Source organism: Pseudochaenichthys georgianus, chromosome 9 (genome assembly GCF_902827115.2).
Source record: "Pseudochaenichthys georgianus chromosome 9, fPseGeo1.2, whole genome shotgun sequence".
Taxonomy (NCBI): Eukaryota; Metazoa; Chordata; class Actinopteri; order Perciformes; family Channichthyidae; genus Pseudochaenichthys; species Pseudochaenichthys georgianus.
The window spans coordinates 23414990-23524344 of NC_047511.1; the positions used below are offsets into that span (position 1 = coordinate 23414990).

General features: G+C 41.7%; 4 protein-coding genes and 1 long non-coding RNA gene across 8 annotated transcripts; 3 read left to right on the top strand and 2 right to left on the bottom strand.

Moving 5' to 3' along the window:
* Positions 1-17732: 17732 nt before the first annotated feature.
* On the top strand, positions 17733-24713 carry LOC117452761 (phospholipid phosphatase 1-like). The gene is made up of 6 exons (XM_034091513.2): positions 17733-18169; positions 19704-19855; positions 19944-20224; positions 20452-20509; positions 20736-20912; positions 21489-24713. Exons 1-6 carry the CDS (start codon positions 18112-18114, stop codon positions 21609-21611), a joined length of 849 nt encoding a protein of 282 aa, XP_033947404.1. The 5' UTR covers positions 17733-18111; the 3' UTR covers positions 21612-24713.
* A 1595-nt stretch (positions 24714-26308) lies between these two features.
* atp5fa1 (ATP synthase F1 subunit alpha) lies at positions 26309-30743 on the bottom strand. The gene is made up of 11 exons (XM_034091703.2): positions 30607-30743; positions 30059-30134; positions 29306-29475; positions 28833-29006; positions 28525-28691; positions 28094-28394; positions 27682-27906; positions 27479-27586; positions 27200-27344; positions 26938-27088; positions 26309-26852 (listed from the first exon to the last, which is right to left on the bottom strand). Exons 1-11 carry the CDS (start codon positions 30664-30666, stop codon positions 26774-26776), a joined length of 1656 nt encoding a protein of 551 aa, XP_033947594.1. The 5' UTR covers positions 30667-30743; the 3' UTR covers positions 26309-26773.
* Positions 30744-32021: 1278 nt separating this feature from the next.
* Positions 32022-47949, top strand: ark2cb (arkadia (RNF111) C-terminal like ring finger ubiquitin ligase 2Cb). 2 transcript variants are annotated; one of them, XM_034091704.1, is made up of 8 exons: positions 32022-32259; positions 35878-36199; positions 37761-37889; positions 39226-39355; positions 39534-39638; positions 39998-40093; positions 40642-40748; positions 44293-47949. In XM_034091704.1, the coding sequence occupies exons 1-8, from the start codon at positions 32199-32201 to the stop codon at positions 44408-44410; spliced, it is 1068 nt and encodes a 355-aa protein (XP_033947595.1). In that variant the 5' UTR covers positions 32022-32198; the 3' UTR covers positions 44411-47949. The 2 variants fall into 2 exon arrangements, with proteins under 2 accessions (XP_033947595.1, XP_033947596.1); XM_034091705.1 differs by having other exon boundaries at positions 40010-40093.
* Positions 47950-48192: 243 nt separating this feature from the next.
* LOC117451943 (lipoxygenase homology domain-containing protein 1-like) lies at positions 48193-86390 on the bottom strand. Its single transcript, XM_034090325.2, has 29 exons — positions 86345-86390; positions 85306-85466; positions 85135-85211; positions 84861-85057; positions 84210-84402; positions 83891-84051; positions 83448-83769; positions 82983-83134; positions 81804-81937; positions 81477-81619; positions 81199-81303; positions 80870-80998; positions 80627-80791; positions 56636-56817; positions 56435-56551; positions 56108-56270; positions 54049-54203; positions 53512-53721; positions 53288-53417; positions 52203-52411; positions 51797-51982; positions 51571-51698; positions 51340-51457; positions 50913-51090; positions 50559-50744; positions 49858-50028; positions 49585-49717; positions 49178-49333; positions 48193-49096 (listed from the first exon to the last, which is right to left on the bottom strand). The coding sequence occupies exons 1-29, from the start codon at positions 86357-86359 to the stop codon at positions 48616-48618; spliced, it is 4857 nt and encodes a 1618-aa protein (XP_033946216.1). The 5' UTR covers positions 86360-86390; the 3' UTR covers positions 48193-48615.
* LOC117451944 (uncharacterized) lies at positions 71809-72570 on the top strand. Of its 3 annotated transcripts, XR_004552746.2 has the most exons (4): positions 71809-71851; positions 72085-72178; positions 72370-72440; positions 72551-72570. It is a non-coding gene; the product is annotated as an uncharacterized lncRNA (long non-coding RNA). The 3 variants fall into 3 exon arrangements; XR_011643838.1 differs by having other exon boundaries at positions 72085-72440; positions 72551-72569; XR_011643839.1 differs by having other exon boundaries at positions 71822-71996; positions 72085-72440; positions 72551-72569.
* Positions 86391-109355: the final 22965 nt, after the last annotated feature.

The window sequence follows — 109355 nt, forward strand, 5'->3', positions numbered from 1 at the left end:
GTCCAGCTGGGACAGGAATAAGCCAGAGACCAACCTTTTACGGGATGAAGTTGAAAAACAACATTTAAGTCTGTAAAGGAAGCCAAGAGTGAATTTCAATTTCTTAGTTAGAACTTCAATATGGTGTTTGAAGTTGAGATTACTGTCCAACCAAAAGCCAAGATATGTGTATGTATCGACAAACTCAACAGAGACGCCATCAAGGGTGTCAATGGAGAGGCAAGAGGACACTGACTTGGGAGCAAAAAGCATTGCTTTTTTTCCCTTACTGTTCAAAAGCAGTTTGGAATCAAGAAGTGCATGCTGCAGTGTGATAAAATCAGATTTTAAATTGGAAACGGCCATATCCAGAGAAGGAGCATATGAGTATACAATAGTGTCATCAGCATACATATGATAGGTAGAAAATTGCATCTGATTACAAATATTGTTTACATATAATAAAAAGAGCTAAGGCCCCAAAATAGAGCCCTGTGGAACTCCCTTCTTCAAGGTGACAGGGTCAGAGACAGTACTACCCAACCTGACGCATTGAGTACGGTCGGTTAGAGAACTCTGAAACCAGCAAATGGCATTATGACCGAAACGAGACATCAACATAACATTAGACATAATGTGGTGATCTACAGTGTCAAATGCTTTGGCTAGGTCAATAAACAATGCAACACATACAGATTTGTTATCCACAGCAGCCTTAATATCATCTAAGACTTTCAGACCGGCAGTCACAGTACTGTGCTTTGATCTGAATCCAGATTGCATAGGGTTAAGGATGTTGTGTGAATTTAAAAAAAGTTTTAGCTGAGTAGAAACTAGGGACTCAAGAATCTTTGATAACGCAGAAAGATTTGAGATAGGACGATAGTTATTTAACTCTGTGGGATCACCAGCTTTCAAGAGGGGCGATACCAGAGCTTGCTTCCACACAGCTGGCAGTGTGTGAGTGGACAGGGAGAGATTACAAATATCAGTTACTGGTTGTGCTATAATCTGAGCTGCAATTTTTTAAAAAGAACGGGTCGAGGCCGTCAGGCCCGGCAGACTTTTTAGGATCAATTGATTGCAAACCCTGTAAGACTTCAGAGACCGAGAAATAAGCTAAATCAAAAACAGGGGAGTTCATCTCTTGACTAGGGCTGTGAGTACGACCATTTAGAGAGTCATGACTTTGCTCATCAAAAATGTGACCAGCCTTTTTGAAGTGAGCATTGAAAGCATTAGCCATACCATCTGAATCTGAAATAAAATAATCACTGACCTTCAATTTTTTTGGGAAACTAGAAACCTTCTTGTTCTGAAGTGATTTAATTGTTTTCCAGAACTTAGAATGGTCATTAAAACAATCAGTGGTTAAGCTCAGATAGTAATCAGCTTTAGCTTTTTTAATAAGGGCTGAACATTTATTTCTGAGGACACGAAAAAGAAGCCAGTCATCACTAAGGACCATTGCTTATTTCGATCATGAATTAGATCCGATAGTTCTCTAGTAAACCATGGAGTGTTCCTATTCTTAACTCTAAATTTTCTAAGGGGGGCATGTCTATTAATAATCGATAAAAAGTGATCAATAACAAATTGGACGGCAACATCGACAGATGGAATTAACGCTATGAAGTGCCATTTAACCTCCGCCAGATCGTGTAGGAAAGCCTGCTCAGAGAAGTGTTTGAAGCAGCGCCTGAGCACAATAAGGCCCTTGGCTTTGGGCAACTTAGTGCTCCTAACGCAAGCAATAGGGCAATGGTCGCTGATATCATTAGGAAAAACACCAACAGACACATACTTATGAGCTGCATTTGTTAGAATGACATCTATAAGGGTATCGTTATTGGGTTTGGCAGGATTTATTCTAGTGGGACTATCAATAAGCTGAGTTAAGTTCAAAGAATCACAAACCTGCTTCAACTGTGAAGATTTATCACTCAACCAGTCCCAATTTAAATCACCCAATAATATGATTTCAGAAGAAAACGTAGACAACAATTCAGTAAGGCTAGTAGTTGCATCCATGATGGCCGATGGAGGCCTATAACAGCCAATAACAGCGAGAGGAGCATTTGCTATAGTTATTAGGACTGCTAGAAACTCAAATTGCCTTGGAATTGAAATTGAGTGAAGGACTGAGCACTGTAGTTTCTCAGCAGTGTATATTGCAACACCACCAGCTCTGCCCTTACGATCTTCTCTGAATACATTATATCCATCAATGTGAATAACAGTGTCAGTGACAGACGGTTTTAACCAGGTTTCAGAAACTACAACAATATCAGGCTTAGCAACTAAAAACCAGGTCTTGAAAACATCTAATTTGGGCACTAGGCTTCTAGCATTAACATGCAGAATACCCAATCCTTGCCTACAGCTAAACTCATTCGGAGTTGGCAAATGATGCAGGGAAGCAGAGAAACACTCAGGACCAGGGTTAATGTTAACGTTACCAGGGAGTAAAAGCAGTAACAATATTAACAGTCTGGAAGATGATTTTTTCACATGGGCTCTGGACGCGTCGCTCCTCAGGGGGGCGGGGCTGCTCCGATCCTTCGATATTAGCGAGTCCAGAGTAAAAAGGGCATACGGAGAGTCCGAAAGAGCGACAGCTCAGGCAGAGAGCAAACAATCCAGTCACAGCGAGGCACCGGCACAAAACAGCCCAAACAATTAAGCTTTTAAAACGTTTTTAAAAGCGCAGCAGACCAATTTAAAAACGGGTCTAAAAAGCTAATTAAAAATTATAAAATGTCAGTATGCACAAGAAGAACGAGAATGAGACAAACACTAACAGAGACAGAAACAAATCAACGTCCTTCCATCTTGGAACAGTCTGCACACCCGTCCCTGGTGGCCTGAATGTCCCCGGACATCCCGGGCCAGTAAACTATGGCTCGGGCATGCTGCCCCATCGCTGAGGTCCCCTGGTAAGCGGCATGGAGATGCCGAAGGACTCTCGGAGGGATGGGGGACCACGACGCGGTCCCGATAGAGCAGGACGCCGTCCTGTGCGTAGACGGACTCACAGACCGATGACAGACTCGCCAGGGCAGGGTCATTTACATCAATCCCACCCTCCTGCTCGATGAGTTGGAGGAGGTGGCCGAGGCAGAGCCGGCCCTGACCAATTTACTGCCCTAGGCAAGATTTTAGCTGGCGCGCCCCCCCCCCCCACCCTAAATGCAGACACTTACACTTACTATGACTCGCGCATGCATGGTTGTGGCATTACCACCAACACAGAAAGATATGGACACAAGATATGTGCAACTGTATTTAGTTTCCTATCCAATTGAACATGATTTAAGTGGGGGGGGACCTCACCTCCTCTAGGGGGGTCCGGGGGCATACACCCCTGGGAAGATTTTTTGTTTTTGTTTAATATTGGAGTTAAAAGCATCAATCTGGTGCACTTTGAGAGCAACATTAGGAGCTCTATGGATACATCTCTCAACAACACCCATATGAAACAGAACTGTAAATCGATTTTCTTTTTCTGTATGGATACTTTACAAATCACTCCCCTTTCAAACTGTATTTTTGTTTATTAATAACAACTTTTTTATACTGTCATATATTATTTATTTTATACCTGTTTTTCACCTATTCTCTAATTTTTTTATAACTATAATGATCATATAAAGCACACAGAAGCTGTGTACGTTTTTTGGGAGTTTGATTTATTGTAAATGAACACAAATATAAAATGAAAACCTATAATTGCGCACTACCATTATTTAAAAAAAAAAGATTAACAATTTCACATAAACCTCTGGTTTTTACTGGGGCTGGGGCAGTTCAACTTGATTTTTTGGGGGGGGGGTGCCATAGTTTATGGGCGCTGTACGCAATATAGGCGTAGTTCTGTTAGTATAAGATGTACTTTGTTGATCCAAAATCGGGAAATGGTGTTGTTATGAAATTTAGAAAAAAATATTTTTTAATTTCTAACTTTTTTTTTTTTTTTTATCCCCAATTTGTGGCGCCCCCTATGGGTTGATGCGCCCTTAGCATTCGCCTATACTGCCTATGCCGAGGGCCGGCCCTGGGCCGAGGCATCCATCAGCCGCTGTCTCTCCCGTGCGAGGAGGGGCCAAGAGACGGCTACGAGCTCCCGTGCGAGGAGCGGATGGAGGCCATGAGTGCTGACTCCACGGCGTCAGCCATCCCCTGATGACAGGAAACCCTGTGGTGCCCTGGTGTAGCGCCAACGGCCGAAGGGTGTGATGAAGGTAGTGAGGTGGCGATCCGACTCACGCAGGGGGACACTGTGATAGCCGTTCCAGGCGTCCATGACGGTCTTCCAGATGCCCTTAGGGAAGCGGCGTGCAAGGTGGAACGGGGACTCAGTGGCGAAGGTCTCACGTTGGCAGAACTTATTGAGGGGGGAGAGGTCCACGGTCCTGCGGGGGGAACCGTCGTGCTTCCGAGTGACTACCATACGATGGCACCACGCCACTGGCTCGCCGTATGGCACGCGTTCAATGACCCCAAGGGCTTCGTCCCGCAGGAGGTCATCGTGGACCCTCCACTGCCAGTGTAGAGGCACTGTAGCCGCGATGTGACATGCCCTAGGCGTAGCTGCGGGGTCCACGTGCATCTCGATAGGTGGCCCCTCCATGCATGGTAGTGCCCGATGGGGGCAAGTATTGAATGTCGACGAGGCATATCTCCCGAGTAGCCAACCTTTCATCCGGTTGTTGTTCTCTGGCGTACAAGGGAATGCAGTGCTGCGGGGCGCGCTGGGGGGACCGTGCGCTGAGGACATGAGCACTGGGCGTCCCGGGGGTCACCTGGCCCCACGCAGCCGCCGTTGGCTGACCTCGTCGCATTGACGGACAAGGGCTGGTCTGGCGTGTCTGGCGTGTCAGGGCTACGTCTGTCCTTGGGCCCCCCTGCAACGTCGTCCGATGGGAAGTTCACGGGCAAGAGGCCGAGGTTGAGCAACGACTCGTAGGAGAGATACATGGCCCGGACCGAGCTGCTCACATATACCATGGAACGGCAGGATGTAACATGCCCCCCGCTGCAGGTCGTCGAGAGCCTAGCGAAGAACACTCCCTTGATGGTTATAGGGGAGCGGTTGGCGGCCGACAGGCTGAGGCTGACGGGTCGCAGGTCGTCCCGCGAGAAACCGCAGGCCAGGAACTCCTCCAGAGACCAAAGATCCGACTGCGCGCCAGTGTCCGCAACGGCAGATATCCGAGCTCCGTCGGCCAAGCCCCGGTTACTGGTGCCATCCCTCAGCCCGACTGGCATGTCCATCGAGATGGTGATTAATGCTCGGGGGTGGTCTCTCAGCCTGGCTCGTCTCCATTCGCCCTTGGCCTGTTGACACAGCCGTGCGACGTAGGGGCGCGGCGTTGGCGTTGGCTCCCGTGACGTCGGCCAGGGCGGGCCCCAGCTTGCACCGACGAGACCTGGGAGACCGGCTCCGACCCCATGGCGGCCTGTTGACTGTCGGATGACGGCTGTTGACGCCTCTGTCGGCGGCGGGCCCTGTAGCAGCCGATGCACACCTGGTGAGGCTTAGGATTCCACCCCGCAATGCTGCAGCGTTTTGTGAACTGCTGTTGTGTTTTATGAAATGCTGTAGTGTTTTGTGAAATGCTGTTTTGTTTTGTGAAATGCTATGGCGTTTTTTGAAATGCTGCGGCGTTTTCTGAAATGCTGTAGTGTTTTGTGAAATGCTGTTGCGTTTTGTGAAATGCTATGGCGTTTTTTGAAATGCTGCAGCGTTTTCTGTAATGCTGTAGTGTTTTGTGAAATGCTGTAGTGTTTTTTTGAAATGCTGTTGTGTTTTGTGAAATGCTGTTGTGTTTTATGAAATGCTGGGGCGTTTTGTGAACTGCTGTTGTGTTTTATGAAATGCTGTAGTGTTTTGTGAAATGCTGTTGTGTTTTGTGAAATGCTATGGCGTTTTTTGAAATGCTGCAGCGTTTTGTGAACTGCTGTAGTGTTTTGTGAAATGCTGTAGTGTTTTGTGAAATGCTATAGTGTTTTCTAAAATGCTGTAGTGTTTTGTGAAATGCTGTAGTGTTTTGTGAAATGCTGTAGTGTTTTTTGAAATGCTGTAGTGTTTTTTGAAATGCTACGGCGTTTTGTGAAATGCTGTAGTGTTTTCTAAAATGCTGTAGTGTTTTGTGAAATGCTGTAACGTTTTCTGAAATGCAGTTCTTCATTTAGCAGGAGAAATTAGGTGTTTTGCACTTTGGGTGTGTGGTTTTGTGAATTGAGTTTAGTGTGTTAGCAATCGAGAAAAACTGTAATTCATGGTTTTTACTACTACGGAATCATTTTGTTGTAGTTGGTATCTCCCATAGGATGTACATGTAGATACGCCCGCCCCCTCTCCAGTGCATCTTGTTTGAATGACAGGAATAAACACAGCTGACAACCGCAGTGAAACTGAGCGATGTGAAATGCTGTAGTGTTTTCTGAAATGCTGCAGCGTTTTGTGAAATGCTGTATTGTTTTGTGAAATGCTGCAGCGTTTTGTGAACTGCTGTTGTGTTTTATGAAATGCTGGGGCGTTTTTTTAAATGCTGCAGCGTTTTCTGAAATGCTGCAGCGTTTTCTGAAATGCTGTTGTGTTTTGTGAAATGCTGTATTGTTTTGTGAAATGCTGCAGTGTTTTGTGAAATGCTGTAGTGTTTTGTGAAATGCTATGGCGTTTTTTGAAATGCTGCGGCGTTTTCTGTAATGCTGTAGTGTTTTGTGAAATGCTGTAGTGTTTTTTTGAAATGCTGTAGTGTTTTATGAAATGCTGGGGCGTTTTTTTAAATGCTGCAGCGTTTTCTGAAATGCTGTAGTGTTTTGTGAAATGATGTGGTGTTTTGTGAAATGTTGTTGTGTTTTCTGAAATGCTGCAGCGTTTTGTGAACTGCTGTTATGTTTTATGAAATGCTGTAGTGTTTTGTGAAATGCTGTTGTGTTTTGTGAAATGCTATGGCGTTTTTTTAAATGCTGCAGCGTTTTGTGAACTGCTGTAGTGTTTTGTGAAATGCTATAGTGTTTTCTAAAATGCTGTAGTGTTTTGTGAAATGCTGTAGTGTTTTGTGAAATGCTGTAGTGTTTTTTGAAATGCTGTAGTGTTTTTTGAAATGCTACGGCGTTTTGTGAAATGCTGTAGTTTTTTCTAAAATGCTGTAGTGTTTTGTGAAATGCTGTAGCGTTTTCTGAAATGTTGCGGTGTTTTGTGAAATTCTACGGTGTTTTGTGAAATGCTGTAGTGTTTTCTAAAATGCTGTAGTGTTTTGTGAAATGCTGTAGTGTTTTGTGAAATGCTACGGCGTTTTGTGAAATGTTGCGGCGTTTTCTGAAATGCAGTTGTGTTTTGTGAAATGCTGTAGCATTTTCTGAAATGTTGCTGTGTTTTGTGAAATGGTGTAGTGTTTTCTAAAATGCTGTAGTGTTTTGTGAAATGCTGCGGCGTTTTCTGAAATGCTGTAGTGTTTTGTGAAATGCTGTAGTGTTTTGTGAAATGCTGTAGTGTTTTCTAAAATGCTGTAGTGTTTTCTGAAATTCTACAGCATTTTTTGAAATGCTATAGTGTTTTCTAAAATGCTGTAGTGTTTTGTGAAATGCTACTGCGTTTTGTGAAATGCTGCGGTGTTTTGTGAAATGCTGTAGTGTTTTCTAAAATGCTGTAGTGTTTTCTAAAATGCTGCAGTGTTTTCTAAAATGCTGCAGTGTTTTGTGAAATGCTGCAGTGTTTTGTGAAATGCTACGGCGTTTTGTGAAATGCTGCAGTGTTTTGTGAAATTCTACGGCGTTTTGTGAAATGCTGTAGTGTTTTCTAAAATGCTGTAGTGTTTTGTGAAATGCTGTAGCGTTTTATGAAATGTTGCGGTGTTTTGGGAAATGCTACGCCGTTTTGGGAAATGCTGTAGTGTTTTCTAAAATGCTGTAATGTTTTGTGAAATGCTGTAGCGTTTTCTGAAATGTTGCGGTGTTTTGTGAATTGCTAAGGCGTTTTGTGAAATGCTGTAGTGTTTTCTAAAATGCTGTAGTGTTTTGTGAAATGCTGTAGTGTTTTGTGAAATGCTGCGGCGTTTTGTGAAATGCTGCTGCGTTTTCTGAAATTCAGTTGTGTTTTGTGAAATGCTGCGGCGTTTTCTGAAATGCAGTTGTGTTTTGTGAAATGCTGTAGCGTTTTCTGAAATGTTGCGGTGTTTTGTGAAATGCCACGGCGTTTTGTGAAATGCTGTAGTGTTTTCTAAAATGCTGTAGTGTTTTGTGAAATGCTGTAGTGTTTTCTAAAATGCTGTAGTGTTTTCTGAAATTCTACAGCATTTTGTGAAATGCTATAGTGTTTTCTAAAATGCTGTAGTGTTTTGTGAAATGCTACTGCATTTTGTGAAATGCTGCAGTGTTTTGTGAAATGCTGTAGCGTTTTGTGAAATGCTGCAGTGTTTTGTGAAATTCTACGGCGTTTTGTGAGATGCTATAGTGTTTTTTAAAATGCTGTAGTGTTTTGTGAAATGCTACTGCGTTTTGTGAAATGCTGCGGTGTTTTGTGGAATGCTGTAGCGTTTTGTGAAATGCTGCAGCGTTTTGTGAAATGCAACGGCGTTTTGTGAAATGCTGCAGTGTTTCGTGAAATGCTACGGCGTTTTGTGAAATGCTGTAGTGTTTTCTAAAATGCTATAGTGTTTTGTGAAATGCTGTAGCGTTTTCTGAAATGTTGCGGTGTTTTGTGAAAGGCTACGGCGTTTTGTGAAATGCTGTAGTGTTTTCTAAAATGCTGTAGTGTTTTGTGAAATGATGTAGTGTTTTGTGAAATACTGTAGTGTGTTGTGAAATTCTACGGCGTTTTGTGAAATGCTGCGGCGTTTTGTGAAATAATGCGGCGTTTTCTGAAATAATGCGGCGTTTTGTGAAATGCTGCGGCGTTTTCTGAAATGCAGTTGTGTTTTGTGAAATGCTGTAGCGTTTTCTGAAATGTTGCGGTGTTTTCTGAAATGCTACGGCGTTTTGTGAAATGCTGTAGTGTTTTCTAAAATTCTGTAGTGTTTTGTGAAATGCTGTAGTGTTTTTTGAAATGCTGTAGTGTTTTTTGAAATGCTGCGGCCTTTTCTGAAATGCTGTAGTGTTTTGTCAAATGCTGTAGTGTTTTGTGAAATGCTGTAGTGTTTTCTAAAATGCTGTAGTGTTTTCTGAAATCCTACAGCATTTTGTGAAATGCTATAGTGTTTTCTAAACTGCTGTAGTGTTTTGTGAAATGCTACGGCGTTTTGGGAAATGCTGCGGCGTTTTCTGAAATGCAGTTGTGTTTTGTGAAATGCTGTAGCATTTTCTGAAATGTTGCGGTGTTTTGTGAAATGCTACGGCGTTTTGTGAAATGCTGTAGTGTTTTGTGAAATTCTGTAGCATTTTCTGAAATGTTGCGGTGTTTTGTGAAATGCTGTAGTGTTTTCTGAAATTCTACGTTATTTTGTGAAATGCTATAGTGTTTTCTAAAATGCTGTAGTGTTTTGTGAAATACTACGGCGTTTTGTGAAATGCTGCGGCGTTTTCTGAAATGCTGTAGTGTTTTCTAAAATGCTGTAGTGTTTTCTGAAATTCTACGTTATTTTGTGAAATGCTATAGTGTTTTCTAAAATGCTGTAGTGTTTTGTGAAATGCTACTGCGTTTTGTGAAATGCTGCGGTGTTTTGTGAAATGCTGTAGCGTTTTGTGAAATGCTGTAGCGTTTTCTAAAATGCTGTAGTGTTTTGTGAAATGCTGTAACGTTTTCTGAAATGTTGCGGTGTTTTGTGAAATTCTACGGCGTTTTGTGAAATGCTGTAGTGTTTTGTGAAATGCTGTAGTGTTTTCTAAAATGCTGTAGTGTTTTCTGAAATTCTACGGCATTTTGTGAAATGCTATAGTGTTTTCTAAAATGCTGTAGTGTTTTCTAAAATGCTGCAGTTTTTTCTAAAATGTTGCAGTGTTTTGTGAAATGCTACTGCGTTTTGTGAAATGCTGCGTTGTTTTGTGAAATGCTGTAGCATTTTCTGAAATGTTGCGGTGTTTTGTGAAATGCTGTAGTGTTTTCTAAAATGCTGCGGTGTTTTGTGAAAAGCTGCAGTGTTTTGTGAAATGCTACGGCGTTTTGTGAAATGCTGCGGCGTTTTCTGAAATGCAGTTGTGTTTTGTGATATGCTGTAGTGTTTTCTAAAATGCTGTAGTGTTTTCTGAAACGCTACGGCATTTTGTGAAATGCTATAGTTTTTTCTAAAATGCTGTAGTGTTTTGTGAAATGCTACTGCGTTTTGTGAAATGCTGCAGTGTTTTGTGAAATGCTGTAGCGTTTTGTGAAATGCTGTAGTGTTTTATAAAATGCTGCAGTGTTTTGTGAAATGCTGTAGTGTTTTGTGAAATGCCACGGCGTTTTGTGAAATGCTGCAGTGTTTTGTGAAATGCTACGGCGTTTTGTGAAATGCTGTAGTGTTTTCTAAAATGCTGTAGTGTTTTGTGAAATGCTGTAGCGTTTTCTGAAATGTTGCGGTGTTTTGTGAAATTCTACGGCGTTTTGTGAAATGCTGTAGTGTTTTCTAAAATGCTGTAGTGTTTTGTGAAATACTACGGCGTTTTGTAAAATGCTGTAGTGTTTTCTAAAATGCTGTAGTGTTTTGTGAAATGCTGTAGCGTTTTGTGAAATGTTGCGGTGTTTTGTGAAATGCTACGTCGTTTTGTGAAATGCTGTAGTGTTTTGTGAAATGCTGTAGTGTTTTGTGAAATGCTGTAGTGTTTTCTAAAATGCTGTAGTGTTTTCTGAAATTCTACGGCATTTTGTGAAATGCTATAGTGTTTTCTAAAATGCTGTACTGTTTTGTGAAATGCTACTGCGTTTTGTGAAAATGCTACTGCGTTTTGTGAAAAGCTGCAGTGTTTTGTGAAATGCTGTAGTGTTTTGTGAAATTCTACGGCGTTTTGTGAAATGCTGCGCCGTTTTCTGAAATGCAGTTGTGTTTTGTGAAATGCTGTAGCGTTTTCTGAAATGTTGCGGTGTTTTGTGAAATGCTGTAGTGTTTTCTAAAATGCTGCAGTGTTTTCTAAAATGCTGCAGTGTTTTGTGAAATGCTGCAGTTTTTTGTGAAATGCTGTAGTGTTTTCTAAAATGCTGCAGTGTTTTCTAAAATGCTGCAGTGTTTTGTGAAATGCTGCATTTTTTTGTGAAATGCTACGGCGTTTTGTGAAATGCTGCAGTGTTTTGTGAAATGCTACGGCGTTTTGTGAAATGCCGTTGTGTTTTCTAAAATGCTGTAGTGTTTTCTAAAATGCTGCAGTGTTTTCTAAAATGCTGCAGTTTTTTGTGAAATGCTACGGCATTTTGTGAAATGCTGCAGTGTTTTGTGAAATGCTACGGCGTTTTGTGAAATGCTGCGGCATTTTTTGAAATGCTGTAGTGTTTTCTAAAATGCTGTAGTGTTTTCTGAAATTCTACGTTATTTTGTGAAATGCTATAGTGTTTTCTAAAATGCTGTAGTGTTTTGTGAAATGCTACTGCGTTTTGTGAAATGCTGCGGTGTTTTGTGAAATGCTGTAGCATTTTTTGAAATGTTGCAGTGTTTTGTGAAATGCTACGGCGTTTTGTGAAATGCTGTAGTGTTTTGTGAAATGCTGTAGTGTTTTCTAAAATGCTGTAGTGTTTTCTGAAATTCTACAGCATTTTGTGAAATGCTATAGTGTTTTCTAAAATGCTGTACTGTTTTGTGAAATGCTACTGCGTTTTGTGAAATGCTACTGCGTTTTGTGAAAAGCTGCAGTGTTTTGTGAAATGCTGTAGTGTTTTGTGAAATTCTACGGCGTTTTGTGAAATGCTGCGGCGTTTTCTGAAATGCAGTTGTGTTTTGTGAAATGCTGTAGCGTTTTCTGAAATGTTGCGGTGTTTTGTGAAATGCTGTAGTGTTTTCTAAAATGCTGCAGTGTTTTGTGAAAAGCTGCAGTGTTTTGTGAAATGCTACGGCTTTTTGTGAAATGCTGTAGCGTTTTCTGAAATGTTGCGGTGTTTTGTGAAATGCTACGTCGTTTTGTGAAATGCTGTAGTGTTTTCTAAAATGCTGTAGTGTTTTGTGAAATGCTGTAGTGTTTTGTGAAATGCTGTAGTGTTTTGTGAAATGCTACGGCGTTTTGTGAAATTCTGCGGCGTTTTCTGAAATGCTATAGTGTTTTCTAAAATGCTGTAGTGTTTTCTGAAATGCTTTAGTGTTTTCTGAAATTCTACATTATTTTGTGAAATGTGTTTAGTGTTTTCTAAAATGCTGTAGTGTTTTATGAAATGCTACGGCGTTTTGTGAAATGCTGCGGCGTTTTCTGAAATGCTGTAGTGTTTTCTAAAATGCTGTAGTGTTTTCTGAAATTCTACATTATTTTGTGAAATGCTATAGTGTTTTCTAAAATGCTGTAGTGTTTTGTGAAATGCTACTGCGTTTTGTGAAATGCTGCGGTGTTTTGTGAAATGCTGTAGCATTTTCTAAAATGCTGCAGTGTTTTGTGAAATTCTACGGTGTTTTGTGAAATGCTGTAGTATTTTCTAAAATGCTGTAGTGTTTTGTGAAATGCTGTAGCGTTTTCTGAAATGTTGCGGTGTTTTGTGAAATCTACGGAGTTTTGTGAAATGCTGTAGTGTTTTCTAAAATGCTGTAGTGTTTTGTGAAATGCTACGGCGTTTTGTAAAATGCTGTAGTTTTTTTTAAAATGCTGTAGTGTTTTGTGAAACGCTGCGGCGTTTTCTGAAATGCAGTTGTGTTTTGTGAAATGCTGCGGTGTTTTGTGAAATGCTGCGGCGTTTTCTGAAATGCTGTGGCGTTTGGTGAAATGCTGCATTGTTTTGTGAAATTCTACGGCGTTTTGTGAAATGCTGCAGTGTTTTGTGAAATGCTACAGCGTTTTGTGAAATGCTGTAGTGTTTTCTAAAATGCTGTAGTGTTTTGTGAAATGCTGCGGCGTTTTCTGAAATGCAGTTGTGTTTTGTGAAATACTGTAGAGTTTTGTGAAATGCTGTGGCGTTTTTTGAAATGCTGAAGCGTTTTCTGAAATGCTGTAGTGTTTTGTGAAATGCTGTGGCGTTCTGTGAAATGCTGTAGTGTTTTCTGAAATGCTGTAGTGTTTTGTGAAATGCTGTAGAGTTTTCTGAAATGCAGTTGTGTTTTGTGAAATGCTGTAGCGTTTTCTGAAATGTTGCGGTGTTTTGTGAAACGCTACGGCATTTTGTGAAATGCTGTAGTGTTTTCTAAAATCCTGTAGTGTTTTGTGAAATGCTGTAGTGTTTTGTGAAATGCTGTAGTGTGTTGTGAAATGCTACGGCGTTTTGTGAAATGCTGCGGCGTTTTGTGAAATTCTACGGCGTTTTGTGAAATGCTGTAGTGTTTTCTAAAATGCTGTAGTGTTTTGTGAAATGCTGTAGTGTTTTGTGAAATGCTGTAGTGTTTTTTGAAATGCTGTAGTGTTTTTTGAAATGCTGCGGCGTTTTCTGAAATGCTGTAGTGTTTCGTGAAATGCTGTAGCATTTTGTGAAATGCTATAGTGTTTTCTAAAATGCTGTAGTGTTTTGTGAAATGCTACTGCATTTTGTGAAATGCTGCGGCGTTTTGTGAAATGCTGTAGCGTTTTGTGAAATGCTGTAGCGTTTTCTGAAATGTTGCGGTGTTTTGTGACAAGCTGCAGCGTTTTGTGAAATTCTACGGCATTTTGTGAAATGCTGCGGCGTTTTCTGAAATGCCGTTGTGTTTTCTAAAATGCTGTAGTGTTTTCTAAAATGCTGCAGTGTTTTCTAAAATGCTGCAGTGTTTTCTAAAATGCTGCAGTGTTTTGTGAAATGCTGCAGTGTTTTGTGAAATGCTACGGCGTTTTGTGAAATGCTGCGGCGTTTTCTGAAATGTCGTTGTCTTTTCTAAAATGCTGTAGTGTTTTCTAAAATGCTGCAGTGTTTTCTAAAGTGCTATAGTGTTTTCTAAAATGCTGCAGTGTTTTTGAAAAGCTGCAGTATTTTGTGAAATTCTACGGCGTTTTGTGAAATGCTGCGGCGTTTTCTGAAATGCCGTTGTTTTCTAAAATGCTGTAGTGTTTTCTAAAATGCTGCAGTGTTTTCTAAAATGCTGCAGTGTTTTGTGAAATGCTGCAGTGTTTTGTGAAATGCTACGGCGTTTTGTGAAATGCTGTAGTGTTTTCTAAAATGCTGTAGTGTTTTGTGAAATGCTACAGCGTTTTGTGAAATGCTGCGGCGTTTTCTGAAATGCAGTTGTGTTTTGTGAAATGCTGTAGCGTTTTCTGAAATGTTGCGGCGATTTGTGAAATGCTGCGGCGTTTGGTGAAATGCTGTAGTGTTTTCTGAAATGCTGTAGTGTTTTGTGAAACGCTGTAGAGTTTTCTGAAATGCTGTAGTGTTTTGTGAAATGCTGTAGTGTTTTGTGAAATGCTGCAGTGTTTTGTGAAATGCTGTGGCGTTTTGTGAAATGCTGTAGAGTTTTGTGAAATGCTGTAGTGTTTTGTGAAATGCTGTAGCGTTTTGTGAAATGCTGTAGCGTTTTGTGAAATGCTGTAGTGTTTTCTGAAATGCTGTAGCGTTTTGTGAAATGCTGTAGAGTTTTGTGAAATGCTGCAGCGTTTTCTGAAATGCTGTAGTGCAGGGGTACTCAAATACAAATCTTAAAGGTCCAAAATAAATGTTTCAATAAGATAAAGGTCCGTTTATTACGGTCATTCAAACTTTTAAACAATTGCAACAAGATTCTTAACACAAGGTTGCAAAAACAAAAATAATCTGTATGCAGCAGTTTTCATTGTTATTGTGTCTGTGCTTGATCCCTCAGAGTCGCAGTGTAAGAGCTGCAGTTATGAATAAAGGCAGCTGCACTCTTTTTCATTCAGCATTCCCATTATTGCTTTATAAATGTCTTGCCCCCTTGTGTGTCCACTGAGGTTCGTCAGGCCCAACACATCTTCAACAAACTCCCCCTTTGCCTCATCATACAAACTCACAAACACCAGCAACTGAGCATTGTCAGTGGTGTCAGTGGCCTCATCCACAGCTAAGGAAATGCACTGTGCATTTCTTATTCCATCACAAAGCTGATTAATCAAATCACCAGCAAGTAGTTATGTTCTTCTGGTTGCTGTGGAATCTGAGAGGGGGATTTGCTTGATTTGACCTGTTATTTCCTCTTTTTGTTTGCCTTCAACATGGTCTCCATTACTTCAGTCATGCATTCTTTTATACTTCAGTTATTATCCAGTGGAATGTCCTTACCTACTAACCTAGTTAAATCAAAGTGGTTACTTTTTTTTGGCTGGGCAGTGTAGTTTTACACACCGTCTTATTTGACTTTCTCAGGACTTAAAACTGTTTTTTGGGGGCAGACCCCCTCAAAGAAAAAAATATATTTACACACGTAAGGTCATCATCTTAATAGTTTTGTATGCTCATCCGTGAGCAGAGCATCAAGTTGACGTGTATTACAGCTGAATGCGGCGATTACCATTTTGTTCAGCAAAACGCCTCACAAACGTATTAAGATCAACAGCTTCAGTGCGTTTTGATTCAATGCTGAGTACAGCCAAACTGACAATCTCTTCTCTGTCAGTGTAGACCGCAAATACCTCATTCCTTCAGTGCTTGGGTCCGAATGCTTCTCGTTGTGCACCGTCCCGTTCAAATGAAATCGCCGCCAATCATATGTCCACGCTCGCGCCAGGACCGGGGGAGGGGTTACATGACGTGCATCTTGTGCTGCATTCTCTTGCACTCGGACATTAGAGACTTTCTCTCATAAATGTCCGATGAGCGCTGTTTGCAGTCTATGGACATAGCGGATCATTTTGACTCGTTGCGTTGTGGCGATGTCTCGCAGATAACACAGATAATACATATGAAAAGTATAATTTGCTCAGAGTCCAGAGACGGTTGTGGTTCGGTCCGGATCCGAACCGGAGTCCGTACTTTGAGGATGCCTGCTGTAGTGTTTTGTGAAATGCTGTTGTGTTTTGTGAAATGCTGTGGTGTCTTGCACTTGAGGGCCACCGTAGAATTCAACCTACATAAAGGTTTGTTATAGGTCTATGAACTCTGAAGCAATACTTTTTCTCATAGAAACATTAAGCTATTTTTATCAAACTTGATCAATTTATTTATACCTCTGTTCAGTGCATAGTTGTAGGTTTTGTAATGGCGATCAATACATACAAACACATCAGTAATTGAAATTGAAATGGAAGCTTGAGTACTTTTGCTTTATTGTATGTTTCTCTAAATTAGACACTGTTTCTGCTTTTACATTTGCTGTCAACTCTTTCGGGTTATGGTGGTGAATCCCTTTAACTTAGTTTCAAATAACTGGAGAACTCATGTTTTTTTGTTGTGTCTAAAACGCACTTCCACAATGTAGCCTACTACTTGTATCAAAATAGACATTTGACTCAAAGCAGAACCAATGTGTTGAACTGTTAACGTTGTTTTGGTTGAAGGCTGAATGTGGGACTATAACGTCAAGATACCACCTAAACTGTATAAGAGACACGCTGGGAATTCGTTCACCGTATTTTCACAGCTAATTATTTTTGGTGCATTATGAGGAGAAAGTTAACTTTCTTCTATTAATAGTGACACGGAAGTCACCTCATTACCTCGTGCAGAGAGGAGGAGCAACTCTGTATCGGCCGACGGCTGCGTAAAATCAACGCTGACACGTGATAGGCCCGAATCTCCTATTACCACATCCATGTCCTGTGCTGCATTCAAGTACACAGCTGAAATGTCACAGTAAATCTGCCAATTGCGATAACTTTATTCACAAGAGACCAGACATTAAACAGTAACTGCCATATGTTTCCAAGTACTGCACTTCACTCCAATGTTTAAGCAATTGTTGTTTAACTTTACCTAATGATTGCCAATTGGTGATAGTCTATTTACAAAATGAGCAGGCTACTTCTTCTTTATTTTTAAGTCTATTTGGAGTATTTTCTACAATTTCCCTCAACGTTACATGTAGAGATTTAACATGTAACAAAGTATTTGTGTGCGGATGTATTGCTACTTTCAGCTCTGGCTAACACATCTAAGTGTTTATTGTTATTATTAAAAAATGCAAAACAAGAGAATTCAGTATGATTTCAATAAATGTCAACTTTTAGAGAAACATTTATAGAATTGAAACACAGGTTTATACATTGAAATACATTACAGCCCAATAATTAAAAAATACTGAATCGCCAAAAGCATGGCTGAGCCCAGGGGAGCAGGTGAGGTTTTTTAAATGGGGGGGGAAGAAACTGAGAGGAATTTTTTTTTCACGATATTTACTTAGTATTTGTTTTACAATCATAAGTAACATTAACCCCAGGGTGGGCACATCGGAATGATCCGAGATGATTTAATTACAACGATCATGTGAATAAATATATATATATATTGAAAAAAATGATAACAAAAAAATAAATATGTTTTAATATATGTATATATATATTTAAATGGGGGATCAGTGTCCCTATGCAATGGGGTACTATCTTCGCCCCTGGCTGAGCCCCACATCCTTATTCATTATTATAATTACACATTTCATTTCGTTTTGTGCGTGTGTATTTATATGTGCGTGCTATAGACATCAGTGCAGTTGAGCGATATCAGTAAACGTGTATACATCATTATTGTGAGAGAATGCACTTTTATCATCAAACTCTCCCCGCCCACGCAACGTCACAACAAACCAGCAAAGAGATTTCCGACTGTACGTGAAGGCAGCATTAATCTCAGCTGTTGATGCGCTCCTCCTGCTGCCCTTCCCGGCAGTGTGTATGTGGGCAGGACGGTGTAATGAGCTGAAGAATCCCCAGTGTGTTATCATGTGTGAGCATTTCGGAGGGTGAGCAGCTATTCATGCTGTGTGGTGGTTTTAGATTAGATCTAGATTTTAGATCTGTGTTTTTTATTACATGTTTTGAATTCCCCTTAGCTGTAGCTCCCGGGACAGTCAAACAGGAGTCTCGTGGTAGCACAATGACACTTTTATAATTTTGTACTGGAGCAGCGAGAAATGTGCGGCAGAAAGGCTGCCTCTAGTGTCGTCTAAAAGCATCCGGCAGAGTCGGGAGCGGACATTTTTTACAGAAGCGAAGAGTAGGCCTACCAGGAGACGCAACATGTTTGAAGGAGCAGGGGTCCCTCTCATCGGGATGGACATTGCCTGTCTGATCCTCGGTATGTACATCTAACCTACCCCGTCTGTTAAACCGGTCCTTTAATCCGTTTAATCATCAATAAATGCTGTACAATGAGTGTGTTTAAGCAAGTCAATTGATTTACATACACGTCATGTAGTACTAGACACACTGTGAGACTTTAAGGAAGCAGACAGGAAGATGGAAAAAAGGCAACAAAGTCCCACCCTGTGTGTGGGTTTTCTTAAAGCCAAGCTATATTTTTAGCTCAGTGTTTGTAATGCAATCATAGCACAGAGACAAGCTGCAGGGCTGCTAAATGTCACTAACCAATCTGCAAAAAAACAAGTTGAATACACCTTTTGTCTGTTGATATGCCATATTAGTCTATTTGATAAAGATAGACGTTTACATACACGTACACACGCACGCACACACACACACACACACACACACACACACACACACACACACACACACACACACACACACACACACACACACACACACACACACACACACACACACACACACACACACACACACACACACACACACACACACACACACACACTTTTTCCTATGATTCAAACACAGAAACTTTGCTTAGTCAGTGTCCTCTGTCCTGCTGACTGTGCACCAATCATCCCATTTAGTTTTGGAGCTGGCAGCAACAATCAAACCGCAAGGTGTAAACTTTTATTTCCAATAGAATGTCTTCTGTCCAAAGTCTTCATTTATGTCTAGTTAATTCTAAGTCCTTTTGTTTACGTTTTATAAACTCTATGATCTGCAAGGGAAATATGCAGGAGAAAAAGTAGAAACACAACAAAATAGAAAAGTAAAGGTAGAAACACCACAAAATAGAAAAGTAAAAGTTGTGCATTCAAAATTACTTAAATATTACTCCCAGTTAGTTTCTAAAGCAAAACAGATACATCCATTATGCCCCCGTTAAATTGTTGCTTATAATGTAGGCCTATATAATAATATTGGTTAATTACCAATAATGCATCAGTATTATGCAACATTTTACTTTTGTAGTTCGTCAAATGTTTTTCCACTACTAGCCTACATATCGTTTTTTGTGGTTTAACTTAACAATTAACCACAATTTATGTTTACATTCATACTAAGCCTATTTACACAGTAATTAATAACTACAGCTCTCAAATAAAGGTGGTGGAGTAAATCAGAGCAAGTCAAAGCATGTTCATTTTGTTCGGCTGGTTTTTCACCAATGACTAACGACATCATTCCTAGTATATGATTTTTGCAATATTTCTCTGTTGTAATTGGAGGCCTCAAGCGGTGTAATTTACTTTTTGTGCAACTCCAACAGGGTGATTTTCCTTTCTTGCAGCTAAATGAAAGCCACAAGAATCATCAGCACAACTCCTGTGTCATGGCATCACATCACGTTTCCTGTGATTAAATCTTAAACTGTTAGCATTTCCTAATAGTAGCTGTGGCTGTGGAGTTCTCTCTGCTTGTACATTCGGATGCTATGAGATGTTAAAAGTTGACAATGAGGTAGAATTGGTACTCACTATCTGCCTCCTTCTTTTTCACAGTTGGCCTTCCATTTTTTATCCTGACCCCTCAACACAACCCTTTTAAAAGGGGTTTCTTCTGTAACGATGAGTCCATCAGATACCCTCTAAAAGAGGATACCATCTCCTACCAGCTGCTGGGAGGAGTCATGATCCCCTTCACTCTTATCGTGGTGAGTCAACAAACGTCTTCTTCCTTAAGATCTCGGATCTTGACATGTCAATTGTTATGGTGAGTCATTGTTTGTTCTTCTTCCGCAGATCGTCTGTGGCGAGTGCCTTTCTGTTTACATGTCCCGCATCAAGAACCAGTCTTTGGGGACTAAGTATGTGGCGTGTGTGTATAAAGCTGTTGGGAGCTACGTGTTTGGAGCTGCTGCGAGCCAGTCTCTGACAGACATCGCAAAGTACTCCATCGGCCGCCTTCGGCCATACTTCCTGGCTGTGTGCAAACCAAACTGGAATAACATTAACTGCAAACCTGGGGGATACATTGAGAACTTCACCTGCACTGGAGAAACGTTTCTGGTAGATGAAGCCAGGTAATGTAATAAAGACTATACAAGTATTGTTTTCCCAGTCCTAGTTGTGCTTCTTGAAACTAATAAACCTGTTTTGATATGTACACTTAAAAGAGGTCCCCCTTAATCTTCTTCGTCATTTATATTATAACAGTTCTGATTTTGATCATAATTATGAATTAATGAAAAGTCACTTGATTATTGCGATGTTTCGTAATTTCATTTAGTTTCTCTTCTGTTTTTTGTAGACTGTCCTTCTTCTCAGGTCATTCATCCTTCTCTATGTACTGCATGCTGTTCCTTGTAGTAAGTACATCTATTCTACTTCAAAACACTTTTTTAGTCTACATGTGACTTACATTTCAGTACTGTAAATGCTAAACAACTTTTTTTCACATAATTCTCTTCAGAAAATGTGTTAGCTGCCAACACCTTTGTAAATATGGGTTTGGCCATGTTAAACTGTATGCCTGCTGTAGTTTTGACCCCACATTTTTTTTGCTGCTATTCTTATATTGTGTCTGTTCTGTAGCTGTATGTTCAAGCCAGACTGAGGTCAGAATGGTCGAGGCTTCTGCGTCCCACCATCCAATTCTTCCTGATTTCCACTGCTGTGTATGTGGGTCTGTCCCGGGTGTCGGACTACAAACATCACTGGAGTGATGTGTTCGCTGGCCTCCTGCAGGGAGGGGTAGTGGCTACTCTCACAGTAGGTCTCATCTAATAATTACATATGCAAGTGAAAACACTGTGTTGGGTAATTGGGAAAGCACCTTTAGAAAAAGCGTGTTGGCCATGTTTGAATTCAAAAAGAGGTTAATGGTTTGAACATGCAGTTTTTTTTACTTTTGTTTTACCTTTTAGGTTTTATAAATCATCTTAAAACATGTCAGCATTTTCCAACTGTTTATTGAAGCTATAGGACGGTTACACCGAAATATTTAGACCCAATACTTTATGACTTGTATAGGGTCACCATTCAAATCAAATGAAGCTTTGGGATTTCCACTGAAAACAATGTTCTGTTGGTTTGAACAATACATTTCTAAATAATAGGAATAAGAGTCAGTGAGATTCAAGAGAAGAAAAGTACTAAACCATTTTTATATGTAATTAAAAGATAGAATATAAAAGATGAATAAGGTATTTTACATAAAAACACCTATAATACAATACAATACAAGAAGATGTCTGATCTACTTTAATTCATATATTTTCTCTGTGCAATTACGACCGAAGCAATAACAGAATAATGAGTTTTAATCATGCTGCATGTTTTCTGCAGGTGGTCTGCGTGTCTAATTTCTTTGAACAGCCAATGGGCCCGGTGGTGTGCCAGGAGGAAGAAGCCACACACACCAGTTTACAGGAACACCCTGCTAATGGAAGCCACTATGGCAGCACTTAGTGACTGAGGCCTCAAAAGACAATACTCTATGTGGCCTTTATTCCTTGAAATTATCACTGAGGTTCTACATTGGATCAGTAAACTGCAAGCGTTTGATGTTCACTGCTGGTTTCTGTGCATTTCACAAACACAGTTTATCTGTGGAGCCCACACTGCAGGCTCTAGCTGCTTCTTTCAGTGTGGGCTGTAAACTTTGCAAGTGCACGAGAGCGGACAGCTCTTGCACTTTACTAAAAGTAGCAACATTTCTGCCGAGTTTTGGGGTAAATCAAACGTAAAACAGTTGAATGACAAAACAAAATACAGCATGTTGGGTTTATTTTAGAGAAGGTGACTTTTTACAGTGTGAGCTTGTATGAAATGTGGTTTCTAGCATATATTGGTCTGATGTTGCCATCATGAATGAAATTCTTTTTGCCCAGAACATAATGAGTGTCTGTGTGCGCTCTGCAAGCAGGCTTGTAGGGGTCTGGCACCTTTGAACAAGAAAACCTGGACTGTCAACTCCAGGAACTGCAAATGGAGACTGGACTCAGAAATAATATATATTTTATGTTGATTTTGGCCTTGCTGCTACCTGCTGTCATGTCCCTTGCCTAATGTTATTTCATGTTAAAAAAATACAATGCATTGTTTTTTTTTAAAGTTTGTATGAAGATGGTTTTATATTTTCTCCACATAGATGCTTCAAACTGTTTTGTTAAAAGCAGAACAGTGGATAATGTTTGAAAAAATAGAAACCACATGCATGCAAATAAGCCTCTTCTGTTGCCATGAAAAATAACATGTTTCTGTTCCGAGTGGTATCATGTATACTGTAGGTGGTTAAGCACTACATCCTCACCCACTAATGTCTGAGTTGAGGATCCGCTCTAGAGTTTAAATCCTATTACAGTGACTGAGAGAACTAGGTTTGGTTAAGCACATAGTGATAGCAATAAACACACACTCATGAATCTCAACTTAAGTCTATAGGCTGATTATGTTTCAGCAGGGCAGTTAAGATTCTTCTGCTCAGTGTGTGTAGATGCACAGCCTTGCATTGAGATAAGCACATTTTCAAAATGGGTTGACAGAAAAAGGATTTAAGTATTTACTGGAATAAATGTCAAACAGTACTGGACAACTAATACGATAACTGTGATGTATACAAATATCACAATGTGAAATACGGTAACAAAAACCGGATTCACAAGTTGAAAGACTAGTAGCTCTCAATTAAAATATGATCCCTGATGAAGTCTAACCACTGAATCAGCATTAAAACTGGGTTCATGTCATATCAGTTTTCATAAGGAGTTACTAAATAATAAATCAACGATGGCAAAACAGCTACCATAGTGCAGTAGCAACAGAGTATACTACAACAAGGGTATTAGTAGATATATCAGACAAAATAGGCGTTGTTTCACTGTTGTCTCATATTGTCTTCTTAGTTCAGTTCCTGATAAAGCATCAGTTATTCTAAACTGGCTATTCAGGAATAATGACAGGCATGAACCTCAGCATGTCGTTTTTTAGGAATGTGTGGATGTAGGATTTTCCCTTAAAGACTTGTCTCCTTTTATTGCCTAAAAACGCCTGACCCTACCCTATCGAGAACATTAGATTTAAAGGACAGACAGCACTACTGGATCAGGCTACTATCTAGATTATATGTACAGTGGGGCAAACAAGTATTTAGTCAGCCACCAATTGTGCAAGTTCTCCCACTTAAAAAGATGAGAGAGGCCTGTAATTTGTAATCCTAGGTACACTTCAACTATGAGAGACAGAATGGGGGGAAAGAATCCAGGAAATCACATTGTAGGATTTTTTATGAATTAATTGGTAAATTCCTCGGTAAAAAAACAAACAAGATTTCTGGCTCTCACAGACCTGTAACTTCTTCTTTAAGAGCCCCCTCTGTCCTCCACTCGTTAACTGTATTAATGGCACCTGTTTGAACTCGTTATCAGTATAGAAGACACCTGTCCACAACCTCAAACAGTCACACTCCAAACTCCACTATGGCCAAGACCAAAGAGCTGTCAAAGGACACCAGAAACAAAATTGTAGACCTGCACCAGGCTGGGAAGACTGCATCTGCAATAGGTAAGCAGCTTGGTGTGAGGAAATCAACTGTGGGAGCAATTATTAGAAAATGGAAGACATACAAGACCACTGATAATCTCCCTCGATCTGGGGCTCCACGAAAGATCTCACCCTGTGGGGTCAAAATGATCACAAGAACGGTGAGCAAAAATCCCAGAACCACACGGGGGGACCTAGTCAATGACCTGCAGAGAGCTGGGACCAAAGTAAGAAAGGCTACCATCAGTAACACACTACGCCGACAGGGACTCAAATCCTGCAGTGCCAGACGTGTCCCCCTGCTTAAGCCAGTACATGTCCAGGCCCATCTGAAGTTTGCTAGAGAGCATTTAGATGATCCAGAAGAGGATTGGGAGAATGTCATATGGTCAGATGAAACCAAAATAGAACTTTTTTGGTAAAAACTCAACTAGATGTGTTTGGAGGAGAAAGAATGCTGAGTTGCATCCAAAGAACACCATACCTACTGTGAAACATGGGGGTGGAAACATCATGCTTTGGGGCTGTTTTTCTGCAAAGGGACCAGGACCACTGATCTGTTTAAAGGAAAGAATGAATGGGGCCATGTATTGTGACATTTTGAGTGACAACCTCCTTCCATCAGCAAGGGCATTGAAGATGAAACGTGGCTGGGTCTTTCAGCATGACAATGATCCCAAACACACCGCCCGGGCAACGAAGGAGTGGCTTCGTAAGAAGCATTTCAAGGTCCTGGAGTGGCCTAGCCAGTCTCCAGATTTCAACCCCATAGAAAATCTTTGGAGGGAGTTGAAAGTCCGTGTTGCCCAGCGACAGCCCCAAAACATCACTGCTCTAGAGGAGATCTGCATGGAGGAATGGGCCAAATGACCAGCAACAGTGTGTGAAAACCTTGTGAAGACTTACAGAAAACGTTTGACCTCTGTCATTGCCAACAAAGGGTATATAACAAAGTATTGAGATGAACTTTTGTTATTGACCAAATACTTCTTTTCCACCATAATTTGCAAATAAACTCTTTAAAAATCAGACAGTGATTTTCTGGATTCTCATTTTGTCTCTCATAGTTGAGGTATACCTAGGATGAAAATTACAGGCCTCTCATCTTTTTAAGTGGGAGAACTTGCACAATTGGTGGCTGACTAAATACTTTTTTGCCCCACTGTATGTGCAACACAAATAACTGAGAAGTTGTTAAAATAAGGCATTCACAATGCTGGGGACATTTCCTGGGGAGATTGCAAAAAAAGCCATTTAAATGCAATATATTCCTAGAAGTGAATTTGAAGACTACTGCTTATCATTAAGTATATTTCATGGGTAGTATATCCCTGACTTTAAATCTGCTTGTCTACTGAAACTGATCATGTTGCTGTAGATAACCACCACCTCCCCCACATCTAAAATGTGACCGTACGTTGTCTGTGCGTCCACAGAGCTCTCCTGTTGTCACGCTGACCTCGACAATAGTCTTTATTGAATGCAGCCCTATTCACTCACATGTCACAGGTCTCACTTTATCTTGCCAGGCAGTGATGCCACTGGAGAAACAAGCCACTCATAATGCTCACTACACTTATATAGTAAGTAATAGTCTTAAAGGCATGGCACTGAAACATCAATTGATTGTCCTCCTAAAAACACTTAACCAGCCCTATTCTCTTGAGATAATGAATACTCAAATCAGCTCACACTACAGGATCCTAGGAACAGTATCAATTGTTAACAAAAGAAGACAAAGAGCATGTCTAATATTGTTCAACACAAAGGCTGCCTGAGAGACAAGAGCACCGCACATCATCCCTCATGAGAAATGACCATGTCAACCAGTTTGCTTTGATGAGAAGATTTAAGAAAACTTAAAGGTTTCTAATTTTATCTGAGAAAATTGGTAGTGGTGGATTAAAACGTTTTAAATAAGGTGTCAAACTTACTCAAGAAGTCAACTAGGATCATTTCTACAGCCTTTAAAGCAAAAGGAGCATTATTTATTACAGATTAATTTTTATTATATTTAATGTCTACATAACAGGAGATTAAAGTAGAGAAAGGGATCAAGAAGGGACTAAATGGCACTGCTACATCCTCCTGCTGTGATCAATGTTGGTAAAATTAACATCCTTTTCATCCTTTGGCGGTGGTGGCGAAGTCGATAGGGACTTGGCTTGGCAATTGGAAGGTCACCAGTTCAAGTCCCGGCAAGACCAAGTGCTACCGAGGTGTCCCTGAGCAAGGCACCGTTCCCTACACTGCTCCCCGGGCGCTGTTCAAAATGGCTGCCCACTGCTCCTAACACTAGGATGGGTCAAATGCAGAGAAACAATTTCCCCACGGGGATTAATAAAGTATATCAAAATCAAAATCAAAAATAATCAAATGAAAACATTCAACTAGAGCCAAACGCAGTCATCCTTCAGTCACTCATGTTATAATAATCTTTGGTAAGAGGCAGATACTATTGTATCTTCTGTGTAGCTCAGTCTACTTTTTGGCATTTACAGCCATCTACTGGTCAAGATATGAAGGTCACATATTTGAAGGACCAGACAAATCTATTCTCACTGTAGTCACTTTAAAAATTAGTTGTCGGGCGGACAGTCTCACAAGATTTCACACAGCACAGATTTGATGTGTGACAGCGTCACTGAATTTATTACCATAGTAACAAACATTTCACCCAGTTGAGACACTGGGCTTACAGTCCTTTCTTCCTCTGAAAACAGTGAGGAGCAAAACAAACACTTGCCCAGTTAAATATTATGCTCTTGTGAACAACTTATTACAGTAAAGAGAGTTCAAGATGATAATATGCATATTACCTTTATGTTTGGGTACACTGAAATAAAATCAGATAACACCTTTGACGTGTTATTGATTAGAATGACTCTTCTGCCACTTGTGGAATCTGCTCACAGGAATCCGACCTACATACTAGACTTACTGCAGTTAAGCGCACAATCAGAAGAATTTTACACCTCGGGAGGGTTGTAAAATTTTATTTGGAGAAATCTGTACATGGAGGTTTTGGCCTTCAGTGTGTTCACATATATAAGCGAAGTGGGGACACAGATAAAGAGAAGTGCTATCCTTTACTCAAAACTGGACAGGAAGTTCAGGACAACCTGCTTCAGTTTAGCATCTGATCCTTCTGAGATCTGGCCGTCAATCCTGAAACAGACAACAGATCACGTCAAAAATCCAAACTTTTAAAATGTTAATCCTTGAAACATTTTGTGGCTGTGAAATGTCTTACTTGATTGCGCTGAGCAGATCCTGGTGCTGGCTGAGGACGTGCTGGAGGAAAGCCTTCTCGAACCTTGTGATCTTGCTGGGCTCCATTTTGTCCAGGTATCCTCTGACACCAGCGTAGATGACTGTGACCTGCTCCTCAATGGCCATGGGACCTGGAGCAAGTGGAGGAGACAGCTTATTATTGCATTTAAAAAAAATATACCAGCGCAGCATTTCTTTTATACTTCTTGGAAAGCAGGAATTCTAAAAAGACAGACACTCACAGTACTGTCCCTGCTTGAGCAGTTCAGTGAGCCTGACACCCCTGTTCAGCAGCTGCTGTGTGGTAACGTCCAGGTCAGAGCCGAACTGGGCGAAAGCAGCCACCTCACGGTACTGAGCCAGCTCCAGCTTCATGGTACCGGCCACCTACAGAGAAGAAATACCATTATAAATAACACAGGAGACGAAATGCAGGAATAGTTTTTATAAAACTGTATCCAGGAAATGTAGGTTCATGATAACGCAATGTCTGAATTAAAAAACTTAAATCCAGACGTTACCTGCTTCATGGCTTTGGTCTGGGCAGCAGAGCCTACTCTGGACACAGAGAGACCCACGTTGATAGCTGGGCGGATACCCTTGTAGAACAGCTCAGTCTCCAAGAAGATCTACATATAACAGATAAGGATATTACAATTTAACAGCGTCATTACGAAGAATGTGGGAAATACCCAACCAAAACATGAATGAGTTTTAGACATACCTGTCCGTCTGTGATGGAGATGACGTTGGTGGGGATGTAGGCAGACACGTCGCCGGCCTGCGTCTCGATGACGGGCAGGGCAGTGAGGGAGCCACCACCGAAGTTGTCGTTCATCTTGGCTGCTCTTTCAAGCAGACGGGAGTGCAGGTAGAACACATCACCAGGGTAGGCCTCACGACCGGGGGGGCGACGCAGCAGCAGGGACATCTGGCGGTAGGCAACAGCCTGAGAGGAGGGGGAGAAGACATTAACATGACTGCACCTCTGAATGCTGCCTCGATTTCTTTATTAATATCGATGGATAATTTTTCCAAATGCTAATAGAAGCTTAGGGAAAAAAAATCAAAATGCTGCCATTTTCTAGTTATGACAGTTTTACAAAATCAGACTTATTTTCTTCCTCTGTCCTCACCTGCTTGGACAGATCATCATAGATGATCAGGGCGTGCTTGCCGCTGTCTCTGAAGAACTCTCCCATGGAGCAGCCCGAGTATGGGGCCAGGTACTGCAGAGGAGCAGCATCAGAGGCGGTGGCAGAGACCACGATGGTGTACTTCATGGCATCGGCATCAGTCAGCCTCTTCACCAGCTGAGCCACAGTGGACCTCTTCTGTCCGATGGCAACGTAGATGCAGTACAGCTTCTTCTTCTCGTCAGTTCCTTCGTTGAAACGCCTCTGGTTGATGATTGTGTCGACAGCAATGGCAGTTTTGCTGAGGAACAGAGATGGATTTAAAGAGCATAATCCCTGATGTTACATTGAACCCAAGTCATAAACTCCCATTAATCCAGGGAAAAGTTGTGGATCAAGTTACAAAAATAATAGTCTTTTGAAGTATTTACCCAGTCTGCCTGTCACCAATGATCAGCTCACGCTGGCCTCTGCCGATGGGCACCAGGCTGTCCACAGCCTTGATTCCAGTCTGCATGGGCTCCCTCACAGAGATACGGGGGATGATACCAGGGGCCTTCAGACCAACACGCCTACGGATACTGGAGCCCAGGGGACCCTGAAAAATTATATATTTTTAAAAACTAAAATATTTTGTAAAAACATTGTTACTTATTATATGCATTATACAGGCAATATAACTGCATATATTCAGTCATATTATACAACTTATACTCTAAGAAAAGACAAGTCAAGTGACCTTTCCATCAATAGCGTTTCCCAGAGCGTCCACCACACGGCCGAGCAGCTCCGCCCCAACAGGGACATCCACGATGGCACCAGTCCTCTTCACGATGTCGCCCTCCTTGATCAGCTTGTCGTTACCGAACACCACAACACCAACGTTGTCGGGCTCCAAGTTCAGAGACATGCCCTGCAAGAAAATATATATTTTACATTCTACCAGAATAATTGTTTTACACTTGTTGCTTAGAGTTACATAAATCTATGAAAACAAAGCAAAACTGATCATTTAGGATTGTTTGGGTTTGATGGCATTGAAACATTAATGTAAAGAAAAAGTACACAATGTTCTTTCTGTTTTGTCAATTCAAGATAACCACTGTGTGGAAATAAACTTATATACATACAATAAGTTAACACTTCATGTCATTTTGAATAGTGAATTTTTCCTGGAAAATAAATAATTATATATTCTCCTTTAAAACAAACCTTCAGTCCAGAGGAGAACTCCACCATCTCTTCTGCCTGGACATTCCTCAGTCCGTAAACTCTGGCAATACCGTCACCGATGGACAGCACGCGGCCGGTCTCCTCTAGGTCAGCAGAGGTGTCAGCTCCCAAGATCTTCTCCTCCAGGATTGAGGACACCTCGGCTGTGCCTGTGAACAACAAAACCTGTTTATTGCTTAGCCACCATAAAAATATGTGATGTAATTATTGTAACAATTATGCAACAGTTTTGGATTATCCCAGATATATTCAATTTTTAAAAATATCAAATGTAGGCACAGAAAAAAAACCTTGATTGAATGTTAAAGATGTGACAGCTGTGATTTTAGTCAGTGTCTCTTCTATTAAAAAGGTTATTTAAAAAACACATTACCCAAATTACCTTATTTTCCAGCAAACTATAAACTTAAATATTTACACAATCAATAATAGTGAACTTGATGTCCAATCATTTTAAATAAACAGGAAATGTGCCATTTATCATTTACAAATAAATGTTAATGCAGTCTGTTATTATTGTATTCCTCCGTGCATGTGTGTTTTGTATAAGCCTACTATGGACTACGTTATCCTCAAGACTTAAAAAAAAGCATCCGTCTGTCCTGTTAATATGACAGCAATTAAAAGTCAAGCTCTGTAAACACAGTATCACCAATGACCTTCATAAAGTACCTTTAGGAGCTGACCTACAGTGTGGAGGCTAACGTTTCTGTCATGTTGTTTTTAGCTCACCTGTCTTCTGCAGCCATGGTCTGTGTGTGTGGAGGTGGTTGACCCCAACGCAGGCGACGGGGAGAGCCTTGGACACCTAATGTAACGACACACGGTTTGGATAAAGCGTTAATTTCAAATACAAGTTCAAAGATGCAGCAGCGACAGTTACAATGGGCACTTTAAAAGCTTAGCTAGTGCAGGTCTGTGCAGCGGAGAGTACATGCGCTGTCAGGCTTCTGTCGACCTTCAAAGCGTGGCTGAATGAGCCGTTAGCTGGCAGCTAGCATTAGCTTAAGTGCTAACTTTAGCACCGCTTGCTGCAGTACGGGGACTGTCGTTTCACAAGGGCAACTTCAACAAACATATGAAATACACAAGTTTCGAGGTTGTTAACGCGGAATACTGCTCAGGAGCGCTTATTAGCATGTAAAGCAACATTGTTAAGTCGATGACAAGTTAGCTAGCGGCCTTAACATTAACATTACCCTTCACGCCCACAGGCTTCACACTAATATAAAACAAACTGCTGCAACATCAGATGTGGGTTGTATAGTTCAAATACTTACAAATCCAGACCTTCTGGGCAAGGTCCTGGCCAAAGCTGCTGCAACTCTCACGGATAACATTTTTGTCCTGTTGCTAATGACCTGTCCTCCACCACTAGCGGCTGCGACCTGGCTGAGTGAATGTAATGGCTGAATGAACTCTTCTTCTATTTATGTGACACTGACGTTACATTTCCTGCGTAATAGCTCAACCCTGCCCCTGCCGTCAGGGAGCATGTACTGCTGCTATATTTATCCCCAACACTTTATTAATGACAAACCTGTCTGACTTTATTTCATAACATTATCTTTGTTTGTCAAGGCAAGTACCAGAAGTGGAACAATAACTCAGATAATTTACTTAAGTACATATAGCAACACCACTGTGTAAAAATACTCTGTAAAGGAAAAGTACTGCATTTAAAAACACAAGTAAAAATATAGAAATACAAATAGTAACTAACCTTTAAAGCTTTCATTTTGTAACCTAGTACAAGGATTACCTGAAAGGATTAGAATATGCGATGTAATAAGGGTATAGGTGGGCCTGTAATAAGCTTAACTTCATCCCTATCGTATTTTGTCACTATTACCATTTGTCACTACTACCATCATAAATATTCAAATACTAAAGCCTCCACTTAAGTCTATAATGTCAAATGAACATTCAACAGCTGTAATGTTAATGTTGAGTTATTTTATTAAAAAAAACTTATAGCATATAAGCATTTTGCATTTGAGCAATAATATCATTCAATTTACAAGATAAAATTGTTTGTCCTTAAAAAAAAGAAAATTACAAATAGTAATTGTGGGCAATAAAAATAACCATAATAAATCCAGCAGGGAATTTTCTAGTGACTGAACATGGACATTATATATGGACATTTGGACATGGACATATTAAAATGAAGGCATTCAGAAAAGCCTGGTTTAATTTAAGTCCTGCTTTATATTTCTGAGCTCCCCTTATATTATTTGTGATGCATTTGAACGGGTAAAATGCAAATATGTTTCATTGATTAGTTATTATCAAGGACATTCTTCAGACCAAAATGCCTAATCATGTGATTTAAGCTTCCTAATGTGGAATTAATTAAATGTGAGTGCACATTATGATGCCTTACTATAACGTATATTTAATGTGTGCACACTTCAGATCATGCCTAATAACTACATACTGTATAAACTAATAACCTTGGTAAATATTGGTAAGTACTTTCCCAGCAGAAGGTAAAGGGGAATGAAGTTATGCATAATAACAGAAGGCATGTTCAACCTGCTGCAACATACCTCCTAAAAATGTACACTACCATCAAGTATTTTATTTTTATCAGCCTATACTTCAGATCAAGTCTGATGACCAAGGTTAACCGAGAGGTAGCTGCAGCTTTTGTGTGTAGAGCCGCAACATCGCCCTCTTTTGCTCCGGACATAACATGACATGTCTGCTTTTCTGAACGACAACCAACCGAGGCAGACAGTCTTTCGTCGGGTTTGCCTGTGGTGCTAGTAGCCAGCAACAACCAGCCGCCTGAATGTAGATCCGCATGGGCTACTACTATTCTTTCTCTCCAAAACACCCAGCGGAATCATAAGATAAGGATCCCAGGATGGTCTTAGTGCATGTCGGATATCTGGTTCTTCCTGTATTCGGCTCAGTAAGAAACAGAGGTACGGTATTAATATTCATATCGATCCCAAACATGTGCCCTGTTTATCTTAATATTCACTGCAGCTGTTTGCTAGCTAGCTCGAGTTTAGCCCTTGGGTTAGCTCGTGTTAGCCAGCTTAAAATTAACGGTAACATTATTCGCAAAACGTGACCGCAACGTAATACTACTTTATTGTTATTTACTTCCATTGAAATAAACCACCGAATAAAGTTGTTTGCCGAGCGTAATTCCGCGTATTTTAAGATAAATACCGCCGCTAAAGATAAGCTAACTGGCTCGTTGGCACAGGCTATGTCCTGGAACGGAAACATTTCTCACAAAGGATTTCACAGACACGGGGCGTGCTGTCGTAAAAAGCCCATGTCAAAACACATTCCCGAATAGACAATCGTGTCAGACAATGTCAATATGAGATACATTTTTAGAATTGCGATTTTTATTTCAGTAACGTAGCGATGTATAGCTGTTTTCCCTAAGGCGTTATCGTGTATTTGCCGTGTAAAAATACCGCAAAATAGACGTAGCCTTTCTAGCCAGTCAGCTTATCTGTGCCTGGATGATGTCATTTGAAGATCATCTGCTTCTGCTAGCGCTCGTCGTTTTTCTACCTGGATTTTAGTCATTATTATTCGTGTTAATTGGTTAATGTACAAATCGATAAATAGCCTATTGTCCGGTCACCGTGGACTTCCTTATCATCAAAATATCAAACGCCTTTTTCATTATTTGCCAATTGGCAATTCAGCAGCTGTTTTGTTTGAAGCTTGCAGAAAGACCCGAGTATGCGGTCGCAGTTAAACAATGGTAAAGCTACAGTGTAACATTAATTTCACAACAGTGGCATCAATGATTTCATTGTGCTTTTATTTCTGTTCTTATTTCCCTGTTTCATAGTATGGAGGCTGGCTCTACATTCTGCATTTATCAGATCTTTGTCGTCCCCCCCATTGTGTAGCTAATGATCATCTGCTGCTGTGTGGTGTGGCGTGGCCTCTGCCTGTTCTCTGCATTTAGCTGTATTGTGAATCCCTTCTTCATTTCCTCTTTCCATCAGAAGACGACATTGGTATTAAAAAGCACCCCCTCCCAAGATGTTTTCAGCCATAGACTTTCTTTGTTAAGCAGACTAAAACAATAGCTAACACCTAGCACAGAGCACCTTTTTTGTCTTTTTCTGTCAAATTGCTGTAGCACTGAGTAAACATTGTAGCTCCTTTTTTAGATATCAGTTGAATGTCATTGTGTACCTCACATCCAGTCTTGATAGACAACATGCTGTAAATTCCTGTAAAGTGGATACATTTTTGCATGATCTTAAATACGGCACTGCATTGTTGGACACCAGAATTCGGCTCATCTTCCTTCTTTTCACACAAGGTGCAATGTACATGATAAAAGTGACCTTTCATTATTAGAAAAACCATGCAAATTGGAACCATATGCATGCAATTATTGTTAAAAACCTGCATTCAAGCCAATGCTGTTACGTGATCACTTGAAACGATTGAAAGTACACTGCACCTGCACACAACAACCTGCCATAACTGTCTCCATTTTTGTGTAATCCTTTTTGTTCCCTTTGCAAATTTCAAGCTTTGAATCACACTGAACTGTCAGGGCTGTTTGCCCCTTATAGACAAATGAAACTCTAAACATTTATGTAAGCAAAACATGCTCACTGGTGGTTCATCACTTCCCAATTTTCCCCACTAACATAAGGCCAAAATGCTATCCATTTCACAGGGATGCCTATTTTCCTGCACTGCTAAAGAGATCCTCTATTAGTAATAACGTCTTTATTGTTTGGTTGTGGTCTCTCTTTACCTTTTGTTCTTGTATTAGTACTTTCAATGCATGGTCACATTTATGATTCATAATTTTTTGTTTTTGTTTTTTCTACATTGACTAGTGAAAATCCAATGTAATCTTTCTGTAGTAAAGATGTACCCTGCTGTACTGAAATCATGTGCTGTAGTCAACACGTCTGCTCATTGGATGCTGCTTTTGTTCTTTTTAACCCTATATGGAGCATGGTGGGCCTTGCCTTCAGTCTATGTTGTTTATTTTTGTTGCATGGATTTATACTATTATTACAAACAAACAAGAAAAAAAACACAAATTCCACATAACTAATATTTTCAATAAAGAATATAGTGTTTTTCCTAACCTTCAGTGTGCTTCTTGCTGATTTCCATTTATTGTCCTCCCTCTCCCTTGTCCCTACCTGCCCCCCTCCACCCCCACCCACCTCCTCTCCCACTGTGACAAAGATAGACAATTTCCACGCTTCCTCCATCACAGGGCCTGAATGAGTCTATCTGCTGTCATTCATGGTGATCGTTTTTCACTGAGACACTTAAAAACGCAGTGTGCTACTTACAGTGTAGACTTGGGCCTTTGACCCACGGCAACAAGGTCATCTCTTGTCTGCCCGGCAACACTGACGACCTGAAAATATAGCTGGAAGGTCATACTGCTTGTCTTCGCTGGGTGTGTTTTAAAATCATACTGCGTTTTTTAAGTGTACTCCTACTAGTAAATGCAATGTAGACTTTGCCTATATCCTCATGATTTAAAACATATTTTTACTGTTTATATTAGAATACTCCGCTTCTTTTTACACTGTTGAAGCTGATTAAATTGTGGTACTGGAATATTAGTGCGCAATTGTAATGTCTAAACTCTTTCAAATTCACTGCTTCGGTTTTTGCCAGATGTATATAACGGAGTGCATTGAAACCTGGCCCTCTGCAAACCTATTATGGCTCCCTTTAACCAGGATTTCTGCAAAAGTTCTAAAAAGCAACATTTGTTATTACATTTCCATAATCAAAAAAGTATTTTTTAAACATAAGCACGTTATTAAAACCAGATTGCACCACAGCACAAGTTAGTCTAGTTTTCTGACTGTTGAGTCTCCACAGCAGTCTGTTCACTGCAGCTGCCAAATAGCTATGGTTGGAGAGAGTTAAAAAAGTATTCAAGCTATTTACTCTATACTCCTGAATGTTCATATGGGAGAAAAGCAAATACAGCTACACTGGATGTGTAAGACACAAAGAACAAGTAGGTTTCAGCAAGGCGCAGATGTATAAAATGTGATTTTATGGTGTGGTATCATTTTAAAGATGCGATGGAGAGAATTATTCTTTACGTTTATAAAGATAGTTACCTAGCATCCAGCAGTTTAATATTTCTCATGATAGCCAGGTACTAAAGGTTTTACTCAGGGTGCACTGACCCACTGTCGGCTGCAGAATTGACAAGAACCGAGCTGCGTTGAAGACCAAACACTGGTAGATTTCATCTGATCTGATCCAGTTCGCTTGTCTGTGAATCAGAAGACCAGGAGTCGATCCAGAGGTCGGAAATGCAATAAAAGAAAGGAAAGCTTGCGTATTGTGTGCAGGACCCAAATGTTCATGGTACTTGTGGTAACCATCATTTCCCCACCCCCACAGAAGTATTTTTCACCCTAGGTAAGATGTAGGGCATCATTAACATGCTATATCACACACACACACACACACACACAGTGACACAACATTTCACCCACAATTAATTCCACCTAATCTCTCCACCCAGGTGCCTGACAACTTCTCCTTATCCTCCACAGGATCGCATTTCAACCGGCAACAGCAGCAGCAGCACAGCCATGCTACCTCTTGCCGGCACTTCCAGTTAGGTCCTCAGGCTCCGCTGCCCATGGACTTCCCCATGCCCCACCCAGGGCAGCCACAGTCAGGCATTAACCCCCACCTGGCCCCTCCTGGCCACCAGCTTGGCCCTCCGCTCCACCCGCCCCTCAACCCCCTGCCCGGCCCCCAGTTCCAGGACATCCCTGCCCCTCCCTTCCTACCTCAGGCATTACACCAGCAATACCTCCTCCAGCAGCAGATCCTCGAGGCCCAGCACCGACACATCCTGCCACCTTCCAGGTATCCACACGGGTTACCAGGGAAATAGCATGACTTAAAGGTCACCTATTGTGCAAAATCCACCTTTTCATGTATTTTATACATAAACATGTGTCCCCTCTGTGTAAAGAGATTCTGAAAGTTTCAGCAAAAAAGATTCAATCACTTTTTGTCCTGATCCATTTATATAAAAACCTGTCTGAAAATGAGCTGATCAGATTTTGGCCAACGATTTTTTGGCTTGTGTAACCATTAGCCAATAACCAACCAAGGTAACACCCGACCCCCCCACCTTATCACCTGAATCTCCTCCTAGAGCACCATTTGCCGCTTTCACACCAAGTACTTTGCGGTACTTAGTTCCCGGTACCTCGTTCCGCCGAACTCTTTAGTTCCTGGAGCTGTCCTAGTAGATCGCGTTCACACCGGAATAAATCCCTAAGGGAGGATTACGCAAATGAAGCCGCTGACATCACTTCTTCTTCTTCTCCTTTGGGTTTACTGGCAGGCCGCAAAGAACTTCACGGCGTATACTGCCACCCGAAGTCCCGGAGTCCCCCGGAGTTGGGGACTGGCTTCAGTAGAAGCTGCTGGTTAGCGTCTTCCGAGTAAATCGCCTGAAGCACCGACACCTCCTCATCACTCCACTGCTCCCATGTTTTCTTTTGTGTTGCCAGTTGGTTGCCACTCTCTCAGTTGGTGTGCTGGGTTAATGGTATTAATGCTAATGCCAGCAAATAAAATGGCGGCATCACAAAACTTTTCGGAGTTTTACGGGGCGTGGTTTGCAATTCACCCAGCCAATCAGAAATTGTTAGTGTGGCCGACACACCCACAAACCTTTTTCTCCCCAGGAAAGTCCCTGCAGGGACTATCTGGGGTTGAAAAGGTTGGCGCGAACTAAGTTCTAGTTCCAGATCTTTTTGGTGTGAACGCAAAATCCCAAGAACTATCAGAACTATTCCTGGGAAAAGTACTCCGGTGTGAAAGTGCCCATTGTGTTCTTTTTTAACCAAATATCTCTCAGAGGGGCGTGGGAAGTGGCTCCTTATTTTCATCTAAAGTAACAGACAGAGAATCAGCACTTTTGAAACAGGGCTGAAACAGAGGGGTTTATGGGATGCTACAATGCATGATCTGTTTGGTATTTCAAGCCAAACACTTCAGAGACATGTTTTGTATATAACTGAGACCTATAATATATTGATGAAAAACAGTATAATAGGGGACCTTTAAATAAATACAAAAATATTTTTTGCTAATTGATCGGTAAAGAAAAAATAATCCCCATTCTATTTTGACGTTCAACCAATCGGCAGAAATGCAGCCTCTTAAAATATGGTTATTCTGCTTTTGCTGTCCTATATCCTCATACATTGAATATAATTTGGCTATTAACTAGCATCTCCTTGGAAACTAGGATGGACATATTTCAATGTTTTTGGATATTTTAAAGACCAGGAAATTGGTTAATCTTGAAAATACAAATGAATAAATAATGAAAATAATCATTAGTTCAAGTCCTAGCCTCACGTTCTTTTCACGAGGATTTTCTGAAATGCTTGGTTGTTTGTCTCGGTAGACGCACCCCAGAGCGAGTTCCTCACCAGCCCCACAGACTGCGGCCCGGCTTTGAGTTTGCTCCGCCTCTCCATGTCCCCCCCCAGCCTGTGGTGCAGCAGCCCCGCTACCTGGCTGAGGGCACAGACTGGTAAGCTCTGATATAGTTTATTTTGTCTTTAGTGGATGAGATTATAATAATCATTCCTTCAGAGTACAAATTATTACATTTAGATTTCATACTTGTATTACAATTTTTATTGTCACACAACACATTTTTATTTATTTAATCGTTTATTTGGCAGGGACAATGCACAGTGATGAACACTTAAAACATTCAAATGTGTCAAGCGTATTGATTCAATTTGGTGTTCAAAAGAGCCCAAAACTAATCAACTCCTTCTGGTCATTAAACTCCATACACAATAAATGATTATACTCCTTTTTTTGTCGGAAATTAAAACTTTTGCGATGATGTAAGTTTAGATTTCACACCAGCAAATATTTGACTGAATTATAAATTACTCACTTTTGCACCAATGATGCTCAAAGTTAGACAAGACATACTTTTTGGTCAGCTTTTTCTTAGTTTGACTGCACCAGACGACCATCAAATCTGGGTCAAGACCAGATCAAAGGGGTTTAAGACCAAGCGGAGAATGAGCCTAAGGCAAACCAACTCCTATTAGACACTTAAATGTGCAATACACCTACGCCTGTCTGCATCATATGCAACATTAATGCATCGTTTCATAAGGCGCAAAAGAGAAGTAGAGCTAACCACAGTGGTGCTAAAGTTAGGTGATGTAATACTGGAGAAAATCAAAAGGGAGGAAAAGAGTTTTATTTGTTTTGTCATCTAAAATAAAACGGGAATGAGTGCATAATATTAAGATTTGGGGAAGTAAAGGTCAAGGATGAACCTACATCCAATAGACCTGGGACATGCCTGTGGACAAATCAAATGTACTTTTGAATCATTTCTAAAAGAGTTTTTTGTAACTTAATCTCTGTAATTTCTCTGAAGAAATTGTAATAGGTAGCAATATATTCGATTAAGATAAGGTATTAAACTAAATATAGCTAACTAATTCAACAGTTCATATTAATATAATAGGTATATGCTGTTTCCCATTACTTTAAGCAATCTAGTTCAACAATCCACCACTTTTATCTACCTGCTGAGACTTCCTTGTATTGGCCAACTTATGTTCATGTACACTCAATGTGTTACAGCTGACACTATGCATGATATATCTTTTCTTTATCATTCAAATAAAAAATTCTGCTTACTTTTCCAATGAGTTGAGCTCAAGTCACAATATTTTATGCAGAGAAAAATCCTGCGATACAAGTATTCTTGTTTGGGAATCACTGTCCTAAATAATACTGTGTATAAATCAGCTGTTATCAAAACACAGTTGGCCAGAAACACTATGAAATAAAGTGTGCGCCATCGGCTGACTTGTTTTTCTATTTGTGTCCAGGGATCTAAGTGTAGATGCTGGGCTGCCCCCCCACCAGTATCACATCCATCCGCTGCCGCAGCACTATCAGCACTACTTGACCTCTCCTAGGATGCACCACTTCCCCAGAAACAATGCCTCAACACAAGTGGTGAGGCCCCTCTGCCTCAGTACAATCAATCATATTAGTCTGGATGAACTCCCGGTGACTCTCTCTCCACTTTTCGCAGAATAATCTCGATACCCAGCTCCCGGGGATGCAGTGTTCCATTTTTTCCTTATTTCTGCCGCAGAGCAAACGTTAACTTATTTTATCCGACTTCTTCCAGGTTGTCCATGAGATCAGAAACTACCCGTATCCCCAGCTGCACCTGCTGGCTCTGCAGAGTCTAAACCCCTCCCGCCACGCCTCTGCTGTTAGAGAGAGCTATGAGGTTCGTATCGCTGCCCCCTCACTCTCCTCCGCAGACACACCAGTCCACACTCATTTATCATTGTTCTCCCTGTGACCAATGCTCTGGACAGGCTCGAGTGCGTAACTGGTTTTCTTATTTCCAATTACCTCGGCTTCCAGATGCCTCAACGGTCCAACTGCCTTTAATGTTTTCATTTTGATAAGATGCAATCGTTTCCTGAGAGGCTCTTTCCTGTAGCTTGAAGAACCTATTTAATATCAGCATTCCACACTTGTATGTCTTTTGAATATGTTATTATACAACCGTTAATCTGCCGGTCAGACTTAAGATATTCAAATAAATAATTCAAAGATCCATTAATGTTGTTTCCTTGCTAGGAGCTTCTGCAGCTGGAGGACAGGCTGGGCAGTGTGAACAGAGGAGCGGTCCAAACCACCATAGAGAGATTCACCTTCCCCCATAAGTATAAAAAGGTAACAATGGTCATCTTTTTATCTGCTAGCTGAGTGATGGCAGGAAAGCACTGGGCAAGAACTAAGTTAAGCTAGATGTGAAAGACAGAATGGTAAAAGAGCAGTGGAAAAGATCAAAGATTGAAGACGAGAGTGGAAAGAGGGTTGCGACTCACAGAAGTTCAAAGGTCAAACTAATTTCCCTCAGCAGATTAGTGAGACAGGTCTGCAGTGTGCAAAATTCACGGCAAGGGATAAGTCATCCGGCTGTCTGCAGATATGTGCGTGGATTGCATTTGAAAAACCTGTCTACACTGAATATGACCCAGATACTCTGGAAAGAGTGTCAGATCATTTTGTACGCTGTGAGTGAGAAGAAGTAATTGAGTCTTTTCTATCTGAGGTCTATTTTCTACTGGGAAGCATCATTAGGTGACTCCTTTCACCTTATTTGTCTGGGCTGACTCGGAGACACCCGTGGCATAAACATAACGGCTCCCAACACACAGCTGCACGACACACGTTAATAATCAAAGTCTGTTTGCCTTCCTGTCTCTCTCTCTCTGCAGAGAATACCCCAGAATGACCTGAAGATGTGTCTGGAAGATGAGGAGCTGGACACAGATGAGAAGTGCACCATCTGTCTGTCCATGCTGGAGGACGGAGAGGATGTCAGGTACAACTACACGCTCATCTTTTGCTTTTTCAAAGGGGGGAAAATGCTGGTTATGCAGATGGGAAAGTAGGTTGTGTGTACAATTTATTTTAAATCTTTAGTAAGAATGTAAAGGAAACATTCATGGTATCAATCAATCAATCAATCAATCAATCAATCAATCAATCAATCAATCAATCAATCAATCAATCAATCAACAACTTTATTAATCCCGCAAGGGGCATTTGGTTATGAGGAGCAGCTTATGTCATGTACACAGGCAGGAACATACAAGAAGAAAACACACAGATACACCCGGGAGCACAGATGTGGATAATTATAATAATACACTATAAATAGTTCAAAGCATCACAATAATAAATAAATAATCAAGTTAAAAGCCTTTTCAAGAATTTAAAAGTTTGAGTGCAGAAGGGATGAAGGATTTAGAAAAGCGATTAGTCCTTTGAGCAGGTAGAGCATATCTTCGCCCTGATGGCAACAGACGAAATTCATGTGAGAGTACATGACCTGGAGAGTTCAGAATGCTCTCTGCTTTCCGCAGAATCTGTTGGTTACAGAAGGAATTTAAAGAGCCTGTGACACCATCCCAACAACTGTTGTGCAATGAAATATTGGGCTACTAGTAATCTCGAACCGTCAGTTTAAAAAAGAAAAAGCGATACCGTTTCGTTAAATATCAATAATTTCGAACATCGCGGGGAAATTCCTTCACTCATTTTGAAGTTTTGGGGGAAGCCGGAAGTGACGTCAATGCGGGAACGCTTCGAGAGCCAAACACGGACAAAGTGTGTTGTGTCATGCGTAGAAATGGTGAATTACTGAGTTTAGGCACGTTAATAACGTTTTAATGAAGTTGACTACAGTATATTCATATTTGTCAGTGCTTTCATGTCAATTCAGCGACATAAACATAAATGATCGTGGTGAAGATGATGATTACATTAGGATTAAAAATCGGGAGTGAGAGCTGCTGAATTTCCTCCCGTCGGATGTGATATAAAAACAAATCGATTATTTTTGTGGTTATAAACTCAAGTGGATGAAACTACATTTATTAGTGCTTTCATGTCAATTCGGCGAACATATGATACATTAAATGATCGTGAGGATGATGATTAAAAATCGTTTGTTTGAGCCGGTCTGCATTTACTGATGAGAAAACAAACCGATGCTTTTTGTAGTTGTAGTACACCAACGTGGATTAAACGTGTGGTTTTTTACCACAATGTTGGGGAAATTAATGGATAAAATGCACGGATTATTATTATTATTCCCACTCCGATCGGGACACTAGGTCCACCGTTTCCCCGCAGCGAGGCTCCCCCCGTTGACAGTTTACGTGGGCTGGGTGCAGTGGCGGACTGGCCATCGGGACGAATCCCGATGGGCCGGTACCGAAGTGGGCCGGTCGGATAAGTAACTAGCACATCCCCCATAGGCGGCGCGTGAGGCTCAGGTTTGAGAAGGCTAAATAACTTCTTTTACCTGACGCTGCCCGCCTCCGGCGTCTATAGAAAAGAGATCCACTCAGTGTGCGGAGTTTAAATCTCTCAAGTCATATTACAGGATAAAGAAAATACAGTTTAAACTGCCGTATGCAGAGAAGACGCCGACGTGTCGCACTTATCATTCATATTACATCATCAATCAGATCATCGATCATATAATATCATAATATATCATATATTTCCTTATCTGAGTCAGCTTCTCCAGCCTCATCTGGCCGTGCAACACTCACAGTGTCACAGACTGTATGCAGAAGTATTATTTAACACATTATGTTGACGAAACACTCGAGACAAATGTAATTAAAGTCAGATCCACTCGTGTCTTAGACGTGAACGCGCTCTCAGCAGGAGAGAGAAACCCTGGCTTGATTTACCGAGTTGATAACCAGCGTCGTAGGACCGCTTAGCGAGATCTCGTTTGTTAGTTTGTTGTTAGTTTGTTTGTTCATGTCTGTTGAACTGGCTTCGTAGTACAGGGCACAGGTGTCTAGCAGCGCTAATGTCAAAGACACATACATTATACATTATATTTGTATTTTACATCCCCCGCTCCCCCCGTTGACAGCTCGGTACCGAAGTGGGCCGGTCGAGAGTCCCGGGATGATTTTTAGTCCCAGTCCACCACTGGCTACATGACCATATGATCGCCCATATTGACGCACCTCATTCCTAAACTTCTAACAGATACAACATAAACCGATCCTTCAGCCTCATATGAGCTCTCAGACACGTTCAACATGAACCTGTCATCGCTGTCTGAGCTTGCTGCTGTGTGCGCCGTTGTGCGTTTACATCTGACTGTATATATATAAAGGTTTACAAGCAGATGCTGGGATCCTGAACGGTGCAGCTGGAGCGCTGTGCCCGCAATGACGTCACCCATCATTTGGCGGGACTTGAAGAATCCGCGAGAAGATCCAGAAAATTGTCAACATTGAAGGCAGATTAATGGTTATCAAAGTACAAATATCCAAAATCAGTTCAGTAACGGTTTTCAAGGGGACAATATGTACTCAAATTGATGGGTTTGGATGATGGGGGAAAACCGTGTCACAGGCTCTTTAAGTCTCTCTGTTTCACGCCGATGATCTTGGAGCAGGTTTTAACAATGCTGTTCAGGCTGTTCCTGTCTTTCAGTGTAAGGCTATGGAACCAGCAGATAAAAGAAAAACAAATAAGGCTCTCAATGAATGCTTGGTAAAAACGACAAAGAATGAAAGGCCTGACAGAGAAAGAGTTCAGTTTGCGAAGAAGGTGCATTCTCTGTTGACCCCGCTTCACAATACACTCAGTATTCACATCAAATTTGAGGTGGTGATCGAAAATAAAGAACACACCATCAAATGCATTAGAGAGTTCGGAACTGCTGGATCTGCATTTTTTTAATGATCGCAGTCAATGTTATATCTAACATCATTGTTCTACTTTTTGTGCAATCGGAGCAGGAATCAAATTGAACCTATAACAGTAAAAATACGCTATAAATATATAAAAAATGTGTGCATGTTTTTGAATGCGATATTTAAGTGTACTGATGTTTTCTGACACCCCTAGTGATTAGTATTAGTATTGTAATCCTTGATTTCTCTTGCCTGGTGCGTTTTATTCTAAATGTTGTAGTTGTACATTTGTTCTGCCACATAAGTTCAAAGCGTCCGATCAAAGGATTTCTTCCAGCACCTCATCTTAAAATTCTGCCAACATTAGCATTTCACGCAATCTCATGATGTGTGTACACTGTCCAGTGTGTTGTGATCTGTATAAATGCCAAAGGGACACAGGAAATACGTCCAGTTACTTTATGAGAAAACCCTTTACTTCTTAAATTAAATAAATCCTTATACAATCTATTATATTGTCTCAATGCAGGGAATTATCTGAATGCAGGGATTTCTTTTTGCTCATGATTGAAGTTGAAGTTTTAGTCGTTACCTGTTTGCAAGTGTCAACTATTTAACAATACCGAACATTTTCTTGAATTGAATCCCACATTTATTGTTATTATCCTAACCTTGTCTCCTTTGTGTCTGTAGGAGATTACCCTGCATGCACCTCTTCCACCAGGGGTGTGTGGACCAGTGGTTGGCCACCAGCAGGAAGTGCCCCATCTGCAGAGTGGACATTGAGACCCAACTGACCCCCGACAGTTGATAGCTCCTGTCGTCTCCTGCAGCTTTGGATCTGGTCTCGTTAATTCTCCATTGCCTTCCCCCGAGGGAAGCTCTGCCAAACACCCCTCTCTTCCCCTCTGCATCACCCACAGGCCTGCCTTCAGAGACAAGGCTGTGACAGAGGGATCAACAAAGCACACTCACCTACAACACAGCGAGGGATGGGGGTCGATGCATAGATGGGGGGCTGGACTGAAGGTTGATTTGAATGGACTTGCTGGATGTAAAAGGTAGGAGCGGACACGTATGGACAGATGTGCTGAGGCTTCACACAGATCCTGTCAGATTGTGCACCCTGTGTGCAGTTCTCCATACAGCCATCGAGAGAGGACCTCTGACTACCAACCTCCCCAGCTCACTGTGGGGTGTATTAAGGCCATTTCTTTGCCACTACATCTAACCCCCCTACCTATCCCCCCCACCCTCTGCCTGTGAAAAAAATCCTTTAAGCTGCACTCTGCCCAAGCCCTCAGCACATCTGTACAGAACATTATCAAATGATTAGCATGAGGTTGTTTGGTGTGAACTCTTGTAGCTGAACGCTTGTGGTGTAATGGAGTATAGTACTGAATAAGTATTTACAGAGTAACAGTGTTGTGTAGCGAGCAAAAGCCTTCTGAGAAAAAATGTTTGTGAAAAATAAACCTACGAAGAGGGTGAGAATGGCTCAAATAAGAGAGAATATCCACGTGTTAATTAATCATAGACAATGAGGAAAGAGATAGTTGTGTAAAAAGGCCAAAAATCCCTCTTTCTGGTCTAACATGGTTTTGGATTTCCAGTTGGTAGATGACATCAGAGTTGATGCTGAACCCGCTAACTGCAGGCATGGCTTCCAGTGATCTGTGTAGTGTCGTAGTGGGGCCTCTATTATAGAGCAGGGGCCTCAGATGTGCATGCTGTATGACAGGCTTGGGCTGTGTCGTTAATATTGTGGAGCAGTAGAAACAGGGACTGTATGTCTGTGCATGTGAACCGTATACTATGACGATCCCACTCATTCATAGAGGAGGACAAGAATGCACCAAATTCCCCTCCCCACCTCCCCTCTCCCCCCACTCATCCCGAGTAGACCAACGTTGCCCTTAGACATAGATCTCACACCGACGTAGCGATTCTCTCCTGATGTTCCAGGTCAGGATTCAAAGAGCTGCTGGTGGATCCGTGTCTCACTGCAACTCCTCTCTGTGGCCTCGCTCATAGCATGATCACATGACGTGAGAGGCCGACATGGGTTCGAGGATTTGGTGCCTGAGGTCTTGCCATCAGAGTGAATAAAATCTGTCATTTGTATGACCTATTACCAGAACCTTATTGCCTATCAAACAAGCACATGTGATTTCTATATACAGTGAATGGCCTCTGTGGTGTATCGGCTCCTTTTCATTTCAAACTAAGTTGCTCCCACTGTTCTGATAAAAAGACTGTGTCTGGTGTTACAGGGAAAATACAAACTAGTTTGCCTGTGATATGTGCTAGAATGTGTATGATTGTCCCCACTCCCTCCCCCCCACGGTAGTAGTGTATGGTATTGCTAGAACAACTGTGATACGTTCGGTGATAGAAGCCGTTTTCTCTTTATCATGCATGAACCATGTTGGCGTAGTTCACTTGAAGGAGGGTGAAAGGGAGAAAAAGCCATCCATTTGAAAAATACCAAACAATTGTTCTTAACATTAATTTAATTTTTGAATTGTCTTTTTCTGCCATTTTATTTTTCTTCTCGTATTTCTTTTGCTCACATGCCAATTTGGACATGGTACTAATATGCCGAGTCCGTGTCCATTTTAACCATAGTGAAGAAAAAGCTGCAATGCTGCAAAAACATATTTATTGTTGTTATAATGTAGCTTGTGTTTTGTAAATGCACTATAATATGGAGTTGCCTGAGTTTTTGGTTTGGTGGTGTGGGTTCTTCTTGTCCTAGACTTTGTGTTTCGATTCAGTTCCAAGTATTTTCATGCTTCCTTGTGTATTATTGGAGGGTTACTTGACTGTTTGTGTTGCGTTTTTTCTTTCTTTTTGTATGAAACCTCCATCCAAAAAACTACAGATGGATGACAATGGAGGTTTTGCTAGTTCACATAGAATGCTGTGATTAAAGATGCCTTAAGTATTTAACAATCATTATTTATTACTAACTGTAGCTAGCTAGCTATTGTGGTGAAATATGTAATGTCTCTCTCATAACTTTGCAATTTAATCAATATATTTATTTAAAATAACACAAAATATAAAAAAAGAATACCTCATTATGCATTGGTCGGTGGGGATGCTTTTGCATGCCGTCTGTGTTTTCTTTTTCAAAGGAGAAAAAAAGAAACCTGTTGAAAAATTGACTCTTGGGGGTGTTTCCTGACACATTTTCAAGCCAGCATGGTGCTGTTGATCTGGATTCCATTCCATTCATGTCACCTCTTGAATTTACTTTAACTCTTTTCATTATTAAACATCCTCTCTGCTTTGCTATGAAGCAGAAGACGGGGTACAACCCTTTTGGTCTTAGTATGGCTCCACAAATAGCTCGCTTTTGTTATATGATACTGCTTTGTTTCCCATAATCCGTTTTTTTATTTTATTTTTTACCATATCTGTATCTCAATGTAGTGCTTATTATTATTATTTATTTTTTTTAAGACCCACATAATGAGCTGTATTAACTGTCCCTTATATATTGCTGGCAATTGCTTTGTGTGGGATTTTTGAAAGTATCTAACATGCTAACTTGAGCCATTGGTCTTATTACACACGTTTCTGGTGTACTGTGGTTATACAAAATTGATAGTGTTTCACACTGGGTATAATAAGCTAACTACGTTTTCAGTGTGCATTTCTTATTAATACTCTACTAATCCTGCAAACTATTATAACCTGTATTGGATTGGAATGAAGCTGGCTGGTCTTACTAATATTCTTATTATTTCATTTCGTGCTCTCACTGGCCTTACCCCGTGTCCTCCCCATTACTCCAGAGCAAACTGGACAGTAGCCATAGTATTAACTCAAGCTGATGAACCGGAATGAACAGTAGAACTTAAAGCACAAGCTTTTTAATGCATGTCCTTCTCAGGTTTTCCTATGTGTATGTGGGAGTAGCTCTGTAGATGTGTTTAATATGATGCTGTACCTTCTTGAATATTTCAGATGTTTCTTTGCTGCTGAAAAAATGTTGATTATTAACCTGCCAGTGAAAAAGGGAAGTGGCCATCTTTGTACAACACACTGCTGTTTTGCTGTAACCGCGCAATGTTTTATGATCTTGAGTATTTTATAGAAAAGTAGAAGTATGTATCAATAATATGAAAGCAATAGCTAAATCATAATGAAGATTAACATGATCAGTGAATATTGTGGAAAATCTTTCGATTCACTATGGGTGGATTTTGTACTGTATTTATTACTAATGATGATGCAAAAAGTTGCATAGCTTAACCCAAACTGTTCTGTCTCTTTTTTATTTATTGTCTTGTATATGATCTTTTTGTATGTGTTTTTCAAATAAACTGCCTAAAATGCTAAGCAATTATCTACTTTGTGGCATTATTTGGCATGCTTTTATAATCAATTACTTCATACTCAACCCTAAACAGTTTGAATTACAATTACAATTTTTGGCCAACACATAATTATTGTGTAGCCATAAACAGTCTTTATTTGTGGGCCATCATTTTAATTTGTGAACATGAATGTGATTGTGCCTTCCAATGTTTCCAAACAAAGCCATACACTTTTACTTTATTACTAATCTTTAAAAGGCTCATCAATTTCAACCTGAACAAGTTGTACATATGCCAAAGTAAAAAATGGTTACATTGTAAATTGTGGCAAAACAGTTATAAATGCTTTCCATACATTTGCCATCAAGGGCCTTTCTTCTAACATGATGTGTAAACTCGTCAGCTAGACATAACCAATCAAGCTGAACAAAGAGTTTACAAATCAAGACAAAATGATTTGTGTTAATCAGCTTTGGGCAATATTAAGGCGTGTTTCTTTTATTTTTTCAAATTGTACAAGATAAAATGGTGGCAAATGGCTTTTTCTGAAGTTAGAATTGTGCCAACCTTAACAGTTGGCACAAACTAAAAAAAAAGAACGATGGTGTTTCCTTCAAAAGTAACATGCAGGTCTGTTAATTTCAGTCGTAGTGAAAACAATTATTCTCACTCCTTTGTTGTCTCCCTCCTAGTATTTGGGGTAGAGCACTCTCTGAATCTGCCCGTCGGCCTTACGCGAGTCCAGCCACTTTCCACACTGGAAGATGGTGGTTACTGAGTTGGCTGTGTTGGTCACCTCCACACACTCTAAATACCAACCACTGTTGGTGCTGCTGTTGTCATGTTCCACTTTCACCCTCAGCAGCTCCCCGAGGTCCAGCATTTCCAGAACAAAGCGGTCCGTCTGCTCTCGCTCAAAAAGGTTGCGAAACTTTTTCTGCAAATGCCGTTTGCCCGAGTCACCGTTGACGCCATAAATGCTGATGAAAACGTTGGAGTCCGTGCCCGCTCCTTTCACGTCCCCGGTGATGACAATGAATTCGTACTTCACAGGGACCAGGTTTCGTACTTTGCTCGCAAAGCTCTCGATGGTTTTAAAGCACTCAAATGTCAGGAATTTGTCTTTTTTGGCTGCCAGGGGGATTTGTGCATCACAGTGGAAGAAATACCTAAAAAGAAAGAAGGGTTTGAAGGTACATCAACGGGACACTTTATATAACATAATGAAGGATGTATGAATTTCAACTCACTTGTTTCCCAGCTCCTTCTCGGTCACCACCACCTCTAAAACACGCCAGAAGGCTTCACTCTTCACCTTCTTTCCATCTTTAGTTATGTGGCCGATGCAGATGCCAGCAATCTCCCCCAAATGTTTGGATGAGAACTCAAAGGCATCAGTGGCACCGCTGTGAAGGGGCAAACGAAATGTACAAGCAGAGTTTATGGAGAGTGTGATTCTGTACATTGAATAGTTAAATTCAGTGGTGTTTCAGAGTTTTTTTATGAAGTGCGTCTCATGGGATTAGCTCTCCTGAGAGCTGAGACTTAAGATAAAAGAGGGTAGAAAAACAACATGTGAAAGAGAGCAGATTATATAAGGCCACATAATATGGTTTTACTGTGAGCCAAGGCACCTATACTCCCTTTGAAAACATACCGTAAGAACTTCTTTTTCTTATTCTCTAGAACAAACTCCTTAGAACGAGCCTTCCTTCCTTCCAACACGATCCAGGCGTTTTCCGTGGTGGAGGCGTCGTCTGTGGTAGCAGTTGTTGTGGCAATTTCATATTCTGTGGCAATGAAGAGAGACAGATATTGTCACATTATGATCATTTCACATCTGGCAAATGGCTGCAATTAGCGGCAAGTCGTTCATCTCCCCTAATTAGAGAGCTTGTGATTATGCCCACAGACTTCCATTTTTACTAACTGGTTTTGTCACTGAGGTCTATAGCGTCGTTATTGGCACAGGCCAGCTCCCTCATTATCTGCCCGTCATCTTCATTTTTAGCCAGCCAGCGGTCGCAGGGAAACCTGAAGGTCTGGTCCATGGCCTCATCTTTCACGTCAATGTACTCCAGGTGCCAGCCGGGACAGGGGCCTGTTCACGGCAGGGACAACAATGTCCTTTAGTATTATCTTTTCAAAACGTTGATGCTTTTTTACAGCAATTATGTTTATTTTTTAGTTTCATTCTGTTACTATCTAATGCTAAAAAAACAGTTGAGCGCCCTTCTGATAATTGTGATGTTACATATAATATATCAAGTTGATTAAGGAAATCCTGAAGGAATACTTTTGACATTTTTGTGAAATGGGTTGTTTGCTTTCTTGCCGAAAGTTAGATTACAAGATTAATACCACTCTCGTGTCTGAAAGTAGTATTGAATTTCTCATCTAACTTTTGGCAAAAAAAGAAACACACATTCAGAAAACATCTAAATATTCATTTTAATGTTAGAAGGCAGTATGTAGAAAAGGTAGATAACGGCAGTTCATGTAAAACATATAACCTATAAAAACGGACATTATAATAGACAACACCGGAAAATCTTTTGGCCAAATAATCAAAATAATGTTAATTCAGCTATTTAAGAGAACAAAGATTACCTCTAGTTAATTTGCGCTCACCTTTGTTGTCGTGCCACACACGGATCTTTGACAGTTCGCCCAGACTGAGCATTTCGGGGAACCTGAATACATCTTTAATTTTCCGCTCAAACTTGTTCCTGTTTGTGCTCTCCTTCAAAGGCAGCGTCCCGGTGTCCCCGTACTCCCCGAACATCATCAAATACACATTGGCATCGGTGCCGGCACCTAAAATATCACAGTATCACTGATGAAAACACTATCTTTATATTAGCCTTATATCGTTGCATGGATTCTACTAAATGCTATTGAACATTTTAATTGCCCAAAAGCCAAGAAAATAGTTCTTCTTCATCCTTTGTTTTAGAAATAAAACAGGCATCTCATGAGACCCACCTCCGACATCACTGGTCTGGACTTGAATGATGTAGGTAGTTTTCTCCACCATCTCCTCCTCATCCACCTCAGCTCCCAGCTCACACACCTTAATCCTCTTCGGCCCTTTTGTCTTTGACAGCCAATTCTCGTATGTAAACAAATATGTGTCCTCTGTGTTCAGGTTCCGCATCAGGATCTAAAAGCATTTCAGTTACAAGAACAACACATTCATTGTTCATGTTTTCTTGGTGAATATCACTGTTCAGCAGCAGCAGATATGACAAAAACAGACCGACATAAGTAGTCTGATTTCAGATTTTAGTACAATTTAAAATGTATTTTATAATGTAACAACAAGCCCCTGTTTCCTTTAGTCGTACACAGTAGTAAACATTCTTAATTACATACTGTATTCTGATAGGTGTTAGTGTAGTCTGTATGTTACCCTGTCGAGAAACCAGTCAGGCCGACTTCCAGAACAATCAATCCGAACTCTGATCTTCTTCAGGGGAGCAATATCATCTACCTCCAAACTGAATGTGTCCTCTTGGTCCCTTTCAAACCTAGATGTTAATGATATTTATGTGAGTTTTAAAACATCTAGGCATGGTTCTCTTAAAATGTGTGGAAGTGTATTTCCCAAAACAGAACTATTCCTCTGATAAAAAATGTAGACCTGTCCCCATTTTTGGGCAGCAGCATTTCCTCTGTGCTCCCATTGGCTCCATACACCGTCAGAAAAATGTTGGTGTCTGTCCCTGCATACTGAGTGTCACCTGTGACAACCGTTGCCGAATAAATAACCTACAATAGACAGTAATAGATAGTACAGATAAGGAAAAGACTGATTGTGTGTGTGATTAAATGTTTCCAGGGTTTCTTTTCTTAGTACAGTGACTCACTTTGCGGTTAATGTTGATGGTGCTGGAGTCCAGCACGTTGAACAGCCTGGCAGTCAGACCGTCTCCTCTGTCCTTCGCCAGCCAGCACTTACACGGAAAGATGTACTTAATACCTTTGGTTGGCACGGCAACCGACAGCTCATCGACCAACCAGCAGCTCTCTGGTGTGACACCGTTATGGCCGAGCTGAGGGGGAGAAGGAGGGAGCGAGAGGAGGGAGGGGGAAGATAGAACTGGGAATTTATATATCATTTGATTTTGTTTGATCTAGGTACCAGAAGGCACAGTTAGAATTAATTATTGCTGAGCTAGAATAGTTTTATTTAAATGTTTAACATCGACTCATCTGAGGAGGCAGCAGAGAGAAGACACATATTTAGAAACAGAGGCAGTCTTAGATTCTCACTTCCACTCGCTTGATCTCTCCTACGTCAGTCCCATAAGACACAAAGTGCTCCATGGTGCCGGCTGTGAAGCAGTTCTTCCCCTCCGGCAGGTCCAGCCACAGCCGGTCTGTCTCCATGTCGTTAGGGCCGGTGATGATGACATAGACCCTGGCGAAGGTGCCGGCCTCCCGCTCCATCCCAGTGGACAGAGTGAAGTGATAGGGGATGACTGGGGAAGGCAAAAAGTGGATTTTTCAAAAGATTACATTGACATTTAATTGACAATTTAGTAAATGCGCTTATTATTAAGATGAAAGCAGTGATATTTCTTCAATGTCTGTACAAAAATAATAATGTTACAGCCAGCAAATAATTAGCTTAGCTTGGCATGAACACTTAAACAACAAGGGGACACATTTAGACTGGCAATGGGTGATAAAGCCAAAGCTAGCACCTCTATAACTCACTAATTGGTATTATATCTTATTACATGTATGATGTTACTAACAGTCTATAACCTCTTTCTTTCATCTGTCAAGACGCAGATCATTTTTAACCTGCGGCCAAGAAATACGACAATACATGTACATGGCATTGATTGAAGAAAAAAACACAAATAGTTGTTTTTACCTTTCTTTGAATTAAACAGACATGACGTAATGTGTTAGTTAGAAATAATTATCGTGAGCATAAGTACCTGCTTTTGTTTTCCTCTGAGTCAGGCTAGTCGTTTCCCTTTGTTTCCAGTCTTAATGCTGAGATAAATGTATGCCTTGCGTTATATAAAGTGTACAGACATGACCGTGGTCAACGTCTTTTTATTTAACCAAAGGAAGAAAAGCATATTTTCCCAAATGTTTTTTTTACTTATGAATTATAAACGAAGCCTTGAATTGATAACTATGACTTAATGTGTCCAATTATCTCTAAAAGTTTTGGCTTTTATTTAGAAAGTTTTGCTTTTAGTCTATTTATAGAGGATTCTACCCAGCTGGTTTTGCCTGTATTCTTTCAAGATAATTCTCTGAGCAAGGTTTTGAATTTGCATTGCTCTCATCATACCCAAACCTCATCTTGAAACACAGAGAAAGTTGTGTAGCCTTACTTGGACCTTCTTCAGCCACTGCCACCTTTTTCTTCTTTTTCTTCTTATTATTGGCGTTTCTGTCCAGCCCCAGTTTGGCCTGAAGCATCTTCTTGGAATTTGGATCAATGTTTCTTTCCCCTTCATACCCCTGGACCAAACACATACCAAACAAATAATCTTTGATTTTCCTTCTCATTACTCATTTTACAGCAGAAAAAAATAATTACCAAAGTTTAACAAACCTTCACAAAGAAAGTCCTTGCAATACTTCTGTCCTCTTTCTTCTTGGACAGCCAGCGCTCACACAGGAACATGTACACCTCATCTGTTTCCAAATCCAGCACCTCCACCTGGTCCAAGTTCCAATCGGCCCCTATCATGGAGTTGTCGTGACGAATATGAATCTTAAACACCTGGCCCAAGTCCACAGCCTCAATGCTGAACTTGTCCACCTAAGAGGCAGAGAGACCCATTTGGATGCCTTTGTATACCAGAAGTGACATGAATGATAGTGTATAAGGGCCATTGAAGGTTAAAGAAAAAATACTGAGCTGTGGAAGGGAATAAAAGATAACAATTCATTTTGCATATTTTATGAGATTGGTTGTACATTTTTGAGAGAATAAAACAGACATTTAAGAATAAAGAATACGAATTTTCTTTAAACCAAACTCATAGATTTGCACACAAAAAAAACGTCATAATGTCAGAAAATGTCCTTTAACCTTTTATGGCCATAATACACATGACATAACCATGTCACACATTTCCTCACAAACCTCTCCTCTCTCGAACTTGTTTTTGTTGTTCTCAGATTTGGCCAGTTTGCGCTCTCCTGTGTCTCCCAGGTCTCCGTAGATGGTGAGATACACGTTGGCATCGGTTCCTGCTCCGTACATATCCCCTGTTCGCACAGACACGGTGTACATGTGAGCTGTGATGGAAGAAGAACAGAAATAGGAATTAAGTAGACATACATAATGTTAGCTCACATCTTATATGTTTCTGTTGAGTAGCTTCCAATTGAAGTCTGTGTGTTCAGGCAGTAAATCAATTAAGATAAACTACAGTATGAGCTGAAAGGTTATAAAGCTACACTGAACAAAAATATAAATGCAACACTTTTGTTTTTGCTCCCATTTTTCATGAGATGAACTCAAAGATCTAAAACATTTTCTATATACACAAAATAACCATTTATCTGTGATAGTGAGCACTTCTCCTTTGCCGAGATAATCCATCCCACCTCAAAGGTGTGGCATATCAAGATGCTGATTAGACAGCATGATTATTGCACAGGTGTGCCTTAGGCTGGCCACAATAAAAGGCCACTCTAAAATGTTCAGTTTTATCACACAGCACAATGCCACAGATGTCGCAAGTTTTGAGGGAGCGTGCAATTGGCATGCCGACAGCAGGAATGTCCACCAGAGCTGTTGCCCGTGAATTTAATGTTCATTTCTCTACCATAAGCCGTCTCCAAAGGCGTTTCAGAGAATTTGGCAGTACATCCAACCGGCCTCACAACCGCAGACTACGTGTAACCACACCAGCCCAGGACCTCCACATCCAGCATGTTCACCTCCAAGATCGTCTGAGACCAGCCACTCGGACAGCTGCTGCAACAATCGGTTTGCATAACCAAAGAATTTCTGCACAAACTGTCAGAAACCGTCTCAGGGAGGCTCATCTGCATGCTCGTCCTCATCGGGGTCTCGACCTGACTCCGGTTCGTCGTCGTAACCGACTTGAGTGGGCAAATGCTCACATTCGATGGCGTCTGGCGCGTTGGAGAGGTGTTCTCTTCACGGATCAATCCCGGTTTTCACTGTTCAGGGCAGATGGCAGACAGTGTGTGTGGCGTTGTGTGGGTGAGCGGTTTTCTGATGTCAATGTTGTGAATCGAGTGGCCCATGGTGGTGGTGGGGTTATGGTATGGGCAGGCGTATGTTATGGACGACGAACACAGGTGCATTTTATTGATGGCATTGTGAATGCACAGAGATACCGTGACGAGATCCTGAGGCCCATTGTTGTGCCATTCATCCACGACCATCACCTCATGTTGCAGCATGATAATGCCCGGCCCCATGTTGCAAGGATCTGTACACAATTCCTGGGGGCTGAAAACATCCCAGTTCTTGCATGGCCAGCATACTCACCGGACATGTCACCCATTAAGCATGTTTGGGATGCTCTGGATCGGCGTATACGACAGCGTGTTCCAGTTCCTGCCAATATCCAGCAACTTCGCACAGCCATTGAAGAGGAGTAGACCAACATTCCACAGGCCACAATCAACAACCTGATCAACTCTATGCGAAGGAGATGTATCTGGTGTATACGACTGCGTGAGGCAAATGGTGGTCACACCAGATACTGACTGGTTTTTGGACCCCCCCCAGACCCCCCCAATAAAGCAAAACTGCACGTTTCAGAGTGGCCTTTTATTGTGGCCAGCCTAAGGCACACCTGTGCAATAATCATGCTGTCGAATCAGCATCTTGATATGCCACACCTGTGAGGTGGGATGGATTATCTCGGCAAAGGAGAAGTGCTCACTATCACAGATTTTTTCAGATTTGTGAACATTATTTGAGAGAAATGGTTATTTTGTGTATATAGAAAATATTTTAGATCTCACGAAAAATGGGAGCAAAAACAAAAGTGTTGCATTTATATTTTTGTTCAGTGTACATTAAGCTCAGTGGAGCTGCATTACAGGTGATAGGGCTCTCTACACGAGTTACTCACATGTTACATGAGACTGAGTACAGTAGGCTGTTTCCAGTAAATATGCTTAGTTACATTTAGTCTCTGAAATCAGAGTTAACCTACTTTCCAAAGCGTCCTCCACCTCCACTTCAGTCGTCTTCAGCTTCCCATCCCTGAGGAGTTTCTCTGTGATGATGTCCGAGGGGACCAGCTCCCTCACTGTCTCCCCGTCATCTTCAGACTTGGCCAGCCAGCACTCGCATGGGAAAATGGTCGTTTCTGAACCCTGACATTAAAAATGAATGTCAGGGTTCATTAAAAAACTAAAATCAATAAACTGGGCCTGGCCCTGCATCTCTGAGAGATGTGAGCCAAATGGTGTTGCATTATTAATCTGTTAATAGTTTAATAAAGAAAAAACTCTAAATAGCAGAGTATATTTTTAACTACCTTTCCCTTCCTGAGCTGTCGTCTGATCTCCACTCTGTCGAGGTGCCATCCTGGGTTTGTGCCTTTGTTGTCGTGTCCTATCCTGATCTTCTCTAAAACGTCTCCGACATCTTCCAGCTGAGAAAATGAAAACACAATGTTTACAGAGCCGAAGCCGTTGTCTCTAAGGCTGTATAATCCAAATCCACACTCTCATCTCACCTCCACAATAAACATGTCCTCAGCTCCTCTCTCAAAGTACAGACGTCTCTCTCTCTTGTTGACACACAGGTGTTTCTGCTGTGTGCACACTCCCTTTTGACCGTACAAGACGATGAACACATCAGCGTCTGTTCCTGCACCAAACACATCGCTGGTGTATATCTTTATCTCATAAGGCACAACTGAGAAGGAGAGGAGAAGGTGACAGCTTTGTTTGGTTGACACAGATAAGATAGAAGAGTAATATAATAATTATGATAAATAAATTAGTATTTTGTTATGGTATGCCAAAGCAACTACAGGTTAATGTAATTTCTCAACTAATTGCGTTAATTGAAAGGTTTGTATTTCTCAATCTGCTACAATAATAATATAATGCTCGACTGACGCTGACGTCATTGTTTTTATCAGAAACATGGCTAAATAAGTCTATTTTGGCCTCTGACATTGCCTTAAATGGTTATAATGTGTATCGTACCGACCGGCCTAATAAAGGTGGTGGCAATTGCCATTTATGTTAAGAATAAGTTCAGTGTAACCACATTAGTTTCCAAATCTATCAGTAAGCAATTTGAATTTTTAGCCTTAAATATAGAAGTGGCAAAGGGTCAACAGGTCATGGTCTTGGGCGGTTACAGACCCCCCTCAGCTGTCAAAGACTCCTTGTCTTCGCTAGCAAATCTTTTATCACAACTAGACTACAAGGAAATAGTGCTACTTGGAGATTGTAACTGGGACTGGTTAACTACAGTGTCAGAGGATTTTAAAAACCTTTGTATCTCTTTAAATGTTACTCAGATTGTTGACAGTCCTACTCGCCCTAATATTAAGTCCCCAAATAAATCCTCCCTAATTGATCTCATTCTAACTAATGTTCCCCATAAATACTCAGCTGTGGGAGTATTTGCGAATGATCTGAGTGACCACTGTGTTGTAGCCACAATTAGGGACACAAAAGTCCAAAAGGTTAAACCTCGTATTATCATCAAGAGAGACATAAAACATTTTGTGTAGCAGGGTTTTGTACATGATCTGTTTGGGTTTGATTGGGGAAAAATCGATTTGTGTGCTGATGTTGAGACTCCATGGTCTTATTTTTATCTTGGTTCTATGGAAATTATAGATAGATATGCGCCCCTGCGTACATTTAGAGTGAAGGGACGAGACAGTTTTCTGCTGAATTATCTAGTCTCCTACATGAGAGAAACAAGGCCTGGGCAAAGGCTAGGAAATCAGGCTCAGAGGTAGAATGGCTGCGTTTTAGGCAGCTAAGAAATAGCTTCACTTCACATGTCAAAAGTGCTAAATCTAAGTGTGGGAATCTGACGTCATTGTCACCTGATGCGGTCACATGACCGGTGACCAGGTAAACAGGAAGCCATAAAAAGTTTGCCGTCAGTTCAAAAAAAAGTCTCTCTTGGCTGCCTGTCACTGGTCTTCTCACAAAGGTAGGAATAACAGTTTTAAGGTGGTTTTATGGTCTTTTAAATTAACTTATGCAAGTGGCTCATTTAGTTTGGTTTTATTAGGGCGAGTGCAAGACGAGAGTTTACTATTGACGGAGGGAAACTCGCCCGTCAGGCACAAGACCGGGTCTGTTATGAGTCATTTGCTTTTAAATGGCGTTTTTAATTGTGTTTTAAGCAACTTATTTATGTGTTTTACAGAGCTTAATGTACACAACCAACCCAGCTACCCGGGATATTAAGCGACCATTTCCCCGGCAGGATTAAGCTGAGTTGGAAATATACTCTCTTGGAAGTATGCCTTGTTTTTAACTCTTTCATTTTATATTGAGTTGGTGAATGAGGCTGGCAACTAACATGTTATGTTTCCTTTTCAAAAGGACCAGGCCAGCCACTGTCCTATAGTGTTTCTTGTGTATTTTCTTGTGTATTTTATTTCATGTGTAGGTGTATGGCAGTATAATCATTTTATTATTTGTGTCGTAGGTTGCGCTCCTCTGCGGCGTAGGCCTGGGCCCGGGTGGAACGCTGCCTGCCTTCAGTGTAGGGACTGCACGGTGTGACACTTTCTTTTCTATATGCTAAATATCTCACTGTTATTATTTCATAGAACTTGTCTACACCCCAAGTTGAGCGTTTTGTGTACATACAAAGAGAGAGAAAATGTCCCTACTTTTCAGGCTCCAGCTCTAAGCTTGACATGTCCATATATGATTGGATAGAACAGTTGCAGTCATGTTTGAGAGACAGGCACATGACTGCCAGAGAGAAGGCCCTCTTTCTTTATGATCATTTGGAGGGGGAAGCAAAAACTGAAATCAGATTTCGTACTTTGGTGGAGAGGGAAAATCCTGATACAATTTTAGTCATTCTGAAAGAGCTGTATGGTTCCTCCTCCTCCTTTGTAAGCCTGCAAAAACAGTTTTTTGATCGAAAACAAAGAGAGGGAGAGTCTTTAAAGGAATTCTCCCATTCTTTGTGGGAAATGATTGAGACTATCAAACGTGCATATCCAAATAGGTTGATGGATCCAGATATTCTGGCTAGGGACCAGTTTGTGGAGTATGTGCGGGATATGGCCTTGCGCCGTGAGTTAAAGAGTCTCATAAGGCAACGTCCGGAAATTTCTTTTTTATCACTGCGTCAGGAGGGAATCAGGTGGGCTGAAGAGGGTGAGAGGCCTGCAGGACATGCTCGAGCTGGGCTACATCAATGTGTGGCAGATGTACATTTAGGCGGAGCTTGCCATGCTGTTGGGGCTGGGCCAGATCTGGTTTCTTTGCAAGAACTATTTAAGAAACAGCAGTTGCAAATTGAAAGCATTATAAAAGGTCTGTCTAAGATGGAAACTGTACTTGACCAATCTGTTTCTCGTGTCAATAAGCCCAACTACCAGTTTACTGCAGATGGCCAACCCATTTGCCTCCGCTGTCGGAAGCCTGGGCATGTCCTCCGCCAGTGTCGCCAGAGGCCACAAGCATCCAGCGTACCCAGTGACCGGCCAGAATGCAGCCCGGCTCCAGCTGCTGTAATATCGTCAGGTATGGGTTTTGCAGAAGAATCAATTGCTAATGATCACATTGTTTATGATGGTCATCCTAAGCGGGCCCCTCCCCTCGCAAACAACCTGAGACCCCTCATAGGTAAATGTCCTGTGGTAGAGGTACAGATGGGTGGTGTAAAGTGTTTGCTGGACACAGGTTCCATGGTCACAACCATAACAGAGTCACTCTTTAAAAAGGTGTTTCAACACTGGGATGCCCCTAAACTTAAAACATGCGGGTGGTTAGCTTTGAAGGCTGCCAACGGCCTAGAGATTCCCTATGTTGGATATCTTGAGTTGGATATCCAGGTGTTGGGTAAAAAGATTCCAAGTCGTGGGGTCTTGGTGTTAAAAGACACTGCTTCTGCCTTACAGCAACACAATGTGCCAGGGCTCTTGGGGATGAATGTAATCACAGAATGCTACAGAGAGCTACTTGCCCAACAAGGGGACGCATTGTTTTCCTCTTTGTCCGCCTCTTTGTCTGCCATCCAGGCAGAGACAGGCTGGGGGCCAGCTCTCCGCTACTGTCACAGACTCAAGGCCTGCCCACTAGTTCCGGGGGGTAGTGTTCGTGTCCTCAGCAGGACTGGGGAGTTTATACCAGCTGGATTAGTGAAGTTTGTGCAGGTAACCTGCCCAAAAATTCCATACGCTCCGCCCACCACCATGCTTTTAGAGCCTGGGGGCTCAGATCTTGCTCCAGGCCTGCTTTTGTCCCCTTCCCTAGTGACAGTCGAAAACGGTGTTGCTTTTGTGCCGGTGGTTAATGTGGGAGCCACCGGAGCTGCAGTCCACTTTAAACAGGTGTTGGGTACATTGCATTTTGTTGAGGGGATTGAGGGGTCAGAACTGAGTTTTGAGGAGGAACATGTGGAGGGTGAAGTGGAGGAAGTCGTGACGGTAGTCAGCGCACAGGTTGTTGCAGAGGCCCCAGTTACCATTTCTGAAACTATTTCAGCCTTGCGTTGGCCAGGGCTTTCACCCGCAGAAGAAATACAGGCAAGGGAGCTGATGGGGAAGTATAGTCAAGTGTTCGCTAAACATGAGGGAGACCTAGGGTGTACTGATGAGATTGTACATGAGATTCCACTTCTTGATGAGGTCCCTGTCCGTCAAAGATATAGACGAATTCCCCCTACGCAGTGTGTAAGGAAATATTTGTATGTATTCATGCAAACTGTGAAGAAGCTTGAAAATGATTTGTGTAGAAAACTGGGCTGGTTTTGGGCCTGCTAACATGTGGTTTTTTGAGGACAAAGGAAGAGGGGGAAGGTCAGGAGTTAACATACAGTCATCCCTGTGGGGGAATTTAAGATGTGGGGTGTTGATGATAATTTGGGCAGCCAATCACTGGTCTGGAAGGGAGGCGCAGATAACTCCTCCGGTCAGCGAGGTATTTAGACAGGAACCCCGTTGTGTGCTCTCTCTTTTTCTCCTCTGGCTGGCTGGCTGGCTGGCTGGCTGGCTGGCTCACGTGAGTATCAGGTAAATGTGGGATCCCACAGAACTGTATGTAATTTGTACTGTATTGATTGTACTTGATTGTATTGCATTGTATATTACCATTAAAACGGATTATTGTTAAACGGTTACTTGTATGCTCTGGGTTTCCTTCCTGTAAGATAACGGCTTGTGTAGGGACGCGAGGAGATTTAAGAAAGCGGACGAGTTGTCCACTAAATCTCCTAACAAATGGTGATCTCGACGCCGAATAAACATGAGCTGTGGAAGGATTCAGGCGACCAGACTAGGTCGGGTACAAACACTTTTAGACGCCTCGGACAACAGCAGGGCCCTGCGCCACTACAATGGAGGTAACGAAACTGTAGGATTGTCTGTAGGCGTTTCAGAGTGTTTTTGAAGTTTGAATGGAGTATACAATGCATATTTTTTACTATGTTAGGAAAGTTATATAAAACACGTGAAAGTTGATCGCAAGGTACAGAGAGTCCTGCGTGACGAGAAATAAAGCAGTTTAGCGTGGATCTCAGGTAAGTTTATTCCTGAAGTGACGTGGAAGCGGTGCAGTTCGTGGGCTGTAGGTGTGATTCCTACACGGCGGAACCTGGACGCTCGATATTTTCAGATCGAGCCGCCGTTTAAAACTGGGGGTAAATAAGAGTCCAAGACCAAATAAGCGAAAGTGTCAGCGGACTTTTATATGTTAAATCCTTGGGAGAGAGCGCTAACGTCACCTACATTGTGACGAGACCGGCTCCCGTTTTCCCTTGTCTGTAAAAATTAATTTGAAAGGCTGACGTAAACATAACGTTGATCGCAAGGTAGGCAGAGAGTCCTGCGTGACGACATATGAGGCACGTTATCAAGCTAGGCTAGACAAACTGTACGGGGAATAAATCTGTGATTTTTACCTGAATAACCTGTGTGACCGATTGTCTGTGATAATCAGACATTCGCTCAGAAGAGTGAAGCTCATTTGTGCTCTGCTGCTGCCATCTAGTGGCTGAAAGGGGGGGAAGCACGTTAATTAAGTCAGATAAATAAAAGCGAAGTCAATATATTGCGTATATTTAAATAAATGAGCTGTCTGTAGGTTATCATTGTTGATTAGTACAGACCTTGTTTTATGTTGGTAAATGTAATGGTACAAAAGCAAGCTATTCATCACAATTGTATTTTTAGGTTATGAATAAAACAAAAAGTAGTGGCCTAAGGGATAAGCAGAAAGGTTTTTGAACGCTTGTCAGTTATGACAGGGCGCTTCGGTTTTCAATGTGCGCCATCACGTTAAAACAGGATTGGTGGCATTTTCAGTTCATTGCTTGCTTCCACACGCCTTCCCCCTCCTTGTCTCTTTCACGACTATAGTTAATGCATTAGAACGATTGTCGCTGTTCCGGAACGGCCTTTCAAAAATAAAACCCAAAGGCCGCTGTTCGCCAGAGAGGCCTTCACAATAAAACAGTAATTAGCTTAACAATATATTTAACTTATATTGCGTCTTTAAATATTGATTTTAATTCATTACAGATCTAACCTGCTTGTAACACAACTTTGATCAAAATAATAGGATAAGCAAGTGGTTAAAGGGGGTTTCCTGTCTGGCTCATTTGATTTAGAACTGAAGTAAGGGAGAATAGTGTTTTCATTCCTCATGGTTTCTGAAGATAAATCATCAGTTTGTCTGGACTTTGATATAGAGATAGGATCATGGTGGAGAAGGAAGACCTTTTTTGGTTTCAAATTTAAAGAAGAGTTTAAGGATGAAGTAAGCAGGACTTCAACTGGTCAAAAGAGATTTTAAAGTGTAATATTCTTGGTTAGCAAACAAGACATCTGATTATTATGTCACACATGATAATCTTGTTATAGAAACTAGCTTAAAATATTGGAGAAAATATGTAGATGTTCTTTCGTAGTGTGTGGAATATGTGATGCTGGAAACATGTACGTTTTTCAATGTATAGGAGAAAATGGTTTCCTGAAAGAGTTATGTTGGGTAAATATGTAGCAATGGATGAAACAATTTTTAGAGTGAGTTTTTGTAATATCATTTGTAGACATCAATTACGTTGTTTAGATGGCATTTAACAATTAAGACATAGTATGATTACAAAGAGTCAGAGTGGAAAGGGTTGGATTTATTTAACCTCAGTGTGGTAGATTTTTTTTATAGGTAATGCGTCCCGAGACCTGGACTCCCCCTCTGAGTTAGAAAAGGCTACGATCCCGACCCTCCAAGCAGACAAAAGACCTAACCCAACGGGAGACTCCTCCTTCTCCATCGAACAGACAGAGAACCAGAGCTGAAACAACAACAACAAGACTGCAGCCAGAACTATCTCCACCTGTGGCATCCAGAACCAAACAGCATGCTGACGGGCAGAGATCTACGCTCATCAGTCCCTCAGACGGGACCATGAAGTTCCAAGCTAAGCACAAGAGCAAAGTGTGGGACATGAGAGCAGAATCCGCCCTCCATAGAAACAGCAGGGAGACTGTAAAGGAGGAGATGAAATGCAAAGCAGTGCAAGAACATTAGCATGATGGGGCATGCAGATGTAACTGGGCCCATGGCTGACAGCGGATGAAGTTACAGCTGATGGACTGAAGAGAACACAGAATCAGAGGAGTTGGCATGGTCGATTAGAAGTGAGGAGGCCGGGGTCACGGCTTGAGAAAACCAGAGGAGGAGAAAAGGAGAACGGGAATGAGTGAGTTTACACATAAACGCACTTATTCACAAAACGCACATTTAAAGCATAAATACGTAAAGACAGAAAGATTTATTAAATAAAAAATAGCAGTAAACTATTAGAGTAAAATGAGAACACACTGAGGGTTCAGAGTACAACCATATTCTTCAATCTTTTCATCATGTTAACAAAATATTCTTTGACATTTTTTGTTCACGTGTGAATAAGGTAGTGGGATAGTTTTAGGAACCACTCTATAAGACAAATCTTTATCTGTATGGATAATGTTAAAGGGAGAGCTGGTGCCAAGCCAGATATAGTATTCCAATCTAAATAATTGTTTTCACCATTGTAGCATAGTTATTACCATAGGAAATATGAAATGACTTCTGTTTTAAATCCTTGATAAAGGAGGAAGTAATTGTTGCATGTTCGGACATCCAGGGTTCCACACACTGCTAAAGAGTTTAACATTGATTTTTAGGTGGACCAGAATTGAAGACGTGTGGTTGTTATACCTTGTTATCGTGAACAAAATATAAATAAGTGAAGATAAGAAGATGTATTGACCATAAATTAGTCAATTGGTAAATAAAAATAGCGGAAAAGAGGAGAACTATTCAAGTGAAGTGGAAAATCAGTCTAATACACACTGATAAAAAAAGGGGGGGGGGGCATGAAGGAAGTATGCACTGGACTTTTTATTCGTGTGTGAATTTGGTAGTGTTTTAATTTGTTACAGTATTGATCAGTTCAAAGGGAGAGTTTTAGTAACAGCTCTATAAGATCAGTAAATATTTATTTATATAGGTCATGTTGAAGGGAAAGCTGGTTCTAAACAAAATATAGTATTTCAATTTGAGGTACTGGTTTCATGTTCAGACACCCAGAGTTCCACGCACTGTTAAAGAGGGTAACATTGTTCTTTAAGTGCACCAGAATTGAAGATAAATTGATAGAATGAGTTATGGAATACATAGCAGATCTTTACAGATCCTAGTAATGTTTTGACACAAGATAGTGATGTACACATGTTTCTGAAATAGATCTATTAGTCATTTTAATACTAATTAGGTGTAAATGAATTGCAGTAATAGTACAATAAGGAAGTGACATTTTTTTGGCTAGACACTTTTCAGGGAATGTGGGAAACAGCAAGGAGGGGTTGGAGATATCTTGAACATTATAGTTGTAATTGTGAATTAATAAATGATGGCGCTCCATATATACAGATTTGTATAGACGGAGGATGCTGGCCTGTGCTGGAACATCAAAGTCTCTGCAGAGCAAGACACATGGCCAAAAAGACTGAGACCAACTGACCGACAGGGTAACTTGGGAAGGCACTGTCAATGACTGACTCTGCGGTGAACCTGACCAAACCTGACTTTACAACCTGACAGTGTGAGTGTGAGTGTGTGTATGTCTGCACCTGATCAGTGCAACTGCATGAGTTAAAACGATGACTAATCAAGCATGTTTTGGACTAACACATTATTTCTGTGTGATAATAATGTGTGAAATGAGAGGTTTCCTAACATTGCACAAAAGGGGAAACCGTTTCTAACCTACTTGATATTTCACTCCCACAGGAGGTGGCGGTTTGAAGAATGTGAAACTCAAACTAAAACATTTGGAATTCTGTTTCTTTTAGGACTGAATGATGGAGAGAAACACTCTCAAGTGTTTACTGGGGGAATGATGGATATACATTTGGGAAAAATGTTTGGTATTGTCTTATAATCCATTATGACCTGAAGGTTTTCTTCCCATACCGGTTTTTGTTTACACATGAGATAATGTGTAAAAAAAGGGGGAGTGTAAACTTTACAATGTACATTTTTCATTTAGGGACTGAAAGGAACCGGCTGGCACAACTCCATTGTTCAATCTGACCATTGATTGACAGTTTTAGAATTGACCTGCTCCATATTTGGGGATAAGAGGCTGTTTGATGAATGTTGACATGTCTCTAATATTGGTTGAGTTATAGCAGGTAACACAGATACAGAATCAGGGGCCAAGGGGCTACCAGAGAGATGTAAGTCCAGAATGAAATACTGGAGAGGCTGACCGGTGAGTAATGTTTCAACAGACAACATCATGTAACTAGCCTGGTAAAGAAGTAAGAGCCATAGACTTTATTGTTTAGGTCATTATGGGGATATACATTTCATCTACATTTGTAATAGAAAGACATTTGATGACAGTTTGTGGGAATTTGTTAGTATTGTGATTTTGGTTGTTTTTGAATCCATAAGATTAGTGTGTTTCTTTACCAGAAACATTAGCAGTTCAAATCATATTTTTAGATTTTTAATGGGATCTCAGGGATTTCATTTCAATAAATACAGATGCTTGTCAGAAATTCAGAGCTATTGAAATATGTTATTTAGTTTACCTAAAGATGTTGTGGTTCTTATTTAGTGGGCACAGTCCAAGTATTAAGATTCTGAAGCTGCACAATTAATTTAGAAAACCTGTGCTCAGACGTCTGTTGTTTTAAGACACCTCACCAACAGGCTCCAAGTTGCCACGCACTGGTGGGTCAAACAGCCGAGGGCCCCAGAGCCCAGAGCATAGGCTTGAGGGATTTGTATCAGATTTCTCCACACAGGTTGTGGATGCCAAAAGGGGGACCCGAGACGCAGGAGGCTGACTGTCAACCCCAGGCTCTCCGGCCCCGACCGAGTGACCCAGAGGACATCCCATGCCGTCCGCCTACAAGGAAAGGGGGACAACTGGTACCACTGTGCGGAGCCAGTGTGCGGCGGGGGAAAACACCTGCGAGGACCCTAGACGACATCAGGACAGATCTGGCTCTCGTCATGGAGGTCGACTCGGATGCTGTCATCAGCGGATTGGAGGAGAAGGACCTCGAGGACATCCATCCAGCAGTCGTCCCGGGAGGCATCATCATCGGACCGGAGAAGGAAGATCGGGAGGACATCTATTCAGCATCGACTCGGAAGCCGCCATCAGCAAGCCGGAGGAGAAGGAAGACATCTCTCTAGCAGGCAGCCCAGAAGCCGCCGTCAGCGGATCACAGGGGACTCCACTCTCCGCTGAAACAGGAGTGTGGGTTAAGTGCAACAAGACGGTGTATGGAGCCAGCCAGGCCTGCCAAGCTATGGGCAGCCTCTACCATGACAGCTGCTTCACCTGCAGCGCCTGTAGTCGAAGGCTGAGAGGGAAGGCGTTCTACTATGACGCAGGAAGGGTTTTCTGTGAAGAGGACTTTCTGTACTCTGGGTTCCAGCAGTCTGCAGACAAGTGCAACGCAGGTGGACATCTAATCATGGACATGCAGGCCGGCAGGCCCTGGGGAAGTCTTACCGCCCCGGTTGCTTCTGCTGCGTCATCTGCAACGAGAGCCTGGACGGAGTGCCCTTCACTGTGGACACTGAGAATAAAAAGTATGGAGACTCAGCAGACAAGGATGCAGTTTTTTGCAAGTGCCTTGTGTAAATTGCACTCTCTTTTTTAAGAGTGCAAAAGAGGGAATTGTAAGGAAATATTTGTATGTATTCATGCAAACTGTGAAGAAGCTTGAAAATGATTTGTGTAGAAAACTGGGCTGGTTTTGGGCCTGCTAACATGTGGTTTTTTGAGGACAAAGGAAGAGGGGGAAGGTCAGGAGTTAACATACAGTCATCCCTGTGGGGGAATTTAAGATGTGGGGTGTTGATGATAATTTGGGCAGCCAATCACTGGTCTGGAAGGGAGGCGCAGATAACTCCTCCGGTCAGCGAGGTATTTAGACAGGAACCCCGTTGTGTGCTCTCTCTTTTTCTCCTCTGGCTGGCTGGCTGGCTGGCTGGCTGGCTCACGTGAGTATCAGGTAAATGTGGGATCCCACAGAACTGTATGTAATTTGTACTGTATTGATTGTATTGTATATTACCATTAAAACGGATTATTGTTAAACGGTTACTTGTATGCTCTGGGTTTCCTTCCTGTAAGATAACGGCTTGTGTAGGGACGCGAGGAGATTTAAGAAAGCGGACGAGTTGTCCACTAAATCTCCTAACAAGTGGCAGGCAGTTAAGGATCACATTAAGCAGCTGCTTGATAGTAAAGTCATCCGGGAGAGCAGCAGTCCTTATGCTTCCCCCATTGTGTTGGTGCGCAAGAAGACTGGAGAGATTAGGATGTGTGTGGATTACCGGCAACTCAATGCTAAAACTCGGAAAGATGCCTACCCACTACCCCGCATCGAGGAAACTCTGGATGCTCTTGCTGGCGCTCAATGGTTCTCCACATTAGATCTGGCAAGCGGCTACAATCAGGTCCCTGTCGCTGAGAAGGATAGAGCCAAGACGGCCTTTTGTACGCCTTTTGGACTGTTTGAGTTTGAGAGAATGCCTTTTGGCTTGTGTAATGCTCCTGGGACTTTTCAGAGACTTATGGAAAGAATATTTGGTGACCAGAGCCTTCAGTCAGTCCTTCTCTATCTGGATGATGTCATTGTTTTCTCTACCTCCATAGAACAGCATCTGCAGCGTTTGGAGATGGTCCTCAGCAGATTCCAAATGAAAGGCCTGAAGGCCAAAATGAGCAAATGCCACTTCTTTCAGAAAGAGGTGCAGTACCTTGGACACCGGGTGTCCAGTGAAGGAGTGGCAACTGATCCAGATAAGATTTCTGCCGTGGAGAACTGGAGGGTACCCCAAGATGTGACTGAAGTAAGATCTTTCCTTGGGTTCTGCAGCTATTACCGTCGCTTTGTAAAGGGGTTTGCACCAGGGTTTCCGCTAGGATTTTTTCTCGCCGGTCAAATGTCCGGGCAGAATTTATTTTACCGGACTAATTTGAAACTTACCGGTCATATTTCAATAATAATAATAATAGTTGTGTAGCAGAGTTTCCGTTAGCAGGTAATTACCGGACTATGAGCAGATATGCTTCAGTTTAAAACTCAGTTCACGGGGCTCATTTATAATCGTAACAGATCGAAAAATTCAGATTCATTTTTCAATAAATGATACAACAAACAACATAATTATTACATTCAAACAAACTACTTGTAGTAGATAACGTACATTATTCAGAAGTTTACATCAACTTTGAATAATAACACGGGAGAAACGGAGCCTCTCTTTTCCCCTCTCCCTCCCTCTCTCTCCTGACAGCACGTCTGTTTCTCAAGCAGCTCCTGCAGCCCGCTAAACAGAGGGCGGGGCTTCAGGTGATTATGCAGAGCTGCGTGTCTCGGTCAGACTCAGCAGCTGATCTGATCTCTCTCTCTCGCTCCGGTTAAACTTCACTCGCGTTTATGTCCATATCGATCAGATCCAGCTCTCCTGATCGGCCTTTATAGAGAGCACCGATCAAACTATTAAGAGTGAATATCGGCCGATAATGACCGGCGGCCGATCATTCGGAGCCTCCCTAATTATTACCAGACATTTTGACCGTCAGGTTTTGAATTTACCGTTTTTTTTATAAATTTTACCAGCTAAAAACCGGTAATTACCGGCTAACGGAAACCCTGGTTTGCACAATTGGCTGCGCCCCTACATCAACTGGTGGCAAATGTCAAAGTAGCCAAAGAAAGCAGAAAAAGGCCAGCAGCTGTACTGCCTACCATGTGGACGGAGGAATGCAATCACAGTTTCAGTGAATTGAAGAGGATGTTTACTAGTACACCCATCTTAGCCTTTGCTGACTTCACAAAACCTTTTGTCCTTGAGGTGGATGCTAGTCATCAGGGACTAGGAGCTGTACTGTCACAAGACCACCAGGGCAAATTAAGACCAGTGGCCTATGCAAGTCGTTCACTGAGGGGTTCAGAGCGCAACATGGAGAACTATAGCTCTATGAAACTAGAGTTCCTGGCACTGAAGTGGGCAATATCAGAGACATTCAGGGAATATTTGTTGGGCAGTAAGTGCACAGTGTACACTGATAACAATCCTCTAAGCCATTTTCAGAACATTAAGCTGGGGGCCACTGAGCAAAGATGGGCAGCTCAATTAGCAGCTTTTGACTTCACTGTGCATTACAAACCTGGAAGAAACAATGGAAATGCTGACTCTCTCTCTCGCCAGTACAGTGACCAGGATGTGCCTCAAGAGCAGCCGAACCAACATGCCAACACCTCCTCAAATATTTCGCCTGACGTCGAGAAACCGGTGGTAGTGGCACAGCAGCAAATCGGAGTCTTCCCAAGCAGATCACCAGACGATCTGGCTACACTGCAAGGTGCTGACCTCACCATTGAAGTCTTTCTTTCATTCTGGAAAAGAGGAAAACCCCCAAATAAGGAAGAGAGGTTACTACTCTCAAAGGATGTCAAGCGTCTTGTCCAGCAATGGGATCGCATCCTGGAAAAAGAGGGTGTACTGTATAGGCAGGTCACAGCCCCTCATGGGGAAGTCTATGCACAACTGCTTCTGCCCATGTGCCTGCACGAAGAACTTTTAAATAACCTCCACGACAAACATGGACACCAGGGGGTGCGACGGACCACTGACCTGGCCAGGCAGCGATGTTACTGGCCTGGTATGGGGGCTGATATAGAGAACCACTGTCGGAGTTGCCAACGCTGTGTATTGTCGAAAGCTGTCCAGCCTGGGGTGAAGACCTACCAGGGTACTCTGTTGGCCACCCAACCAATGGAGATACTGGCCATAGATTTCACCTTGCTGGAGCCTGCAACTGACGGTAAAGAGAATGTGCTGGTCATGACCGACGTGTTCTCGAAATACACGCAGGCGGTGCCAACTAAGGACCAGACTGCTCTCACGGTAGCGAAAGTCCTAGTCGACAGCTGGTTCAACCGGTTTGGGGTACCAAAGAGAATACACTCTGATCAGGGGAGAAACTTTGAGAGTGCCCTCATCCGGCAGGTTTGCCAGTTATATGGGATTGAGAAGTCCAGGACTACGCCATACCATCCACAGGGAAATGGCCAATGTGAGAGATTCAACCGGACACTTCACGACCTGCTCCGATCTCTTCCCCCGGAGAAGAAGCGTGTATGGCCAAAGTACATCGCTCGGCACATCGCTCGACTGGGAATACCCCTTATAGCTTAATGTTTGGTGTGCCACCACGCGTCCCTGCAGATTTTCTCTTGAGAGAAGGTACCACAGAAGACACAACCAGCTCCTGGGATGAGTGGGTCCAGCAGCATCGGGAACGGCTACAAGTAGCAAGAGACTTGGCACGAAAGAACCTACAACAGGCAGCAGACTACCGACAGCAACATCACAACCAGCAGGCACGCGATGCAGGTTTTACAGAAGGACAGCTGGTCTACTTGAAGGATCATCAATGTAAAGGTCATCGCAAGATCCAGGATGTCTGGTCACCAGTTCTTTATCTGGTGGTTAGAGTGCCCACTGAGTCTGGTGGGCCGTACACCATTACCAGAGCTGATGGCACTGCTGATGTTCGGCGGGTGCATAGGGCCGAGATGAGGGCAGCGCATCTTGAAATTCTACCATCTGCACCAATGACCCCTAACCCATGTCTGTCGTCCAGCAACCAAGACATCCCTGCCAGTGACTCCGGCAGTAGCGAAGATGAAGAGATCCTGGGTTGGAGAAGTAAAAGAAGACTCCCTCAAAACCCTGATTCAACTCCACAGGATGTCCCACAGCCCTTCCCCAACAGAACATCCAGCACCCCAGGTGCAGTCAATGGCGATTCAATCATGCTCCCTGGTAGGCAGGAGGCACTACCATCCCAAAGGGAGGCGTCAGCTCCCAGAAGAACAACTCGGTCTACTGCTGGAAGAAACCTAAACCCACATAACCTTCCAAGGTCCACAGTGACTAGCAACAACGCAATGGGTGTGGTGAGGGCGGCTGCTCCCTGGGTGCCTGAAATGGTTAATGCCCACTTGTTTAGACCCTGGTTGTGAGTAACTTGTCGTCGGGGCGACGACACTTTTTGATGGGGTGAATGTGGGAATCTGACGTCATTGTCACCTGATGCGGTCACATGACCGGTGACCAGGTAAACAGGAAGCCATACAAAGTTTGCCGTCAGTTCAAAAAAAAGTCTCTCTTGGCTGCCTGTCACTGGTCTTCTCACAAAGGTAGGAATAACAGTTTTAAGGTGGTTTTATGGTCTTTTAAATTAACTTATGCAAGTGGCTCATTTAGTTTGGTTTTATTAGGGCGAGTGCAAGACGAGAGTTTACTATTGACGGAGGGAAACTCTCCCGACAGGCACAAGACCGGGTCTGTTATGAGTCATTTGCTTTTAAATGGCGTTTTTAAACCGACGTTTTTAATTGTGTTTTAAGCAACTTATTTATGTGTTTTACAGAGCTTAATGTACACAACCGGCCCAGCTACCCGGGATATTAAGCGACCATTTCCCCGGCAGGATTAAGCTGAGTTGGAAATATACTCTCTTGGAAGTATGCCTTGTTTTTAACTCTTTCATTTTATATTGAGTTGGTGAATGAGGCTGGCAACTAACATGTTATGTTTCCTTTTCAAAAGGACCAGGCCAGCCACTGTCCTATAGTGTTTCTTGTGTATTTTCTTGTGTATTTTCTTTCATGTGTAGGTGTATGGCAGTATAATCATTTTATTATTTGTGTCGTAGGTTGCGCTCCTCTGCGGCGTAGGCCTGGGCCCGGGTGGAACGCTGCCTGCCTTCAGTGTAGGGACTGCACGGTGTGACTAAATATCTCACTGTTATTATTTCATAGAGTTTGTTGTTTAAATATTGCATGCATATGTTGTTTTGGTGTGTGGCTTTTCTTGTTTTTGTCCCTCACGATTAGCAGGCACTGCAACCCAGCGGACCGGGCCTGCCCAGCGGAGGAGTGTAACTTATATATGTATTGAATTATATTTGCCATTTTTATACTTTACATGAATTGATATTTTAAATAGTTTCCAAACACTTGTTAAATAAAGCTGTATTATGTTTTTGGAATTCATGCCTCCGTCATAATTGAACCGATTAAGGGAAGCTTTAAAATCGATCCACGACTTAGGGTCTACGGGTTCCTCCTGCCCCTTAGCAGGAGGTGGCGTTGTCAGTGACTAGCTTTACATGTGGCAACCTCAGTCACGGTTACCACATAAGTATTATCTGTCAGTTACCACAAAGAACCTGAACAACTCTAGAACATTCTGGAAAGCCATAAAATCGATATCCACCGGTGATATCTGTAATGAGCTACCTCCGTGCCTTACCACAGCATCTATATCGGATAGGGCTACTATGCTAAATTGTTTTAATGAGCATTTTGTGTCCTGTGGCTCTCTGTTTCATTCTGTTTCTAATTCTGCTTCTGTGAACACCACAGTCGGTGACTCAGAACAATGTGTTCTATATGCTAAATATCTCACTGTTATTATTTCATAGAGTTTGTTGTTTAAATATTGCATGCATATGTTGTTTTTGTCCCTCACGATTAGCAGGCACTGCAACCCAGCGGACCGGGCCTGCCCAGCGGAGGAGTGTAACTTATATATGTATTGAATTATATTTGCCATTTTTATACTTTACATGAATTGATATTTTAAATAGTTTCCAAACACTTGTTAAATAAAGCTGTATTATGTTTTTGGAATTCATGCCTCCGTCATAATTGAACCGATTAAGGGAAGCTTTAAAATCGATCCACGACTTAGGGTCTACGGGTTCCTCCTGCCCCTTAGCAGGAGGTGGCGTTGTCAGTGACTAGCTTTACATGTGGCAACCTCAGTCACGGTTACCACATAAGTATTATCTGTCAGTTACCACAAAGAACCTGAACAACCCTAGAACATTCTGGAAAGCCATAAAATCGATATCCACCGGTGATATCTGTAATGAGCTACCTCCGTGCCTTACCACAGCATCTATATCGGATAGGGCTACTATGCTAAATTGTTTTAATGAGCATTTTGTGTCCTGTGGCTCTCTGTTTCTAATTCTGCTTCTGTGAACACCACAGTCGGTGACTCAGAACAATGTGTGTTGGAAAACCCTTTCAGTTTTACTCCTTTTACTGTTGATTTTTTTCGTGAAGCTTTAACTAAGTTAGATCCTAAGAAACCGGCCGGCCCGGACAACGTAGAACCTTTCTTTTTAAAGATAGCTGCAGTTCTCATTCATAACACTCCGTTCGATGTCTCACTATGGGATGCGCCTCATCGAGGAGAAAACAGAAGCATCAATCTCATTACGCCAATCCTGATTGGCTGGTGATCTTGACGTCAGCGTCAGGGGAAATCACCCCCTATAAGTAGCTTGCGCCACAACGCATGCGTCATTCAAACACCTCTTCTCGCTTCAGAGCACATCTCACAGTAGCCGGGCAAGCTTCACTGTCCACAGACTGAACCCAAAATACCATTTCGGTCGACGGGCGCTAGCCGGCTACTCCTTCTGCTTCGCAGGAAGACGGTAGTACTAACGCTGTTAGTATTTAAAAATCGACCTCGCCCTTCTTTACGAGAAAGTAAGGTAGGTCCGATTTGTTCAAGCTAGCAGCACACCTGTTGCTAGCTAGCTCGCTCCCTCTCTACCAACACCACGGTAGCGAGGAAGTCTTTCTTTTATCTTCCCCACGGAGAGGAAAAGGATTAAAAAAGGAGCATACTGCCACACCAGTCAGTATTCTCCGGGAATAAAAGACCCACACCGTCCTTTTTCTCCGGATTAAGGACAAGGTGATAATACCTTTTTTCCCGTCCCACCTGTCGAGAGCGGGCCCTCTCCACGCCACGAGGCGACAAGGATGGACACCCCTCTCCCTCACACCAGAGGAGTCAGGGACTCGGTGCCTCGACTCTGCGGCTGCGGGTTGAAGATCTCGGGCACAGACACACACCAGGTCTGTTCGTCCTGCCTCGGGCTGGAACACGCCCGAGGCGCTATCGACAACCCCGGCTCATGCGGACATTGTGTCCGCTTCACAGTCAAGAGCCTCCGCCGACGGCTAGCGAGACAAGCTAGCCTGTCGGAACAGGACCCCCCCATGTCCATGGACTCGCCGGCCGGCAGTCAGGACACGGGGGCGTCCGCCACAGAGAGCGAACCCCTCTCCGTGTCGGTCTGGGGCTCATTATCAGCGATGGCCTCAGAACCGGAATCCCGCGCCCTGGCAGGCCGGGACCCGGTGACGACAAGACACGCGGGAACGGATTCCCGCGCTTTACCAAGCTGGGGCTCCCGGTTAGACCTCACCATGGTCTCACCCGCGGAGGATGTCCTCGAGTTGGATTATGAGGAGGACGATGAGGAGGACGATGAGGAGGACGCCCTGGCGTTCCTCCTGTCCTTTTCCAGAAATGTTGGATGACGTGTCGGTCTCGTGGAGAGACCGGCCCTTCAGCAACAAGGTCCCAATCCAGGGTGCCTCCTCCCTGGACTGCGATGGAATGGAGAGGCTCGGCCTGCTCCGCATACCGCCCATGGAACCACTGGTGGCGGCCCACCTTCTACCGAAGGTGGGCCCCTCACCAAGCAGGAACCCCACGCTGCCAGCAAAGGCGGACCACTTTCAGTCTACAATGACTGAAAAGTCCTACAAAGCGGCAGCGCTGTCCGCCAGGGCCCTGAACTTGTCCTCGCTGCTAACCGCCTACCATGCGGAGCTCTGCGAGGACCTGTCGGGTAGCCCGGGAGCAGCCACTCTGCACGAGATGGCAGCGGTCACGGACATTTGGAAGGGTCCAGCCGCTGCCTTCGCAGCAGCAGTCCTTCACCCAAGCTGTCTCGAACTCTGCTCGGTTTAAAGCACCGGACAAGCAGAGGTCGCAGCCCACCCCGAGTCCCCAGCCCAGGCTGGAGACAAGGGCAAGTTGGCCGAGAAAATCTCCTGTTCCGGCTGCAGCTCAGGCTCAGCCAACCCAGAATGTTGGCCAGCAGTCGAGGAAGAAGAAGCGAGCGGCGTGACAGCCCCTCCTTCTCCCCTCCGTGAATGTGTTCCCGCTGCCTCGAGAGATGCCTAAACACCATCCTCAAGTCCGCACAAACACATGTCACACATTGATTGATTTCTCTGTCATAAAACATTTGCCGCTGACGCATCCAGGCTTCAGGCCGAGGGCGCAGCTCAACAAAATGAAAAGAAAATCAATGAAGCCAATAAACAGCCTGTCAATTGTACCCTTCTGAGAGCAGCTACGGCATCTCTCAAAAGGCGGATTATTGGCAGGTCTGTAAAGGCACCACCGCCACGCGCAGTGCCGGCTGGGGTCGTGAAGGCACCACCGTCACGTGCATGCGCTGTGCCGGCTGGGGCCGTGAAGGCACCACCGTCACGCGCAGGCGCAGTGCCGGCTGGAGCCGTAAGCGTGACATCTCAGCTGGCTCTAAGGAGCATACAGCAGGAAATACTCACGACATCTGCCTGGGCTTCTCAAAACAGTTACACTTTATCTGTTTTCACAAGCCCAGAGAGAGTCAACCCATATTCTGGGAAAGAAGGGTTTTATCTATAATGACCGCCGAGCAGAGTCAGATTACGCAGACAAATGTCCTCGTAAAGCACCGGCTCAACATGGGTCTCATAATAATACTAAACCCCGCACGCCGAGAGTATTGGTTATTATGTAATACGTAGTGGCACTACACCCGACTTTTCTAGTGCGGGACGCGCCTACGGGTGCTGTCCTTTCACGGAAGGTGGTCACCACGGACACATGTCAGACAGGCTGATAGGGTATTTACGAAGGTCGCCCGGTGAGAGGTCTCTAGACCAGAGACCTCCAGCGGGCGCACGTAAATTACCCGGAGTTTTTAGCGGTGTTCTCCACCCTAAAACGCTTCCTGCCTTCTCTCAGAGGACACCATGTCCTCGTGAGGACAGACAACACGATATCGTGTATGAACCGCCAAGGGAGGTTCCATTGTCTCCTGTCACACACACTGGCACACAAACTGATCCCTTGGAGCGGCAGACGTCTCCTCTCTCTGAAAGCGACACAGGTACCGGGAGTTATGCACCTCGGGACAGAATTACTGTCCAGAGGTGCACCACTCTATGCAGACTGGACTCCACATCCAAGGATCGTGAGTCCGCTGTGGGTGCGTTACGGCGGAGCCGCGTTAAATCTGTTCGCATAAAGAAAAAATGCTCAATGACAGCTGTTCTCTTTAATGCACGATGTAAACGCACTGTTAGGCGGGGACGCACTCGTACACGATTGACCTCCGGGTCCTCTGTACGCGTTCCCACCCCTGGCTCTGTTACCCCCAACTATGGCCAGAGTGAAGGAGCAACGCCACACACTTACTCTGATGTTTCTGCCCTAGCCCGCAACGTACAGGCTGGCGGAGAAATATCAGCTGTTGTGCGGGCAGCCATGGCAGCCCCCACCACGGAGGGACAGATTGTCTCAGGCGGGGGGGGCGATCCTTCACCCACGCCCAGAGCGCGGGGCACTATGGGCCTGACCCGTGAGTGATACAATCTGAATACAGTGAGACTCCCTCAGAAGGTGATAAACACTATTTAGAGTGCGAGAGCTTCCTCCACCAGGTCTCTTTACGACTGTAAGTGGAGGGTGTTTGAGGAGTGGTGCCTTCAAGAAGGACACATCTCTTTTCAATGTCCTGTTGGGGTGATTTTATCATTTCTACAGGACTTAATCGAAAAACACAGAGCTTTCTCCACGATCAAGGTGTACCTGGCTGCTATTGCTGCATGCCATGTGGGCTTTGAGGGTAAGACGGCTAGCCAACATCCTTTGGTCTGCCGTTTTATGAAGGGAGCTCGCAGGCTCCTCCCTGTCTCCAGGTCGCTGGTGCCCTTATGGGGCCTGGCAGTGGTTTTGAATGGGCTCAGAATGACCCCATTTGAACCCCTGGAAGGAGCTGACATGAAACATCTGTCACTCAAGACAGTGCTGTTACTGGCCCTGGCATCCGCCAAGCGGGTCAGCGATATTCATGCGCTGTCTGTACATCCCTCATGCACTCAGTTTGCCCCAGGGCAAACGAGAGTGTTGTTGAAGCCCAACCCTGCCTTTACACCAAAGGTGGTTGGTTCGTGTACCCCAATTGACATTGAGGCATTTCCTCCGCCGCTGGTCTCCTCCGGGGAGCAGCAGCAGGATCTGTTGTGTCCAGTCCGGGCTTTACACACATATATGGACAGATCAAAAGAGCTTCGTCTTAATGACCAACTCTTCGTGTCCTGGGCTAACCCTCACAAGGGCAAGCCTGTTACTAAGCAACGGCTCTCCCACTGGATTGTGGAGGCAATTGCTTTGGCCTATACGAGTCAGAATTTGCAAGCACCTTCGGGTCTGCGGCCTCACTCGACTCGGGGCCTGGCTACATCCTGGGCTTTGTTCAAGGGTGTTTCCATCCAAGACATCTGTGCAGCGGCGAGCTGGTCCTCGCCGCTCACTTTTGTCCGCTTTTACAGGCTAGACGTCTCCGCTCCAAGCGTGGCCCGAGCAGTGCTGGGCACCTTGTTCAGTCAGGACTCTACCTGTTAAATTGTGGTTGATCGGTGATTTTCGAGATAAGCTCGTCTGGCAATACGGGAGCTACAATATCCCATAGTGAGACATCGAACGGAGTGTTATGAATGAGAACTATAGGTTACTTACGTAACCCCAGACCTCAGAGTAACATGAAGTGAGATGTCTCACCAGACGGCCCTCCTTGCTATGGTGAAGCGAGAAGAGGTGCTTATTTTGAATGACGCATGCGTTGTGGCGCAAGCTACTTATAGGGGGTGATTTCCCCTGACGCTGATGTCAAGATCACCAGCCAATCAGGATTGGCGTAATGAGATTGATGCTTCTGTTTGCTCCGCGATGAGGCGCATCCCATAGTGAGACATCTCACTTCATGTTACTCTGAGAACTGGGGTTAAGTAAGTAACCTATAGATTGTATTGCTCCACCTCTTACTACTCTTTTTAACCTCTCACTCAGCACGAACAAAATCCCAAAAGTATGGAAGTCAGCGTATGTCCTGCCACTACTAAAAGGAGGGGAGGCCACCTTATTAAACAATTATAGACCCATCTCTAAATTGTCAGTTCTGGTCAAGGTTCTTGAACGCCTAGTGAGTGAACAAGTAAAGGAGTTTTTATGTACAAATGACATCCTGTCTAAACATCAGTCAGGCTTCAGAAAGCAGCATAGCACCATCACTGCCACAATGAAAGTGGTAAATGATATGAGTATTTTAGATAATAAGCAGAGTTGTGCAGCTCTATTTGTTGACCGATCCAAAGCTTTTGATACCATCGATCATCGCATTTTGAAGCAGAGGCTGGTCAGTATTGGCATATCCAGCCATGCAGTGGGGTGGTTTGTGAACTACCTCTCTGAAAGGTCCCAATGTGTTCAGTTTGATAGGCTGTCTTCTGAGTGGTTAAACATCACTAATGGTGTACCACAAGGTTCAGTTTTAGGTCCGCTATTATTCTCTATCTATATTAATAGTTTAGGTGAAAATGTCGAAGTAGCAACCTTACATTTTTATGCGGACGATACCGTTATGTACTGTGCAGGTCCCTCGATTAACGAGGCTGTTGTTAAATTACAGGCTGTTTTTAACATTATTCAGGCTCAGCTCTCTGAGCTTAAGCTTCTTTTAAATGTGGATAAAACCAAGGTAATGCTCTTTTCTAAAGCTAAAGCTAAAAATACACCGGAGACTGCTTTGGATATTGTAACTACGCAAGGAATACAACTTGAAGTGGTTACCTGTTACACATACCTGGGTATCTGGCTTGATGATTGTCTCACTTTTAAATTTCATGTAAATAACCTGCTTAAAAAGTTGAGGGTTAGGCTAGGTTTCTTTTACAGAAATAAGTCCCGTTTCTCGCTTGAGGCCAGGAAAAGGCTAGTCACTGTGACCTTTTTACCTGTGCTGGACTATGGTGATTTGTTATATATGACTGCACCTGCCAATTACCTGAGCAAGTTAGATGCTGCGTGTCACAGTGCACTGAGATTTTTGACAAATTGTAAAGCAGTTACGCATCACTGTACCCTGTATACCAAGGCAGGTCTGCCATCACTTACTGTACGGAGGCTCAGTCACTGGTACTTTTTCATTTACAAAGCCATGTTGGATAAACTACCATCTTATATCTGCTCCCTGATCTCTCGGCGAATTGAAAGTACTTATTGCCTGGGATCGCATGCTGTGGTTTTATTAAATGTGCCAAGTGCTAGGACTGTTTTAGGGAAGAAAGCTTTTAGATGTGCAGCTCCACTAACATGGAACAGTCTGCAAAAAGAATGGAAAATTACCAAGCTAGTACCACTACATGTTTTTAAAGCTCGGTTGGATGCTACAAAATCAGATGCTGTTGGTACCTGTACATGTGGTTAAATATATAAATTGTAATCCCTGTACATTTTGCTGTATGATGTCCTTTTGTTGTTCTGTTGTTTATGTTTTTATGTCTTCTTGTGGAACCTACTGCTGCAGGTCTCCCTTGAAAAAGAGATCATTGATCTCAATGGGATTTTACCTGGATAAATAAAGGTTTTGAATTGAATTGAATTGAATGTACAGTTTTCTTTATATTGATTGTGTTATTTTGGAAAATAAAAATGAAATACACCAAACAGCATCCATGACTGCAGCTTTGTATTTGGACTCTTTTACGTGCAAGTCAAGAAGCTAAGTACTGTTGCCATGGTGAAGTTTAAAATGCAGGCCGCCACTGTGACATCATCTCACTTTTAACCGGCTACATCAAAGAGTCTATGCTCTTAAAGCCACTCTTCTACTGAGTGCTTTAAACATATTTCACTGTTAATCATCCCTTTTTTCTGGGTAAAACTTGCAAAAAGCACTGTTACAGAACAAATTCTCCATCAGCGCATTGTCACTCTCCCCAATGGATTCAAACACTTCTTCCACAGCTGTGTTCACTCACATGGCATGTAGAGTTCAGTCTGTAAATCAGCGGGATAAAGATCCCTCACAACCAGCCCGTCATCCTCTCCTTTATCCAACCAGCGGCCACATGGGAAGCGTAGTCTCTGACCCTGTGAGGGGGCGTCAATCTCGACCCAGTCCAAGAACCAACCAGATGAACCTCCTGTGGAAGAGAAAACAGTCACGTTATACCATTAAGAAAGTGTTCTGCTTATTTTTGAGGAAACTTTTCTTTCCCCACCTGAGTTGTCGTGCCCAATTCGAAATGTTTCCAGGTCGCCCAAATCCACCGCCTCCACAGTGAACTCATTGATCATCCCCTGTTCAAACTTATTCTTGTAGTTCTTACAAGCCTTAAGGTTGATGATCCCTGTGAGTGACACGAACATTTTTATATTCAGATGGGTATCTCAACTATCTTATTGCTTTGTTTTAGAATGTGTTTATGTCTTCCTTTTTTGTATTCTTGTGTCTTGCATTACATTATCTTTGTTGCTATTTTTCTTGTATGCTATTATTGACTTATCTCTGTATTGTGCATGCATCCACCTTTTAATACAGTTATCATACCTGTGTCGTCATTTTCACCAAAAAGGATGGCAAACACGTTAGCATCAGTTCCAGCATACTTCTTTTCCCCGGTTTTTATTTTGAGAGTGTATGTAGTTGACATGGCTGTAAGATCAAATGAAATCAGTCAGTTCTTTAAACCTTTTCATCCAATCACTCAAAGTCCCTCGCTCTTCTCTTGTCTCCACCTGCATGTTTCCCCAGCACTCTAAATACTCTAGAAAGTCCCCTTTTTATCTTGTCCCACTACTAAGACATGAGTCAGATTTGAAAGTTACATTTCTGCTCGAGGCCCAGAGTGGCGCCTGAATCCTCGTCTTCGTCCTTCTTCATGAAGGCCTCGTCCACAGGAACCAGCTCTCTCGCTATCTGTCCATCGTCCTCGTCCACTGCCAGCCAGCGGGTACAAGGGAAATAGTACCTGTATATCCAAGAAATACATCTAATCGGGCACGCTAACTAAAATACGACATGTTATTTAGATACTGTGAGCTGTATAATAACACAAAGCTATTGCTCTTTAGAGTCTTTTAGTTAGATCGTTCCTCTTGATAACTCAATAGTTTGGCAAAACTCATGTAAAATATATGTTGGTTTTCACCTACGTCGTATCATCCTTTGTGTCCACTATCTCAACACGGTCCAGGTACCAAGATGAATGAGAATTAGAATTGTCATGACGGATCCGCAGCTTCTTCAGAGGACCCAGTTCAACAGCTGTGACGATGAAAACATCCTCCTGCCAAACACAATGTTGATACAGACAATACTGGTTTACAGCCACTTACATGAGAACACGTGCACTGTAATGCAGTCTTATCCAACAGGCTTAAACAACTGCTTTAACATCTATCATTACAAAGTTCATAATGTTCACTTTACATGAGGGGGCAGACAATTAGAAACACCTCCGAATATGATGCAGTCCATCACAAACTTTGACCTCAGTGCTAAACATATAAATGGATTAACAACAGTGACACAGAGTCAACAAATGTAGGCATCACTAAAGTAAACTTTGGGGCATTAGAGTTGTATTGGATGGCATAACTGGAACCAGCTGTAAACCACTTAATGTTTCTATTCATATTTTCCTGTATAATAAACATAATTTCAAATTAAATGTGTGAGAAAAAACGGATGTATCAATAAAATGTTCTTGCTTACAGACTTCTGAAATGAATATAGTATATTTTCCAGTTTTCTGTAAACAAACATTCTCTCCACTGAATGACAATTGTCGTGTTTGATCTTAGGACACAATCTGATTGTTCCTACACAGCCAGGTGTGATGCAGACATGAATAATTCACAGGTTAGGATTAGGTTATGAGTAAAAGTAGGACAGGTTCGATGACTTCTGGTAGCTCCTCTCAGTCACAGCTGGTTTGCCTGCAGGAGAGCTCGTAATCCTACCAGAATTCACTCCCACACACACCTCTGTGCGAGGCTCATGTTGCGTGGAAGTGCTTGACTCTTTGATTGGCTGAAGGTTAATTTTTCAAGGTAATGGGGTACGATTTTACAACCCTAATACAATATTTTGTGTTTGTGATTCAGGCTCAAACCAACATATAAAACTGGAAATAGCGCACCAGCTAGACATTTTTTTATACTCCTCATCTATGAACCCAAGTGAATTAACAAATTACTCTTCTGATATTTAAAAGCTTGTTTTGTGAAGCACAATGTAAACTTTTCCCCAGCCTGTTTTACATAAAACAATAATATATTTGATTCCTTCCTTTATGATTCAGCTGACTGCCTTGACTTTGTTTAACCCACCTGCCCCCGCTCAAATTTGTTGATGTTGTCTGAGTTCTTCAGATAACGCTCTCCGGTGTCTCCGTTTTCCCCATAAATATTGATGAAGACGTTGGCGTCAGTCCCGGCACCCAGCGTGTCACCGGTGAAGACGCACACTTCATAGGTGTTGACTGTCAGACAATACAGGGGATGAATTACTAACAACTTTAACTTAAAGCAACTGTGTCAAACCAACCATGCATGTCCAAAAGGTCAACACAGAGTACAAGACAAAAACATGTGTGAAAAATGCACCAGTGAATTTTGCATATGAGTTATTAATCTCTCTAGAATGTATCCATGCTTAAATTGTAGCCTCACAGATTTGTGGGTGGTAATAAAAACATGTTGGTGTTTTATATATATATATATTTCAAATATTAGAAACTTAGGTAGTTCTTGTGCATCTATTCAATACATAGAGTTGTTGTGTTTTCTTCCTACCTTCCAGATCCTCTGCCTCCTCGGGGAGCAGCTCCACCAACTGCTCCCCGTCCTCCTCCCCCTCGGCCAGCCAGCGAGAACAGGGGAAGTGGTAAGTCAATACCACCTCCTGCATCTCCTCTCCTCCGGCCTCGTCATCATCTTCCTCATCTTTCTTCTTTTTCTTCTTCTTTTTCTTGTCCTCCTTTTTCTTCTCTTTTGGCACCAAGGCCATGATGAGATGTTTGACGTCCACTGTCTCCAGGAACCAGCCAGATCCGATCCCCGAGCCGTCGTGACCGATGCGGATCTTAAAGACCTTCCCTACATCTTTTGCCTCTAGCTGGGAACAGTTGTTTCAAATCAAAATGTAACGCTTGAGCATTACCCTTCTCTTTGGCATTCAGATTTAACAACGTAGACTTATTTTGGGGCCACCGAGCACAAAATCAAAGCTTTGATACCTTGAATATTTCTGTGGTGTTTCGCTCGTAGTTGTTGGATCTGCTTGCGAGCGTGAGGACCTCTGTCTTCCCCTTGTCCCCAAAGATCTGGATGAACACTACGGCGTTGGTGCCAGCAAAGGTCACATCTCCAGTTACTACCGTTACCTCATAGTTAATCACTGGGAAGTAATTATGAGAGAAAATTGGTAAAACATGTATGACAATATAACAAATCTGAATAAATTGGGTTTTAGAACTAGGTTTTGAACCTGACTTGTTTGTCTGTGTTTCTGTATAGTCTCTTCTAATGGTGTGAGAGTGTGTGAATGTTGCCTACGCTGTTCCATGTCCAGGGTCTCGCTCGGGTAGATCTCCACCTCTGTTTTTCCGTCGGCCTCGGATGTGTCCAGCCAGCGGTCACTGGGGAACATGTACTGCTTCCCGTGGACTGGAACCATGAGCTGAACGCTGTCCAGGAACCAGCCGGCCCGCATGCCTTCATTGGTGTGGCCAATCAACAGGCGATTTATCTGCAATATAATTAAAGGGATGATAATATTTTTGTTAAATATAAAAAATATTGAATACAATTAACTGAAAAGTCAGACATATGCATGCTTAAACAATACTTTAAAACAGGACAAAAACATTTATACATCTTTTTACAATTTCTTATGTCTTACTTTTACCTTCACAAACGCATCCTAATGCACCCAGTCTAATAACAAACTAGTATACTGCTATGTGTTTCATGTACAAATGCGAGTATACTGTTAACATCTTATCGAGACAATAAATAATGCAAACTGCTTAAATGTAATTACCCTGATGTTTATCATGTGTTCCATCGCAAGCACCTTGACAGCACATATTGGGATGGAAGGACTGAACCCTAATATCTTTGACTGCATGCCTTCAATTAATCATTTCTAAAGCTTCTTAATGTACTATCAACATCAAATCACATGTTATGTCTTCATGGTATCACCTGTCCAATGTCATAAGTTTCCACGACGAAGATGTCAACGCGACCTGTCTCAAAGTAGTTCCCAAGGTTGTTGTCAGAGACCACCAGCAGGATCTTACTGGTGTCACCTTTCTCTCCGTAGAGCTTTACAAACACATTGGAGTCCGAGCTGCTCCCAGGGACACTGCCCGTCTTCACAGCAATGTGATAGTCAACGTCTGATACACAGACACAACAATTAACACTGGGGAGTCAACTTAAATGTTAGAAAAACATCAAGACTCTTTTAACTTACTGTAAAGACGCTGTCCATCAGAAAATGGCACTAGTTCTCTGACTATCTGTCCGTCATCCTCATTACGGTCCAGCCACCTACCAATGATCACAACTCTCAGCGATTACAAAAACACACTCCTGTGGTTGTAACAACTATTCAGCATGTTGTATCTACACTGAGACTTATCACCTGTTGCAGGGGAACTCCACAGCTTGAGCCTCAGCCTGTCCATCTTCTCTTACAATGACTTTATCCAGGAACCAGCCACAACCTCCACCTTTACCATCATGTCCAATCCTCACCCTGCGGACCTGCCCAATGGATACTGACTCCACTATAAACTCATCATACTGGAAAAACAAAAAAAACATTAGGCAGCATCACATGATTGGGGGGATTTGTGATAACAAGCAATTTACCTGACAGATATGGCCAATGTTTTAAAATCAGCACATACAACATTGAAATTATATTTTCGCATAAGCTACAGATAGTTTGACAAATCACATTAGAATTGTCCAAACTGCATAGTCCAGTTGACTCATAAACATTTTTGTATTAATCATATGCAGGGCTCCATCTGGGGTTGGTCCCTGATTATTGAAACGTATCCCCTAAATTTGTCAAACCAGAAACAGAAAGCAGCATTCTACAAGTGTGGCTCATTTAATTAATAGCACACAAATGAGTGATTTGTGTCAAAAAAGGAAATGTTTAAGGCTTGTTGATTGGATGGAGGTTTGTCATTTGTTTTTTGAAAGAGAAAGAAGCAAAACTATATCAGAATCAGAATCAGAAACAGGTTTATTACCAGGTAGGTTAACACATAAGAGGAATTTGACTTGGTGTCGTGGTGCATAAAAACAAGAATGAAAAACACAGGTAGAGAACTAGAAAAATATTACAAATATAAAGTAAAATATAACAGTATTTACATTGCAATGGAATGAAATAGAGGAATAAAATATGGAATAAAAATTAGCTGTAATACAAAATAATGTTGTACATTGCATTAACGTAATGCATAGAGTCTATGATGTGGCTGAGGTAAAGTGTCAGTGGGGGGGCCGGGCCTTGTTAATGAGTACGGTAGCGGAGGGGAAGTAAGTAAGTATATGACTGTTACGATGTGTGTAGGAAGCAGGACCAAAATGCAGATTCAAGTGACAAAAATAACTCCTTTGTTTCAAGGCTAAACGATTTAACAAAGACTGACCAGAACACTCACCGCAGACCAAGTCATTACACAAGACGAACCGACAAAGACAGACAGAAAAAACAGAACTTAAATACACACAAGACTAATCATACAAACAAGACACAGGTGAGGAGGGAGGAGAAAACACAGGGACACCAGGTGAACACAATCGGGTAAATTAGACACACCAGGGAAACTAACGACAGGGAACCACAGACAGATCTAAACCAGACAAAACACAACGCAGACAGAAAACCACAGACAGATCTAGACAAGACACAACGCAGACAGATCGTGACAATGACACAGGAGAGGGCACATAATTGAGTGTTCCTTCCTGATATAAGCCTTCTGTCTAACAATGATATACCCACGTTTCCTTTCTCAAACTTGTTGACGTTGTTTTTGCAGTTGACCATGTCCCGATTTCCACTGTCTCCCAGGCTTCCTATTAGATTTAGAAACACAGACGCATCTGTGCCACTGCCGCCGACACTCCCTGTGCAAACTGTCACCCTGTATTTTATTACTGGAGAACAAAACAACAGATATGAATCAGGTATTATGCTACATTCCTCTCTTTATTTGGCAAAGTAGATTTCTATTGGTTATGATGAATACAGGTGGATATACCAACCAGGCAGGGGCTCAGCATTAAAGTCTCCTGTGGCAGAAAGCTCCCTCACAACCTCGTTATCGTCTTCATTTACGTCCAGCCAGCGCTCACAAGGAAAATTATATTTCTCCTTTGTTAATGTCTTCATCATAGTTACCTAATTTGAAAACAAGCAGTGTTTTTAATTTATCAGGCATAATAAAGATTACAACTTTTGGTCTAGATCTAATTAATATAGAATCACAAACAATCTTAGTTGTCAATCAAATACTGGCCAAATGCATGTGAGTGAATTACACACTAGTTTAACATATCATAGACGTAAGTTTGCCAAATTATTATAAATTATTTTCCCACACCTTACTGAGATGCCATCCAGCGAAAGGATTTCTCTTCTCGTGCCAGATACGTAGTTTGATCAGTTTTCCCAAATCAGGCAGCTCAACCTATAAGAGCACATCAAGATAAGAAGTGTCCTAAGCCTCGTTATCTGATGAACAGTACTAATGAGTGTGGTGTTAAAACATGAGATACCTACCATAAACTTGTCCACCTGTCCCTGCTCAAAATTGTCAGTTTTGTTGTCCAGTCTGGTCTCATCGCTCTTGCCCTTGTCTCCGTACACCTGGAAGGAGATGTCTGCATCGGTTCCTGCACTGGGAAGGTCTGACGTCCAGATCCACAAGGACCAGGGATGCTCTGAGCAGAACCAAATCAAGTCAGTTTAACAAGGGTGTTTACTCTTTTAGCAGTACCTTTGAATTTACAGAGGTAGTTTGTGATGAGGGGGTTGAATGTCCAACTCCTCAAAATGTCTGTAAAGCCCCTGAAAAGGACTTTTTTGCTTGAGAATTGTAAATGTTTGTAACTTACTCTTCTGTCTCTTCTGCCTGAGTGAGACCATCTCATGGAGCTCTCTTTCTATCAGACCATCTCCCTCCTTCTCATCCAGCCATTTGCAGCATGGGAAGGTCTGCTCTATCCCGGTGAAAGGACAGAACACCACCACCTGCAAAAACATTGATTCAGCTGAAATATCTCAGTTTATTCCCAGATTGTAGTGTTTTAACTTCAGCGATTAGTCGATCGATAACAACTATATTCTTATTACTTGTTTTTATTGTTAGAGAGAAAAATTAAATAAAAAATTGTATTTGCTTGTGCAATATTGGCTGATAATGCTGTTTTCATCATATTATACAAATGTCTTTTTTTCCTTCTCTGTTTTCAATTGAGTTTTAAATCAAAGTTTATATCTATTGGTTTTGGACTGACATTTAAAGACGACATCTTTGATGAGCAATATTCAGTTTGTCTTCCTTTATAAAGACCAAACACTTATTCTAGAAGATAATGGGTAGATTAATTGATTGTTGCAGCCCTAGTATGCATGTGTGTGTGTGTGTGTGTGTGTGTGTGTGTGTGTGTGTGTGTGTGTGTGTGTGTGCGTGCGTGCGTGCGTGCGTGCGTGCGTGCGTGCGTGCGTGCGTGCGTGTTACCTTCTCACAGTACCACCCAGCACTGACTCCGTCGTTGTCGTGTCCGATGGTGACTCTGCTGAGGGGACTGAGCAGCGCAGCGATCTCAACATTAAAGATGTCTGTCAGGCACCGCTCAAACTTTCCTCCTTCCAAAAACACCTGAATACAAACATATGTAAGAAGAATAAAAGGAAACACTGGTTCAACCGCTCTACGACAGATAGATCCGAAAATATATAATCACATACTCAATGTTCTGAATACAATAGTTTTGGGTATTGCATTGTGGTATAAAACAGAGGGATGATCATTAAGCACCAAAAATGTCTTTAACTTGTTTCGTACAGCTTTTAAAGACTAATATTCAAACCTTTTCCCGTCTATTTCCAGACATCTGAACCTTTATCATCACATCTAAACTAGTTACTATAAATGCAATTGTGAAAAATAGTTTACAGATGTATCGAGAACACCTTTACACCTACAGCACTGTATATCGTTACGTTATTCTACCAGTCTCGTATTTACTTTGGTTACATGTGTTCATCAACATTATTCATTGCATGGCTCCAGTGTGGTGTGAGAAGCCAGGAGACAACAAACACAATCTTTCTTTAATATAGATGATTGTGTAGATTAAACACCGGATTGGTTCGAAAATGTTGCATTTTCCAGAGAGTATATAGGAAATTCAAGCAATAGAAATGAAAACCATTGCTTTTTAGAAGGAGTAAAAGTTGTCTTTGCTTTGTTTTTGTTATCTTCTCCTCACCCTGCCACTGTTCTTTTGGCCTTTTGAGCCGTGCATCACAATGTGGATTTTGGAGTTGGTCCCAGCACCTCGGATGTTTCCTGTCACGACCTGGACATTGTACACAATACCTGGTGGGTACAGTTACACAAGATGCTATCAGGATCTGCCAGCAGGTCATTATGGTTCACTGCACCTGTACTCCCATACGGTGCTGAGCAGGAAGCAGATCAACCGGATCCAAACATTAAACCTGAGAATGAATGATCACTGCCTCTGACTAGTCTCACTGAAAACACATTTCTCTTGCTGGACTGAATGAGAGGAACAGTAAATGATCTGTTCCCTGGCAGTAGAAATGTTGTTGTCATACAATCCTTTCTGCAATATTTTTCTGAAGAGTCATTATTTAAAAATTAGGCAAATAATTTGAAGGAAACAGACATATTCATTTTCTTTCTTGCCACATTTCTTTCACTGACATGAGGATTAGAGTATAGGGAAGGTTTTTCCTGGCTCATAAACAACATTTCTCACCTGTGGGCTGACTGCCCCCCACCAAAATGTCTCTCTGTATCTTCCCATCATCCTCATCGATGGCAAACCAACGATTGATTGGGAATTCATAAACTATTTTGTTTCCCATATCATCCACTACCGCCTGTTTGAAAAGGAGAAATAAGAACATAATCAGAGGATGGTGATGACAGACAGAAGAGGAAACACGTTTTCTGAAGACATTGCTGTGTGTTGTTTTTTTATATTTTTAATTTTAATATATTTTAAAATATATTTTAGATCCTGGAAACACATGTATGTATCTAATATACAGTATGTATGCTTGACATCGTTTGATTGTTACGTTGTTTGCTGTGTTTTTTTAGATTGTATAGTCATGGTTATGGTTATATCTGAAATGAAATGTATAGTTGTATATTTAAAGTCAATTTATGAATTTGTTTTTACATTGAGTCCTCTAGGCTTTGTTTCACAGATTTAAATACTTTTAAACATGTAGCATATAGGTTTAAACATGTTTAAGCAGCAATGAGCTCAAGTAATATTTACTCTCAAATCCATGTAAACATGTACAATGCCAAAAGGTTATGATTTATTACTGCTGATCTTTGGTGTCAGTCTGTGCTGCAGTTGCCAACAAATCCATCGACTCGTCTGTCTGTTTGCTGAAAGGCGATCCCTTAATGGGTCATGGTTTCCCTTTACAGAGAGGGTAGGATGACGACATGTGTGTCCTGTGTGTGTATGTGCGTCTGCTCGAATGAACTCATCTCTCAGTCGTGCAAACTATATGTGTTGGGTGAGCATGAACACTAGACTAGATGGGAAAACTGAGAGGAATAGGAGGATCACATGTCTTAAGTACCTCTTCAGAGGCATTACTGAGCATAATAGTTAAACTTTTAAACACAGTTTTGTTCATTGTAACATGTGATGTAACACATTAAAGTAACATGTTTTATTCTTTTGTTATCCGCCTTAAAAAATGTATGAAGGGGTATCAGTTTTGAGCAATAATGGCATATTTTTCCTGAAGACACACTCTGGTAAACAACAACTTCAGTTTCTTACCTTGTCCACAAACCATCCTGCTGAAGAGCCTTTGTTATTATGGCCAATGGTGATCTTCCTCACTTTGCCCAAGTTTGGTGCCTCGATGGTGAACTTGTCCTCTGTGCCCTTTTCAAAGTTATTTTTGTCATTGTCAAGTCGTCTTTCACCTTAGACAACAAAACAATCTTTAATTTCTATCAGATACATCCTGATTAGAACCCAAACTGCATAAAAGCTGTTCTTAACTTCATTATGTAGGAAAACATGAGAAAACAAGTGTTATGTGTTGTAATTTACCTGTGTCTCCAAACTCCCCAAAGATGTTGATGAAAACATCTGCATCTGTTCCACTGCCTTTCACATCCGCAGTGAAAACACTCACTATATACTTATTATCTGGAAAATTAAGACCAAAAACTTTGATCAAGGTTTTTCAGAAAATGAATCGACTATAAACACCTTAAAATGAATCAATCACAAGCAACCACAGTTATAATCAATATAAAAAGTATTTCAATAACATTTTATTATTATTCTTTAGTTTATTATTATTTTTCTGTGTATACATACATTTGGGAATGTCCATGGGGTCCATGCTACCCAGCAGATCTCTGACAAAGAGGCAGTCTCCCTCCACCTTACTGAACCAGTTGTTACAGGCAAAGTAAAACCTCAGGTGTGGCCGGATCACGTCCGTCACCACCACCCGGTCCAGGAACCAGTTGGCGCTCAGGCCTGTGTTGTCATGTTCAATCCTGAAGCAACAGTGTTCAAACCTGACCATTGTCAAACTGAAAAATATTCTACAGAATGGATCCGGGATGAAATGTGTTAAGACTAAGGTACCTTATCTTTTTCAAAGATCCAACATTGTGAGTTCTGATTCTGAACACATCAGTTTTTCCTCTTTCGAATGCCGTGCGACTCCTGAAAACACAAAGTGGTCAAACTTGAGAGCGGCCCAGAATTTCTGCTGTTAACAAAACCTTCTGCATGCACTTATTTATATTGAACCATTAAAGCTGTGCACATATTCGACAAAGCCAGGCAGCAAATAATGTGATGTAAATTCTCCACGAAACCACTGTATGAGATTTGATCGACAATCAACAACACCACCGGCGTAAGGTAATACATACCTCTTCTCTGTGCTGTAAGAGAAAAAACAAAAGAGTTAGAGTTCAAGCACACGAACCAATCAACTTAATCAAATATGGTGTCAAACTGGCTGAGGCTGTAACTGAGGCCTCTGAGCAGTGTGATTAATAAAGGTGAAATAATTATTCTTTATTTGACCAAAATCTTTACAATTGTAGAAGTCCTTTTATCCAAATGGGATCATATTTGACGTCACATACTTGCTGGCCAGGTGGACTTTGGGAGTGATGCCATAGTTTCCGAATAGAGTGACAAACACGTTGGCGTCGGTGCCTGCTCCTCTCTCATCGCCAGTGATGGTCACCACCTCATATACTACAGGGTTAAGTCACAACATACAATTGAAAGTGTTTCAGAAAGAATTGTACAGTTTGATTACAGCAGGAGAAAGATTAATAACCAAAGTGAGATTTTGCAAGTTTAAAATAATTGTTTATTGATTAAGGTAAATGTAGGTTAAGTTAAAGTGTAAGGAGGCATGTGTTTCTGTGTAGAGATCAGATAGACATTCAGAATGGCTTTACAGACAGTGAGAGCTACAAAGATACCTTAGAGGTAAGTGAAGCCCCTCATTAAGATGCGCAACCAACCTTTGTAAAGGTAAGTGAGTGGCAGGTGTCATATAGCTGTAGGTTGAAGATAACATACTAACAAAACATGAATGGTACTTCACACAGTGTAATGTTACCATGAACATCAAACAAAACATGGGCCCATTACTGCATAATCCCATAATTGCAATCAAAGTTTCACCTCCCTTCCGGGTCTCAGGTGTCGTTCCTCAACAAGCTTACATACATTGATCTAATTGCACTCACTTTTCTTTTTGTGATACTCATCCTCGTAGCTCTCCACTTTTTCTGGCTCGTAGTTGCGAAGCTCCTTTTCATAGATTTCAACATAATTTTCAATCTTCTTCTTTTTTCCCTTGGTCTTCTTGGTGTCATCATCGCTATCTCCCTTATCTGAACCTTTCTTCTTCTTTTCTTTTTTTTTCTTTTTACCTTCTTCATCCCCAGCTGTATGTTCTTCCCCTTTGTCCTTGCTGGATTTTTTATCCTTTGGCATTTTATCTTTGTCCAAGGACCGTCTTGATCCTTTCTTAGTGGTCTCAATCAAATCTGGGAGTTTTTCTGCTCTCTTTTCCCCTTTGGATTCATTGTTGTTATCTCCATTGTCAGTATCCTGTGAGTCATTGCTCAACTCATCCCGCTCTCCTCTTTAGCTTTCTTTTTCTTCTTCTTGACCTTTTGATTATCCCTCCCTTTTTTCTTGGTACTCCTCACATCTGCCTCTGACGTGTCAGAACTAGATCTTTCTTCATCGCTGTCTTTAAGCTTCTTTTTCTTCAATCTCCCAGCATACTCACTCACCTGCTTACTTTTCTTCTTGTGCTTTGGTTCCTGATCCTCTGAGCCTTCGTCATCCACATCTTTGGTTTCCTCTTCTCTACTCTGTCTTGTTTTTTCTTTTTTGTAGGCATCTTTAATTTATTTACTACCTTGAAACTGTAACCGATTCCTGTGTGTTCCGGTGAAACTTGATTAAACTGACCCGGGCCTGCAGGAGTGAAGCTCACTGACTGTTGTTTGGCAGGCGGCTGGGGAAGCCCCTCTCTGCTGGTAACCCTGACCTACAACAGCAGCAGATGCTCTGACCTCATTCAGCTGTTTCTGCACACATTTTAAAATGAGTTGGAAAGAATGGAAGAAGAGATGTAGGCTACATATGATGTTATCCTCGACATGCTGTCAACCCATCACCACATCAACATGTCCCACAACATCAGCCGTTAGCTGTTAGCACACAGAGCTCACAGCTCCTCATATCTGTTCAGAAACTGGACAAAAGTTAAACATGTACAAACCATGGGAGAATACAGTCGCTGCTTTATTATGTCTGTGTGACGTTGTTGTGAGTTTGGACGGAGCAGCTAAAGGTTAGTTTAGCATGATCGATCTGAAAACACGCATTTTAAAAGGTGTTTCGCCTGCCGTCTTGTCTGCACACTTGTCAAAGCATTAATTCATGGTTTTTACTGACCGGTATCAGTATGTTCAAATCAAATCAAATACAATTTTATTTCTATAGCACATTTAAAAACGATTTTCGGTCGAGCCAAAGTGCTGCACATGCAGATAATAAATAACACATTACTACCAATGTAAACAGAAGACAATAAATTACAACAGCAAATATAAAAATCAAACACAGGGAAGTGTCATGAGTCGTGCTCTGCTATGATTAGAAGGCCAGGGTGAATAAGTGAGTTTTTATTTTTGATTTAAAAACCCCTAGGGTCTGGGCCGACCTCACATGGAGGGGCAGAGTGTTCCAGAGCCTAGGGCCAGCCGCCGCGAAGGCTCGGTGCCCTCTGGTTTATAGCCTGGTTTTAGGCACTACCAGTAGCAGCTGGTCAGCAGACCTTAACGCTCTGGCTGGGGTGTAGCGCTGGAGGAGTTCAGCTATACAGGCCGGAGCCAGCCCATTTAGTGCTTTAAAAACAAATAAAAAAACATGAATTAAAGGTAGGGTAGGAAATTCACTTCAGAAACACTTTTTGTTATATTCCATGGAATTCTCTTAACATCCCGATAGCAATGAATAAATTAAATGCTTTGACAATAAATACATTAAAAATATTTCATCCGTGGAAGCCGTGGCGCTGTAAAAAAGCACGACCAATCATCTGAGCCGGCCCGCCTAAAATAACTGGATGGCCTACCTGCCTGTCGGCCTTCCATCTCGTGCACAAATGTATCTCGTGCCCTCATTGGTCATGTGCGCGTGTGTGTTGGAGGAGGGGCACAGTAAGGAAGTCTGATATTCATATGTATATCCTTTGTTAAAATATTCCCTTAAGATTTCCATCTCTTCTTCCATTCTTCACATCACATCTTCTCATTTAGTTTAGGGGTCGTTTAGACTACTGATATAAAACGGTTACACAGGCCATAAATCAGCTAATTTGTGTCAATCTGAAATGTTTTATGAAGTCATTGACTTCAAAAGGGCAGGTAATTAGTGGGAACACTGTGTTTCTGGAAATGTATTCTGAATATGGATCAACATGGATGTGAGTGCTTTACCAGGGCTTTACCGGGAACTGAGAACAAGCGCACTTACTTGCACACACATCAGTTCACATCACATCATTCTACCTCCATAGGGCGCTCCCAGCTGACAGTAGACATTTGAAGAGTTATAAAAAAGACTTTGAAGTCCAAACTTTTCTGTTTACCACTTTAAAATGTCTTCACTTTGTAATCAATCTGTATTTATTCCAGAGGAGCTGGCCAGCGGGTCCAGAGGGCTCCATTAAATGTCGGTCAAGGCGGTTGTTTTATAATGTCCAAACATGCTCCTCTTTAAAGTGTTGATGTAAAATGTGGATTTATTGTTGGATAAATCTAAGTAAAGCAATGTTACTAAATGTTAATGTTAATGTTAATAAATGCTCTGATCACATTTCATCATCATTCACATTCAGGGCAGCTGCAGGCCCAAGCCAATTCTGTTTACATTTGTTTCCTTTTTTATTCCTCATTATAATTCTACACATTCAACTTAAGTATGTATCTAATAAAGACCCACTTTAAGGAAGATGTGGTGTGGTGTCACACAAGATGTAATGAGGTAGGTGATGACATGGTTCCCACCTTTCAAAGTAAAAACATGCAGTCTGGTTACGATTGTATAAATTATACTTTTTTGATAAAGGTCCCCCCCTTACATTTGATATACACTCAAATAATTTACCAAATACAACATTTGTGAACAAATAATCTTCAACATTGCATCAACACTTCATGGAACACAAACAGTTACCAAAAATATAACAGATCATTTCTATTTCTAAATCACAGAATGTCTTTGTTGCAGGATATAATCTATGCAACACCTTTAAGATAAAGAGCACACAGCATTGACTCAGTTAACCTTCCTGTGCAGCAATAATTGTACCTGCTGGTAAAACTACTCAATCACAACTGTAAATAATATTAAAGATGAGTGCATACCAGTGTCATGAGTTATACCCGAGTCACTGCTGCTTAAATGTGTTTATTAATGCAACCTGTTAAGCCCGAGAGACCCCGGTACCGGGGCCCTCCTGCAACATCTTGCAGGAGGTGTCTGAGGGCATGTTCATTTAATAAACTATGAATGTTTTATATCCATGTAACGGGAAGAAAGTCATCTAACTGATCCTTTACATTTTTTTTTCCAAAACCCCCCCCACAATGCTAACGCTAAGCCTCTGAATTAGCAACGAGCGAAAAATGCTAACAGATGACTGCACCGAAATTCACTCACAAAACCTTATTATTTATCTTTGCTGCACATCCAACCCATTGTTTCACATTGTGAGGTGACACAGAATCGAGGGGTACCCTACATTATCACTCAATTATATGAACTTGTGGAGGTAATAACAAGAACATACATCAAAACATATGGCGCTAGGTAGCTAAAAACGCCAACATGGCTCACCTGTGTCGTAGTCTGGTCAAAAGTGGTCTTCAATGGCATTAAAACGATAAAAACGCTGCTGAAGTTAATCCATAGGTTAATCCAATGTGTCTGTGTCACTTTGAAATGATTTCTGATAATCCATGAGCAATAAACCTGCTTTTCGGTTTCCAGATGTCAGAGCTAGAGCTATAGCTCTATGCAAAACTGCGTCCGCGAAGCCTCCACCTTTTTGTTTTACCATGTGTGTGAGTGGGGAGATTCCCCTTCGATTCTATTGGCTCTAACGGTCAGAAAGAGATGTCAATCACCAAAATCGACCAATGGGTTCCAGAGAAACGGTAAAACACCCATTTCCACCCAAATCACCTCAGAGGTGGAGTCTTTTTTGCTAAACCTCTCTAAAAAGGTCAAATGTCACTTGTTTTGCATCAATATTGATACAGGGTACTTATTATATGTTGTACTTTGAATTCCTAAAGCTTTTAGTCTACGTTACCATCATCCAAGGGTAGTTTTTACTATGAGTAAAAAAGAATCTTTGGACGGACACTATAATTTACAGTTTTTTACTATGTTCAATCTGAATTTTCTTTCAAATAAAAAAACATCTATATTGATTCTGACTTTTCTACATCCAACTCACAGGTTTATCATTACTTTGAGGAAAAATATTATTAATGTAACCCTTTTAGAAGGGAAGATATGGTCATTTGTTCTGGGAATGTCATTTTCGAGCCAGAGACCTGAAAAACAGGCTCAGGGCTAAACTGGTTAATGTTTTTCGTTTTTGTAAGACACTTTGAATTGCCTTTTGTTGAAAGCTGCTCTATAAATACATTCGCCTTGCCTTGGAAAAAAAGGTATTATTTTCTGTGAGTAATAAAAGGTTTTTCTTTAGGTCTGTGGTATTGTTTGTGTAAACTTCCCTGCAGCCAGCAGAGGGAGACACCTTCATTAGCATTTGTATTTCAACTGTATTATTGTTTGCACCACTACATTGATTCAACAGAGGATGAGCAGTAATAATAACATACAACATACAAAACCAAAACAAAACTACGTTTAAACTGTGCTGTATGTATTAAAGGTTCTATTTTTACATCCATTAAAAGTGTATTTTATATTGAATAGCAAGAGGCTTCTTAATTTCTAATGTGCAATTACATTTTAGTAGCACAGTGTGACAGACAGGGCTAAAACAACAACAAATAGATACTTCATATTATATACAAACTCTTTATGATATGTCAACTTTTAACATAACCAACAGAATGGTAGAAAATATATACATTGTTATTAAAAAATGATTATTAATAAGGCTTGAATCTATATCTGTCTGGCCAAACGTTTTTGTCTCCACTTTTAGCAATGTTTCTCTTGGCTGTACAATAGACATTTTGCATGTGCTCAGCCACAATAATTTGAATTGGATTCATCTTCCTCTTCCTTGTCCTCTTCTTCCCCCTTCTGTTTCCATCCCACTTCCTCTCATCCTTACTCTCCCTTTGCCTCCCTCTTGTGCTTACATTTACTGGATTTATTTTGTAACTTCTAGTCACAATTTGATTTTAAAATGTCAAAGTATTCGTGCAGAATGTGGTGAAGGGTGTGTTTCACCTCAGTTTTGATACATTCCATGTGTCAAATGCCGCTGCTAGTGTTATATGTATTAACTTAAACCCCCCTTTTAGTTGTTGTTGCTGAGTTATGTAATTAACTTGTTTAACTGTTTTTGCAACCGTATTTGAACTCCAAGGTGTAGATTAAAATAGATGACCATGACAAAAAGTACTCAGCCAAATAAAGATCAGCTTAGGTTACTATTATTTTATTATTAATGCCATTTCAAAACGATAATAATTGTTATGGTAAAATATGTGATCAAACTCTAACCATAACATTAAAATCACTCCTACTTTTTACCGTCATGTTTTGGCAACCACAGCCGCTATTTTTATTACATTAAAACAACAATTTCTTATTTTTAACAATGACTGCCCTAGTCTGTAAACTTTCTGCCAGTTTAAAATAGTGACATGTTTGTAAGATGCATATCAGTGATGCATGCAGGAAAAAGGAAATCCATTTAAGCTTTCAAGATGTTTGACCTGACAACCTAAACAAGTCGACTGGAGAAAATCAACTTCTTTCAGAATCATGGAGAGTGAAGGAAGCATTTAGACTACAGAGGACCAGATAGGCCAGATACTGCACTTCAGACGCTGCATTTATCTGTAGTTTCTTTGAACATCGATTCAAAGGGTTTGAATCCCAGAGCTTGTGTCTTTGGACAAACCATGATCCTTTTAAATTGTACATTGGAGCAAACTAAAGACCACTGATACCAATCAAACTAATGATCCTCTTTCTAAATATTTACAGCATTCCTGATTCTTTGCACAATGTACTTGCCTGTGTTGAAATGTGTCATGTTTTTCAACCTTTTTATTTGTTTTCTATGATTTAAGCCCATTGCATTAGTATTGATTCAACGGAATTCAATTGATATAATATACAAAATAATAGTAAACTCTATTCTTGTGGTAAACTCTATTCTTGTATTACCTCTTTATAAATAAAATGTACTTCAAAGTGTCTATATATTTCATTACAAACAGGCATATAGAGTAATAAACAACTGACAACAACCCAACAAATTATGGGGAGAGGGAGCTAAATTATAAATAACATTTGGGTATCATAAGAGCTAACTCACTGGAACTATTTTAAATACAATAAAGCATTAAGATTCGAAAGTCAAACATAAAGCGTCTCAGATATAACATGTTGCATTGTTGGAGAAGCCGTGACCTAAGATTTTCAACGACATAGAGAGGCGAAGTCCCTCCCCTTCCGGGAGCCTCCATGGGACCCCGGAAGCGGAAAATTATACATTGAAGTCAATGGAGAGAGAAAAGTTATCTTTTGATCCCGTTTGAATTGTGCAACGATTGACACATATGATGTTTGTCAATTTAAAAGAATATTTTGCAAGTCAACATTTTTTAAATGTGTCGTAAAACTGTGAAGTTACAACATTTTTTGTGTGAAACCGCTCAGTGAACTACAGGGTTGAGTTCCGATAATCCAAAAATCAGCTCCTAAATTCTAACCCTATCTCCTATTCCTTGACCTCTGAGTGAAACATCACGGGGTTAAGGGATAGTGGATAGGAGAATTCAAAAGGACTTAGGAGAAGAGACTGCGGTACTTTAGAGAATCCGAATGCACTTTCACTATCCGACGTGTTTATGATGCGCCAGCGGACGTCATGAATGTGCGTCTGCTGCTGTGGGGAAACTATGGAAACTACAGTTTTATATACAGCGGACTACAACATGGATGTTCAATAAGAACCACGGACTACTGTAAACTCATCTAGAGACTCTGCACCGTGCTCTGATACTGTTGCTTTATGCTTTATGAATTTGGACAACAGAGAAACATATTCTTCAGGACCAAAGTTGGAATTTAAATAAAAAAGGAAAGTGAAACGTATGCTCGTCACCCTCTCCCTCCGGTCCACATTAATACAAATGATCCCAATACGTATGATTGATGAAAATATCTTAGAATCAATACAAATGTATTTATTATAAACGTTAGTCCTTACCATCTATCACTGTGCATATCACCATTCAAACATATTTTAAAAGTTGAACAAACCCCACACAGCTCAGTAAAGACTGTGAGATGTTGACTTTATTTGATCATTTCAGTAAAAACTAACGTTCATATTTCTCTTTTTGATTATAATACTGATGAACGTTCAGAAAAAAGCACTTTGGCAATTTACCACATACGTTTTAAAATGCTTAATAAGCACCGTAACTTTCATGATATAATTTCTCGGTCATAATTGGTTGTTTCCGTGAACGGCCGACTGTTGAGTGACGGCAAATGCTGCGGCTGCAATGCATTGTGGGGCAGCATTTTCTCCTCTCCTTTCAGTTAGGGAGATCCAGTGATTCCTAAGCTAAAGGAGGTTATAAAGGAAGTTTGAAACCTCCTTTCCTTTCATTTGGAGAATTGGAACGGCACTTATCATGGCTGCCACTGAGGGACTTCCGGGTCATTTCACTTGGTTAGGAAGGTTCCTAAGCTAAATGGACTATTGGAACGCAACCATGGAACGCAACCCAGGGTTGCGTTCCGATAATCCAAAAATCAGCTCCTAAATTCTAACCCTATCTCCTATTCCTTGACCTCTGAGTGAAACGTCACAGGGTTAAGGGATAGTGGATAGGAGAATTCAAAAGGACTTAGGAGAAGAGACTGCGGTACTTTAGAGAATCCGAATGCACTTTCACTATCCGACGTGTTTATGATGCGCCAGCGGACGTCATAAATGTGCGTCTGCTGCTGTGGGGAAACTATGGAAACTACAGTTTTCTATACAGCGGACTACAACATGGATGTTCAATAAGAACGAGGGACTACTATAAACTCATCTAGAGACTCTGCACCGTGCTCTGATGCTGTTGCTTTATGCTTTATGAACGTGGACAACAGAGAAACATATTCTTCATGACCAAAGTTGGAATTTAAATAAAAAAGGAAAGTGAAACTTATGCTCGTCACCCTCTCCCTCCGGTCCACATTAATACAAATGATCCCAATACGTATGATTGATGAAAATATCTTAAAATCAATACAAATGTATTTATTATAAACGTTAGTCCTTAACACCTATCACTGTGTATATCACCATTCAAACATCTTTTAAAAGTTGAACAAACCCCACACAGCTCAGTAAAGACTGTGAAATGTTGACTTTATTTGATCATTTCAGTAAAAACTAACGTTCATGTTTCTCTTTTTGATTATAATACTGATGAACGTTCAAAACAAAGCACTTTGGCAACTTACCACATACGTTTTAAAATGCTTAATAAGCACCGTAACTTTCATGATATAATTTCTCCGTTATAATAGTTTGTTGACTGTTGTGTGACGGCAAATGCTGCGGCTGCAAGGCATTGTGGGGCAGCATTTTCTCCTCTCCTTTCGGTAAGGGAGGTCCAGTGGTTACTAAGCTAAAGGAGGTTATGGAAGTTTGAAACCTCCTTTCCTTTCATTTAGAGCAGGGGGGTCAAACTCAATTTCATGGCGGGCCACATCAGCATTATGGTTGCACTCAAAGGGCCGGTTGTAGCTATATAAATATACATATATAAAATTATGTATTATATTACATTATTGCCTCTGTATTTGATTATTATCGGAGAGGGTATAATGACTTCATAATTAACTAGTCTGAAAGCAGAAGTCTGGGGGAAATAATTGCAACCAATTGTAAGTCCCTTCAGTGCGCATGTCACAAAATGAGATGCATTGTGGGACATGTAGTATATGGGCAATGTGCTTCTGTAAAGTGGCATGTAACCGTATAATAAACGTATTCTATTCTTTGCAAGCTCTTGAGGGCCACATAAAATTAAGTCGCGGGCCGTATTTGGCCCCCGGGCCTTGAGTTTGACACCCCTGATTTAGAGAATTGGAACGGCACTTATCATGGCTGCCACTGACGTACTTCCGGGTCATTTCACTTGGTTAGGAAGGTTCCTAAGCTAAATGGACTATTGGAACGCAACCCTGGTCTCTGGTCTCGCACAATACGCGTCACCATCACAAAGACGGCCGTCACGTTAGCAAATTTCACCTGTTTCTTTCAGAATGAGGCGAAAAGTATAAAATGAGGTGAACATCACTACAAGTCTGGGCATGTTGAGAGCTGGACATACACAAAACGGGAGTTAGTCGGTTCTGTAAGAGCCAGCATGCGGGACCGGCTTTACAAGGTTTCGGAGTAATATGAGTGCAATGTGTAACGTTAATGTCAGCTAGCTAACATTAGCTAACAAGGTACACTAACGTGTTTTGTTTTAGTAACTAGTTTTCTCCTTAAGAACTTCGTGGTCTCTGTGTATGCTGTGGATAACATTAGTGATGGCAAAATGAAGCTTTGAATGAAGCGTCGAACCACTTGGACAATTGTGTCGGAAATAGGTTAATTTCTCGAAGCTTCAGTTACAGCAACCTCTCCTGGCGAAGTGCAAGGCTGCAGTGGGTTTAACGTAGCTTTGCCTTGAAAAATATTCGATGCACACACACACTAAGACTGAATATCATGTTCTATTTGCATTTAAATTAAAGATTGATAATTGTGTGTATTGGGTTATTGAGAAGAGACTAGAGAGTGCTGGAATTTTTTTTGGGAGGAGACGGCCTTTTAACAGTTATTAAAGTATTAAAGTTGAAAAGCAATGATTAAAAGTATATCCATTCCAGGCTTTGAACCAGCTGCGCGGAGGACATCGCCACATTCGGGCCATTGGCTCTACCCACTGGGCTATCTATTCCTTAAAATATTGGACTGTTTTTATATTAGTGATAATTGTCTTTTTGTTCAGAACTTCTCCACATTTCGAAGTGTTTCCCGAGCCAGAACGACCTATCTTTCTTCCTGGCTTGCTCTATAATGATACTACAATTCAAATGCAATACCAACAACAACTCAACAGCAACAACGCAAACTACGACAACAACCCACACATTGCGCATTGTTTAGAGCGGTCATAAGGTGTTGAAGCGCTCAAATTCAAAACTGTTTCAACCTGTCACCTGTCAGAATCGAGACGAGGCAGTGCATTGAATCGCGTGGATGGACCGTGAACCAGTCAAGTGATTCATTCAGGAAATGAAGCAGTTGCTGGTTCGGACGTCACATGTCACGTGATTTGAAGCAGTTGCTGCTTCTGACGTCATATGTCACGTGATTTGAAGCAAGCTTCGAAGCACTGCTTCTATGAAATAGGAAGTCCAGGGTTGAAGCTCCGTTCTAAGCTTCAGTGTCAAACTGTCATCACTAGATAACATTAGTGTTCACAAGAACAAGGTACACTCCCGTGTTTTGTTTTAGTTGCTCTTCAGATTGAAGCGGCCAGTTTTATATCGGCTATACTGTATGTGTGATCTCCTTTTACATCTCGTTGTGTCATTTGAGTTTATTTGCTGTGTGTATATTCAAGGATTTTGGTTATCTTGTCAATTTGTTTGGTTATCTAGGCACAGCTGTGTGTGACTCCCTCTGGTACACTGGTATGTGTTTTCCTATTGTAGAGAGCATTGATTAATTAATAAACTACACACTGAGTCTAGATCCTGACCAAATCTTTTTGTATTGTTGATCAAATGTTTTTCAAAAATGTATTCATACACATTTAGAAAAATACAATGTACAATCACAACCAATACAACACAAATTAAAACTGCGGTCACAGACGTGCACGCAGTTGTGGGCGGGCCTTCGCGTCCGAGCGCCTGCCGGGGAGGGTCGCCGGTCGTCCCGGCGTCCTGCAGGCGTCCTGCAGGCGTGCTGGAGTCGTGGTAAATGAGCTGCGTGTGATCTGACCAGGAGGGTATACTGCGAAGCAGGATTTTCGCTTAGCCGGCTAAATTCAGGGAAAACTCCGGCTTTCCGGTCATCCGAAGCTGGTTCTCTTTTTAGCAGGCTAGATCTCCATGGTAATATATGCTAAGCAGCTAACCTGGTCGGGACCAGGTTAGGTTGCAGGCTAAGAGCTCAACTCAGTGAAAGCACCGCCTGCTGACCAATCAGAGCTCAGTGTGCGGAGTTTAAAGCGATCAAGTCATATTACAGGAGAAAGGAAATACAGAAAAACTGCCGTCGCAGGAAAGACGGCCGGCAAAAATCACCGACTGTGTGAACGTGAACATTAATAGAATATCACCTCCCATCTTCAGAGCAATCTGACTATTATAACATTAGCGTTAAGAAAGCTTACTTATATATCGGCCACAACATAAGTAACCGGATCAGAGTACATTAAGTACAGTCCGCGGCATATCACTTCATAATTTATCATATATCTCCTTATCTGAGTCAGCTGAGCCGTATCTGGCCGTGCAACACTCACAGTGTCACATACTGTATGCAGAAGGATTATTTTAAGTAACACATAAGTTGACGAAACACTCGAGACAAATGTAATTGAAGTCAGATCGTGTTTTAGACGGGGCAGTGATATCATAAACCTGTTAATGTACGCATTCAAACACTTTTTCTTTTTCCAGCTGTATTCACCTTGCAGGTGCAGCTCTGTGGCTTTGATCCTGGATAAAGTGTTTAAGTCATGGATGTTTAAAGTTTAACTTCTTCATTTTTGACTAGTATTAAAGTTCACTTTTCATTCAGGAAGTATGACGCTGCGCTGTCACAGAGCCATAGAGAGATAATCTCTCTATGGCTCTGCGCTGTCAGTGCGCTTCTCCATGTTTGTGATTGGTCGAATGCTCCAGATACCACCCCTTTCATGTGAACGCGCACCTAACTAGATAGGACACGGCTGGCTTGAGCGATCCACTTGATAACCAGCGTCGTAGGACAGTTTAGCGAGAGCGCGTATGTTTTGGATTAAGCCAACCGGCTAACTCAAACATATCCAGGTTAGGTTGAACCAGGTTCGCAGTATAGGCCCCAGGAGGTATTAGGCTTGTGTGTTAGTGGTTCTGGCTGTGTAAGCAGGGTGTTGATTTGTGGTTGATGTTATAGTTGTTGAATGGAGGTATAGTTAAGAGTTGTTTGAGTTTTTACGGGATATATTTGGCGTGTTAAAGAAATGTGTACAGTCCAACAATAGCTCAAGCCACTACAGGGATTTGAACCCTGTCTCATATGAGAGTCCATACCAGTGGTGTTTGCTTTTTGTGGCTGTGTGTATTGATCAAAAAGCAAACCTGCAATACAGTTGTTAATGTGATGTTGTCAATGGCACAACAATGATGCGTGAAGCTGTGTGTTGGGTAATAGTGATGTATGACTAAATATGTAGTTGTAACATATGTATTGCACTGTATTGCAGGATAAAATTGATCTGACGTAATTGGGAACAGCATGCTATGTAATGTTAAATGTGGAAAAACAAAGAGATTAGATTAATTCACTGGCTTATACTTATAGGATAATATTGGACTATAAATGAAATATTACACCAAATAAATAAGTAAACACATGTATATTCATTCACTGGCCATTCATTTAGAAAATGTAACTCCAAAAAGACAAGTAACACTATTTAGCATTTTGGCTAATCATTCCTGTTGGCTAAGCTAACACTGTGATGCAGTTCCACCAAACACAAAAGTAATATATAAAAAGGATAATATTGGACTATAAATAAATAATATTACACCAAATAAATAAGTAAACACATGTATATATTCATTCACTGGCCATTCATTTAGAAAATGTAACTCCAAAAAGTAAAACTATTTAGCATTTTGCCTAATCATTCCTGTAGCTTCTTGGCTAAGCTAGCACTGTGACGCAGTTCCACCAAACACATAAGTAATATATAAAAACAGAGAGATTACATACCTTTCCCGTGGTGGAAGTTCAACATCCGAGTCACTACTGCCCGGATCCAGGTCTGGCTGGAGGAGATCTTCATCATCCGACGAAGAGTCATCTGGTATGATCATAGCCCCGCTATCGTCAGCTAGCATCTCTAGCACCTGCTCGCCTCGGTGGTGAAGCTCTCCCTTCTGGCAGCGTAATGCGTAATGGAGCCGGAGCGTGCGTAGTTTATACTACGCAGGATCATATCTTTGGAACCCATTGGTCGATTTGGGTGATTGACACCTTTTCTGAACCGCTAGAGCCAATAGAATCGAGTGACAGTTAGTAAGTCCCGCTAAACACTTACGTCAAGTAGAGAGAGGTTTGCGTAAACAGCACGTGAGACAGCATTAGCTCGGGACTGCAAAACGTTATACCTACTCTGCTGCCATGAATGTAATGATAGATTATCAGGAACAATTCTAAAGTGACTAAGAGACATTGGATTAACCTTAAGCAGCGTTTTTATTCCCTTGAACAAGAGCTTTGATCACAAAACAGCAACGGTAAGACATACTTATTGTTATGGTTTTGAAAACTGTTTTTTTTCTTCTCTGTTCTGGCTGATAGCTCAGTGAGTTTGTGTCCTACAGTGATGATACTTATAACAAAAATAATCTGTGGAGTATCAGCTTTCAGATGATATGTAGTTTGTGCAGAAAACATTAAGTTTTAAAGGTCGTTTTTGCTAGTTAGCACCGGAAGTAGCATCTGCCCGTTTTAGCTAAGGGCTAATGCTAACGCTTCTTGTGAGACTTTTGTTTTGTTTCGGTACAAATAGTTCTTATCGTCAGTTAGCTGAGATTCTTCTCGTTAATCTGGTATAACACATTAATAGGTTTTTAAATATTAAGATGCTCTGAGACACAGTGTCGTGGAAAAAAAAAAACAGGGTCCCCACCGGCTTAACAGGTTAACCGTGGCGTGCGGTGCAGTGGGTTGTGCAGACGTTCTGCCCTTGACTGTTTGTTCACTCAATAAACGCATCTCCTCTTGATATTAGGCCATGTATGTTCCATACCAGTGGAGTTTGCTTTTTGTTGTTGTGTTTATTGATGAAAAAGCAAACCTTCAATACAGCTGTTATGTGGTCAAGGTAAGTAAAGTAATAATTGAAGCTGTGTATTGGTTAATATTAGCGTATGACTTAAAATGAAAACACAACAGCATTTCACAAAACGCTACAGCATTTCACAAAACGCCGCAGCATTTCAGAAAATACCACAGCATTTCACATTGGACGGAAAGGGTATTCCTTAGGGAGAACACTTCTTGTTTATGATTGGACAGAGCCAGCCAGACAGCACTGCTGTGATTGGTTGTTTTTGCTGCCAGTGAAGAACGGTCAACGTGGTCAACGTCCGACAGCGCAATATGTCCCAACCGGTCCCTCCCAACACATCAGCCGTTAGCACACACTCAGAGCTCACAGCTCCTCATATCTGTTCAGACAGAAACTGGACAAAAGTTAAATATATACAAACCACAGACTGTCTATGTCATGGCGAATACAGTCGCTGCTTTATTTATGTCTGTATGATGTTGTTGTGAGTGTGGACTGAGCAGCTACAGGTTAGCTTAGCCTGATGGATCCGATTCCATTCTGAAAACACGCATTTTAAAAGCTTTTCGCCTGCCGTCTTGTCTGCAGACTTGTCAAAGCATTAATTCATGGTTTTTACTAACCGTTATCAATATTAGTTACTTCGGCATCACTTTGAAACGTGTATTACAATTAAATCACTGTCAAATATGTTCATTTTGTTGTAGTTGGTATCTCCTATAGGATTTACATGGAGATACTTCCCGCCCCCTCTCCAGCGCGTCTTGTTTGAATGACAGGAGCAAACACAGCTGACAGCCGCGGTGAAACTCAAGCGATTAGAGCGATGCGAATATTGGGTAAGGCAAGGCAAGGCAAGTTTATTTATAGAGCACTTTTCAACTCAAGGCAATTCAAAGTGCTTTACAAAAAAAAAAATGAAAGACATTAAGCATTAAAAAAGAAAAGCTAATCAAATAAACATTAAGGAAAAATACATGGATAAAAGTTACAGTGCAGTCTAAAATATAAATAGTTCAATTAAACATTACAAGAAAAAGTACATGGATAAAAGTTACAGTGCAGTTTAAGATATGAATAGTTCAATTAAAAGCAGCGACAAAAAGAAAAGTCTTCAGCCTGGATTTAAAAGTAGTCAGAGTTGCAGCGGACCTGCAGGTTTCTGGGAGTTTGTTCCAGATATTTGGAGCATAATAACTGAACGCTGCTTTACCATGTTTAGTTCTGACTCTGGGGACAGAAAGCTGACCAGTCCCTGAAGACCTGGATGGTTCATAGTTTAGCAGGAGGTCAGTAATGTATTTTGGGCCTAAACCATTCAGTGCTTTATAAACCAGCAGCAGTATTTTGAAATCTATTCTTTGACACACAGGAAGCCAGTGTAAAGACTTCAGAACAGGAGTGATGTGATCCACTTTCTTAGTGTTAGTGAGGACTCGAGCAACGGTGTTCTGAATCAGCTGCAGCTTTCTAATAGATTTTTTAGTGAGACCTGTGAAGACACCATTGCAGTAGTCGAGTCTACTGAAGATAAAGGCATGGACAAGTTTTTCCAAATCCTGCTGTGACATTAGTCTTTTAATCCTAGATATGTTCTTTAGGTGATAGTAGGCTGATTTAGTAACTGAGTAGTCTACCATAGTATTTACATGGAGATAAGCCCCTTAAAAACCATGAATTAATAAAGCATTAATTCTGTGTTTACTCCTGTGATTCAAAAAAGACGCTGGAGAGGGGGCGGGCCGGATCTCCATGTAAATCCTATCGGAATCGAATCGATCAGGCTAAACTAACCTGTAGCTGCTCCATCCACACTCACAACAACATCATACAGACATAAATAAAGCAGCGACTGTATTCGCCATGACATAGACAGTCTGTGTTTTGCATATCTTTAACTTTTGTCCAGTTTCTGAACAGATATGAGGAGCTGTGAGCTCTAAGTGTGTGCTAACAGCTAACGGCTGATGTGTTGGTCCAATCACGAAGTCATTTCTTGATTGGCAGCAAAAACAACCAATCACAGCAGTGCTTCTCTGGCTGGCTCTGTCCACAAACAATATCACAAACAATAAGTGTTCTTCCTAAGGAATACCCTTTCCGTCCAATGTGAAATGCTGCAGTGTTTTGTGAAATGCTGCGGTGTTTTGTGAAATGCTGTGGCGTTTTGTGAAATGCTGCGGCGTTTTGTGAAATGCTATTGTGTTTTCTGAAATGCTGTGGCGATTTGTGAAATGCTGTGGCGTTTTGTGAAATGCTGTTGTGTTTTGTGAAATGCTGTTGTGTTTTGTGAAATGCTGTGGCGTTTTGTGAAATTCTGTTGTGTTTTGTGAAATTCTGTTGTGTTTTGTGAAATGCTGTGGTTTCTTGCACTTCAGGGCCACCGTACCATAGAGATGCTTTTATTTTAAAGTAAATTCAGATGGAACATAGTAAAAACATGTAAATTCTAATGTCCGCCTAAACAAAAAAACATTACAAATGATGAGTGTAGTAGACTAAAAGC

Excerpts from the sequence above, each read along its gene's own strand:
- LOC117452761 (XM_034091513.2), top strand. The coding sequence starts at position 18,112 with ATGTTTGAAGGAGCAGGGGTCCCTCTCATCGGGATGGACATTGCCTGT. Across the intron at positions 18,170-19,703 it reads CATTGCCTGTCTGATCCTCG|TTGGCCTTCCATTTTTTATC; the intron begins GTATGTACATCT and ends TCTTTTTCACAG. Across the intron at positions 20,510-20,735 it reads ACTGCATGCTGTTCCTTGTA|CTGTATGTTCAAGCCAGACT; the intron begins GTAAGTACATCT and ends TCTGTTCTGTAG.
- atp5fa1 (XM_034091703.2), bottom strand. The coding sequence starts at position 30,666 with ATGTTATCCGTGAGAGTTGCAGCAGCTTTGGCCAGGACCTTGCCCAGA. Across the intron at positions 29,476-30,058 it reads ACCATGGCTGCAGAAGACAG|GCACAGCCGAGGTGTCCTCA; the intron begins GTGAGCTAAAAA and ends TGTTGTTCACAG. Across the intron at positions 27,345-27,478 it reads AGACCAAAGCCATGAAGCAG|GTGGCCGGTACCATGAAGCT; the intron begins GTAACGTCTGGA and ends TCTTCTCTGTAG.
- ark2cb (XM_034091704.1), top strand. The coding sequence starts at position 32,199 with ATGGTCTTAGTGCATGTCGGATATCTGGTTCTTCCTGTATTCGGCTCA. Across the intron at positions 37,890-39,225 it reads CTGGCTGAGGGCACAGACTG|GGATCTAAGTGTAGATGCTG; the intron begins GTAAGCTCTGAT and ends ATTTGTGTCCAG. Across the intron at positions 40,749-44,292 it reads GAGGACGGAGAGGATGTCAG|GAGATTACCCTGCATGCACC; the intron begins GTACAACTACAC and ends TTGTGTCTGTAG.
- LOC117451943 (XM_034090325.2), bottom strand. Across the intron at positions 85,058-85,134 it reads TGATGGACAGCGTCTTTACA|ACGTTGACTATCACATTGCT; the intron begins GTAAGTTAAAAG and ends TCTGTGTATCAG. Across the intron at positions 56,818-80,626 it reads GACTGAACTCTACATGCCAT|TTGTGCCTTATGAGATAAAG; the intron begins GTGAGTGAACAC and ends TCTCCTTCTCAG.